Here is a 111,667-nt window from a genome sequence, read left to right as displayed (position 1 = left end):
TTTATTCTGCAGAAACTATTACCATACCTGAGTAATCAACCCTAGAAGCTCCCTCTGTATGTTTTAGATAGCAGCTCCCATTTTAGATTGGTTTCAGTAGCTTCCGTGCTGTAGCTTTAGCCATTGGTAGCTCAGATCACACATTCTGATAGGAGGGGGAGCGAATTCCTATGGGAGGGGTAGCAGGAGAGAGCTGCGCAGACTCAGGCCCCAAACCTGAAGGAGCCCTAAAGGAGAAAAAGTCTGATACTGAAGTACATGTGTACACAAAAGGAGACAAGAAATCCTATGTTTCTTTTAATAGGACTCACTGCAGCTTTTCTGTGAGTGCTTATGGCTGTATTGACATAGACCTTTCTGATAAAGCTTACTTAGTTTTTACATTTACTTCACCTATGAGCAGGGTTGGGGGCCATGGATCACCCCAATTATTTGGGGTGCGGTGCATCAAAAGAATTTAAGTCTAGGAGTAAAAAAGTAAAAACATCCCTGTACACTGACAAAAGTCCTAGAGCCAAATATTTTTCCAAGCAATTACAGCCAAGCACATGGTAATTGCATGCCCAATAATTGAATGTATTCACACCAGTAAAACCCTAATATCAAATAAAAAATATGATAAACCTTTGAATGAAATACAATTGACATTCATGAAATGTAATCATAAAGGATCCACAGTGTAAATAAATTTGACTCCCTTGTCCTTTGAATTTTGATAGATACATTCATGATCTACCTGTAAAATTCATGAAATGCATAATCATCAAAAGGCAGTTATTCATGGAAAATTATGTTCATCAAAAAACACTAATTCATAATAAATCCCTCCATTTTAGTATGTATACACTTTTTATGGAACGTATAACAGCATTATGACAAACATAATCCCATATTGCATATGCAGTGTATATCCGTTGAATTAATAGGATTGATTCCTTAGTCCAAGAAATTTGTAGACTGAACTAGACCTCCTCAACAGGCACCTCCAAACAGCCATGCAGTATCCGGTATGTAATTCTACAAATGCACAATATGCATTAAGGGGCGCCAGTCACTGTATCCTGGGGAAGGAATGAGTGGATGAGACATATTTGGACAGTATATGCTGAGAAATGTTTCTTGTTCAATCTGATATCCATACACACCATGAATAGTAACATACTAAACTGATGTACAATTATTTTAGGTCAGTGTCTAAATTCCCAGGATGAAGCAGGGACACCTACCTTCGCGTTGGCTACTTTAACTGGCTTGGTAAGGAAATATTTTTACCATTGCTTTAATATATCAAGTAGGCACAGATGCAATAGTCAAGAATGTATTTACTCTGTGAACCCATTCATATACTTTGTGTTTACATTTAATGCAAAGTTTATTTCATTCATCATTTATTTGATGTTAGGGTTTCACCAGTGTGATTTAATAAATTAAATTCTTGGGCCCCATAACTGCACAGAGCCCATGTCCAGCTGTAGAGGAGCCTAGGCATTCCGAAAGAATTAAGAAGCCTTAGGAAGGGTAGATTGTAAGCTCTTTTGGGCAGGGCCCTCTTCACCTCTTGTATTGGTTATTGATTGCTTTATATGTTGGACATACTCTGTATGTCCAATGTATGAAACCCACTTATTGTACAGCTCTGCGGAATATGTTGGCGCTTTATAAATAAATGTTAATAATAAAATAATAATAAAAGGGGGCAGATATTGAGAAAAGAAGAAATCAGAAGAAAATGTGGATGCTGTGAGAGATAAGAGAGCAATAGGGCAATATCTGAAAGAATTGGCAGATTGGTTTAGGTATAATAGCGTAGACAATAAAGGGAAGATTATAAAAAAGCTGGGGATAAAATAGCAAAGCAAAAAAGGGAATGATACAATAGACAAGGAATAAGGGAGAGGGTTCAGCAAAGGGCCAACATTAGGAGAACTAAGGGATGGGAGTGGGAGAAAGAGGGGAGATGGAAGAACAGAAATGTAACAGGAGTTGGAAAAAACATTTTAGGGTGGAAATTGGATATACAACTTTAGATCCAGTAGATAGGTCCCCGTGGCTCAAGTTTATGTATGGGAGTGAACCTAAGCATATAGGGAAAAAAATGCAGGACCTTATTTACAAACAGGGGCTATTGGTAGAATTTGACACTTTTCTCAAAATGTCTCAGCATACCAACCTCCTTGAAACATGTGTGTAGCAATTTGGTAGAGCAAACTCCATGAAGCTCCCTAATTAGAACTGAACCTAGCAGCCCATTTCTGCAAGGCCCTAATGCTAAACACTGCCCTCTAGTTCTGTATGGTTATTCATGTACCCATGCCTCCAGAATATCTCCTGTACTGCCCAGACTTGGGCAGCGGTACACAGGGTTTCTTTGTATTATAAAAACCCAGCTCCTGATTCTGTCCCACCATAGGCAAATTTAAATTGTCTGACATCGCTCATATCCAGACTTCTCTTATTATCATCTCTTCTCTAGCACTGTCTTTCTATTCTTCAAATGCTAGGAGCAACAGCCCTATACTAACAAGAACCTATTTGCTTAGGAATATAATTAGCTAGAATGAGCCAATAATGGATATGTTAATCTTTTATTTCAGTTGTAAGAAGAAGAGAAATGCTATAGAAGTAAAGGCGATAGAGAATAAAATGAGAGTAGTTTTTGCCATAATCCATATGTAACCTAGATGTGACACATGAATAGTCTGGTATGGCTGAGGGTTAGCAGAAAAAACTGGATTAACTCACTTTTTATGTGAATTTTTTGTGCTGACTGAAGCCTTAACATTTTGTTTTTGTATAAAATTGTATACAGCCAGTGTGTGCAATAAAATGAAGTTCAAATGGTAAAATGGCTTAGAATGGGGGCTATGTTTTTAACAGGCATAAGGTACAGAAAGACCCTTTATCCGGAAAACCCCTGGTCCCGCGCATTATGGTCCCAGGTGCCATATCTGTATAGGGAATGCAATGCAGCTTTCAGTGTAGATGCATCATTACCAGCAGGGCCATAGAGTAGAGACAACAGAGGGATGAACCACCCTGAGGCACAATTCTGCTGATCGTTTCAAAGGGAAGGAGACAGGGACACAGGTTTAGCTGTACAGGTTTGAAAAAGTTAATTTACCACCCTAAAGTAATTTGTATAAAGCTGTGTTTCAGTTGGGACTAATTATTATTATGTCTCAATTCTCTCTTTTTCTGTATAATGCTTTATTTATGTTGTTTGGTCTTCTGAAACACTGTAGCAAAAACTAGCTGGTATAGGACCCATTATCTAGACTGCTTGGGATGGGGTTTTCCGGATAAGGGATCTTTCCGTAATTTGGAAAGGCTAAATGACAAGGGGTGCCAAACGTTAGGGACCCCCCCAGTGATTGTAACCACCTGATACCCCGGGCTGGTGCTCCAGTTTGGAGAAAACCACACTGGCCCGGGGTATATGCGAGTGAGTGATCCTTTTCCTCTTGTCTTTTTTTTCTTCAGAATCCCGCGGCCAATGGATGCATAGTTGAAAGAAAAAGACGTCTTTTTTTTTCCGTTAAAGTCTGTGTTTCACTCTGATGCGCATGTGCGAAGACCAAAGCAGGCATAAGGATCACTCGCTCGCAATAATCCAATAGGATTGTTTCAGCTCCAATAAGGATTAATTATACCTTGCCTGGGACAAGGTACAAGGTACTGTTTTATTATTACACAAAAAAAGGAAATCAAATAATCGGAATTATTGATTAAAATAAAGTCTATGGGAGGTCGGGTTCCCATAATTCAGAGCTTCCTGAAACTGTTTTTTGGTTAATGGATCCCATACCTGTACTTCTTTTAGTTGCAATTACATTTACAAATAACACCAAAACATTAAAAATATAAAGGTTTTTTTTTTGTTATGCAAAAAAAAACTTTTTTTGGGGGGGGGTTGTGGTCCCATTACCTACCAAAGTTAGTTAGCGTCTTCCTCCTTTTACTTAATGCCAGGTCTTTACTTTAAGACCTGACATCTCCCACAGTAGAAGAAGGATCAAACCAACTGACTAGTCCTGCAGTTGTAATCTTTGTAACCCAAGCAGCCATTGGCTCACTGGCGGGCTACATATCTAAAGGGACCCTGATCTATTTCCACAAGCCTCCTATTTTGTTATGTCAGTTGGAAGGGTGAAGGGTGAAGCCATAGAGGGATGTAAATGGCACTTCATAGTGGGAACTAATTCCTAGGCTTTCTCTTAGCCTGTATAGAGATATAGCATATATCCATACCAGCCTATGCATTCCCCATGATCTAGTATATAAAGCTGTACAGTTAAACAATTGCCAATACATATAAATGGAGAGATTATGTTCACTTAAATAACTATAATAGACTAATATTGCTCATACCAGAGGTCAAACTTTCATTCAAATAAATGTGAATGCAAATAAGAAAAATAGCGAATTTCCCATGAAGAGAGAGCTGTCATCAGAAAGCATTTTCCTGACTGATAGTAATGATTGACATTCTCAGCATCTGCTCTGCCGCTGACTCTCGTTTAATATTCATGCTAATGGCAAGCTGTCATTGAGAATGCATATTCTAATTGATAAATGGGACTGCTATAGTATTATTGTCATAATGGATAATTCAATGCCTCATTTTCTGAACTTATTCTAATGGCTCTGGATAATATCTACATATCAAGAAAAACAAGTCAATCGCGCATTTTAATTCAATGGCGTATACTCAGAATCTAGTTATAGGCAACTGGGAACAGTCAATTGGGGGGGGAAAAAAAAAAGTTCCTCAGGGAAAAACACTGCAGAGGGAGGTTGAAAATTATCTTTAATTATTAAAAATCAATAGTGTGTTTTCAGATAACCTTTTTTTCAAATGAAGCTGACAGCAGATTTCATCACAGTTAAAGTAATAGACTGCATGGCATTGATTCATGGGTATTTATAAACCTCTCATAGGGACATCTAAGGAATGCTGTGGGAAGAGTGTAGAATAGCAAGCAGCTTGTCTAGGTAAGTCTAAGGATGATGTATTTTCTATAAACATTGCAACATTGAGATACGATGCAATATGCAGGTACACAAAACTTTAAAGGAGAACCAAAGCCCAAAAAGAATATGGCTGTAAATGTTGTATGTTGCATATCTTACTGTACCATCCCGGGTGTTCAGCAGTCCTTCAACATTTACAGGAGCTCACCATCTTGGGTCTTGTTAGGCCATCTTGTGAGTGTCTGTGGCACTGCACATGCTCAGTGTGCTCTGGGCTGCTGTCAGTTACCTGAGATTAATACAGTTCACAATGCAAGGCTCATTAGCAATTAATTTGAATTCACATAATATGGACTCATAAATCCCAATGCATTGTGCATTAGAGTTGTGCATCAGCTTCTTTGATAGCTGTAAACTCGTACTTCTGTTCATGTTTTGATGGTTTCTGACAAGATGCAATCTTGGCATCCTAGAGCACACTGAGCATGTGCGGTGCCACTGATACACAAAAGATGGCTAACCAGATCCAAGATGGTGAACTCTTGGACAAATTTGACACCTTGGATCATTAGTGTTATCGGGCTGTGAACCTCTCGGCTGGTGCAATTAAGTTTAATATATTTTTCTCTAGTTAAATTTGCAAAATCATGATTACCATGGACTCAGTTGTGTGTGAATTAGCATAAAAGAAGATGGGGGCATTTTCGATAGATGTTTTCCATAGAACAAAAGAAGAAAAAGGTTGCAATCCTTTCTCTAAAAAAAAAAGTATTCTATATTTTGTTAAATATAAAAACATAAGTGGCTTCTGGGAAGCAAACAGCTTGATGCGTTTCGGAAATCACCCTTAGTTGGTTTTCATAGGCATAGACAGGCGTTGTTTTTTACAGTCACCCTGTAGTATTTACATGCTAATAAGCATTAACCATAACTGGTCATCAGGTTGCTCCTTAGCTCAGGGTTACAGATATACAGATACACTGGTGTAACTACCTAACTCTGTCTATCATGGTGTCACAACCACATTGGTATATAGTTCCAAGGGCAGCAAAACTGGCCTTCAGACTGCTGGTCAAGGTTGAACATGTAGAAATGCTGGTTATTCTACTGTAGTTCCAGTATATCACACCAATAGGTAATTGCTTTTGAACCTGTAAACAGAATAGGAAACCCATTTGCCCAATGGACCTTCCAATAAGGTTTTTGTTCCATAGTCTTCTGTTTACAAAATGAGTACAACGACCTCAGTTGCCTCTTTGTTGGGTTCAATATTTCCTTCTACTCCAAGTCAGCATCATGCACAGGGTTAAATCCATTTTATGTATTTATTAACCTGAAAATGAGCTTACATTGTGCGAGAAGGGAATGAATTCCCCACCAACAGCCTAAAAATGTATACAGTTAGGTGAGTGCATTACCATATATTTTGGAAGGAAGAAATTGCCCACTTTGCAGTTTGCCATATCGGTAGCTGAGACGTATAAATCTCTTTCTGCAATCTGCTTAGTAAACAGAAAATGGTCAGCTTGTAACTAAAAATATTCTGCCTCCCTCTCTTTAATAAGCCGCAGATGGATGGGATTCTTAACTGAACATCAACTTTGGTGGAGTGAGACTAAACCCATATATACATCTGTGATGAATGAACCTCAAACGGATATATAAGTAGATGCACGTGAAAGCAAACTGTACAGGAAGCGACGCTTGTCAGTGTTATGCTGAGAGTAGCAGTTCAACAAGAGCCAAATGCCTCAGATTGGTCATGTGTGTCATATGTGTACTGATAATATGGTGCTCAAAATGTTGACAATTAAAGTGGCAAATAGTACAGGTAGGGGACCTAATATCCAGAATGCTCGGGACCTGGGGTTTTCGGGATAAGGGATCTTTCTGTAATTTGGATCTCCATACCTTAAGTCTGCTAGAAATCATGTATATATTGAATTAACGTATTGTTTTGCCTCCAGTAAGGGGTAATTATGTCTTAGTTGGGATCAAGTACAGGTACTGTTTTATTATTACAGAGAAAAGGGAATCATTTAACCATTAAATAAACCCAATAGGGCTGTTCTGCTCCAATAAGGGGTAATTATATCTTAGTTGGGATCAAGTACAGGTACTGTTTTATTATTACAGAGAAAAGGGAATCATTTAACCATGAAACAAACCCAATAGAGATGACTTGGGTAAGTTAATTCCCGCATTCACATGTGGTGGAACGCACCTTAAAGCCGCTGAATAGGAATGTAGGTAAAAATGCCTGTGTGCATTGGCCCTTATATTGTAATTCTAAGCAACTTTCAAAAAAACATTAACGGAATACTGTCACAGGAAAATGTTTTTTTCAAAACCCATCAGTTAATAGCTTCTCCAGCTGAACCCTGCATTTTCTATTTAATTTTGAAATTTCACATGGGGCTAGCCATATTCTTCATTTCCCAGGGTGCCACAGCCATGTGACCTGTGCTCTGATAAACTTCAGTCATACTTTACTGCTGAGCTGCAAGTTGAAGTGATATCCCCCCCACCCCCAGCAGCCGATCAGCAGAACAATGGGAAGGGAGCAAGATAGCAGCTCCCAGTAGATATCAGAATAGCACTCAGTAGTAAGAAATCCAAGTCCGGCTTGGACCCCTCCAGTTACATGGGAGTAGGAGAAACAATAGGTTAGCTGAAAGCAGTTCTAATGTGTAGCACTGGCTCCTTCTGAAAGCTCAGACTCAGACTTCAGTCACACTTTACTGCTGAGCTGCAAGTTGGAAGTTGGAGTGATACCCCCCCCCCCCCCCCAAGCAGCCGATCAGCAGAACAATGGGATATCAGAATAGCACTCAATAGTAAGAAATCCAAGTCCGGCTTGGGACCCCTCCAGTTAAATGGGAGTAGGAGACACAATAGGTTACCTGAAAGCAGTTCTAATGTGTAGCGCACATTCTGAAAGCTCAGACTCAGGCACAATGCAACACGTACACACCAATATTACAGCTAAAAATACCTTTGTTGGTTCAAGAATAACATTTTAAATGGTAGAGTAGAGTTGTTAAAAGTATAACATAAAAATCATGACAATGTCCATTTAAACATTCCTAGTGTTTTTAATGTGATGTGTAAATGTAATTGCCACTGAGAGCAGTGTTTATCCCTTTCTATTCTCCGGTTCTGACTTTCGAGACAACGTTACAGCAGTCAGGTTTCCTCCTGGTCTTCTAATCAGCTGGCTCCTGATACATTGTTTCAGTAGTTGGAACACCAGTGCTAAAACTATAAACAGACAATTACATGTATAAATAACTTTAAAACCGTTGAACATATTGCCACGGCCTTTAGGAAGGATATTTTTGCCCACATCTCTTCCGTGAATGTTTCCTCAGTGATTCTAAACAAGGCAGGCATATCTCTGGTCTCTTTCCGGATGACTGTATAATATATTAATACCATTCAGCAAAATACAATTTGTTTCTGAATAGAAACCAATAGAAATGCATACACACACACACTTTCCAAAAGAAAGGAAATGAATTTGTATTTATTTAATTGTCTTCGGCACTAACTTTGCTACAACCGGGCTGATAATATATGTAACAAAGCTTTATTATGTTAATGTCAATCATTTATGTGCCGCTTTATACCGCGGCTATTCATCGGCTGATAGCTTTTCTCACTAACAAGCAAGCACTCCCTTGATAAGAAATGCATGGGTATTCTAAATGTATAAAGACTATTCCCAGAGTGCCCTGGTCTCCAGGCAAAGTGGAGATGGAGAGAAAGTATTTATTTACGGATCCAGACACTGACCCTTGCGCGCTTTCAGGCACAATATGCTATAGCGACAATTATACACAGGTGAGAGGCTTCTGCTATGCTCTCGCTAATTGTAAGCAATTAAGTCCAAGTGTTTGTTGTGATGCCAACTGTGATTTACATCTTTAGACCGACAAACGGGAAACTCATTTAAAAACTAATGGATCCTAGGAATATGTAGTCAGGTCAGTAGCAATCCACAGTTATTTTTTGTAGTGCTAATTATAGGCCCCCAAACTTAAAATGTTTTTACTTAGTTATGGTTAGTACATTGGATTCTGCTACCACTGTATATAACATATTCCAGCTCTGGCAATTATCAGTCTGCAGCCTCTGGCCAGATATGCTTATGACATGTAGTGACAGGTGGATTTCGCCTGAATGTGCCTTTTAAATGCTATTCAAGTAAGTGGTAGGCAGCACACATGCAGGCCTGGATTTGTGGCCATAAAGGGCCTAGGGTGGCACAAATGTGGTGGCTGCATGCTGCCCAGCCACACCTAAACTTTGCTCACATATAGAACACTGGGGACAGGACATGCAGAATTTCAGCACATCGTGTCCCCAGTGCTCCATATGTGAGCTAAACGGATGCGGAGGGGGCAGCTAATTATGGCAGCCGCCGGCCGCATTAATTAGAAATGCGCCATTGCACACATGGTGATGCGCTTTACTCCACTGGAGAAAATAAGCTGGCACAAGGGTAACGCCACATGGGGCTAATTCTCGGCAAGCATAAAAAATCCCTAGAAAACAGTATGTGTAATATAAGCCTGAGACCATGCCACTGCTGTTTTCTGGAGAGAGGCAGAGCTGGCTATCTCCCTATAAATACAGGCTGTCAACATGGAAGTTGGGCTGCTCCTGGGCAAATTATTACATAACCTCCTATGATTTTTCACATGATTTCACACTATTGTAATCTCTGTTACACTATTGATCTGCTTTATATTGTGCAAGTCCTCTAATGTCCTATATTTGGGGTGTAAATGTAAAATTATATATAATTATATTATATATTTGAGGTGTAAAATTTATTAAACTCCTTCAGAATATCAAAAACCAGTGCCAGTAAAGGGTGGTATAAATCAAGCGGGAATTATTTACGTAAAGGGCCACCATACCTTAATTTTAAAGAGGAATAGAAGCATGTTATCATACCTTGCCCCCCCTAAACTGCATAACTGGAGACCCACTAAATTGACTGTACCTGGTTCAGTAAAGCAGAGAGGCAGCTTCTTGCGTTGATCTCTGATCCCTGACATCAAGCATATGCAGTCAAAGACAGGTCCAAATCCGCTATAACTGTACATGCACCAATCAGGAAATCACGTCTAACCTGATGTGGCATAAGATGGCATTCAGCAACCCCTCTGCTTTTCAGATCCAGGTACAGCAAACAGTTCTCACCAGTGATGAGCGATTTTTTTTTTTCCAGGCATGGATTTGCAGCGTATTTGCACATTTCGCCAATGGTGAATTGTTTTGCGAGACTTCCGTGAAGAAAAATTTGTCGCACAGATTTTTTTTTTCCGTATGTCAAATTGGGCCGCGGTCGCGTAAAAACCAGCGAAGTCGCGTCAAAAAAGCGCGGGTGACAAAAAATAGACGTGGATTACAAAAAAGACGCGGATGACAAAAAAAAATCACACGACAAATGCGTTTCACACATTTTTTTGAAACGGGACAGATTCGCTCATCACTAGTTCCCACGTGTAAGGTTCAGTAGGTTCAGAAGTGTGCTTTCTGAAGTGGGCATGGTATTATAACAGGTTTTTGCTTTAGGGCGAATTACATTCTCGCCGGTGGGGTGTCATATCGGGAGATTAGTCGCCCACGACAAGAGAGATTTGTCGCGGGCGACTAATCTCCCCATGTGCCACAGCCCTAAAGGAGCACAAAAACCTGTCATAATATAATAATAATATAATAAAACCTGTTATAGTATATAATAAGGTTATAATAACCTGTTATAACAAGGGAGCCCTTAAATTTCCTTTTGAGTTTGTCTAATTGAAGCAATAAGCATTTAATACACAATGGTTTGTTTCTTGGCCATTGGCTACCTGTCTACAAACTTAGCTAACCCCCTTAGCAGAACGCAGGAGGTATAGCTTGGTGACCAAAGGGGTATGCTGTGTTTAGAGTCTAAAACCAGCTAAATGTGGCTGATCGTAGAATTATACAGTCAGAGATTCAGGCTTTGGTGAGCCTTTGCAAAAGAGATATTGGCTAGTGACCTGTCCTATTTCTCAGCGCTAAAAAAATTGTGAAATGGTAAAAATTTTTGAAATGGTATAGATTTGTGAAATGGTAAAAATTTGTGAAATTGAAGTAAATGGGCCTTTTTTCTTAGTGATTTTTGGTGTATTTTACTTTAAGTTAGTGGCCCTTTAAGGGAGTTATCTTCAGTGCTCAATAGTCAGTCAACGCCATTACCCCTACACAGGGTAGAATAAAGAGGGTCTTTAAGACCTAGGTAATTTCTTGCTGTAGGCATTCTCTAGTTTATTTTATTAAAATGCACCTGGTGTAGGGAAATCCTCAGTAATAGTGATGCTTAATTGCAGATTCCGCTACCTGTGCTTGCCCAAATTTTGCAGTTCCTTTTGTTTTTTGTTTTTTTGTATTTTGTTAAACACATAATCAGTGTTTTATTAGGTACAGGCTCTTGCATTAATGATATCATACATCTTGCACTGAATACAGTCACAGAGGAGCAGCATTGCCCACTAATTCAATTAATGGTGACTAAATGTAGTGTAGCAGTTCCCCCTGTAAAGTTCATTTATTTCTTAAGACAGAAACATAAAGATGAGAATTGAATATTAAGGGTCCTTAACTGCTTATTCTGTTGCCCATAAAAGAAATGAACATCCCTTACATCTTTTCAGAATGGGAGGGGGGCACCATGCAATGCAGGAAGACTAGGTCCTCCATCTGGAGATGGGGGGGGGCGTCAAAAATAACTTTTGTTGTGTTGCAGTTCTGCTTGAGGGCTGCAGGTTGGCCATCCCTGATTTAAACATTACTTTAAATTAATATGTCTTTTTCTTTTTATCTATATTCTACCACCATTGGGCCCCTCTGATACTGACGCCCAATCGAAGAATGCCCTCTCTTCCCAACTCTCAAGCCTGTCCTGAATTTGTGGTTATTTTATAAATGAAAACAAAATGGCCACCATTGCCCCAGTGGCACAGCACCAAGCCTCAATCATTTCCATTCTACAACGTACTGTATATAGCGCATTGCCAATCAGCCAGAGATACCAAGTCCCTGTGAAACCAGCATTGGATAGACGTGACTGCAGACACTGCAAATAAGGGATATTGATGTGGAGATTTCAAAAAGGCATGAAATGGTATTACGGTATATCCTGAACCTACGGCCAGCCTGAGACAGAAGATACAATATTACACATACTCGTCACAGTTCATAAGGACATACCCTCTGAAATGTATAGCAGGAAAGTGAATTTCTTTGCCTGTTGACATGGAAACAGAAGGGCTCTGCAAAATTCTGCAGCCTTGCTGTGAAAATTAGGGAACAATACAGATAATAAACATCAGGGCAAAGCTACACGAGCAACTATGGGAATTTCAGATGGATCAGCAGAATGTCAGGGGGTTTTAGTGTTAGATTTTTCTATACTTAAATCCCATTTTATTAGATGCAACAATAAAAAAAAAAAAGAAAAAAGAAATTTTTCGGGAAGATTGTTTTGAGATGGGGCCACTTTATGTTAAGTATATCAAATTCTCCAACCTATGGCCCTTCTGCTTGCCCTACTACAGAGATCCCCAGCCAGTGGCTCGTAAGCAACATGTTATTAACCAACCCCTTGGATGTTGCTCCCTGTGGCCTCAAAGCAGGTGCTTATTTTTGAATTCCTGGCTTGAAGGAAAGCTTTACTTACATAAAAAAACATTTGTACTGCCAAACAGAATCTCCTGTAGGCTACCAGTCCACATAGGGACTAGCCAATTATGGCCTATAATTGGGAACCCCAGGATCTTTTTGCATGCTTGTTTTGCTCTCTAACTTTTTTTACATTTAAATGTGAATCATAGGTAAAAAAGCTTAGGGATCCCTGCCCTACTGTATCCTTCTATCTGCTATCCTTCACCCCTTAAACAGGTATAGGACCCATTATCCAGAATGCTGGGGACCAAGGGTATTCCGGATAAGGGGTCTTTCCGTAATTTTTATCTGCATACCTTAAGTCTACTAAAAAATCAATAAAACATTAATTAAACCCAATGGGATTGTTTTGCATCCAATAAGGATTATTTATATCTTAGTTGGGATCAGTTACAAGGTACTGTTGTATTACTACAGGGAAAAAGGAAATCAGTTTTAGAATTCTGAATTATTTTATTAAAATGGAGTCTATGGAAGATGGCCTTTCCGTAATTCTGAGCTTTCTGGATAATGGGTTTCCAGATAAGGGATCCCATACCTGTACTTGTAACTGCTGCTCTCAGGCCCCACAATATGCAGGATCCCCAAAGATTTATTTTACCACAAATTAGAAAACGATGTCCTCTGCAACAGATTTCCATCTGAAGGCCTCGGGTTAGGTGGGTGCAGTTTGTATGGCTAAAATACACTACAGCTCAACTGCTATATTTGTTACAAGTGACAAAACTAAACCACAAAGTTCCAGGCCACAGAAGTGTTTGAGTGCTTTCATTAGGTATCATTGGGGATAGAATTGCTTCTGCCTTTCTCAGGGGGAACTGCAGTGATCAAAACCTAATCCCTGTTTGTAGCCATCCGGTGCTGTACTGTTTTGCCTTAAGCTATCCATTGAGAACATGTAACTTAGAATTCCCAAGTGTTATTCACTTAAAGGGTAGTTCACCTTCAATTAACTTATAGTATATTATAGAATGGCAGGTTCTAAGCAGATTTTCAATTGGTCTTTATTTTTTGTCTTTTGAATCATTCACCTTTTTTCATGATTGGTGGCTGGAGGGGGTAAAGCTAGCCATACATGCACCGATAATATCGTACGAAACCTTGTTTTGTACGATATTCGGTGCGTATATGGCAAGTCGGCGAGGCGACCGATATCGCAGGAGGCTGCTGATATCGGTCGACTCGCCGATCGGGTGGGTTAAAAGATTTTGATCGGGCGCCATAGAAGGCGCCTGAGCAAAATCTGCCTTCAGAGCTGAATCGGCAGAAGGAGGTAGAAATCCTATTGTTTCTACCTCCATATCTGCCGTTTCAGCCCTGAACATTAGTGGCCAATTGTCGCACTAAATATCGAAAATCGCCACGTGTGTGGCCACCTTTAGGGTTTAGTCCCCATAGGTCTTTCATTGGAGAGAGCTGAAATGTAAAAATAGTGTTGGATTGGGTCTCATAACCCACCATAGTACCTGACTCCCTGGCCTGTTCTTATCTAACAAAAGTTTAAATCGATTTTTATATAGCCCCATGGTTGAAATAAGAATGTGCTGATGGGAATTATCCTAGACTGGGGCCCACCGGGAAAGGGCACTTTGGTAGGTCAGTCTAACCTTCTGCAAAAAGGCCTACATGGCATTATCCTAAATGATCTATTTATTAACTGACACTGCAAACAAAAATATGGGGTGCTTTATAAACTCTGGGCAGAAGATATTTTGCTTTATGGTTCAACACCATCCTGTAATTATTATTGAGGTCAGAGTTAACCATATTATACATTTATGCACCACAGCTTGACCACAATGAAGTAATAAGTAAAGGGAATCTTTAAATGTTCTGGGTGCTTTTTGTAAAATATATAAGCAAAAAAATATGCGTTCATTTTAGGCACAACTCCCAGAATCCCTAGAAGCCGATACCTGGACTCCTTCTTGTAGTCTATTCTTGAACTGAGGCACCACTGCAGAACATATACTGTGTTTATGAAGTCCTGTATTATCCTAACAGTCCCAAACATGGGGAAGAAATATTACTGCCGCATCCAACCACTACCAGTGTCTGAAATGAGCAAGGTTTTCCCACCGAGGAGGCTACATAAAGATGATGTAATGGTTTCTGTAACCGTAAGATATTTCCATCTCTGGCAGGTTGTCCCAGAGGAACATGTGAGATTTTATTTTTCTATTCCTTTTAAAGACTGGCACAAATACCATCTGATGTTTCTATACACAAAGTTTACAGCACACTCATTATGAAGATGCGTTTATCCTTGCTGCAAGGTGCTCCTGCCATGCAGCAATGAAAGGGTTCCTTCCGAGCTCTACAGACCAGTAAATGACTAAATTTCTTGTGTAACTGCTATACACCCAGTCGCACACAATTCATCAATAACTGGCACTGGCACTACTAAAGGCTACTAGCTAAGCCATAGGCCTAGTAATGTTGTGTTCAGATGTAGCCTATAACATTTGTGAGGGATAAGGTACTGTCATCCCCAGATTAATTGTTCATCAATGGGGGCTGCAAGTGATACAGTGAAATCTTGTTACAGCTCAGAATAAATATATTGCTGACGCCTTGTGGCAGCTCCAGGCCGGCTTTGTGTCTTAAGCATAACCCTCCAGCACCAATGTGCACTCCATTTATATAAAGTAAATTACATTAAAGGGAAAGGCTTAACAAAGAATTGGCCTAGAGATGCTGCACTTAATATTTTGGTCTTCGATAGTGACTTACAGCAAGTTTTAAACACTTGTATTTAGTTAACCTGTTCTTGACACGTTTTCAGGGAGACGTTAATCCCCTCAATGTTTTCCATTTCACACATTTTCAAGGGCAAATTAATCCCATCATTGTTTTCTATTTCATCCAGTTTCAAGTAAAACTTTTGAAAATTAAGAGAATTCATAGAAATGAACATCCGTTTTTTTTGCAGAAGACAATGGGTCTTCTAATTACTACTTTTGGTAATTAAATGGTTACTATGCTATGATTTGGCCCATAATCTGATTGCATCACTGAGGAAGAGGAGGTAAATGTGTTATTCAGAAATGAACTTGCACATGATTTGCGGGAAGACACAGGCACATTTTCGTGTGTTTTGACGAATTGGGCCCAATTGCAGCAGATACAACTCAGAGCATGGCTGTTACACGGGATTGCCGGGAGAAAATGCTGCATTATGCATCTTATCTATGAGGGCTCATGTACTAATAGAGGGGCAGAGAAAAAAAAATGGGTGTAAAGTTTTTCTTTTACTCTTTACATAGTAGGCCAAAATAGGAGCAAAGCTGAATGCAGGTAGAGTGTAAGTAATATATTAATGCAGGTAGAGTGTAAGTAATATATTAATATGTATTATGGTATTGCCCCCACCACTGTGCAAAGTTTGGGGACCCTGGTTTTAATAGTATTTAAATGGCAGCAATTTAAATTTCCCCACTAAAATTCAATGAGTGACATCTGATTGGCGGATGGTGGCTCCGCCCCCTTTTTCTAACCTGGAACTGTAATTTCCCAGTGACTAACTCTGCAAAGTTTGGGGACCCCGGCGTTATTACTGTTAGAAAGGCAGCAGGTTGGATTTCCGCCAAGTCAATAGGTAAAATCTGATTGGCTGTTCACAGCTCCGCCCACTTTTAGGCAACTAACAATCATCATATTTTCATTCAGGCTGAGCCCATGACTAAGTGATTCAAGTTTGGGATGTGCAGCCTCAAAGCTGTAAGATTGGCAGCAGTTTCAATTTCCACATAAAAGTCAATGGGTGAAGTTTGATTGGCGGCTGTTGGTCCCTCCCACTTTGGGGTCATCCAACAAATGTCGCTGTTTCATTCTTGGTGACCCCATTATTATATAATTCAAGTTTGGGGGGTGTAGCTTCAAAGCTGTAAGAGTAGCAGCAGTTTGAAAATCTTCCCTGTCAAAGTCAATGGGAAAATTGGGGGGTTCGGAGCGGTGCCACAAAAAGACGGGGGGTGGGATAGCTTAGAAAAGCACAAGCAACCTGCTCCGCTATGGGGCGAAGAAGTGTGGGGAGTTTGGGTGTTGTACCCCTAAAACTGTAGGAGGAGTAGCGTTTAGAAAATGGGGGGCGCTAAGAAGAAGAAAAAGCGAAAGAATCGGCTGAAGGTGAAGAATAGTAGGTTGGTTTTTCAACCCAACATAATAAATGTTAATAGACATTTTTGGATCAATTACAGATCTGCTGGCTCATATTATTATTGCTCTTTTTATATTCTTTAATGTTGAGCCACTTGAGATTTTTGCTCTTAGAAAGTTTTCTTTACTTCTGCATTAGAGAAAGGGTTGTAGTGTCATAATAACGTCTTCAGCTCATTAGTTCATGCATGTGTCTCCATGGCGACACCAGTGATGCCCCACATGCCCAACTGTAACTTGCTGGGATCAGACCAACTGCCGTTTGGATAGCGAGTAGGAGAGGCAGCATTTGTCACCGGTGAGAGAGAAAATCATAGAAATTGCGATAGAGTGCGAGTAAAATCTATAAAAAATAGTGTAGGAGGAGAGAACATCATGGAATTGAGTAAGAAAAGAAGTTTGAGTCCATCTGGAGAGGTATTAGATAGAGCAAAAAGCTTTAGAGAAGAGGAGCCCAACAAGGATTGGAGCCAAGTAAGGAGTCAGGAGATAGAAACCAGAGAAGCAGCAAACCATCAAGAAAGCTGCAAAACTGAACAAAAAGATCAGAATGAGATCATTAAAAGAAGAAGGAGTGAAGAGAAAGAGTCAGAAAATGAAAAGAAGCCCAGTGAGAATGGGAGAATTAAGAAGAGAAGAATTGAAGGACAGTTGGAAAAGGAAGAGCAAGCAGAGAAAAAGACCAATGAAGATGGAGGGTTTAAAAGGAAAAGATCTGAAGTAGAACAGAAAGAAAAGGAAAGCCAAGCAGAGGAGAAGCCCAGGGAAGACCCCTTAGAAGGTAAGGGAAATACACTGCACTTTATGTATGTATTTAATGGGCACATATAGTACATTATAACTTAATGGGAAATTGCTTGGTGCTATTATCAGCTCTTTTGCTAAGTCCCTGTCATATTTAAAGACTTTATTGTAAATGGTACTAGGAGCCAATTAATCTGTCTGTATTTTTATGGCGTGTGGCAGGGAATATACCTTAATATTCCCTATATGTCCCTTTTCCCTTATTTGCTAATAATTACCAGCAAGCATAACTGACAATTTCTCTACATACCTTGCGCTGCTAACATCCCACTGCTTTTATTTAACATTTGATGGTCTTTTGATTTTAATGTATGAACATTTTTTACTATTGGAATGCCAAACTGATACTTGAGGTTGTGTGGATGGCTGCTGGGTGGGGTAACTGAAAAGGTGCAGCTTCGGCTGACTTTGTTTTCTAATTGGGATTTTTAAAACGCTTTCTCCTTAACATTTATCTTAACACTGTTTTCCCTCCAAGATCCTTGAGGTTTGCGGTTTTATAGGATAATTTAGTCCTCTAATAAGTATTAGGCAAGGTAAACTTTGAGACCGCAGCCACTTGGTATCTGCCTTATCTTTGCTTTGTGGCATCCCTTAAATTAGTCAGAAACAACTGAGATAGTTACATACAATTGGGATGTCTCCACACCTCTTGAATCTTCCTTTTCTCTCTATAACACCCAATAAGGTGAATTATCAATCAATAATTTGGCTGATAGTTTGTTAATTCATTGATTCAATAGTATTTTATTCACTTTTGACTTTTTAATAAGAAAACTACATATACATAGTGATATTTGAATCTATGGCACTAGCACTTTGCTAATTAATGGTTTTGAAGGAATAACACATGCATTGGATGATTTCTAAAGGTCTTTTTAAGTGAGATTATAAAAAAATTGGCACCTTAAAAACCCTGCACATTTTTTAGCCAATTTATTCAGTCACCAATTGATGGTTTTGAAGAGAAATTGTAAGAAATCAAAACTATAGCACTCACACTTTGTTGAATTGAGCTAGTACTTTTAAATAATTGCACTTTTCTTATTTATTTAGCACATATCACTTTATTGAATCAGTTAATGAACCCCTGATTGGTATTTTGAGCTGAATCAAACAGTGGGAAGCTATTGTTAAAAGTGTTTTCTAATTAAGGCGTTACCTTTTTCATCTTATATTTCCCCAAGAAAACACTAGTTTCGGAAGAAATTTATTGGATAAGAGAATTTCTTCTTTCCCCAGTCCCCTTTTCCTGTAATAAGTCAAGTCATATGCTAGTATGTACAGTCTATCTCTGATATGAGCTACTAATGGAATGTTTTTCTCTAACAAGGCGGAAGTAGACAGAAGAGATCCCGTGTGGACACCGGAAGACCTGTTCCCCTGAACATCGACAACTACAAGTTCCACGCAGAGCTGGGACAAGGGGGCTTTGGCCAGGTGAGTGAAGTATATCCCAAGTCATTCTGTATGGAATTGTTTTATGTCTACAGGAGACGCTGCGATATTAAATATCTTCTCTTGTTTTTATTAGGTGATGTTGGCTTCTTTTAGACCAAACAAACAACTAGTGGCAATAAAGGTCTTGAAGAAGCAGTCAGAGAAGATCAACCCTTATAACGTCGCTAAAGAGGCCTATCTATTGAAGATCAGCAGAGAATGTGCATTTTTATGCCATTCTTATGCAGCTTTTCAATCAGAGGTAACCATACTGTATGTGTATATGTCTGTTACTCCCCAAAAAATGACTTTGTTAGTGTCAGTAAATTCACGTCAGTGTACAGAAGCGGTACCTTCATGGTGTTTATTACCGGGAAATTATTTATCATTGAAATATATTTAGCAAAACCTATTTATATAACTTTAGTCCCCTGCAGAGGTCTCCCACACACTTCCTGAAAGGTACCACACATTACCCTAATACTGCTCTATTTGCCCTGTTACTAAACTGCAGAGTAGCACAGCAGGGTTGGCTGCTTGGCATCCTTTGCCCAGCTGCGTGGAGCAAGGCAGAGAGCTGCCGCCATTCAGTGATCAGCAATAGATGGCAGCCTTTAGACCCAGAGCACTACTCTGCATCTTATTTGGAGTTGTGTATGGTGCAGTTCAGCAGGAAGGGCTGGGTAGGAGGTCACTGCAAAGATCCCGAGTTATTTGGGATGGTTTTATCATTAATTAACCAAGTACCTTGAATCCCATCTTATTACCAGCTGTATTTCTGGGTGGTAGTGTCCCGTGTCTCACTTTCATCTAATCTGTCCTTACCAGCTGGAAGCCTTCTTCGTCCTGGAGTTTTGCAGTGGAAAATCTATATGGGAAATGATTGAACAGAAAGGAAATCTGCCAGAGTCAAGCATCATGTGAGTATTATCGGGCAGAAATAATTATTCCTGAGTAAACGTTGTCCCTTCACTTTAAACCAGCTAGTGATGGTAGAACATGGGTCACCCTGGACTCCTTTTCCCAAATGTAACCTTGTAAAATGAAGGAGGGAGGGATTGGGTGGCATTGAATCTGCCTGGGTGCAGGCACAAGCAGCTGATATTCGCCAACAAACACCAAGTCTTGCGTTTGTTAATAGATAGCGTGACCAAAATATTTTAGGATAAAAAAGGGTGTTGATACTTTTACTTCTACTTTGTAAGGACCAAACATGTTTGCCCTGTTCAGCTCAATAAGAACCACTGAATATTCATTATTTAGACAAAAGACAAACCGTATGTTCAGCACAAGCACTATTTAATGCACTCATGTTGAACATGGGAATGTACTGCCCCTTTTAATAAGTGAAATAAGTGTTTGCCCTTGTGCTCAACACACTAATGGATACACGGATTAGTTATCAAGTTCTGTTATCAAGAGAGATATGAGAAATGTGCGTGATACAGGAATGGTTATTATTTTCTGTTTTTGAAAAGGTTCTACACAGCAGAGATGGTGGTTGCCCTCCAGTTCCTGCATGCCAAGGGAATCATTCATCGGTCAGTAAATTCTCAGTATATTGTGTTATACCTTTAATGTGTTCTTTAAACTGGTCACTGTTCTCATTCTTGTCGTGGCACAGAGCATCTTGTGGGATCCATTTACCAAGAGCTGTTGAAATCTTTTGGATTAGCACTTTCTTTTGTGGTTAATTTTTTTGCTCATTGCAAGGTTCCAAAAGAGCCAAAGAAGTCTAGCACAATATTTCTATTTCCTTTCCAAAGCTGAAAAGAGTCCCCACAAATGATCTCCTGTGTCCCTCGGGATTGTAGGTGCACCCCTTGTGGAACCCAACAATACATAATGAATTTCCTTCCACCACCAAGACTGTGACCTTAAGAATATGTGATTATAGAGACCCTCTAAAGTAGACCTGTACTTTCTTTAACTTTATAACGTATTAACTCCCTTCCCAAAGTTCTATGTACTTTGCTATGAATGCAAATTGTTCCTATTGTTTCACCTATAGTGATCTGAAGCCGGACAATATTCTGGTGGATAAAGATGGCCATATTAAGATCTGCGACTTTGGCCTTGCTCAAGTGGGCATCATTGGGCAGGAGAAGATCTACGGCATAGCAGGAACCCCTGGATACCGGGCACCAGAGGTGACATAATTTGTTTTTAATGTTTACAATATGTGCCAAGTAGCATATACAGCATCTAACAAGTACTGGCACAATGCAATGTTGGGTTATTTAGAATCTTGCAATCTTGGGCTGTTTAAAACTTACTGGGTAAAACAGTTTGGTAATTGCATTAAGAGAGCTGAAACAAATGATGAGTTAAGCCTCACCCCATTTTTGGGGGGAGTTCTTCTGGAATCCTAACACTTGTTACTCATCAAAATCAATGCCTTCTAACCTAATCTGTATGTCTACCAAAAGTCTTTCTGACACAGGGAGAAGAGAGCAGTATCTTCCTGTCACATCTTAGGTGTTGCAATATGTTAGAGCAAAAAGACATCCCAGGTTTTGGGAAAGAATTGCCTCGCTATACCATAAGCAGTTTGATACCTATTGACAGTAATGAGAAGCAGTTTACAGCAATCATATGGAGAAAACTGCCAATGTACCCTTGTAATTAACTTTCAATACTTGTTGTTTTTTCCTCAAAGCTTCTATGGACGCTTTATAATGCAGGAGCGGATTGGTGGTCATTTGGGGCTATGATGTATGAAATGGCCACAGGTGAATTGCCTTATTCATCATCAGGCAGCGTTTTAGATCAAATTTTGGCGATTGAGATGTTCCAACCTACATACCCACAATATCTGAGCGAGGAAATGCTGGATCTCCTGCCAAAGGTAAATATCAGTAGTTATATAGAGGAATACTTAAGGGGATTAAAGGGTAATTAATATTAGATGTATAGCTTTGGTACACAAAAGTACCTTGCAAGTATCAGAGGTCCCATTTGTGTCCCATGTTTAACTGAAAATGCTTGCACTTATATATTTCATATTACTGTAATGATAACCAATAAAAATAACGTTATAACAAAGGTTATTAACCCTGAACTAACAGTAAGAGTACTTGATAACAATTAGCAGGAAATGGGAAATGAAACATTAACATTTGTTAAGGTATATGAGTGATATTGGGGAAGAAGGGATGAAAGGTGTCCCTGGTGGCAAACCTTTTAATGAACAAAGTAAGAGAAAATCTCTTTAGGGTCCAAAATTTGTTCTATCCTTTTACTACATGTTGGCCCTCCTCTTTAAACAATTCACCATCTTTTTCAAATTTTCCGGTTAACATCTGCACTGGTTCCAGCTGGGCGCATACGCAGTACAGAAATCTCTAAGGAAAAGTCTGTACAGCCTATGCACCTGCCTGAGCCCCTACAGGGATACCTGTATGTGGAGCCACAGTATTTTTAGGAAGGAGTATAGTTCTGGAAGCATTAAAATAAAAAAAAAGTCTTCCTTTTCTTATTCTTGCGAGTGGCAGGCAACAGTAATGGTTTTGGGTGTTGGCTAAAATAAGAGAAAATGTGGCCCAAACTTGGGGGAAAGTGTTCTGCTCCATATTAAATAATGCAGGGGGCAGCCAGTATAATAAATGCAGTATTGAAATAAAGAACTGTCTTTCTCTTTAGCTTTTGAGGTATGATGAGACTCAGCGGCTGGGACTGCATGGGAACATCAGGGAGCATGCTTTCTACAGAACAATCAACTGGGAAGATCTGGAACATCGAAGATTGAAGCCCCCTTTCCAGCCAGGAATGGTAAATTCATACACTGAACCGATCAATGTGATAATCTAGTAATATCCTGCGGGGGCACTACTACTCATTTTTTACTTTTGAGGTCTTCTCTTGCTCGTGCTATAGAAATATGAAATATATGAAAACGAGGTTGTAAGAATTACTTTTCCATTGTTCAAGTGATGTCCAGGTGGAACATCCATTGTACACTTAGTGACTTAGGGCCCCATTAGGGAAGCAGCCCGATAATATGCTGCTGCTCATATTTACCAGAATGATAGGAGTGTTAAGACAAAGAGGTTGTCCCAGTGGCTTAGGACCCCTGCTGTTATTGAGATAGAGGGTAGGTCAGCTTCGCCCTTTTCTTCCTTGCAATTAGCAATCCCTAAGTGACCGCATTATTCATTAGTTTGATTCCCATATCCCTATAACAGAAGAAGGGAGTGTATACTTCTTTTCTGTGAAGCTAATAGATTTTAAACATTTGCCAGTCTATATGCCCAATATTTCAGTAGGCTAACGGGCATAATTAATCAGGTGTGATAATTACATTAATAACAGCGGCGGTCGAAATAAAATGATACAATGCTGTATAAAAGGTGTTAAATACTTTTTTTTTTTTTTGTTCATAGCCATCAGCAGACGACTTCGATGAATACCAGGTCGCATTCTCCCCTCATAGTTCCAACAAGGAAACCAACTGGAAGGATTTCTCCTATGTGGATCCCAGCTGGAATTGGCAGGAGTAAGGCATCACCTCGATTATAATGTGGGATAACATCGTTAGTTACTGCCTGTAACAACCTGAGGCCAATAACATCTATAACAAGCTACACCCCTAGACAACCAATCCACCTGCTATACCAACCCTAAACCATCTTCTGTTAATGTCATCTGGTTCTACCGTTGATGCCAGCACCACACGGGATCTCTGACTGCAACTTCTAAAGGAAGGAAAGGTAAGAAAGGTAAAAGAAAGCAGCCTTACCCCCACCCCTAAACGTCTCTCTCCCACCAGTTCCCTAACCTGTGATTAACCCCTTTCCTAGCCAGTTCCTCACACCAGTGGTTTAATCATGGAGGAAGCAGATCTTGCGGCCGCGGGGGGCCCAGATCTACTTCCTACAGGGGGCTGACGGGGGGGTACAGGGGACCTGCAATCAAAATCTCATTGCGGGTTTGCCCTCTTCCTAACCACTACCCTTCGATGATAACACCCACTTCTAATCATTGCCCCACAGTAGTGGTGTAACTATAGAGGAAGCAGACCCATGGCCGCGGGGGGCCCGGGTCTACTTGCTCCACATGGGGGCCCACATAGGGGTGTGGCGGGGGGCCTGTGATGCACATAAAATCTCATTGCGGGGTGCTTGGGCCCATAAAGTTACACCACTGCCCCACATCCCAACGTTCTGTCTTCATCTTTTTCCATTACCCATAATTAACCCTCTTCCTAACAAATTATCCCCAAAAAAATCTTTGATCACTCTCCTATCCCCCACCTGTGATTAACCCACTCCTAATCATTGCCCCACAGCAGTGGTGTAACTATAGAGGAAGCAGACCCATGGCCGCGGGGGGCCCGGGTCTACTTGCGCCACATGGGGGCCCACATAGGGGTGTGGCGGGTGGCCCGTGATGCACATAAAATTTCATTGCGGGGTGCTTGGGCCCATAAAGTTACACCACTGCCCCATATCCCAACTTTCTGTCTTCATGTTTTTCTTTTATCCATAATTAACCCTCTTCCTAACAAATAACCCCCAAACAAATCTTTGATCACCCTCTTACCCCCTACCTCTGATTAACCCACTTCTAATCATTGCCCCAGAGCAGTGGTGTAACTATAGAGGAAGCAGACCCATGGCCGCGGGGGGCCCGGATCTACTTGCTCCACATGGGGGCCCACATAGGGGTGTGGCAGGGGGCCCGTAATGCACATAAAATCTCATTGCGGGGTGCTTGGGCCCATAAAGTTACACCACTGCCCCACATCCCAACCTTCTGTCTTCATCTTTTTCCGTTAGCCATAATTAACCCTCTTCTTAACAAATTACGCCCAAACAAATCTTTGATCACTCTCCTATCCCCCACCTGTGATTAACCCACTCCTAATCATTGCCCCACAGCAGTGGTGTAACTATAGAGGAAGCAGACCCATGGCCGCGGGGGGCCCGGGTCTACTTGCTCCACATGGGGGCCCACATAGGGGTGTGGCGGGTGGCCCGTGATGCACATAAAATCTAATTGCGGGGTGCATGGGCCCATAAAGTTACACAGCCAACAAAAAAGACCTTCCTCGCACACCCTTAATTCTCCAGAAAAAACGAGTGCCCGGTGCTCACTGCCAGAGGGATCGGCACCCTCCAAAAATACAACAATGTCCGTAATGCAATGGCACTCAGGGCTACAAACAGGATAAACCTTTACTTCAAAATTTTTATTGCGGTAGTGCAACGTTTCGGGGTAAAACAACCCCTTTATCAAGCATACAAATCGGTATAGTGAACAGCATTTTAAAGCCCAACCCATTAGTGAAATTACCATAATTCATTGATTATATGCTAATTACAGCAAAAGTTAAATATATTAAAGGTAATTTATCAATGTATAAAACACACGTAACAATTTTAAATTGTCATTACAATACATTATGTATACTTAGAAAACTGTGATCCAATGTGCATCATTAAGATACTGTGTCAAAAAGTCCACAAGAAAGTGATAGGGGAATCCTAAAAAGTGAAACATAAAATAGTACTTCTCACATTAAATAGTTACAAACAAGGACAATAGTAAAAATGTCACAAATTGTATCATAAAAAATCCCTTACCCTAACATTCAGTCGAAAGAGAAAATCTGTCCCTGTTGTATAATCAAAGAGTTACTTATCTGCAATAAAAACAAGCATAATATACCTTGTCAAAATATCTTAAAAGCATATCTATAAAAAACATGACATATTAAATTCCTCATTTAACCCTTTAGGATGACGTGTTTGGAGGAGCCATATCCAATAGCATTCTCTTTGTAATAATAATCTTTTTTTGTCTTGTCCCTGTTTCCCAGTTATCCTTTCCAAAATCTGCCACCTAACCTGTGCCACCTGATGTCCACAATTAAAGAAATGTTTGGCTAAAAGTGTCTCTCTTTTTTTCTCACCTTCCTTGCTCCTCCCATCTTTTTTAGTTTCCTGGAGGGGTTGAGGTCGATAATTACGTATAGTGGATTTATGCTCATTGAGCCTTACTTTCATAGATCTTGTAGTCTGTCCAACATATCCTAACCCGCAAGGGCATTTAATACAATAAATGACATCCTTACTGTCACACGTGAAAAAAACGCCAACTTCATGTCTAGTACCCTGCTGCGGATGTGTGACGGAAGAGCCTTGGATAATGCCATTACAGTGGCTGCAATTCCTGCATGCGTAGGTTCCCTTTTTAGTAGTAGTTGTAAGAGAATGTTTAGGGGTCAATCTCTGTTTGATAGACTCTCCAATATTCTTGCCTCTCCTGTAGGAGAAGACTGGCGGTGATTTAAACAGGTGCCCATATTTAGGGTCAGTAGCCAATATATTCCAATGTTTTAAAATAATATTTCTACGGGCCTTAGTATGAATATCATATGAAGTAACAAAGGGAATGCGTTCACTTTTAAAGTGTCTTCCCTTGAAAAGTAGGTTGAGTCTATTTCAAGGGAAGACACTTTAAAAGTGAAGGTTAAAACAAAAGAGCAGGTTAAACGCATTCCCTTTGTTACTTCATATGATATTCATACTAAGGCCCGTAGAAATATTATTTTAAAACATTGGAATATATTGGCTACTGACCCTAAATATGGGCACCTGTTTAAATCACCGCCAGTCTTCTCCTACAGGAGAGGCAAGAATATTGGAGAGTCTATCAAACAGAGATTGACCCCTAAACATTCTCTTACAACTACTACTAAAAAGGGAACCTACGCATGCAGGAATTGCAGCCACTGTAATGGCATTATCCAAGGCTCTTCCGTCACACATCCGCAGCAGGGTACTAGACATGAAGTTGGCGTTTTTTTCACGTGTGACAGTAAGGATGTCATTTATTGTATTAAATGCCCTTGCGGGTTAGGATATGTTGGACAGACTACAAGATCTATGAAAGTAAGGCTCAATGAGCATAAATCCACTATACGTAATTATCGACCTCAACCCCTCCAGGAAACTAAAAAAGATGGGAGGAGCAAGGAAGGTGAGAAAAAAAGAGAGACACTTTTAGCCAAACATTTCTTTAATTGTGGACATCAGGTGGCACAGGTTAGGTGGCAGATTTTGGAAAGGATAACTGGGAAACAGGGACAAGACAAAAAAAGATTATTATTACAAAGAGAATGCTATTGGATATGGCTCCTCCAAACACGTCATCCTAAAGGGTTAAATGAGGAATTTAATATGTCATGTTTTTTATAGATATGCTTTTAAGATATTTTGACAAGGTATATTATGCTTGTTTTTATTGCAGATAAGTAACTCTTTGATTATACAACAGGGACAGATTTTCTCTTTCGACTGAATGTTAGGGTAAGGGATTTTTTATGATACAATTTGTAAAATTTTTACTATTGTCCTTGTTTGTAACTATTTAATGTGAGAAGTACTATTTTATGTTTCACTTTTTAGGATTCCCCTATCACTTTCTTGTGGACTTTTTGACACAGTATCTTAATGATGCACATTGGATCACAGTTTTCTAAGTATACATAATGTATTGTAATGACAATTTAAAATTGTTACGTGTGTTTTATACATGGATATATTACCTTTAATATATTTCACTTTTGCTGTAATTAGCATATAATCAATGAATTATGGTAATTTCACTAATGGGTTGGGCTTTAAAATGCTGTTCACTATACCGATTTGTATGCTTGATAAAGGGGTTGTTTTACCCCGAAACGTTGCACTACCGCAATAAAAATTTTGAAGTAAAGGTTTATCCTGTTTGTAGCCCTGAGTGCCATTGCATTACGGACATTCCCATAAAGTTACACCACTGCCCCACATCCCAACCTTCTGTCTAACTCTTTCTCCATTACCCATAATTAACCCTGTTCCTAACAAATTATCCCCAAAAAAATCTTTGACCACCCTCCTATCCCCCACATGTGATTAACCCACTCCTAATCATTGCCCCACAGCAGTGGTGTAACTATAGAGGAAGCAGACCCATGGCCGCGGGGGGCCCGGGTCTACTTGCTCCACATGGGGGCCCACATAGGGGTGTGGCGGGTGGCCCGTGAAAAATCTCATTGCGGGGTGCTTGGGCCCATAAAGTTACACCACTGCCCCACATCCCAACCTTCTGTCTTCATCTTTTTCCGTTACCCATAATTAACCCTCTTCCTAACAAATGACCCACAAACAAATCTTTGATCACCCTCTTACCCCCTACCTCTGATTAACCCACTCCTAATCATTGCCCCAGAGCAGTGGTGTAACTATAGAGGAAGCAGACCCATGGCCGCGGGGGGCCCGGATCTACTTGCTCCACATGGGGGCCCACATAGGGGTGTGGCGGGAGGCCCCTGATGCACATAAAATCTCATTGCGGGGTGCATGGGCCCATAAAGTTACACCACTGCCCCACATCCCAACCTTCTGTCTAACTCTTTCTCCATTACCCATAATTAACCCTGTTCCTAACAAATTATCCCCAAAAAAATCTTTGATCACTCTCCTATCCCCCAACTGTGATTAACCCACTCCTAATCATTGCCCCAGAGCAGTGGTGTAACTATAGAGGAAGCAGACCCATGGCCGCGGGGGGCCCGGATCTACTTGCTCCACATGGGGGCCCACATAGGGGTGTGGCGGGTGGCCCGTGATGCACATAAAATCTCATTGCGGGGTGCTTGGGCCCATAAAGTTACACCACTGCCCCACATCCCAATGTTCTGTCTTCATGTTTTTCTTTTACCCATAATTAACCCTATTCCTAACAAATTACCCCCAAAAAAATCTTTGATCACTCTCTTACCCCCTACCTCTGATTAACCCACTTCTAATCATTGCCCCAGAGCAGTGGTGTAACTATAGAGGAAGCAGACCCATGGCCGCGGGGGGCCCGGATCTACTTGCTCCACATGGGGGCCCACATAGGGGTGTGGCGGGTGGCCCGTGATGCACATAAAATCTCATTGCGGGGTGCTTGGGCCCATAAAGTTACACCACTGCCCCACATCCCAACCTTCTGTCTTCATCTTTTTCCATTACCCATAATTAACCCTCTTCCTAACAAATTACCCCCAAACAAATCTTTGATCACTCTCCTATCCCCCAACTGTGATTAACCCACTCCTAATCATTGCCCCAGAGCAGTGGTGTAACTATAGAGGAAGCAGACCCATGGCCGCAGGGGGCCCGGGTCTACTTGCTCAACATGGGGGCCCACATAGGGGTGTGGTGGGTGGCCCGTGATAAATCTCATTGCAGGGTGCTTGGGCCCATAAAGTTACACCACTGCCCCACATCCCAACCTTCTGTCTTCATCTTTTTCCATTACCCATAATTAACCCTCTTCCTAACAAATGACCCCCAAACAAATCTTTGATCACCCTGTTACCCCCTACCTCTGATTAACCCACTTCTAATCATTGCCCCACAGCAGTGGTGTAACTATAGAGGAAGCAGACCCATGGCCGCGGGGGGCCCGGATCTACTTGCTCCACATGGGGGCCCACATAGGGGTGTGGCGGGTGGCCCCTGATGCACATAAAATCTCATTGCGGGGTGCTTGGGCCCATAAAGTTACACCACTGCCCCACATCCCAACCTTCTGTCTAACTCTTTCTCCATTACCCATAATTAACCCTCTTCCTAACAAATTACCCCCAAAAAAATCTTTGATCACTCTCTTACCCCCTACCTCTGATTAACCCACTTCTAATCATTGCCCCAGAGCAGTGGTGTAACTATAGAGGAAGCAGACCCATGGCCGCGGGTGGCCTGGATCTCCTTGCTCCACATGGGGGCCCACAAAGTGGTGTGGCGGGGGGCCTCTGATGCACATATAATCTCATTGCGGGGTGCTTGGGCCCATAAAGTTACACCACTGCCCCACATCCCAATGTTCTGTCTTCATGTTTTTCTTTTACCCATAATTAACCCTATTCCTAACAAATTACCCCCAAAAAAATCTTTGATCACTCTCTTACCCCCTACCTCTGATTAACCCACTTCTAATCATTGCCCCAGAGCAGTGGTGTAACTATAGAGGAAGCAGACCCATGGCCGCGGGGGCCCGTATCTACTTGCTCCACATGGGGGCCCACATAGGGGTGTGGCGGGTGGCCCGTGATGCACATAAAATCTCATTGCGGGGTGCTTGGGCCCATAAAGTTACACCACTGCCCCACATCCCAACCTTCTGTCTTCATCTTTTTCCATTACCCATAATTAACCCTCTTCCTAACAAATTACCCCCAAACAAATCTTTGATCACTCTCCTATCCCCCAACTGTGATTAACCCACTCCTAATCATTGCCCCAGAGCAGTGGTGTAACTATAGAGGAAGCAGACCCATGGCCGCAGGGGGCCCGGGTCTACTTGCTCAACATGGGGGCCCACATAGGGGTGTGGTGGGTGGCCCGTGATAAATCTCATTGCAGGGTGCTTGGGCCCATAAAGTTACACCACTGCCCCACATCCCAACCTTCTGTCTTCATCTTTTTCCATTACCCATAATTAACCCTCTTCCTAACAAATGACCCCCAAACAAATCTTTGATCACCCTGTTACCCCCTACCTCTGATTAACCCACTTCTAATCATTGCCCCACAGCAGTGGTGTAACTATAGAGGAAGCAGACCCATGGCCGCGGGGGGCCCGGATCTACTTGCTCCACATGGGGGCCCACATAGGGGTGTGGCGGGTGGCCCCTGATGCACATAAAATCTCATTGCGGGGTGCTTGGGCCCATAAAGTTACACCACTGCCCCACATCCCAACTTTCTGTCTTCATGTTTTTCTTTTACCCATAATTAACCCTCTTCCTAACAAATGACCCCCAAACAAATCTTTGATCACCCTGTTACCCCCTACCTCTGATTAACCCACTTCTAATCATTGCCCCAGAGCAGTGGTGTAACTATAGAGGAAGCAGACCCATGGCCGCGGGGGGCCCGGATCTACTTGCTCCACATGGGGGCCCACATAGGGGTGTGGCGGGTGGCCCGTGATGCACATAAAATCTCATTGCGGGGTGCTTGGGCCCATAAAGTTACACCACTGCCCCACATCCCAACTTTCTGTCTTCATGTTTTTCTTTTACCCATAATTAACCCTCTTCCTAACAAATTACCCCCAAACAAATCTTTGATCACTCTCCTATCCCCCAACTGTGATTAACCCACTCCTAATCATTGCCCCACAGCAGTGGTGTAACTATAGAGGAAGCAGACCCACGGCCGCGGGGGGCCCGGGTCTACTTGCTCCACATGGGGGCCCACATAGGGGTGTGGCGGGTGGCCCATGAAAAATCTCATTGCGGGGTGCTTAGACCCATAAAGTTACACCACTGCCCCACAACCCAACCTTCTGTCTTCATCTTATTCCATTATCCATAATTAACCCTCTTCCTAACAAATTACCCCCAAACAAATCTTTGATCACTCTCCTATCCCCCAACTGTGATTAACCCACTCCTAATCATTGCCCCACAGCAGTGGTGTAACTATAGAGGAAGCAGACCCATGGCCGCGGGGGGCCCGGATCTACTTGCTCCACATGGGGGCCCACATAGGGGTGTGGCGGGTGGCCCCTGATGCACATAAAATCTCATTGCGGGGTGCTTGGGCCCATAAAGTTACACCACTGCCCCACATCCCAACGTTCTGTCTTCATGTTTTTCTTTTACCCATAATTAACCCTCTTCCTAACAAATTACCCCCAAAAAAATCTTTGATCACTCTCTTACCCCCTACCTCTGATTAACCCACTTCTAATCATTGCCCAAGAGCAGTGGTGTAACTATAGAGGAAGCAGACCCATGGCCGCGGGGGGCCCGGGTCAACTTTCTCCACATGGGGGCCCACATAGGGGTGTGGCGGGTGGCCCGTGATGCACATAAAATCTCATTGCGGGGTGCTTGGGCCCATAAAGTTACACCACTGCCCCACATCCCAACCTTCTGTCTTCATCTTTTTCCATTACCCATAATTAACCCTCTTCCTAACAAATTACCCCCAAACAAATCTTTGATCACTCTCCTATCTCCCAACTGTGATTAACCCACTCCTAATCATTGCCCCAGAGCAGTGGTGTAACTATAGAGGAAGCAGACCCATGGCCGCAGGGGGCCCGGGTCTACTTGCTCAACATGGGGGCCCACATAGGGGTTTGGTGGGTGGCCCGTGAAAAATCTCATTGCGGGGTGCTTGGGCCCATAAAGTTACACCACTGCCCCACATCCCAACCTTCTGTCTTCATCTTTTTCCATTACCCATAATTAACCCTCTTCCTAACAAATTACCCCCAAACAAATCTTTGATCACTCTCCTATCTCCCAACTGTGATTAACCCACTCCTAATCATTGCCCCAGAGCAGTGGTGTAACTATAGAGGAAGCAGACCCATGGCCGCAGGGGGCCCGGGTCTACTTGCTCCACATGGGGGCCCACATAGGGGTGTGGCGGGTGGCCCGTGATGCACATAAAATCTCATTGCGGGGTGCTTGGGCCCATAAAGTTACACCACTGCCCCACATCCCAACTTTCTGTCTTCATGTTTTTCTTTTACCCATAATTAACCCTCTTCCTAACAAATGACCCCCAAACAAATCTTTGATCACTCTCTTACCCCCTACCTGTGATTAACCCACTTCTAATCATTGCCCCAGAGCAGTGGTGTAACTATAGAGGAAGCAGACCCATGGCCGCGGGTGGCCCGGATCTCCTTGCTCCACATGGGGGCCCACAAAGGGGTGTGGCGGGGGGCCTGTGATGCACATATAATCTCATTGCGGGGTGCTTGGGCCCATAAAGTTACACCACTGCCCCACATCCCAACGTTCTGTCTTCATCTTTTTCCGTTACCCATAATTAACCCTCTTCCTAACAAATGACCCCCAAACAAATCTTTGATCACCCTGTTACCCCCTACCTCTGATTAACCCACTTCTAATCATTGCCCCAGAGCAGTGGTGTAACTATAGAGGAAGCAGACCCATGGCCGCGGGGGGCCCGGGTCTACTTGCTCCACATGGGGGCCCACATAGGGGTGTGGCGGGTGGCCCGTGATGCACATAAAATCTCATTGCGGGGTGCTTGGGCCCATAAAGTTACACCACTGCCCCACATCCCAACCTTCTGTCTTCATCTTTTTCCATTACCCATAATTAACCCTCTTCCTAACAAATTACCCCCAAACAAATCTTTGATCACTCTCCTATCCCCCAACTGTGATTAACCCACTTCTAATCATTGCCCCAGAGCAGTGGTGTAACTATAGAGGAAACAGACCCATGGCCGCGGGGGGCCCGGATCTACTTGCTCCACATGGGGCCCACAAAGGGGTATGGCGGGGGGCCTGTGATGCACATAAAATCTCATTGCGGGGTGCTTGGGCCCATAAAGTTACACCACTGCCCCACATCCCAACCTTCTGTCTTCATGTTTTTCTTTTACCCATAATTAACCCTCTTCCTAACAAATTACCCCCAAAAAAATCTTTAATCACTCTCTTACCCCCTACCTGTGATTAACCCACTCCTAATCATTGCCCCAGAGCAGTGGTGTAACTATAGAGGAAGCAGACCCATGGCCGCGGGGGGCCCGGGTCTTCTTGCTCCACATGGGGGCCCACATAAGGGTGTGGCGGGTGGCCCGTGAAAAATCTCATTGCGGGGTGCTTGGGCCCATAAAGTTACACCACTGCCCCACATCCCAAACTTCTGTCTTCATCTTTTTCCATTACCCATAATTAACCCTCTTCCTAACAAATTACCCCCAAACAAATCTTTGATCACTCTCCTATCCCCCACCTGTGATTAACCCACTTCTAATCATTGCCCCACAGCAGTGGTGTAACTATAGAGGAAGCAGACCCATGGCCGCGGGGGCCCGTATCTACTTGCTCCACATGGGGGCCCACATAGGGGTGTGGTGGGTGGCCCCTGATGCACATAAAATCTCATTGCGGGGTGCTTGGGCCCATAAAGTTACACCACTGCCCCACATCCCAACTTTCTGTCTTCATGTTTTTCTTTTACCCATAATTAACCCTCTTCCTAACAAATTACCCCCCAAAAAATCTTTGATCACTCTCTTACCCCCTACCTGTGATTAACCCACTCCTAATCATTGCCCCAGAGCAGTGGTGTAACTATAGAGGAAGCAGACCCATGGTCGCGGGGGGCCCGGGTCTTCTTGCTCCACATGGGGGCCCACATAGGGGTGTGGCGGGTGGCCCGTGATGCACATAAAATCTCATTGCGGGGTGCTTGGGCCCATAAAGTTACACCACTGCCCCACATCCCAACCTTCTGTCTTCATCTTTTTCCATTACCCATAATTAACACTCTTCCTAACAAATTACCCCCAAACAAATCTTTCATCACCCTCTTACCCCCTACCTCTGATTAACCCACTTCTAATCATTGCCCCAGAGCAGTGGTGTAACTATAGAGGAAGCAGACCCATGGCCGCGGGGGGCCCGGATCTACTTGCTCCACATGGGGGCCCACATAGGGGTGTGGCGGGTGGCCCGTGATGCACATAAAATCTCATTGTGGGGTGCTTGGGCCCATAAAGTTACACCACTGCCCCACATCCCAACTTTCTGTCTTCATGTTTTTCTTTTACCCATAATTAACCCTCTTCCTAACAAATTTCCCCCAAACAAATCTTTGATCACTCTCCTATCCCCCAACTGTGATTAACCCACTCCTAATCATTGCCCCACAGCAGTGGTGTAACTATAGAGGAAGCAGACCCACGGTCGCGGGGGGCCCGGGTCTACTTGCTCCACATGGGGGCCCACATAGGGGTGTGGCGGGTGGCCCATGAAAAATCTCATTGCGGGGTGCTTAGGCCCATAAAGTTAAACCACTGCCCCACATCCCAACCTTCTGTCTTCATCTTTTTCCATTACCCATAATTAACCCTCTTCCTAACTAATTACCCCCAAACAAATCTTTGATCACTCTCCTATCCCCCACCTGTGATTAACCCACTTCTAATCATTGCCCCACAGCAGTGGTGTAACTATAGAGGAAGCAGACCCATGGCCGCGGGGGGCCCGGGTCTACTTGCTCCACATGGGGGCCCACATAGGGGTGTGGCGGGTGGCCCGTGAAAAATCTCATTGCGGGGTGCTTGGGCCCATAAAGTTACACCACTGCCCCACATCCCAACCTTCTGTCTTCATCTTTTTCCATTACCCATAATTAACCCTCTTCCTAACTAATTACCCCCAAACAAATCTTTGATCACTCTCCTATCCCCCAACTGTGATTAACCCACTCCTAATCATTGCCCCACAGCAGTGGTGTAACTATAGAGGAAGCAGACCCATGGCCGCGGGGGGCCCAGATCTACTTGCTCCACATGGGGGCCCACATAGGGGTGTGGTGGGTGGCCCCTGATGCACATAAAATCTCATTGCGGGGTGCTTGGGCCCATAAAGTTACACCACTGCCCCACATCCCAACTTTCTGTCTTCATGTTTTTCTTTTACCCATAATTAACCCTCTTCCTAACAAATTACCCCCAAAAAATCTTTGATCACTCTCTTACCCCCTACCTGTGATTAACCCACTTCTAATCATTGCCCCAGAGCAGTGGTGTAACTATAGAGGAAGCAGACCCATGGTCGCGGGGGGCCCGGGTCTTCTTGCTCCACATGGGGGCCCACATAGGGGTGTGGCGGGTGGCCCGTGATGCACATAAAATCTCATTGCGGGGTGCTTGGGCCCATAAAGTTACACCACTGCCCCACATCCCAACCTTCTGTCTTCATCTTTTTCCATTACCCATAATTAACCCTATTCCTAACAAATTACCCCCAAAAAAATCTTTGATCACTCTCTTACCCTCACCTCTGATTAACACACTCCTAATCATTGCCCCAGAGCAGTGGTGTAACTATAGAGGAAGCAGACCCATGGCCGCTGGGGGCCCGGATCTACTTGCTCCACATGGGGGCCCACATAGGGGTGTGGCGGGTGGCCCGTGAAAAATCTCATTGCAGGGTGCTTGGGCCCATAAAGTTACACCACTGCCCCACATCCCAACCTTCTGTCTTCATCTTTTTCCATTACCCATAATTAACCCTCTTCCTAACTAATTACCCCCAAACAAATCTTTGATCACTCTCCTATCTCCCAACTGTGATTAACCCACTCCTAATCATTGCCCCAGAGCAGTGGTGTAACTATAGAGGAAGCAGACCCATGGCCGCAGGGGGCCCGGGTCTACTTGCTCCACATGGGGGCCCACATAGGGGTGTGGCGGGTGGCCCGTGATGCACATAAAATCTCATTGCGGGGTGCTTGGGCCCATAAAGTTACACCACTGCCCCACATCCCAACTTTCTGTCTTCATGTTTTTCTTTTACCCATAATTAACCCTCTTCCTAACAAATGACCCCCAAACAAATCTTTGATCACTCTCTTACCCCCTACCTGTGATTAACCCACTTCTAATCATTGCCCCAGAGCAGTGGTGTAACTATAGAGGAAGCAGACCCATGGCCGCGGGTGGCCCGGATCTCCTTGCTCCACATGGGGGCCCACAAAGGGGTGTGGCGGGGGGCCTGTGATGCACATATAATCTCATTGCGGGGTGCTTGGGCCCATAAAGTTACACCACTGCCCCACATCCCAACGTTCTGTCTTCATCTTTTTCCGTTACCCATAATTAACCCTCTTCCTAACAAATGACCCCCAAACAAATCTTTGATCACCCTGTTACCCCCTACCTCTGATTAACCCACTTCTAATCATTGCCCCAGAGCAGTGGTGTAACTATAGAGGAAGCAGACCCATGGCCGCGGGGGGCCCGGGTCTACTTGCTCCACATGGGGGCCCACATAGGGGTGTGGCGGGTGGCCCGTGATGCACATAAAATCTCATTGCGGGGTGCTTGGGCCCATAAAGTTACACCACTGCCCCACATCCCAACCTTCTGTCTTCATCTTTTTCCATTACCCATAATTAACCCTCTTCCTAACAAATTACCCCCAAACAAATCTTTGATCACTCTCCTATCCCCCAACTGTGATTAACCCACTTCTAATCATTGCCCCAGAGCAGTGGTGTAACTATAGAGGAAGCAGACCCATGGCCGCGGGGGGCCCGGATCTACTTGCTCCACATGGGGGCCCACAAAGGGGTATGGCGGGGGGCCTGTGATGCACATAAAATCTCATTGCGGGGTGCTTGGGCCCATAAAGTTACACCACTGCCCCACATCCCAACCTTCTGTCTTCATGTTTTTCTTTTACCCATAATTAACCCTCTTCCTAACAAATTACCCCCAAAAAAATCTTTAATCACTCTCTTACCCCCTACCTGTGATTAACCCACTCCTAATCATTGCCCCAGAGCAGTGGTGTAACTATAGAGGAAGCAGACCCATGGCCGCGGGGGGCCCAGGTCTTCTTGCTCCACATGGGGGCCCACATAAGGGTGTGGCGGGTGGCCCGTGAAAAATCTCATTGCGGGGTGCTTGGGCCCATAAAGTTACACCACTGCCCCACATCCCAAACTTCTGTCTTCATCTTTTTCCATTACCCATAATTAACCCTCTTCCTAACAAATTACCCCCAAACAAATCTTTGATCACTCTCCTATCCCCCACCTGTGATTAACCCACTTCTAATCATTGCCCCACAGCAGTGGTGTAACTATAGAGGAAGCAGACCCATGGCCGCGGGGGCCCGTATCTACTTGCTCCACATGGGGGCCCACATAGGGGTGTGGTGGGTGGCCCCTGATGCACATAAAATCTCATTGCGGGGTGCTTGGGCCCATAAAGTTACACCACTGCCCCACATCCCAACTTTCTGTCTTCATGTTTTTCTTTTACCCATAATTAACCCTCTTCCTAACAAATTACCCCCCAAAAAATCTTTGATCACTCTCTTACCCCCTACCTGTGATTAACCCACTCCTAATCATTGCCCCAGAGCAGTGGTGTAACTATAGAGGAAGCAGACCCATGGTCGCGGGGGGCCCGGGTCTTCTTGCTCCACATGGGGGCCCACATAGGGGTGTGGCGGGTGGCCCGTGATGCACATAAAATCTCATTGCGGGGTGCTTGGGCCCATAAAGTTACACCACTGCCCCACATCCCAACCTTCTGTCTTCATCTTTTTCCATTACCCATAATTAACACTCTTCCTAACAAATTACCCCCAAACAAATCTTTCATCACCCTCTTACCCCCTACCTCTGATTAACCCACTTCTAATCATTGCCCCAGAGCAGTGGTGTAACTATAGAGGAAGCAGACCCATGGCCGCGGGGGGCCCGGATCTACTTGCTCCACATGGGGGCCCACATAGGGGTGTGGCGGGTGGCCCGTGATGCACATAAAATCTCATTGTGGGGTGCTTGGGCCCATAAAGTTACACCACTGCCCCACATCCCAACTTTCTGTCTTCATGTTTTTCTTTTACCCATAATTAACCCTCTTCCTAACAAATTTCCCCCAAACAAATCTTTGATCACTCTCCTATCCCCCAACTGTGATTAACCCACTCCTAATCATTGCCCCACAGCAGTGGTGTAACTATAGAGGAAGCAGACCCACGGTCGCGGGGGGCCCGGGTCTACTTGCTCCACATGGGGGCCCACATAGGGGTGTGGCGGGTGGCCCATGAAAAATCTCATTGCGGGGTGCTTAGGCCCATAAAGTTAAACCACTGCCCCACATCCCAACCTTCTGTCTTCATCTTTTTCCATTACCCATAATTAACCCTCTTCCTAACTAATTACCCCCAAACAAATCTTTGATCACTCTCCTATCCCCCACCTGTGATTAACCCACTTCTAATCATTGCCCCACAGCAGTGGTGTAACTATAGAGGAAGCAGACCCATGGCCGCGGGGGGCCCGGGTCTACTTGCTCCACATGGGGGCCCACATAGGGGTGTGGCGGGTGGCCCGTGAAAAATCTCATTGCGGGGTGCTTGGGCCCATAAAGTTACACCACTGCCCCACATCCCAACCTTCTGTCTTCATCTTTTTCCATTACCCATAATTAACCCTCTTCCTAACTAATTACCCCCAAACAAATCTTTGATCACTCTCCTATCCCCCAACTGTGATTAACCCACTCCTAATCATTGCCCCACAGCAGTGGTGTAACTATAGAGGAAGCAGACCCATGGCCGCGGGGGGCCCAGATCTACTTGCTCCACATGGGGGCCCACATAGGGGTGTGGTGGGTGGCCCCTGATGCACATAAAATCTCATTGCGGGGTGCTTGGGCCCATAAAGTTACACCACTGCCCCACATCCCAACTTTCTGTCTTCATGTTTTTGTTTTACCCATAATTAACCCTCTTCCTAACAAATTACCCCCCAAAAAATCTTTGATCACTCTCTTACCCCCTACCTGTGATTAACCCACTTCTAATCATTGCCTCAGAGCAGTGGTGTAACTATAGAGGAAGCAGACCCATGGTCGCGGGGGGCCCGGGTCTTCTTGCTCCACATGGGGGCCCACATAGGGGTGTGGCGGGTGGCCCGTGATGCACATAAAATCTCATTGCGGGGTGCTTGGGCCCATAAAGTTACACCACTGCCCCACATCCCAACCTTCTGTCTTCATCTTTTTCCATTACCCATAATTAACCCTATTCCTAACAAATTACCCCCAAAAAAATCTTTGATCACTCTCTTACCCTCACCTCTGATTAACACACTCCTAATCATTGCCCCAGAGCAGTGGTGTAACTATAGAGGAAGCAGACCCATGGCCGCTGGGGGCCCGGATCTACTTGCTCCACATGGGGGCCCACATAGGGGTGTGGCGGGTGGCCCGTGAAAAATCTCATTGCAGGGTGCTTGGGCCCATAAAGTTACACCACTGCCCCACATCCCAACCTTCTGTCTTCATCTTTTTCCATTACCCATAATTAACCCTCTTCCTAACTAATTACCCCCAAACAAATCTTTGATCACTCTCCTATCCCCCACCTGTGATTAACCCACTTCTAATCATTGCCCCACAGCAGTGGTGTAACTATAGAGGAAGCAGACCCATGGCCGCGGGGGGCCCGGATCTACTTGCTCCACATGGGGGCCCACATAGGGGTGTGGCGGGTGGCCCGTGAAAAATCTCATTGCGGGGTGCTTGGGCCCATAAAGTTACACCACTGCCCCACATCCCAACTTTCTGTATTCATGTTTTTCTTTTACCCATAATTAACCCTCTTCCTAACAAATTACCCCCAAAAAAATCTTTAATCACTCTCTTACCCCCTACCTGTGATTAACCCACTTCTAATCATTGCCCCAGAGCAGTGGTGTAACTATAGAGGAAGCAGACCCATGGCCGCGGGGGGCCCGGGTCTTCTTGCTCCACATGGGGGCCCACATAGGGGTGTGGCGGGTGGCCCGTGAAAAATCTCATTGCGGGGTGCTTGGGCCCATAAAGTTAAACCACTGCCCCACATCCCAACCTTCTGTCTTCATCTTTTTCCATTACCCATAATTAACCCTCTTCCTAACAAATTACCCCCAAACAAATCTTTGATCACTCTCCTATCCCCCACCTGTGATTAACCCACTTCTAATCATTGCCCCACAGCAGTGGTGTAACTATAGAGGAAGCAGACCCATGGCCGCGGGGGCCCGTATCTACTTGCTCCACATGGGGGCCCACATAGGGGTGTGGCGGGAGGCCCGTGGTGCACATAAAATCTCATTGCGTGGTGCTTGGGCCCATAAAGTTACACCACTGCCCCACATCCCAACTTTCTGTCTTCATGTTTTTCTTTTACCCATAATTAACCCTCTTCCTAACAAATTACCCCCCAAAAAATCTTTGATCACTCTCTTACCCCCTACCTGCGATTAACCCACTCCTAATCATTGCCCCAGAGCAGTGGTGTAACTATAGAGGAAGCAGACCCATGGCCGCGGGGGGCCCGGGTCTTCTTGCTCCACATGGGGGCCCACATAGGGGTGTGGCGGGTGGCCCGTGATGCACATAAAATCTCATTGCGGGGTGCTTGGGCCCATAAAGTTACACCACTGCCCCACATCCCAACCTTCTGTCTTCATCTTTTTCCATTACCCATAATTAACCCTCTTCCTAACTAATTACCCCCAAACAAATCTTTGATCACTCTCCTATCCCCCACCTGTGATTAACCCACTTCTAATCATTGCCCCACAGCAGTGGTGTAACTATAGAGGAAGCAGACCCATGGCCGCGGGGGGCCCGGGTCTACTTGCTCCACATGGGGGCCCACATAGGGGTGTGGCGGGTGGCCCGTGAAAAATCTCATTGCGGGGTGCTTGGGCCCATAAAGTTACACCACTGCCCCACATCCCAACTTTCTGTCTTCATGTTTTTCTTTTACCCATAATTAACCCTCTTCCTAACAAATTACCCCCAAAAAAATCTTTGATCACTCTCTTACCCCCACCTGTGATTAACCCACTTCTAATCATTGCCCCAGAGCAGTGGTGTAACTATAGAGGAAGCAGACCCATGGCCGCTGGGGGCCCGGGTCTACTTGCTCCACATGGGGGCCCACATAGGGGTGTGGCGGGTGGCCCGTGAAAAATCTCATTGCGGGGTGCTTGGGCCCATAAAGTTACACCACTGCCCCACATCCCAACCTTCTGTCTTCATCTTTTTCCATTACCCATAATTAACCCTCTTCCTAACTAATTACCCACAAACAAATCTTTGATCACTCTCCTATCCCCCACCTGTGATTAACCCACTCCTAATCATTGCCCCAGAGCAGTGGCGTAACTAGAGGAAGCAGACCCATGGCCGCGGGGGGCCCGGGTCTACTTGCTCAACATGGGGGCCCACATAGGGGTGTGGCGGGTGGCCCGTGATGCACATAAAATCTCATTGCGGGGTGCTTGGGCCCATAAAGTTACACCACTGCCCCACATCCCAACTTTCTGTCTTCATGTTTTTCTTTTACCCATAATTAACCCTCTTCCTAACAAATTACCCCCCAAAAAATCTTTCATCACTCTCTTACCCCCTACCTCTGATTAACCCACTTCTAATCATTGCCCCAGAGCAGTGGTGTAACTATAGAGGAAGCAGACCCATGGCCGCGGGGGGCCCGGATCTACTTGCTCCACATGGGGGCCCACATAGGGGTGTGGCGGGTGGCCCGTGATGCACATAAAATCTCATTGTGGGGTGCTTGGGCCCATAAAGTTACACCACTGCCCCACATCCCAACTTTCTGTCTTCATGTTTTTCTTTTACCCATAATTAACCCTCTTCCTAACAAATTACCCCCAAACAAATCTTTGATCACTCTCCTATCCCCCAACTGTGATTAACCCACTCCTAATCATTGCCCCACAGCAGTGGTGTAACTATAGAGGAAGCAGACCCATGGCCGCGGGGGGCCCGGGTCTACTTGCTCCACATGGGGGCCCACATAGGGGTGTGGTGGGTGGCCCCTGATGCACATAAAATCTCATTGCGGGGTGCTTGGGCCCATAAAGTTACACCACTGCCCCACATCCCAACTTTCTGTCTTCATGTTTTTCTTTTACCCATAATTAACCCTCTTCCTAACAAATAACCCCCAAACAAATCTTTGATCACCCTCTTACCCCCTACCTGTGATTAACCCACTTCTAATCATTGCCCCAGAGCAGTGGTGTAACTATAGAGGAAGCAGACCCATGGCCGCGGGGGGCCCGGATCTACTTGCTCCACATGGGGGCCCACATAGGGGTGTGGCGGGTGGCCCGTGATGCACATAAAATCTCATTGCGGGGTGCTTGGGCCCATAAAGTTACCCCACTGCCCCACATCCCAACCTTCTGTCTTCATCTTTTTCCATTACCCATAATTAACCCTCTTCCTAACAAATTACCCCCAAACAAATCTTTGATCACTCTCCTATCCCCCAACTGTGATTAACCCACTCCTAATCATTGCCCCAGAGCAGTGGTGTAACTATAGAGGAAGCAGACCCATGGCCGCAGGGGGCCCGGGTCTACTTGCTCAACATGGGGGCCCACATAGGGGTGTGGTGGGTGGCCCGTGAAAAATCTCATTGCGGGGTGCTTGGGCCCATAAAGTTACACCACTACCCCACATCCCAACCTTCTGTCTTCATCTTTTTCCATTACCCATAATTAACCCTCTTCCTAACAAATGACCCCCAAACAAATCTTTTATCACCCTGTTACCCCCTACCTCTGATTAACCCACTTCTAATCATTGCCCCACAGCAGTGGTGTAACTATAGAGGAAGCAGACCCATGGCCGCGGGGGGCCCGGATCTACTTGCTCCACATGGGGGCCCACAAAGGGGTGTGGCGGGGGGCCTGTGATGCACATATAATCTCATTGCGGGGTGCTTGGGCCCATAAAGTTACACCACTGCCCCACATCCCAACGTTCTGTCTTCATCTTTTTCCATTACCCATAATTAACCCTCTTCCTAACAAATTATCCCCAAAAAAATCTTTGATCACTCTCCTATCCCCCACCTGTGATTAACCCACTCCTAATCATTGCCCCACAGCAGTGGTGTAACTATAGAGGAAGCAGACCCATGGCCGCGGGGGGCCCGGGTCTACTTGCTCCACATGGGGGCCCACAAAGGGGTGTGGCGGGGGGCCTGTGATGCACATAAAATCTCATTGCAGGGTGCTTGGGCCCATAAAGTTACCCCACTGCCCCACATCCCAACCTTCTGTCTTCATCTTTTTCCGTTACCCATAATTAACCCTCTTCCTAACAAATGACCCCCAAACAAATCTTTGATCACCCTGTTACCCCCTACCTCTGATTAACCCACTTCTAATCATTGCCCCAGAGCAGTGGTGTAACTATAGAGGAAGCAGACCCATGGCCGCGGGGGGCCCGGCTCTACTTGCTCCACATGGGGGCCCACATAGGGGTGTGGCGGGTGGCCCGTGATGCACATAAAATCTCATTGCGGGGTGCTTGGGCCCATAAAGTTACACCACTGCCCCACATCCCAACCTTCTGTCTTCATCTTTTTCCATTACCCATAATTAACCCTCTTCCTAACAAATTACCCCCAAACAAATCTTTGATCACTCTCCTATCCCCCAACTGTGATTAACCCACTTCTAATCATTGCCCCAGAGCAGTGGTGTAACTATAGAGGAAGCAGACCCATGGCCGCGGGGGGCCCGGATCTACTTGCTCCACATGGGGGCCCACAAAGGGGTGTGGCGGGGGGCCTGTGATGCACATAAAATCTCATTGCGGGGTGCTTGGGCCCATAAAGTTACACCACTGCCCCACATCCCAACCTTCTGTCTTCATGTTTTTCTTTTACCCATAATTAACCCTCTTCCTAACAAATTACCCCCAAAAAAATCTTTAATCACTCTCTTACCCCCTACCTGTGATTAACCCACTCCTAATCATTGCCCCAGAGCAGTGGTGTAACTATAGAGGAAGCAGACCCATGGCCGCGGGGGGCCCGGGTCTTCTTGCTCCACATGGGGGCCCACATAGGGGTGTGGCGGGTGGCCCGTGATAAATCTCATTGCGGGGTGCTTGGGCCCATAAAGTTACACCACTGCCCCACATCCCAACCTTCTGTCTTCATCTTTTTCCATTACCCATAATTAACCCTCTTCCTAACAAATTACCCCCAAACAAATCTTTGATCACTCTCCTATCCCCCACCTGTGATTAACCCACTTCTAATCATTGCCCCACAGCAGTGGTGTAACTATAGAGGAAGCAGACCCATGGCCGCGGGGGCCCGTATCTACTTGCTCCACATGGGGGCCCACATAGGGGTGTGGCGGGAGGCCCGTGATGCACATAAAATCTCATTGCGGGGTGCTTGGGCCCATAAAGTTACACCACTGCCCCACATCCCAACTTTCTGTCTTCATGTTTTTCTTTTACCCATAATTAACCCTCTTCCTAACAAATTACCCCCCAAAAGATCTTTGATCACTCTCTTACCCCCTACCTGTGATTAACCCACTCCTAATCATTGCCCCAGAGCAGTGGTGTAACTATAGAGGAAGCAGACCTATGGTCGCGGGGGGCCCGGGTCTTCTTGCTCCACATGGGGGCCCACATAGGGGTGTGGTGGGTGGCCCGTGATGCACATAAAATCTCATTGCGGGGTGCTTGGGCCCATAAAGTTACACCACTGCCCCACATCCCAACCTTCTGTCTTCATCTTTTTCCATTACCCATAATTAACACTCTTCCTAACAAATTACCCCCAAACAAATCTTTCATCACCCTCTTACCCCCTACCTCTGATTAACCCACTTCTAATCATTGCCCCAGAGCAGTGGTGTAACTATAGAGGAAGCAGACCCATGGCCGCGGGGGGCCCGGATCTACTTGCTCCACATGGGGGCCCACATAGGGGTGTGGCGGGTGGCCCGTGATGCACATAAAATCTCATTGTGGGGTGCTTGGGCCCATAAAGTTACACCACTGCCCCACATCCCAACTTTCTGTCTTCATGTTTTTCTTTTACCCATAATTAACCCTCTTCCTAACAAATTACCCCCAAACAAATCTTTGATCACTCTCCTATCCCCCAACTGTGATTAACCCACTCCTAATCATTGCCCCACAGCAGTGGTGTAACTATAGAGGAAGCAGACCCACGGCCGCGGGGGGCCCGGATCTACTTGCTCCACATGGGGGCCCACATAGGGGTGTGGCGGGTGGCCCATGAAAAATCTCATTGCGGGGTGCTTAGGCCCATAAAGTTAAACCACTGCCCCACATCCCAACCTTCTGTCTTCATCTTTTTCCATTACCCATAATTAACCCTCTTCCTAACTAATTACCCCCAAACAAATCTTTGATCACTCTCCTATCCCCCACCTGTGATTAACCCACTTCTAATCATTGCCCCACAGCAGTGGTGTAACTATAGAGGAAGCAGACCCATGGCCGCGGGGGGCCCGGGTCTACTTGCTCCACATGGGGGCCCACATAGGGGTGTGGCGGGTGGCCCGTGATGCACATAAAATCTCATTGCAGGGTGTTTGGGCCCATAAAGTTACACCACTGCCCCACATCCCAACCTTCTGTCTTCATCTTTTTCCATTACCCATAATTAACCCTCTTCCTAACAAATTACCCCCAAAAAAATCTTTGATCACTCTCTTACCCCCACCTCTGATTAACCCACTTCTAATCATTGCCCCAGAGCAGTGGTGTAACTATAGAGGAAGCAGACCCATGGCCGCGGGGGGCCCGGATCTACTTGCTCCACATGGGGGCCCACATAGGGGTGTGGCGGGTGGCCCGTGATGCACATAAAATCTCATTGCGGGGTGCTTGGGCCCAAAAAGTTACACCACTGCCCCACATCCTAATTTTCTTTTGCAATTATCTCCCCAGATGATATTCCTACCCATTCTCTTGTTCTGCGTTTGACTTTTAAATGTGTGTTCAGTGTGCTGTGTGTGTTGTGTATATGTGTGTATGCATGCTGTGTATGTGTTCTGTATATATGCGTTGTATGTATGAGAGGATGTTTGCTGTGTGTGTGTGTGTATGTATGCATGCTGTGTGTGTGTGTGTGTGTGTGTGTGTATGCTGTGTGTGTGTGTGTGTGTGAATGCATGCTGTGTGTGTGTATGCATGCTGTGTGTGTGTATGCTGTGTGTGTGTGTGTGTGTGTGTATGCATGGTGTGTGTGAATGGTGTGTGTGTGTGTGTGTGTATGCATGCTGTGTGAGTGTGTGTGTATGCAAGGTGTGTGTGAATGGTGTGTGTGTGTGTGTGTGTGTATGCATGCTGTTTGAGTGTGTGTGTGTGTGTGAATGCATGCTGTGTGTGTGTGTGTGTGTGTGTGTGTGTGTGTGAATGCATGCTGTGTGTGTGTGTGTGTGTGTATGGTGTGTGTGTGTGTGTGTATGCATGCTGTGTGTGTGTTTATGCATGCTGTGTGTGTGTGTCTGTGTGTGTGTGTATGGTGTGTGTGTGTGTGTATGCATGCTGTGTGTGTGTGTGTGTGTATGCATGCTGTGTGTGTGTGTGTGAATGCTGTGTGTGTGTGTGTGTTTGCATGCTGTGTGTGTGTGTTTGTGTGTGTATACATGCTGTGTGTGTGTGTATGCATGCTGTGTGTGTGTGTGTGTATGCATGCTGTGTGTGTGTGTTTATGGTGTGAGTGTGTGTGTATATGCATGGTGTGTGAGTGTGTGTGTGTATGGTGTGTGTGAGTGTGTGTGTGTATACATGCTGTGTTTGTGTGTGTATGCATGCTGTGTGTGTGTGTGTGTGTGTGTGTGTATGCATGCTGTGTGTGTGTGTGTGTTTATGGTGTGATTGTGTGTGTATATGCATGGTGTGTGAGTGTGTGTGTATGGTGTGTGTGTGTGTGTGTGTGTGTGAGTGTGTGTGTGAATGCATGCTGTGTGAGTGTGTGTGTGTGTGTATGAATGGTGTGAGTGTGTGTGTGTGTATGCATGCTGTGTGTGTGGTGTGTGTGTGTGTGTGTGTGTGTGTGTGTGTATGCATGCTGTGTGAGTGTGTGTGTGTGTGTTTATGCATGCTGTGTGTGTGTGTGTGTGTGTATGGTGTGAGTGTATGCATGGTGTGTGTGTGTGTGTGTGTGTGTGTGAATGAATGCTGTGTGAGTGTGTGTATGCATGCTGTGTGTGTGTGTGTGTGTGTATGCATGCTGTGTGTGAGTGTGTGTGTATGGTGTGAGTGTGTGTGTATGCTGTGTGTGTGTGTGTGTGTATGAATGCTGTGAGTGTGTGTGTGTGTGTGTGTATGCATGCTGTGAGTGTGTGTGTGTATGCATGCTGTGTGTGTGTGTATGGTTTGTGTGTGTGTTTGCATGGTGTGTGTGTGTGTGTGTGTATGGTGTGAGTGTGTGTGTGTATGCATGCTGTGTGTGTGTGTATGGTTTGTGTGTGTGTTTGCATGGTGTGTGTGTGTGTGTATGGTGTGAGTGTGTGTGTGTATGTATGTTTATGTGTGTGTGTGTGTGAATGAATGCTGTGTGTGTGTGTGTGTGTGTGTGTGTGTATGAATGCTGTGTGTGTGTGTGTGTGTGTGTGTGTGTGTGTGTATGAATGCTGTGTGTGTGAGTGTAAGTCAATTAAGTCAATTAAAATGCTCACCCATTCGTTGAACAGGGGAACACTGAGATAAGTTTTTTCACTATTATCCGCTGGCATTTCTAGGTGCTTCTATGGCCATTTTACTTGCAGCACAGCCCATAGCCATATATATAGTATTAAGAGCAGAGAGCTGCAGTTCAGCATATTTACAGAGCTTGCATTAACAGCGCAGCAGCTGCTGACTGTACTACAGGTGAGATTGGCTTAGAAGCACCCCCAAATGCCTGTGTGTTTATATAGAGCCTTACTGTTCTCCCATTCAACGGACCAGTAACCAGTGTTAGGATATTGTTATATCCTGGTACTTTACCAAATGTCTGCCAATACTGAGCCAGCCCATACGCCAAGCATGTAGCAGTGTACTGACTGTACGAGGCTACTGTTATTGGTATAATTAGGCCTCCATTGATCCAGGGATTGAACCGATTGCCATTTTGGAGTCAGGAAGGAATTTTTTTCCCCTTCTGAAGCAAATAAGAAATTGCTTCAGACGGGGTTTTTTTGCCTTCCTCTGGATCTTGTAGGAATTAAATAGGATTTGTTTTGTTTCAAATATAAAGCTAATGCCCCACCAGCCTGAAAAAGCTGTTCTGCTCCCATCCACTCCATGGTATAAGTGCACCAACGGAGCAGAGTTTGGCACGGAAATACATCCTTGCGCACTAAAACCCACCGTTTGTATGAGCACAGGCCGCTGCTGTGCCTATCGGTGGCACCATGGATGGGACGGGAGCGGGTCGGCTTTAGCACAGCCTGGCGTGACATTAGCCTCACTAATAAGTAATATGTCACAGCAGGTGAGACCTATATTCACCTTTAGAACATAAATAAAGCAACTAAAAGAAACCCCCCTCAAATACAAAGGATAGCTAAAGTAAATCATATACAGTAGCAGTGGTTCAGTTCTGGCTTTTTTAAGCCAGCGATTGGCTACATATGAAACTAGTGTAAGTTACCATTCCAGCAGTTATATAAGCTTGTTTATACCAATTGCTTACACTGTGATTTGTCTCAAAATGTATGAATGATGTACGGTTTTGTGAGATGTGTGTGTGTCATGTGACAGTAGTGCACTTTGTAAAAATATGCCCAACTACAGGGAAACTCCAGGTTTAGAAAAAAACAGGCCGAGCTTGATTAACCAAAATGCTGCCTAGGCACAGCCTGCTACTTTGCCCGCAGGTTTGAGTAATTTATCTAATCTACAGCATAAATAGGGCCATCATTAGTCATTAACCAGTATTTATATTCTCAAATCCTTACTGCTTAGGGGAGTATTGCAGCAAATCATAAGGTTAGCTAAGTAGCGGAGGTATAAATGCCACCTATGCTATGCTGCAACACAGTAAAAATAGCCAATGTGTGTGTGAGTGAAAGCCAGTGATGTGTCTGAATATTCAGCTAAATAGGGACCGTATAGGGAATCATTGCAGCAAATCATGTGCTTAGCAAAGCAGTGGGGATTTAACCCTTACACTTATGATAACTCCATCTGATTTGCTGCAACAAACTAAAATGAGCTAAGATCTGTGTGAGTGAAAGTCAATTAAATATGTGCGTATGGATTAGTTAGCCAATAGCAGGAGCTATTGTTCCTGCTAAAGGTCCCATGACGTTTTGTCACTCGGTGCTGGACCAGATAGGGAACTATTGCAGTAAATGATAGGGTGAGCCATTTCCTGCAATAGGTGTGTGAATGGACAGTAACAAGAGTTGAAGCCTTGACGTGGCGTTACTGCTCACATGGGTAACCGTGTGCCAATTCAACCATTGAATAGAGTAGAATTATGGAAGGTCTGAGTGCTTTGCAATAGCATTCAACCCCACGAACAATTAGAAATATGATGTTTGCATAAGTATTCACACTTTAATATTTGATAAAGTTGTGTTTTGCCACAATAACAGGTTTCAGCCCATGGGTAAGCAGGTACCAGCAAGGGGCTTGGGCGGCCGCAGAAAGGACTGGGTTTCCTACATAAGGGCTGGGGTTTAGCTGGTTTAGGACAGAGTTTAGGAGAGTCGCCTTTTTCTTATTAATGGACAAGGAAACCTACATTCATTGGGGGTGGCAGTATCTAAGCTACCCCTGATCTGTTTTAGTCATTAAGGTGATCAGCAGGGGAATAGATGGCCAGGCTTAGGTGTTTGGGCGGAGTTCCCCTTTAACATGCTGCCAAAAGAAACAGGAAAGATGGCAGCATGACCAGTTTTAGCTAAAAAACAGGAGAAATATTAGCAGTATTTTTGTTCCAGTTTGAGAAGGTTTTGACACCGCCAGGAGGATACAGACATTATTAGATGGAACCTCAAAGATTTCAGATATGTTTATAACTTAGAAGCAGTTTAAGAAAACCACTGTGTGTGAATTTATTCCTTTATCTGTTCTTTTCTCTTACGGGTTAGAACAGCACAGCGATGTCTATGTAGAGGCTTGGTGGCTTGAGTGGCCATAGAACAATATGTTAAAAGACTACAGCCCTTTAGCAGGGCAGATCTGTTTCTCCTACGTGCCCCCATTAGCTCCTATCTTCTTTTCTGCTGATTCACAGTACATTCAGCAGATCTTCTCCCGATATTCCCACCTACGGGTGGGCGATATTGGGATAATTCGGTCATTTGGCCCTGCGGACAAATGATCAAATTAGATCGATGGGTATAGGCGTCCGCCTGTTCGGGGACCACATCAACGAGCCAATGCAGTCCCCAATCCAACTAATTTTTAAACCTGCCTGATTTCAGGCCAGATGTCGGTCGGGCAGGCCCGTCATTAGTGCCCATACACGGGCCAGTAAGCTGCCGAATCAGTCTAAGGGATCGGCCTGGGTATGGCCACCTTTTGTCTTTATGTTAAATGCATATGTTGATATGGATCCACAATCTGTGCCATTTCTAATAGCCCTGCAAAATCTGCCCCATGTGCATGTTTCCCCCATTTGCCTGCCCTAATTTGCTACACTGTATGTTGTAGAACACGTCACTGGGGACACCATTGTGGTGACACAGCTGCTGGAGAAACTAGGGAAACCTTGGCTGATACCCCAAAATGACTTCACATGCATCAGAAACCAGGAGATACCATCTAAGCTCTTGTTTTATAAATTAAAAATAGAATCTGTAGCGATCAGGTCCCACCCATGTGCCTCTGTCCCAGGGACCTGAATATATATGTATTAATAATTCACTTCTTTAACATTAATGATTAAAAAGCTTGGTCAGGCAAAGGCATTACCAGGTTATGAAATATATAGGATCACATGTATGGAAACAAACAGGGTAGCATATTTGGCATAGTATCTGGGTTTTTAATAAAGAATATTATCTTTTTATATATATATATATAAGTACAGGCTTGCAATATACATAGATGTATTATTAACATTTAAATGCTATATTGTGACTGATATCCCATTACTTAGTTAGCATACCACCACAGCTTGAGCCCCCAACTTACATATCAGGAATGTCCAAACTGCAAGTCTTTAGTTGCTGCCAACACTTCCCAACAGCCTTAGGCTGAGAGGGGATGCTGGGAGTTTTACTACAATTACATCATCCCTGAGGAAAATACATTAAAATGATCCTGTATGAAGCATTAATCTGAGAAAATAAACAGGGTGAATACTTAGAACTAAAGGTGATACCTAAGGTGATCAGAAGGTACGTGCTCCTCTTTCCTTGGCCATTTATAGAAGTCGTGTGTTGCAGGCTACAGAGTTATGCCATAGTAATGTGGGCACGGTATTAACTTGTGGTTTGCCGAGGACAATGGCATTTTAAACCATTTGCAACTAGTCTCCTCTTTTGGTATTGGGCCCCATTTGTTTTAGGAACATGGCCTGTGTTAAAAGAATAATCAATACATTTTCAATATCAGTCTGAACTGTTGTTGTTTGGAGCATTGACCACACCAGTCCGTTGGCATTTTATGTTTTGCTTTGGAGACAGGCAACATATAAATACATAATTCCATTTTCAATTTCTGTTTTAATTTAATACCCTCACATTCTCCTGCAAAATTGTACTTAATGTTGAGTAATATCTATGTTGGTTTTGTTTTATGGGGTCTCTTTCTGTACAGGCTATGAGAAACCCAGGGGTCTTTTCTCTGCTATGGAATGTGCCATTAGTGCCGTGTTTGTGTGACCACACCCCTATGCATGCAAGGCCACGCCTGTTCTGGTTTCCTACTAGGGTATTATAACTATAACACAATAGAGGGCGATAAGAGTTGAAAAGGAAGGTTGTGATTGTCAAACTAAAGGTCCCCATACACCTTTAGATCCGCTCGCTTGGTGATGTCGTCAAGCGAGACGATCTTCTCCCGATATCCCCCACCTACGGGTGAATCCAGGCTAATTCAATTGTTTGGCCCTGGGCCCTGGGGCTATAGGCAAAGTCGGTTCGGGGACCGCATTAACAAGCCGATGCGGTCCCCGATCCGACTAGATTTTTTAACTTGCCCGATCGATATCTGGCTGATTTCAGGCCAGATATCGGTTGGGCAGGCCCGTCGGTAGTGCCCATACACGGGCCGATTAGCTGCCGAATCAGTCTAAGGGACCAATATCGGCAGCTAGAATCGGCCCGTGTCTGGGGACCTTAAGTAACATCGGCATCTTTGATAGATAAGCCTGTTCCATTTTCATTGTAAGGGTAAATCATTTTAAATTCATATATTAACATTATCCTTAGAACAATTTAAAAAATGATACATTTGCCCCTAAAAAGTCACTCTTAAGTGCCCATCCCTCAATTCATATTTGCTTTATAGGTCTGGGTAATAGGGGTGCAATAGAGCAGGCATCACCGTCCCACTGTGCTAGTCTGTAGCTCAGGATCTACAAGGAAATCATAATCTATCTTCTGGGCATCACTAGCGATCTAACAGATATAATACTGTGTAATAGTAAATGTCACTTTATCAAGAGCATTTGGTCCCTAAAGCTTGGGTTCCAGGGCAGATGTCCTCTGTGCCCAAACCCACCCCTGGGTACAAGTACGGCTCTTTGGTAACTGCCTAGGAACACGTCAATTAGCATTCTAGTCAGTTGCTGCTTCTCCCCGTGAGTTGGCTAAAGGGATTGGTTTGCATAATTCTTCCCGGCTTTATTGCGTTATACAATCTCCAGGCCTGCTAGGATCTTCTCCTTCAGTTTTTATCCGTTTCCTTTCAATCTCCACCTGTGGTGAGGCAAAAAAGAGGGAAAAATATCAAGCAAATATATTTTAGATATGTAAATAGCTTGCAGTTTGGGTATTCAGAAGCGCTTTGCGCTGCTGCTTCATTTCCGTCACGCACTTGGTCGCTTTTACCAAGATGCCATAAGTGCTATGAGCAGCCACAGTGTCCCTTGCTCTGAAGCCGCCGCGTACAATATATTTTAAAAAAAAATCAAAAGTGCTAATATATAGCCCATTATGGTTTAAAGGAAGACAAAAATAATGATTTCCACACTGTATTAGTTTAATGGAACTATTGACAGATGAATGTATAATTATATTCCTTTGCCCTGTTTTATTCTCACTCCTAAAGGTGTTTATTATGCTTTCAAATTTTGACAAGTCAATAACATTTACTGTCCTTTCCCAAAAACACTTCTGTATTTGTTATTATTATATACAAAAAAAAATCTGGTGGCCATCTATGGGTGTGACGCCTGAGCCAAAGGAAGTAATCATACATGGTTACTCACTGGTCCAACCTGGTGGTGTTGTTCATAGAGAAGAAAGATAGCACATGGAGAAGAGTGGTATTTCTTTCCAGAAAAGGTCACAATCCTACATTAATGTCACACACTAGGCACACCACTAGTTTGTCCCTAGCCAGTTTGGAAACACAATTTTCCCAGATTACTGGGAATGAGAAGAAGAATGTTTTACTTGGGCAGTTCACAGTCAAGAACCCAATGGGAAAATTAGTGCAGAGATAGGTGGTGGGGGAAGATATCAGTGTATAACAAAGACATGCAGAAGAAGAGACAGGAGTACAGAAGATACAGACATACGGTGGCCATACACGTGAAGATCCACTCAGGCCATATACGTGAAGATCCACTCATTTGGCATGGTCACCAAATCAGCATATTTTCACTAATATGCCCACCTTGAGGTGGGTGTTATCAGACAAATCCAATTATGGTCAAATTACAGGATGGGCTGTTATGACGAGGACCACATTAAGGCGCTAATGTGCTCCTCGTCCTGTTGGGATCTTTAATGAAATCCGGACATTTTTCGGTCAGGTTGGCCTGTCTGAGGGCCCAATATACGGGCTGAAAAATTACCCACTCTAACCACTGACAGCTTTTAACTGCCCTTGTATGGCCACCTATACAAGAGAAGAGACAGGAGTAGAAAAGATATGAGCATGCAGAATAAGAGACAGGAGTTCAGAAGATATGGGCAGAGGGATACAAATGATATAGACAGAATAAGGGACAGGTATATAAAAGGTATGTCCAAACAGGAGAAGATAAATGCATGCAGTATATGAAGCAGGAGTGCAGAAGATTTGGATATACAGGGGCAGAGACAGGAGTACAAGATACAGGCATGTATAGTGGGAATGAGCGCAGAAAATATGGGCGCGGATAAAAGAGGTACGCAAAAGAGTGGTGGCATAGGAGACAGGTACACAGAAGATGCAGGTGAGAGGGAGATGAGACAGGTGTGCAGGAGATGAGACAGGTGTGAGGGTGATGAGACAGGTGAGAGGGAGATGAGACAGGTGTGAGGGTGATGAGACAGGTGTGCAGGAGATGAGACAGGTGTGCAGGAGAAGGGATAGGAGAGCTTGGTGTGAAGAAGAGACTAATGTGCGTTAGAGTGCTTGCAGTAAAAGAGACGTGTGATTAGAGTTGCTAATATAGCTCTTTACTACAGACCATATGAAAGCCAAAAATGTGGATTTTATATGTGGCTCATATGAAAAATAAATGTCTATATTTTTGCTATGAATAACTCTCCCTGAAATGCTGTCATCGCAACTGGAAAAGGGAGTAAAACAAGAGGATAAAATAGGGATGAGAAATTCAGCCGCTATTAATGAAACATTGAACATTATCCATGATGCGCACATCAACTGTGCCAGCAACAAAGTGAGAATCTGATTCTGCTGATAAATAATTCTTCTTCAAGAAAGAATGTTGCCAAAGTTGAGAGAATTTTTTTTTTTTCAGGTACATTGCTTGTGTTTTTTCCAAACACGAGCAATGTAACTACATAAGCAATAGTACTTCATAGACAATATGATCTGGCCGGGTCTCCAAGTCGGACTGCATTGCAGGCAAAAGTGCAGGATACATAAGAAACTGGAGAATCTGACATCATCTAAATGTTAATGTACCATATACTGAATGTTGGATGTGACGGGGGGGTCTTCCCCATTATCTACTCACAACATCTGCTCTATGGAGCCCCCTCTATCTACCCATGCTTTGTGGGGTCCATCTAGTGAAGTCAGGGGTTTACTGCAGAGATTTGTAAGTAAACAGATAAAACAATTCTGATCCTTGTCAAAGACATTCTCACCATTTATATATATTGTGAAACACAGTGGTCCTGTTATCCATTTGTGTATGAAAGACCTTCTCAAACCCAATAACAAGTATCAGCTGGTTGTCCAGTTATTGTTGAAATAGCATTTCATCCTCGGCCAGAAACAGGCTAACAAAGACTGGTAGGACTTGGGTTGGACCCGGTGGTTTAATAATTAGCTCTATTACCTTGTGTGTTGCAAAACAGTTCCCGAGTTTGGTCCTGACCTAGGTATTGTCTTTATGTTCTTGCGATATCTGTGTGGGTTTCCTTTGTGTAGTGACGTTTCCTCCAACACCCCAATATACTGTATATACTCGAGTATAAGCCTAGCTTTTCAGCACCCAAAATGTGCTGAAAAAGTCACCCTCGGCTTATACTCGAGACTAGTCCCTCTAGACTAGCACCCTCTGTCCTTTGTGTGCAAATTAGGCCACCCGCAACCAGACCCTCCAGTGCCCTGGCCTAGGCTCCCACTAGCAATACTTATTTCCCCTTACATCTCCTCAGGGACTGGGTCTGCTGCCAGTTTGCCAATGTGCAATGAGCATGGGGTAGTACTCATATTGTTTTTGTTGACCCTCTTCTCCGCTTACAGAGCTAGTTTACTGTTTTTCTTTGAAATAAATATTGAAAAACATATACCCCAATTAATGTAATTTTTATAGATTTATTTTGATTATTGAAACTTAGCAGTAGCGGCTGCATTTCCCACCCTAGGCTTATACTCGAGTCAATAAGTTTTTCCAGTTTTCTTAGTTAAAATTACGTACCTTGGCTTATATTCGGATTGGCTTATAATTGAGTATATACGGTAATACCAATATGAGGAAACCCATATGAATTTCCCTGGAGGGAACCCAAACGATACACTTAAGGGCTCTGGCACACGGGGAGATTAGTCGCCCGCGACAAAACTCCCTGTTCGCGGGCGACCAATCTCCCCGAGTTGCCTACCCCTGCCATCCCACCGGGGCGATTTCAGGAAATCGCCGAAAAAGACATCGCGCCGCCGCGTCTGTCATCCCGCCGGTGACTTACATGTTCGCCGGTGGGATGGCAGGGGTAGGCAACGCACTAAATACTGACCGACATATTTCAACAGTAGATTTAATCTTCAGACCTGCCCGATCGCGGAACCATTGGTCCAGAGGGCCACCATACACACCCAGATTATCACATTGTTTCATACAATCTTATGTGTGTATAGCCACTTTAAAGGAGAAGGAAAGGTTAAAACTAAGTAAGCTTTATCAAAAAGGTCTATGTAAATACAGGCATAGCACTTACAGTAGTGCTGCTCTGAGTCCTCTATGAGCTTGTGTGTCAGACTTCCTTCTCTCAGCTCAAACATTTCAGGGCCCAGCATGAGCCTGAGCAGCTTCCTCCTCTCTCCCCCTCCCTTCTCCCTCTCATCTGCCCTTCTCCCCCCTCCCCTCAGCAGCAGGAGAAATACAAGCAGGTGAAGTCAAACTGAGCTAAAATGGCAGCTGCTATCTTAAACAGAGAGAGCTTCTAGGGCTGTTTACTCCGGTATGGTAAAGCTTTCTACGGAATAAACACAGTAGCTTGCACTATTGTGACTAATCTATTTGCAATAAACTGCTTTCCTTCTCCTTTAATGCTTGCTGTACCATTATAGATTCCTCAATAATAGATTAATTCACCTCCCTGCTTACAATGACATATATTTCGGTGCCCCATATAGGTATGACTATGATACCAGGTACTGAATTACACCGGGTACATTATTACAGCTCCAATGCCCCAAGCTGAAGAGGAAGGTAGTTGTATTTCAGCGGGAGCTATAGCAGGCTACAAGTGCAGCTCCCTCCCTAGAGACCCAACAAGATAACGAGGAAGAAAATCTCAATGAACCTAAGCTGTTAAATGTGTTTTTAGGAAGCAGATAAACAGTTTGCAGAGATTCACACGTAAGCACTTTTGTAGAATATCATCGTTCAAAAAAATACGATGATTCAAGCAAGTTTATTGCTGGCACGGTATAAACTGAGCAGTGTTTCTCCTGCTCTCCCACAGTTACTTTTTATTTTACCAGGCTGTTGTCTTCATTATTTTTTTTTTTTATCTATTTGTGTCCGGCAAGAGTATTTTTATCCCCTGCTCTTCAGTCTGAGCTCTCTCAGCTTTATTTTTCTCCCTAACCTTCTTTACACTATAAATGGAATTCCTTAATGGATTCTTGGAAAAGCTGCTTCACCCAGATGTTTATTAACCCCTAAATCAGCAGCTGTTGGATTTTTTAAAGTTAAGCCCCACTTGGAGGTTCTACCTATACCGTACATCATTGGTGTATCAGCCATTCAGCCATAGTTCCAAGAATAGCTACTGTTGGGTAGCAAATATGTTTTCACCCAAAATCTCAACATACTTGACCTCCTAGCTGGGTTTTCAGGTGTATCTAGTAGAGGTGTAAGTACTGTAATCAGCCTTCAGGCAGGTCCGGATTTGTGGGCAGTCCACAAAGGCTTGGGCCTAGGGCGGGAGAGTTCGGAGGGGTGGCCATATCTACACTGGGGACTGGGCAACAAACTTTAACAGGCATTTGAATTTCCTGCCCGCCCGGTCCCTAGTGGAAGTGATAGCGAGGAAGCTGCAAGCAGTCGATGGGTAACGGGGTGAATGTGGCTGAGGGAAGGAGGTGCAAGGGGTGGGGGGGTGAGCAACAGGGGAAACTTTAGAACCCTTAGGGTGGCCTGCCCCACAGTTTGGGGTCCACTCCCCTAGACAGTGGAATTTATTGCAGTTGTTATGAATGGTCTGTTCTCAAAATGGACTAAAGACGGTATTAGTCCCCCACAGGATTCTTTCTTAGATTTTTCTTGCAATATGGAAGATAGAAGACTGTCAGATCAACACAGGTACAACAAGGACAACTGCAATGACATGTCGCGTGTGCCTTTGCCTACATGGGATTTGCCCAGTGTATTAACCCACAATAGCAAAAGAAGAATAATTCTGTATATTAGAATGGTATACACAGTGTTCCTAGCATTAAAAGAAAAATGCTAAATCACTGGTGGGTTCCCATGTGTTCAGCACCTAATCACTTACACCCCCTTCCTTTTTCAATACAAAATGCATCAGACCATGGTGCTTTCTTCCCGGGCAGGCAGCCGCCATCTTGCCTCGGGCTCCCAGCTATCCCCTGGGTGGGTTTGGGCTCTACGCTGCACATACAGAAGATTTATGATGCCAATTTCCACCCCCAAGACGTTTTACATTTCCTTGTCCTTTAAATAGATGGCAGATAATAATGAACTCTTCAGAAATATCTCACATATTATTGAATCACTGATAGGCTGAAAAGAAATCTGTAAAGTGTTAAATTAGTTTCTCCTCAACAGTGTAATGAACATGCAGCCAATTTATCCGAGCGGACACCAGTGAACTGCTATCCATTTCATGAGATGTTATATAATACATTGTGCCAAAATCAATAAATACCTGCAAGTTGTAGCACGCTTTCCGCGTGATGTGTTTGTGCGGCTGCACGTCACTCTCGATCCCCAATGATTTCACCTTGGCGCCAGAGACAGTCGTAGCAGCCATGGCAAAATGCACCTCCGCGTATGGATTCCAGTTGGGGGGAATCTCCTGGTCTGATCCCAGCTCCAGTTTACATGACAGACTGTGCGGCTGATCATGACCTTTAAGATAATGTTCATTAGAAGTGCCATCAGCATATACAGCTTTAACCATATTTACTTGGGGTGTTCACATTAAGATAAACTTTTACAGAGTTATCCAGGGGTACAGGTATTGGACCCCTTATCCAGAAAGTTACGAATTACGGAAAGTCCATCTCCCATAGACTCCACTTTAATCAAATAATTCACATTTTAAAAAATGATTTCCTTTTTCTCTGTAATAATAAAACAGTACCTTGTACTTGATCCCAACTAAGATATAATTACCCCTTATTGGGGGCAGAACAGCCCTATTGGGTTTATTTAATGGTTAAATGATTCCCCTTTTCTCTGTAATAATAAAACAGTACCTGTACTTGATCCCAACTAAGATATAATTACCCCTTATTGGGGGCAGAACAGCCCTATTGGGTTTATTTTATGTTTAAATGATTCCCTTTTCTCTGTAATAATAAAACAGTACCTGTACTTGATCCCAACTAAGATATAATTACCCCTTATTGGGGGCAGAACAGCCCTATTGGGTTTATTTAATGGTTAAATGATTCCCTTTTCTCTGTAATAATAAAACAGTACCTGTACTTGATCCCAATTAAGATATAATTAACCCTTATTGGGGGCAGAACAGCCCTATTGGGTTTATTTAATGGTTAAATGATTCCCTTTTCTCTGTAATAATAAAACAGTACCTGTACTTGATCCCAACTAAGATATAATTACCCCTTATTGGGGGCAGAACAGCCCTATTGGGTTTATTTAATGGTTAAATGATTCCCTTTTCTCTGTAATAATAAAACAGTACCTGTACTTGATCCCAACTGAGATATAATTAATCCTTATTGGAGCCAAAACATCTATTGGAACAATAAACTACAAACTAAAGGTGGCCATACACGAGGCGATTTCGCTCGTTGTGCGATGAACGATTATATCGACAAACGATCGTATGGCGATCAAGTTCCCATACGATATGCCATCCACGGGCAACGATAATTCGGGAAAGATTTCGTCGCATCATTATCGTAAAATACGTACGATCGTACATCTACGTACGATCGAATGTCGTTGACTTCCGCTGCTGGCAATCGTGACATGCGCAGAGAACAATCGTTGAAAGACAAATGTCTGACACTCACACCAACTGGCAGATTTTATCGTTAAACTACCAAAATTTTTAAACCTGGCCGATCGATTTTGGGGACGATAATGTCGGCTCGTTTAGTGGGCCGACGATCGTTCGTACACCACCAACTATACGATAACTTAACGATTCCATCGGATCGTTCGAGAATCGGTCGTTTGTAAGTAAAAAATCGGTCCGTGTATGGCCACCTTAAGAAATGGTAGTAACCTAAACTTAGAAAAGGCTCAATTAATTTAACCTAAATGTCTCAAATGTCAGGAAATCAAGTAAATAAAACGTACCAAATACAAAAGAGAGATCCGGGTGTATAAACCCCGGATCTGTCTCACAGTTGATCTAGGTCAAATTCCCAACACCATCATATCAGCTCTCACAATGTGAAATCCTAAATACAAAGAACTCACCGTTGTTCAGAAGTGGTTCAGGTGCTCAGAGCCCCGAACCTGTAGCTGGGGAAGGCGAAATCACGCATATGCAAAAGGGCTCCAAATGCACCGGACACAGCGGCTTGCTTAAAACTCGATTTTTATTACTCCATTTAAAAACAATACGCCTGACGCGTTTCGTGTAAATATACACTTAATCATAGGCATTGATTATACACTGAATCATGCCTATGATTAAGTGTATATTTACACGAAACGCGTCAGGCGTATTGTTTTTAAATGGAGTAATAAAAATCGAGTTTTAAGCAAGCCGCTGTGTCCGGTGCATTTGGAGCCCTTTTGCATATGCAAAACATCTATTGGGTTTAATTACTGTTTAAATAATTTTTTTTGCAAACTTAAGGTAGGAGATCCGAATTACGTAAAGACCCCTTATCCCGAAAACCCCAGGTCCCAAGCATTCTGAATAACGGATGCCATACCTGTACATAGTAATGTTTCCATAACATGTCCCAACTTACTCACAAGGGCTACACTCTCATTTTGTGACATGCAACATTTATGTACACATTGTAACTGTTGCTTTATGAATTCGAAGTACAGGTATGGGACCTGTTATCCAGAATGATGAGGACCTGGGATTTTTCAGATAAGGGGTCTTTCCACCATTTCGATCTACATACCTTAAGTCTACTAAAAAATCACTGTAACAGGATTGTTGGTCTCCAATAAGGATTAATTAGATCTTAGCCAGGATTAAGTACAAGGGAAACTAAAATCTTTAAACTTTAAAAAATGTTGAATTATTTTATTATAATGGAATCTATGGGAGGTGGCCTTCCCATAACTCTGAGCTTGGATAACAGGTTTCTGAATAATGGATCCTATACCTGTACCAATAATGATACGACTATGTCAGAACAACTTGCAACAATGTAAAGTTTTTTGGTTGCTAAGTCACCTTTGTTTGGGAAACTTCCCTTCCAAAAGGAGGGCAGATTGTAAAATGAATATGAGAGGTAATTAACAGAAATACGCAGAATAAACGCAATACCCTCGTGCCACAAACAGGCCAGCTTTTGGTTACTGTGTTCAGTGATGCAGGTAAGTGCCATTTGCTGACCTTCCAGTTATGGCCTGAGACCAGGAATGTGCCAGATCCACAGGGGCAGATTTATAAGAGGTTGAGGTGCAATTATTATACTGTTTTGAAGAAAATAAATCACTTTTTCATGTAAATTTAGTCTGGATTCTGTTTGGTATTGGTGAAATGTTTTGTGAATGATACAGTATTTGCCCAAATCCAACAATTATGGATCTGGGAGACACTAGAATGTTTCCTTCTACATTCCCTTTAAAATCAGGGTTCTTATTCAATGGGCAATGTGCACAGCTGTGCTTAAAGCTCTGCGCCCCACAGGTACTGCTCGTAATACACCTGAAGGAGGTTCATGCCCAGCACTGGCCTGCAAATCAGCTTTGCACAATGCATTTCCCTTAGCATTCCTATTTAAATGAATTATAACTGAGGGCTGCTCCTGTTGGCTGATAACTACTCTGGCCCAGGGTGCTTCTGTAGGAGCACCATATTGCAATCTTACTGCAAGCTCCTTCTATCTCTAATGTGGCCCTGGGCTGGGTGCCCACGTGCAGTAGAAGGAAAAGGCGGCCTTTACGTTTGGCATTTCACTTTACTGTGCATGTTGCACCTGGACCATTACATTGAGAAGATCCAGGAAGAAGAAGATGGTGAGGCTACGGTAGTACCTGTTACCATCCCAGTTAAGCTATGCCTTTGCTTCTTTAGAAGGCAATGTTGGCCCCTGTTGCCTTCCATTTGTTGTTACAAGCAAGGTCAGCACTACTGTAATTCAGCAACAGCTGGAGACTCATCATGGTTTACTCCCTGCAGCCCCTCATCAGGTGTATTCCTTCAAACCTTCAGCCATTAGTCTCACTAACACAGAACATCCTATGGAGGCTGCAGAGATGCCAGCCAACATACACAGCTTTAGAGTTGCAACCGGAAAGGTGTATGCATTAAGCACAGTGCCCACAGGAGCCAACATCAAAGCTAAATGCACTAAAGATTGATCAAGAACATTTTTTCCACCTTCAGCACTGACATCTGCTCCCACAGGGAAGAATGAAATCAATTAACACTTGCCTCACTGTGCAGTGGGACATATAAATCTGCACCATGTGGCGACTACATACAGCTACAAAGCCATGGTATTTTCTTTAAAGGCCTGATGCTGACTGCAATACATTTTGGAATCAGCATGGCAACATATAATAAGCATTACATGCTAGGGCACAATATACAGTTTGAATGACAGCACAAAACACAATATAATTCCATTTTGCCTGTTTCCCCAGCAGTACGAGTAGCATCTTCTATACAAGAGCCAGAAATCATCCCACTATTGAACACTAGGATGCCATGCAATGAAAGGCTATGTAAGTGGATACCCTGCCCTTTATCTTGCATTTAAACCCTTGTGCCTCCAGTATTTGGTGCTGGCTATAGCAGGTACAACTATGCTAGAATTCTGGAAAGAGTGTTGCATTGTGGGTGAAAAACATAGGAAATGTCTAAAAAGTTTTTGTACCCTTAGACTTTGCATTGCATTAGTAAATGAGCCCATATAGAGAAAAAAATACCCCTTTTTGACTTATTCTGGGGCTTGAGGTCTCATTGCTTTCCAGAGAATATGTGAACCATGTACCATGGAGAAAGACTTGAAGTCTTGGAATCCATCGCTTTGACATGATACAAGGTAAGGGAGTGGATGAATGGGTTCATGTCAAAAAGTGAGGTATTTTATTTTCCTTCCTAAGCTGCCCAGTGCTGCATGCAGGGGTTCTTCTCAGAGAGCACCATGGAGCAATCCTCTAGCTAAGTGGAAGAAGAGGATCGCTCCTTAGTGCTTGCGGAGAGCCGGCCAAGGCATTTTTTTGGTAACAGGAGCACCGGCCAAGGGTATCAAGTAAGTAAATACAATAACCTTTCAAACCCTTACCTTAACCCAAGTCTACTTTAGACACATACAAAGCAAAGATTGTTTAAAGGAGAAGGAAAGGTAAAAACTAAGTAAGCTTTATAGTGTCCTAGGTGGCACTAATGTGGCAAATCTATTGGCAGTAAAATGCCAAAATGACTTTCCTTCTCCTTTAACTATCTTTTTGCATAGGACAAATGCATATTTACTGTTTTTATCTGGAAGTCGGTCAATCTTCCACACAACAGCCTTGTACGCTTTCTCATACTTCGCTGTTCCCACCGTTACTTGTATTACAGGCTCAGATTCTATTTCGTAGGCTGAGCCGAGGCAAGTCCTTTTGTTCATCTTTGTTTTCAAGGACCTTTGCCTCTGGAGACTGACTGTCCAAAGTGCTTTCATCCATGTTGCAGGAACTGGAAAGTGTATTGTTATGTTCTCGCAGTACTTTGCTGAACTGAAGTGCATATTATCTGTAAAACTGGGAGACATGTTTAGGAAAGCCTGGAGCTCCACGTACGCTCCCTGCACAACCGCCGAGGTCTTAAGTGAAAATGGAAATTCTTCCCCATTAAAAGAAGTCTTAAAGCGCATGAGCTCGAAACGGCAGGCATCCACGGGGATAAATTTAATGACCCTCGAGTTGTGGAATTCATGCGCTTTGACGCACTTGTGGAAATGGTAGTTCGTTATGGCTATTAGCCTTTTATCATTGTCCTTATCAAAATAATCCCTACATATTTTCTGAAGCTCAGCATCGTTCAGCGTTAAGAAGCATTCTGTACCGTTGTTAACGAAGCACAGGCAGTGCAAACGGCAAATAACGGAAGTTTCCATCATTTTCCCCTCTTTGTTGATCCTTCCCCACAAATGGTCCACCAGTTCCACGAGCATTTCTGGTTCTTCGTAAGACTTCTTCTGCTTGACTGTCAGCGGGAGATTCATTAGCTCCTCCTCTATGGCTGTAACAAAGTCTTTCAGATCCGAGTGATCCGTTGTTCCCAGTTTCAGCATCTGTTCGACTTCTGCTTCATGGAAGACCTCAGGTTTGGTGTGGTACTTCCGTTTCTCGGTGTAAGTAACATGCTCTATTTTAACAGTGTGGATTTTATCCGACACACTGAAGTTCTCCACCTTTGGCTCCGACAGCCTGCAAAACTGGCCCAGCTGGAATTCTTTGAATGGTTTGTCGAGGCCCTTCTCATAATACATTTGCAGGATTCCCCCAGGTAGGACCTTTAAATAAATGGGACCCCACTGCCTAGAAGACATCATGTTCTTTTTTTCAGGAATCCTTAACATGAATGGCCACCCGTCCTTTCTTTGACTTCTAAAGAGACTGTGTGGAATATATGAGGGGCCATCATTCTCTAACCAAGCAGTTGGATGTTTTGGATCATCAGGTGGGTCTCCTGTCTTTAAGTGTTGAAGTTTTTCACACACGTAACTGAAAGACAGCTGATTTAGACTTTTCTGATGATCATCACAAGTCCCCTTTTCTTTTCTCTCATTGTCAGATGGAGAAACCCCAGTGGGTGTCTCGGTGTTCCAAAATGGGCTTGAAAAGGCACATTTGATTTGAGTGTATTCAGTATGAGCAGCTTCTGACTGACTTGCTAAATAATTATTACATGGGTACTTGGGAGTACTTGCCTTGTTGGGGCTGGGTAATGTCGGCAAAACAGAATTTGTCAACAGTGGAATGTTTGCTGATACTATTGGTGATTCCATGAACGTATAAGGGGGAATCCTGGAAACATCAGCATTAGGGTGCAAAATAAAAGATCCTGATGTCGGTGTGGAGGGGGTTCCGGAATAATCTCTGTTAGGTGTACAAAGAGGCGTGTTCCTTGGAGGACTTGGAGTCATGAAGAAATCAATAACTGGTGATGTATTGGGGGTGGGAGGATTCGAAGCCGAGGTACTTTCACAGGACTTGTTGTACAGATTCAGTTTAAGCCCACTGGCTTTAGGCATGTAATGGTTTCCCTGGGGGAAATGCAAAGACTTCTGGCCAGGCTGGAACAGATTTTCATCGTCGAATGTCACCCAACTTTCTGGTTTCGCAGAGAACATTTTCTTCAACTTGACTGATTATTGTCCTGATAATAAGCAGAATATAAACTATATTAGTTTATCAGTTCTCTCAACAGATACCTAAAACATAGGGGCAGATTTACTAACATTTGGGAAGATTTTCTAGCTGTGCATAGCGAAAGTAGCAATTGTACTGCTGTATTGGCTACAGATAAGGGCTGTGACAGACGGAGATTAGTCGCCCGAGACAAATCTTCCTTGCCACAGGCGACTAATCTCCCCGAAATGCCATCCCACCGGCAAGAATGTAAACCGCTGGTGGGATGGCATACGCTGCGCCGCGATTTGCCTAAGTCGCAGAAGTTTCCTCTCAAGGCAACTTCAGCAAATCGCGCCGCGTATGCCATCCCACTGGCGATTTACATTCTCGACAGTGGGATGGCACTTCGGGAAGATTAGTACGCCAAGGGAGATTTGTCGTGGGCGACTAATCTCCCTGTCTGTCACAGCCCTAAGAGGACAAGGATGGAACTAGAACCACTTTCCTTGTCCCTCCCAGACTCCCATGACCAGTGGTAATTTAATTTTCTCCCCTCTGTCCATCAATACACCCTTTAATGGGTATTTGTCTAGTGGTCCTTTTCCATTGGAATATTGTTTACTCTTGCAAATCAGATTCTTTTTTGGCCAAAAACCCTATTCAGGTCCATACAGCTGATCCTTGGTGTATAGAAAACTTGTTCCCTGGCATATTATATACACGCAGTAAAACTCTTTATGTGACATCTACCTACTCGCTTCCAGGATTCACATTTCCCCTCGCAACAACCAGCGACATTGTTTGATATTAGAACAATTTAGATACTGTCTCCTGTGACCAACGCGAGTGTGGGCCAAGCACGACATTTTATACTCTGCAATATATTTTGACAAAATTGAGTTCTCGCTTTACAAATGACGGCGCTTCTCAGTAAGCATCATTTGTATGCCAAGCGTGTTGTTTTTAATTGTAAGCCATCAGTGCTGCATAAGTCTGAAGTCATAATAAAAAGAATAATTAAATCTAAATTTGAAGGCTAAAAATGCAAAGCAGATGTGACTTTGAAAAGTTTTTTTTTATAGCAAAAAACTTACCAAATTGTGGAATGAGAAAGGTAATTTTTTTTTTAATTCTATGTGCGTAGCTATGCGGGCACTGCTACAGGCAGCCCTATGCACTGATGGCTCCAGTAGGGCCCATTCCCAGGTGCATTTTGTGATGCTTCTGCTCCTATTTTGGAACTAATGCCAGCCCCTAAATCTCATTAGGAACTTGATTCTATAGATCAGATTGTAGCACCTTATTCCATATGGAGCAGGCACCCTATTCATGCTGCCCAGGCAGTCACTCAAGCAGTGTCAGACTGGGAACTCTGGGGCCCACCAGAAAACCTTAGATGGGGCCCACTCTCCAAACTATTTTTCATCCTTTCCTCACCCAACCTCTTTATTCTCCTAGTCTCTTATTTACTTGCTAGCATCTATTCTTCCATCTATTTCTCCTCTTCAGTAATAGGGAATAGGGAATGAGCATGAAACAGGCCAAATGGTCAGCAGCAGGGGGGCCCACTGGCACCTGGGCCCACCAGGAGTTTTCCTGGCATCCTGGTGGGCCAGTCCGACTCTGCACTCAAGTTCCAATTAATGATAATACCCTCTGCAGCACTCTAATGGATGAAAATAGCGCGGTGGTCTTTAGGTTTATAATATATCATCACTGTGAATCTGGCCCAGACTGGCAATCTGTGTGTTCTGGCAAATGCCAGAGGGGCTGTTGTAAGATGCCATAGACAGTCACTATTTATTGGGCTGCTGGGGGGCTGTTTGGACCTCTGAGTCCTGGAAATGACAGTGCTCACAATACAGGTACAGGTATAGGACCTGTTATCCAGAATGCTCAGAACCAAGGGTATTCCGGATAAGGGGTCTTTCCATAATTTGGATCTTCATACCTAAGAAATCGATAAAACATTAATTAAACCCAATATGATTATTTTACATCCAGTAAGGATTCATTATATCTTAGTTGGGATCAAATACGAAGCACTGTTTTATTTTTACAGTGAAAAAGGAAATCAAATGTAAAAAATCTGAATTATTTGATTAAAATGGGGTCTATGGGAGACAGGCTTTCTGTAATTTGGAGCTTTCTGGATATCGGGTTTCCAGATAAGGGATCCCATACCTGTACTACTAAATACTACTTTGGTTATGCTTTGGGCTCAGGCCAAAGTGGGCACCATCCACGAACAGTTCCTGACACCGTAACCATAGGTCTATGTACCCCTTATAGCATTTAGGGGCAGATTTATTAATAATCATGGAAAACGTTTGACAAAACACAATCGCTATCATGGATATTTTTTCTCAATTATGGTTTCTTTATCTAAGGAATAGCCCAAAATGTAGATGTCCCACAGCATTGTCTCCCTCTGATTCTTGTGACTAAGGGCCCTGAATACCAGGTTCTCTGGGTGGGGGAGCATTAGACATAGTAGTTATGCAGCTGTTTATGTTTGCCCTTCTAAAGCTTTGGTCCTAGATGTTTATTAGAGGAAGACTATACCCCCAGAATGAGTACTTAACCAACAGATTTATATTATTAGTTTATATTATGTTAACTGAACTATTAAAGAATCTCGCCAAACAGGAATATATATATCAGTAAATATTGCCCTTTTACATCCTTTCCATTGAGCCGCCATTTAGTGATGGGCTGTGTGCTCCCTCAGAGATCAGCTGACAGGAAATAATGCAGCTCTAACTGTAACAGGAAGTAGTGCGGGAGTAAAAGACAGAACACTGCCCATTCATTGGCTGATGGGGCCTAGCATGTATGTGTGCCTTGGCTTGTTTGTGTGCACTGTGAATCCTATGATCCCAGGGGTTGGCCCTTAATTCTTAAAATTCTAATTCTTTAAATTTCTATTTAGGATTACCCAATGGCACATACTACTAAAAAAGTATATTTTTATGAAAATGGTTAATTTAGATGAAGCAGGGTCTTACATAAGAGCTTGTTTATGCAATATATTTTTATAGAGACCTACATTGTTTGGGGTTACAGATTCCTTTAATATGGACATTCGGCAACAGCCGCTTGCCCCCAGACATTGAGTATACCGGCTGCAATAGCAAAAATGTCATACATTTTTTGATTTAACTTTTAGACTGAAGGCACTAACAGAGGTGCTAAGTTTTCCTACCTAACAACCAATCAGATCAGGTTTCTTGTAGACTGGTCAGAGCTAGTTACTGATGAACCTAACGGCGGCCAGAGCAGTCTGTAGACCTTCAGCATCTGATTTATATCAACTATATTAAAAAAACCAATACAATATGATATTACATGGATTTATTTTAACCAGTCATAACAATATAATTAAAAAGATGAAAAACAAACACTAATATGCCTATTTTAATATTTTACACAGGAAGGAATGTCTTTCCAATGTGCTAGGTGGTGCATGGATTTGTTTTCCCTGAATTATCCCAAGTGCAGTGTTGGACTGGCCCACAGGGATACCAGGAAAACTCCCGGGGGCCCAGGTGTCAGTGAGCCCTCCTGCTTCTAATCATTTGGCCTAATTCATGGATATTTCCTACTTCTCTATGGGAATAAATCGACTAAATATAAAGAAGAAGATTATAATCTAATTATAGTACATAAAGTTTTAAAACTAGGAAAATATAGAGGTTGAGAAAGAAGTGGATGAAAAATAATGGGCCCACGGCCTAAGGTTTTCTGGTGGGCCCCTGGCATCCCAGTCCGACACTGCCCAAGTGGCAGCCACAAGTAAACTGCATGGGCAGACCCTAAATGCACATTTATCATATGTATTCAATGGAAGCAGGCTTTGGATAGCATTAGATCAGGGATCCCAACCAGTGGCTCGCAAGGAACATGTTGTTCCCCAACCCCTTGGATGTTGCTCCCAGTGGCCTCAAAGCAGGTGCTTATTTTTGAATTCCTGGCTTGGGGGCAAGTTTTCGTTGAATACGAAACACAGACAAACAGAACCTTCTAGAGGCTGCCAGTCCACACAGGGGCTACTAAATAGCCAATCACAGCTTGTATTTGGCACCCCAACATGCTAGTGATGCTCCCCAACACCTTTTCCAATTGAACGTGGTTACGCATATAAAAGCTTGGACCCCTGCACTGGGTGAACAAAAGAGCTATAAAATAATGCATATAAATAACTGGTAAATGATGAATACATATATATGTGTGTGTGTATATATATATTTAAATACATGCATTTCTTCCCCCTTGGGATTGTTTCTTTCACACAAATATTTCCAGAAGCCTCTGAGCAACTGACAGATGCTTTGAACATAATACACACATAAATATATACACAGCAACTGAAGCTCCCAGCCCCCTTAAATGGCATCCACATATCTGACAGTTACTGTCATAAATCCAGACCCCACACTTTTTAAAAGACTCTTCACTGAAGCGCCGTATGGATCACGCATGGCTGCCACAGACTGATGCTAACATTTTCTCTCACTGACTTTGCTTTAGCCAATATTTCCCAGCCTACACAAGTCAATAGGATGTGGAAACAGACTGATAGCAAAGATTGCTAGAAATATAGATTGAAGAGTTAATGAGCGCTACCTGGATTTACCTCTGCCTTCTCCCCATGTAACGTCCATGTGAAAGGAATATCTTAACATCGAAGGGTATTTAACCATTTACAAATAAATATTTCCAAGACTGAATAATTTAAGTGGAATAATACAAAGTGATGCTGGAAACGAGAACAGGAATCTTTGCTTGGACGGCGGAAAGACTGCTATCAACATCCATACTGTCAGCCATCGATTTAAATGGCAACCGCACTGCACTGGGAGTCATCAGTCTGTACAAGTGGTAACCAAAGCCAGGCAGTTAACATTTAAGTCAATGGCCGACTGCATGAGTGGTGCTTTTTTCTTCACAGGCACAAAAACCACTGGGTGTGCTATTAACCTTTATGGCTTCACTTGCTTCACAGCCCTACTGGATATAAAAGATAAAGGTAGATAACAAGGAGCACCATCAGTGTCTGCTGGATCCAAGAGAAATGTCTATAAAAGTTTTCGTTCATTCAGGGTATAATATACAGTATCTGGCAGTGATAAGTCTAAAGCAGCTGGACTTGTTGAGTAACTTTTTACCACTCATTCGAGCGGTGAAGCCGCTTTGCTAGGGTAATGGGGGACTAAGCAACCAGATAGCTGAAAGAACAGCATAAATTTAATTAAGAAAGAACAGCGTTTCTTAGACTACAATTGCCTAAATCATATGTAAAGCTACTTTGATTGTGTATATCCCGATAAATAAATATATCTATAAATAAATTACTAAAGCAGTACTGTTCACATATTGCTCTCGAGGTCCAGTTGGCCCTTAGCTCATAGCTCATAACAAGATCATAGATATAAAAAACATTGCTGTATCCACCAAGAATATCTAGGGCAGCAAATTAGTGTTCATCCCAAATCTCCTGCTAATAGACCTTTAAGCTCGGCTTCCATTAATATTTTGTAGTGCAAACAGGCAGGCTCCCCAAATCACAGGCAGGCTCCCCAAATCACAGACAGGCTCCCCAAATCACAGGCAGGCTCCCCAAATCACAGGCAGGCTCCCCAAATCACAGGCAGGCTCCCCAAATCACAGGCAGGCTCCCCAAATCTCAAGTGGCCTTTTCACATCGTTACTCCATAGGACGGACACCAATAGAATGGGGCTTTTATAGCTTTTTACAGAGGGATATCTGGTAGAATGTTTGTATCCTAGGTATTTACTTGCTTACAGAATACTGTATTTTGCAATAAGATTTTACACTGTAGGTTCCTTTAAAACAGGGATCCCCAACCTCTCTTACTCATCAGTCACAAATGTAAAAAGACTTGGAGAGCAACACAAGCACCATAAAAGTTCATGGAGGAGCCAAATAAGGGCTGTGATTGGCTATTAGGCAGCCTCTATGCACCCTATCAGCTTACAGGGGCTTTATTTGGTAGGAAATCTTGTTTTTATTCAACCAAAACTTGCCCCCAAGTCAGGAATTCAAAAATAACTCCCTGGTTTGGGGGCACTGAGAGCAACACCCAAGGGGTTGGTGAGCAACATGGTGCCCCTGAGCCACTGGTTGGGGATCACTGATTTAAATGTGTTTATTACCTTGATATTCATAAAATATCCGCACACAATCCTATCCAGTGACATCATTCTGCTAAACAAGAAGCATTAATGGCTCCATACTGCATTTCCTGACATTGCTGGTGTGTGTAACATACATGGTTCCTATTAGTACTGCGCTGGGCGAGCCCATTCCTTATGTCAGCACAGTAATTAGGCACAAGCCCAGTTACCTCACCTATGTGACAGAATCTCATTTCCAACCATTGCTTTTAACACAACGCACTTGTCTATTCCAGTGTGATTATCCAGAGCCGCGCTGCTCACATATGGGCCCCACACAGGACGGATTTTAATGGCTCCCAGTTTCAGAACACGAGGCTTTCAGAATTAGCGAGCCAGTGATTACCTCATCTATGGGTAAAGATCTGCAGCCTGTGTGGCGCTGAGTGCTGGAACCGAGACTGTATGGGCTGTACGTGTAACAATGTAAGAAGATATTACAGGTATCCGACCCCTTATCCGGAAACCCATTATCCGCAAAGTTCCGAATTACGGAAAGGCCATCTCCCATAGACTCAATTTTAATCAAATAATTTACATTTTTATAAACAATTTTCTTTTTCTCTGTAATAATAAAACAGTACCTGTACTTGATCCCAACTAAGATATAATTACCCCTTATTGGGGGCAGAACAGTCCTATTGGGTTTATTTAATGGTTAAATGATTCCCTTTTCTCTGTAATAATAAAACAGTACCTGTACTTGATCCCAACTAAGATATAATTACCCCTTATTGGGGCAGAACAGCCCTATTGGGTTTATTTAATGGTTAAATGATTCCCTTTTCTCTGTAATAATAAAACAGTACCTGTACTTGATCCCAACTAAGATATAATTACCCCTTATTGGGGGCAGAACAGTCCTATTGGGTTTATTTAATGGTTAAATGATTCCCTTTTCTCTGTAATAATAAAACAGTACCTGTACTTGATCCCAACTAAGATATAATTACCCCTTATTGGGGGCAGAACAGTCCTATTGGGTTTATTTAATGGTTAAATGATTCCCTTTTCTCTGTAATAATAAAACAGTACCTGTACTTGATCCCAACTAAGATATAATTACCCCTTATTGGGGGCAGAACAGCCCTATTGGGTTTATTTAATGGTTAAATGATTCCCTTTTCTCTGTAATAATAAAACAGTACATGTACTTGATCCCAACTAAGATATAATTACCCCTTATTGGGGCAGAACAATCCTATTGGGTTTAATTACTGTTTAAATAATTTTGTTTAGTAGACTTAAGGTAGGTGATCTGAATTATGGAAAGACCCGGAAAACCCCAGGTCCCGAGCATTCTGGATAATGGGTCCTATACCTGTATCAGCCATTTCTATTGCTAGTGGCAAACAGGGCTTTTTGAATTTTGCTGTTTGCTGTAACAGAGCCCAGTTTGTCACCGTTCTGTGTGCGTCAGCCTGGGTGCCTTACTGCTCAGCAATCACTGTGCACAACAAAGGGCTCATTATAAAGGCGCCAGTGCCACACTTGCCTAAAGACAATGGGAAATCTAAAGCTTTATGGGCCTATTTGTTATGCTGTTCAAAAAGAAATTCACCAAAACACCGATGAAAAAATATATGTAAAATAAATGGCAAATTTTTCAAGGTGTGTTTTATTTTACTCCGTCCGAACACCAGATTTAACACTGTTATTTCTGCCGAAAGTCGCTCTAAGAAAAAGCACGTACAAACATTATGCCACTTTTTTACACCACTTAATAAATCTTCCACTTTGTGTATGGCTGTGCAGCCTCTGCACTGATTTGCCTTTGTTTTCTCATCCCTGAGTTGTTTCTTCTCCTCAAGATGGGGGCCCTGCCTCTGCTTGACTCCTGCTCTCCCCGCGCACCCTCTCTGCACTGACTTCAGCCCCCTCATTGACACCAACTTAATTCCCTGAGCTGACAGAGTTCTCTTTGTACTGTCAGGGAAATCAGTGCTTTTGCATGTTGCTCGTATCTGACAGTGTCTGACCTGCCATAATGTTCTATTACATCTGAATTACTCACTTCTCTAGCTTCTTTGCAGTCACTAGTCTTTTGAAAACGCTCAAGTGGTGGCGGCCGTCTAAAGCTCGCTACTGCCAGCTAGTGGCAGGAAAATCATTACACACCTATATGGTGAAAAAAAAGCACAGATCCCTGACTGAATTTTAATTACACACAGATAATGCATATTTCCCTTACAGGATGGCTCATTGCTCCTTGCATTGTAGTACATAGCCCAGCATGAGCAGGGAGCAACCACCATAGGGTTTAATCCAAGTAAAGCCTAGCAGCACTCGTGTCTCTATATATATACAGTATATATATATATATACAGGGCTGCCATCAGAAATCACGGGGCCCCTCACAACAAAATTTTCTGGGCCCCCCTCCCACAGGGCCACTCCCCCAATGGCCCCTCCCATCAGTACAAAGGACACACAGACATGAGACATTGGTAGCCAGCAGTGCCCCCTAATACATTTGGTATATTCTGCACACTGCAATAAATTTATAATAAATATTTTTGTATATATGCTTATAAGTTTTTGTTGTTACTTTAGCTCCAAAAGAAACACAACATATGGAGATGGACTTGGTCATTACAGGGGTGGTTCACCTTAAGGTTAACTTTTAGCATGGTATAGATTTGCCTATTTCTTTATTATTTGTTTTTTATTGTTTTCGAATTATTTGCCTTCTTCTTCTGAACCTTTCAAGCATTTAAATAAGGGTAACTGATCCCAGCAGCCAAAAACTGTTACTCTGTGACGCTACAATTTTATTGTGATTTCTACATTTTATGACTTATATTTCTATTTACCCCCCCCATTCATATTCCAGTCTCTTTCAAACCACTGCCTGGTTGCTAGGCTAAATTGGACCCTAGCAACCAGATAGCTTCTAAAATTCCAAACTAGAGAGCTGTTGATCAAAAAGCTAAATAATTCCAAAATCCCAAATATTAAAAAATGAAGACTAATTTCAAGTTTCATTATGTCTTATAATAGTACTCCCTACATCATAGTAAAAGTTAACCTAAAGATAAATTCCCCTTTTACCAGGCAGTAGCACTCAGTATTGCTAGGGCCGCCCTGTTTTCTCACCCTGGCTCTAAGAATATTAGCTGTGATAATTTCTGTGCACTGTAAAACTGTCACAAAATTAATTGTATTCCCCCCCAGGATGTCTTAAGTGTATCCAAATATTATAATTATAATATTAGCCTACTAGTCCTACAACTCTGTTATTGGCATATAGAATATGCATATGGGGGGGGGTGAGGGGTGTTACCTTTGCAATGCAAAACAACACAACAATGACGCAAGATTGGGACCTGGCAGATATATATGTATAGCATGGGCTGACATTGCTGGATATTGGCCAGAGAATGTGTGTGCTTGCCCAGTGCCCCTACCCCAACCCCACCGGCGTCTTCTTCGCCGGCAGCGGCTCCTAAAGCGGCGGCACCTCTGCACTCCTGACTGAATGGGACCAAAGACAGGCCCTTTTATAAGGTTGCGCCCTGTGCGTACTAACGTCGCATGTACGCACGGGGCGCGACCAATCGGATTTCAAGGATGAAAGGGCCCGGAATTGATTAAAGGAGGCCCGGGCTACAAAAAAAACTGGAGCACGGCCGGGCCCCCTTTAAAAGTGAAAACCGACTGTCCCCCCTGTGCCCCCCTGATGGCGGCCCTGTATATATATATAGCGAACCCAGGGTGGCACTCTGCTTCAGCTCTTAGCTCAGGTGCAAGGTAAATGATTTCAATATCCAAAAAAGACCAGCAACACCGAGTTATATTCCAAAAACAATCAATTGTGTATTAAAAACGCATGAACAGCCAACGTTACGTTTCGGTCCCCATCGGGACCTTTCTTATGGCATGTGTGCAATAGACACTTTATGTGAGCACTAATTATCTAATGATAATCTATGGCACGGATCACTTTGCAGCATTGGTTACATGCTTTACTGCAATAGTCACTTTATGGCATGTGTGCACTGATGTCACTTCCTATTTGCTGGTTCACTATGGATAAATAGAACATGGGGTTCGTTAGCATGGTTGCCTTGAGAAAGGTCCTGATGGGAACCGAAACGTAACGTTGGCTGTTCATGCGTTTTTAATACACAATTGATTGTTTTTGGAATATAACTCGGTGTTGCTGGTCTTTTTTGGATATATATATATATATAGAAGTCCAAGCAACAGGCACTCACGTCTGATGGAGTCACAGATCGCCTGGGTGCAGTATTAGAGCTGTAGTTTAGAGAGCAAAAATGGAAGAATGCCGCACTCACAGGGCTTAGTGTAGAAAAATAGAGTAGTTTATTCAAACAAAAACCTAACGTTTCGGCTGGAACCTCATCCTTTTGAGAAAGGCTGAGGTTCCAGCCGAAACGTTAGGTTTTTGTTTGAATAAACTACTCTATTTTTCTACACTAAGCCCTGTGAGTGCGGCATTCTTCCATTTTTGCTCTCTCTCTCTCTCTCTCTATATATATACATTGCTTATTGCTGTACTGAGAGAAAGGCAAGCACCTCTGACTGTATATATAACAAACTGCAATGCTGTATCCAGGCAAGGGTCTTTCCTTCTTCACAAGATTAGAAAGGGGTTCTCTTCCCCCCACTCCCCAGCCAGAAGGCCTACAAGGGTAGGTGTTTTCAGACCCTCTTTTGCCTCATGCTTAGAGTGGGTCCCTTAACAAATGCCCCCCCTCAGAAGGAAAGCCCAGGGCAGCAGGGGACAAAACCATATGGGCTTTCAATCTTTGTGACGAAATATAAAAGTACAAGGTGCAAGTGACAGACATGTACAGGTATGGGATCCCTTATCCGGAAACCCATTATCCAGAAAGCTCCGAATTACAGAAAGCCCGTCTCCCATAGACTCCATTTTAATAAAATTATTCAGAATTTTAAAACTGATTCCCTTTTTCTCTGTAATAATAAAACAGTACCTGTACTTGATCCCAACTAAGATATAATTACCCCTTATTGGGTGCAGAACAGTCCTATTGGGTTTATTTAATGGTTAAATAATTCCCTTTTCTCTGTAATAATAAAACAGTACCTGTACTTGATCCCAACTAAGATATAATTACCCCTTATTGGGGCAGAACAGCCCTATTGGGTTTATTTAATGGTTAAATGATTCCCTTTTCTCTGTAATAATAAAACAGTACCTGTAATTGATTCCAACTAAGATATAATTACCCCTTATTGGGGCAGAACAGCCCTATTGGGTTTATTTAATGGTTAAATGATTCCCTTTTCTCTGTAATAATAAAATAGTACCTGTACTTGATCCCAACTAAGATGTCTATGAAGATTCTCATTCATCCAGGTCATGATATACAGTATCTAGTAGAATTAAGTCTAAAACAACTGGACTTTTCTGAGTTTTTCTTGAAAACGTTTCAAGAATCTTGGTACCATTGTGATTGGATCATACCTTCTTACACCTGTCAGTTTCAGCTAACACCTAACTGAACAAGTTCAATGGAACCATTGTGTACCATCAAGAGTTTAAATACCGGGGAATTCCCTACCAGTCATTTGAACTGAAGAAGCCACTCGGATGAGTGGTGAAACGTTTTCAAGAAAAACTCAGAAAAGTCCAGTTGTTTTAGACTTAATTCTACTAGATACTAATAATAAAACAGTACCTGTACTTGATCCCAACTAAGATATAATTACCCCTTATTGGGGGCAGAACAGCCCTATTGGGTTTATTTAATGGTTAAATGATTCCCTTTTCTCTGTAATAATAAAACAGTACCTGTACTTGATCCCAACTAAGATATAATTACCCCTTATTGGGGGCAGAACAGGCCTATTGGGTTTATTTAATGGTTAAATGATTCCCTTTTCTCTGTAATAATAAAACAGAACATTGTACTTGATCCCAACTAAGATATAATTAATCCTTATTGGAGGCAAAACAATCCTATTGGGTTTATTTAATGGTTAAATTATTCCTTTTTCTCTGTAATAATAAAACAGTACCTATACTTGATCCCAACTAAGATATAATTACCCCTTATTGGGGGCAGAACAGCCCTATTGGGGTTATTTCATGGTTAAATGATTCCCTTTTCTCTGTAATAATAAAATAGTACCTGTACTTGATCCCAACTAAGATATAATTACCCCTTATTGGGGCAGAACAGCCCTATTGGGTTTATTTCATGGTTAAATGATTCCCTTTTCTCTGTAATAATAAAACAGTACCTGTACTTGATCCCAACTAAGATATAATTACCCCTTATTGGGGGCAGAACAGCCCTATTGGGTTTATTTCATGGTTAAATGATTCCCTTTTCTCTGTAATAATAAAACAGTACCTTGTACTTGATCCCAACTAAGATATAATTACTCCTTATTGGAGGCAAAACAATCCTATTGGGTTTAATTAACGTTTTATTGATTTTTTAGTAGACTTAAGTTATGTAGATCCAAATTATGGAAAGATTCCTTATCCGTAATACCCTTGGTCCCAAGCATTCTGGATAATGGGTCCTATACCTGTACCAGAATTATTCCTAGATCATTTACAGGGCAAAGGAGCTGATACATTAATGAAGTGCAATAACTGCACAGTGCCACATTTATCACAGAGGGAGGTGGGACCGTCACCCCCACATGAATTTCAGACACCATAGGGTCACTACTCCTGGGGCACATTGTACCTCAAACTTCTAAGGTGCCAACCAGACATATGAGAATTCCCATTCTGTACATGCATTCAGCCCAAGCCTATACAAGGTAATTTGGTGGCACAGAGCTTCCCAAAAATAATGGCTTTGACTTGGTTGGTTGGCTTGACTTGGGTCCCACAGCCAGCAAACCAATTCAAAGCTATCACTGAGTGAATCACATTGAAATGTGTCTCCTACATTTTTATGGTGTCCTCACAATTTAATAACTGAATTAATGGAAAGTCTGCCTAAACCTTAGCTGTCAGAATCTTAGCATTAAAGGCAGCTGTGCCATTGGTCTTCATAGTTAGAGAAGAACTGAATCTGTTTTCTAATAGGGCCCTTTCCCCAAACACACCAAGTCCCTGATAGGCCTGCTCTGCTCTGCCATACCTGACCAGAAAAGTTGCTACAGGGTTATTGGCCACCATGTCTGACCACACTCTTGCTCTGACACTTGGGTGGAGACCGTCGACCAGAAGTATGTCCTGGATTCCAACAATATGTAAGTCATATCGCCTCTATCTAAGATTCCATTTCCCACAATGCTTTTCACGCTCCCCTGATTCTCCTTCTTTACAGACCATGCAGAGTATTGAGGACACTAAACTCTTGGCTGGAAAACAGCTAACTGCTGATACATGTAGTCAGAACCAGCAGTGGAGAAAGAGACAAATATGATTTTCAAAGGAAATTGCATTTGCAATTAACTAATAAAATTATTGGAAAGCTGTAATTACTAGTGATGAGTGAATCTGTCCCATTTTGCTTCGCTGAAACTCAGCGCCGGATTTGTACTCCGTGCGCCCCTAGGCCGCCCCTCCCCTCTTCCCCGAGCGCGCATGCGCGAACGCTCAACTCCCCACCCCCGCGCGGCAGCGAGTGCGCATGCGCAACCAGAACTAACATACGGAGCAGTGGGGAGAGGTCCCCATTGCTCCGTATGGGGGCAAAATTTAAAAATTTAGTTGCGGCGGGGCGGCATGCCGCCCCTAAATTCCTGCCGCCCTAGGCCCGGGCCTTTGTGGCCTCTCCACAAATCCGGGCCTTCTGAAACTACAGCAAAAAATCAGCGAAATGTGTTTGTTGCACAACTTTTTTGTTGCCTGCGTCTTTTTTTTTGTTGCCCTCGTTGTTGTTTTTTTGTCATGACTGTTTCGCAAACAAATCTGCCAATGGCAAAATGTGGAAATTCGCTGTGAATCAATGCCTGGCGAAAAAATGTGCTCATCACTAGTAATTACTAAATAAACTTTCTTCGAATCCTGGAAACTTTCTCATTTTTTGGGGTGGGCAGTGGCTTTGCCTTTCATCCCAGACAAGAGTCTATGGAATACCTTTATCAGCTAATAATGATGGCTCAGGAAGGGAACTTTCCAGGCAACTAAATACCTCTTCAACGGGGAACAATTCCAGTGTAAACTCTACAGAACTCTACAGAACTATAGTTCAAATATGACCAGTTCCTATTGGGCCATTTTGGCTAATAATGGCTAGTGCTACAGGCCCAAGCCTTTTCTGTAAAATACAAGATAAGTATTAGAAGAAGGCGATGTTTGCAAATTAAATGAATGATGGAATATCTAGTGAATATTTTGAGCCGCTATGTGGGAATATTACGAGTTTTAAGGTTCTTCTTTGTCTTCCCTGCCAGTAGGATGTCATCCTAGGAAAGACCCTGAAGGTCTTTATCATTCGGAGCTTTATGGCTGCCTTGTGCGTCATTGCCTCCGAGCTGCCTTTCCAAGTCTACAGAAGTCTCCTAAAGCTAAGCAATGCTAAACGGGCCAGCTCCAGGTTGTGTAAATGTAATGGACTGTAAAATGGAGGTTTTATTTCTACCAGACCTGCCAAAAAAAGGAATATGAGTAATATAATCCAAATGTAAATGATCTCATATAAAAGTAACAGAACGTTTCCTCCTGATAAATCTTAGAACGTACAGTATATAGTGCGATATGGGGATTCATTGTACAATAAAAGCCTTCCATCTGCAGTGCAACTGTATCCATCCCATCCTCTCCGGAACATCTTCATTTAATAAACCTGCTGCATTTGTTCAACAATCAATGTCTTTTAGTGCATTATCCCAGGCCTTATCCATAAACTACCGGTCTCCATTACAACATTCTTCTGCTTGCAGCCGGCATGCACCGTGCTGCGGATTTGTCTTTCTCTGTCATATGGCACTTCATTTTAAGGGAGCCATAAAGATTTAAATTACAAAAGCACTCACCGTATAATTAAATTTAAAGGGAAAATATTTATCTGTGCAGTATGAGAGCATAGCGCGCCGTGTACACGGAATATTCCATCTAGGGCTCGGCATTCCGGCCTGGGCTAGGGGATTCTCCAAAGACTTTAAACCAACAGTGCCATCTATTGCTGCAGGATATGCAGTGTGGTTCTAATGAAGTCTATGTATGTATGTATATCTTTATTTATAAAGCGCTATTTATGTACGCAGCAAGAGTGTTTCAATATTCAGGCAGAATACTGTCATTGTAGGTTACACCTTCTATCTCTCTCCCACCCCATTAAGATTGCAAGATCTGAACTTATTGTCACTTAGGTGTACCATAAGCATTCATTGTACCATAAGCATTCATTGTGTCAGCAGTTACCATTGTGCAGTGATGCTGAATATATATATATATATACCTTCCTGCACTTAGTCCAACAGACTCAGAGCATTTTATCCAGCAGTCTAAGTGAAGCCCTTCCTGCATTTAGTCCAGCAATCCCATAGTCTTCCTGCATTTATTCCAGCAATCCAAGTGAAGACCTTCCTGCATTTAGTCCAGCAGCCCACAGTGTTCCTGCATTTAGTCGAGCAGTCCATGTAAAGACCTTCCTGCATTTAGTCCAGAAGTCCAAGAAGACCTTCCTGCATTTAGTCCATAAGTCCAAGTAAAGACCTTCCTGCATTTAGTCCATAAGTCCAAATGAAGACCTTCCTGCATTTAGTCCAGAAGTCCAAGTGAAGACTTTCCTGCATTTAGTCCAGAAGTCTAAGTGAAGACCTTCCTGCATTTAGTCCAGAAGTCCAAGTGAAGACTTTCCTGCATTTAGTCCAGAAGTCCAAGTGAAGACCTGCCTGCATTTAGTCCAGAAGTCCAAGTGAAGACTTTCCTGCATTTAGTCCAGAAGTCCAAGTGAAGACCTTCCAGCATTTAGTCCAGAAGTCCAAGTGAAGACCTTTCTGCATTTAGTCCAGCAGTCCAAGTGAAGTCCTTCCAGCATTTAGTCCATAAGTCCAAGTGAAGACCTTCCTGCATTTAGTCCAGCAGTCCAAGTGAAGTCCTTCCAGCATTTAGTCCAGAAGTACAAGTGAAGACCTTCCTGCATTTAGTCCAGCAGTCAAAGTGAAGTCCTTCCTGCATTTAGTCCAGAAGCCCAAGTAAAGACCTTCCTGCATTTAGTCCAGCAGCCCACAGTGTTCCGGCATTTAGTCCAGCAGTCCATGTAAAGACCTTCCTGCATTTAGTCCAGAAGCCCAAGTAAAGACCTTCCTGAATTTAGTCCAGAAGCCCAAGTAAAGACCTTCCTGCATTTAGTCCAGCAGTCCAAGTGAAGACCTTCCTGCATTTAGTCCAGAAGCCCAAGTAAAGACCTTCCTGCATTTAGTTCAGAGGTCCAAGTCTCCCTGCATTTAGTCTGGCAGTCCCAGAGTCTTCCTGCATTTAGTCGCAGTCCAAGAGGAAATCCTTAATCCACCAGTCATGAAACTCTCTTTCTGCATTTAGTCCAGAAGTCCAATTAGGAACCATCTTTCTGCATTTAGTCCAGAAGACCCATCCCACTCTGGGTTTTTGCTCCTAGCTTTCAATCTGGTGTAAACGGTTCATCTCTAGCTCTTTCCTATTTCTGGGTTGTTTTCAAAGAGAAAAAAATGTGTATTTTCTTCACTCCCTATCATAATCCTTTATTTATGTAGGGATACATTGATGACAGTTTTACCAGCAAAAAGAAAGTTTTTCTGCAACCACAGACCAAAAGCACAAAGTAAAAAGATGTGTTGCAGCTGTCAGAGTCACACTAAGGGCAGGAATTTAATGTACATACAAGCTGAGAATAATTCAGATATACATTTAATTTGTTTTCTTCGTAATGACTGTTAAATGTAAACTGACCCGGGGTCCGACGTTTAAAAAAAATACACATTTTTTACTTCAAGATTAATTGTTTCAGTGTGTTTTCACATACATTAGAAATTGCCTATCAGCGGCCTCCTAGATGTTTTTGATGGTGGGACTTGTAGTTCAATAAATATCTGCAGGGCACGAGTTCCCACCGAGGAATTTGAAAATGAATTCAACGCACTGATCTCTCATTTACAAAGATAATTGGCCAAAGGATCGTGTAAGCTCGTTTCAAACAACGAATCACAAATGTGTGGTATTTAACCCAGAAATGTGGCAGGAAATACCATTTGGGCAGAGAGAAGGAATTCGCTTGCAAAATAACGCCGTTCCCAGAACATTTCCAGAGATCTGTTTACATAAGATTTTTCTTGAGTATAAACATAAAAAGTGAAAAAATAAATGAAAATTCTGAAATAAATCTATAGTATGGAACGTTTTGCATCACGAGCAGGAACTCGCATCATTAAAAAGCCCTTCCTAAATACCAAGCGTGGATTTCATCTCTTTAAATCAAGTATGGTTGTCAGTTTGGCAGAAGCTTCAGCACAAGGATAAACAGGAGAGACAAGAGGGATAAAGAGAATGAACTACAGAACCAAGGGCTGTCCAACTTAGGGGCAGATTTACTGTCATTTTTCTCTTCTTGTGGATGTGGAAGAAACCTTTGCCAAAGCCAGATGCCATTTCTGCCATGTCCAGGGGAAGCAAAAAGCCGTAACTTTGGGCCAGTGCTGGACTGGGGTATCTGGAGCCCACCCAACTACATAACTCAACCCCTCAACCCAAGCACAATGGCAGCACGTTAGGGGCTTAGCAGTAGGGTTGCTCCAGTGCAAATGGGGAAGAACTGGACAGAAGAGCCCAGGGCCCATCAGGACTGGGGCACATGGGGAATTCTCCCTGACCCTAGTGGGCTAGTCCAATTCCAACTTTAGGACCCAAATGTCAATGTTTTTTACCATAAATTCAGCTGGATTATTGTCAGGGTCAAACTGGGCCACTGGGACTGGGACCAGACTCGACCCTTACCTGCGCTCCCCCTGACGGATGTCGGGTGGGGGGCCCTGCGAGGGGGCTTGGGGGGCCCTTGTGGGGGAGGGGCGACACGGGCACCTGCAGGGCCCCTGGGGCGGGAGCCACAGTGAGCCCTTCACCCCCCCAGTCTGACCCTGATTATTGTAGAGGTGCAATGATGCTTGCTAGAAACACTAGTGATTGCACCCTGCCCCTTGATCAGGAAGTGGGAGGGGTTAGAAGCAGCATCATTGCACCCTGATGAGCCCAGGGCCCATGAGGACTGGGGCACATGGGGATTTTTCCCTGACCTGGGCTAGTCCAATTCCAACTTTCTTTCCATACATTCAGCTGGATTATTGTAGAGGTGCAATGATGCTTGCTAGAAACACTAGTGATTCAGCCCTGCCCTGTTAGCAGGAAGTAAGTGGGAGGGGTTAGAGGTGGCATCATTGCATCTACTGTGTCAGCAGGCCCAGTAGTGCCCCTGCTGGCCATTATAAGAAACTGCACCCACAACAGTGACTTTTCAAATGGATATTTTGAGTGAATACAGGTAAACTTGGCCATGGGTTATAATCGTTTTTACCAAAACACCCAGAGGTGCACAAAGGGGACCCATCACAAACATTTTGGAAACTGTGATAAGCACCCTTTAATGCATTCAGGCTATTCTCTATGTCGTGCCAGATTCTGTGATCTTCTGGGAACTTGTTCATGTTCAGGATTGAATGAGGTGTGGCCGGGTGGGTCAGGGCGTGGCCTTACTGGGGAGTGGCCATCAGTGCCCCAAATAGTAAATTAAAAATGCCAGGAGGTATGTGAATAAAATCTTTTTCTTTGCACTGGCATGTTTGCCAATGGTTTGCTCTTGTATTCCCTATTTGTGGCGCAATGCCAGAAATATGAGGCACCTCTAGTACAAGCAAGATGGCAGTGTGTATGCATCTCGGATGCAATTCACCTTTTTTTGTTTTGTTTTCGCCCGAGCACAACTATAGGCACGTGCAAGGTCTGTCTTTGGACATAAGGGCTATTAATGAATGGTCTCAATGCACGAAGCAACTGGAGCCATTATTGCACGGCTGCAACAGTTGCAGTTGTAAATGAGTCCTATGGTTTAGCATCAGGTGCAGAGTTTACTGCGGGTCTGGTAACCCATAGCAACCAGTAAGCAGGTAGCATTCACAGGTGTGCTATTTAAAATATGCCATCTGATTGGTTACAAGCATATCTGAACTGAGATTCAAAATAGGCCCTGGCATTCCAAGTACACAGAGGCCCAAACAGCGCCCCCAAGCCCAATAAATAGTGACTGTCTATGGCATCTTACAGCAGCCGCTCTGGCATTTGCCAGAACCCACAGATTGTCAGTCCAGGGCTGGTTACAAGACCCAGAGCAAACATTGTGTTGCATGTGACTGGCTGTCAGGGTTTGATGGGAGGATTAGTTCAGCTCTAGAACTGCATCTTTGCCCCTTTGTTGAGTGCAACAGAACAGTGCTCCTTCCTTAGCAGGGAAATACAGGCCATTCCTCCATTTGAAGACCAGAAGTTAATCCTCGTTCGCTGGCACCCAGTGCAATAAGGCTGGTACGGGGGCAGTCCTTGATTTCATTAATAGGAAACAACTCTCCCCCCTTATTCTCACTCAGGAAACTGTGTGATGCTCAATAAGATATCCATCAGAGTGTATCTGAAACAGAACGGCTTTAGAATGTGCAGCTGCTCCTGCTGAACTGTGCCAGGGATCAAGGAACCGGCTGTGCCAACAGTTCCCTCACTGCGCCAGGGATCAAGGAACCGGCTGTGCCAACAGTTCCCTCACTGCACCAGGGATCAAGGAACCGGCTGTGCCAACAGTTCCCTCACTGCGCCAGGGATCAAGGAACCGGCTGTGCCAACAGTTCCCTCACTGCGCCAGGGATCGGTTCCCTCACTGCGCCAGGGATCGGTTCCCTCACTGTGCCAGGGATCGGTTCCCTCACTGCGCCAGGGATCAAGGAACCGGCTGTGCCAACAGTTCCCTCACTGCGCCAGGGATCGGTTCCCTCACTGCGCCAGGGATTGGTTCCCTCACTGCGCCAGGGATCAAGGAACCGGCTGTGCCAACAGTTCCCTCACTGCGCCAGGGATCAAGGAACCGGCTGTGCCAACAGTTCCCTCACTGCGCCAGGGATCAGTTCCCTCACTGCGCCAGGGATCGGTTCCCTCACTGCGCCAGGGATCGGTTCCCTCACTGCACCAGGGATCGGTTCCCTCACTGCGCCAGGGATCAAGGAACCGGCTGTGCCAACAGTTCCCTCACTGCGCCAGGGATCAAGGAACCGGCTGTGCCAACAGTTCCCTCACTGCGCCAGGGATCGGTTCCCTCACTGCGCCAGGGATCGGTTCCGACACTGCACCAGGGATCGGTTCCCTCACTGCGCCAGGGATCGGTTCCCTCACTGCGCCAGGGATTGGTTCCCTCACAGTGCCAATAAGCAGATGGCAAGGGCAGAGCAGACGCTGGCGTTCTCACATCTCTGTAGCCTAGAGCTAAATATCAGGCTGAAGAAGTTCAGTCTCCGAGCATGGAGAGAGCAGCCTGGCCCCACCGAGGGCAACGTTTATTTAATAAGGATATTGTTATATTGCCATGGAGTAACATCAGAGCTGTGCTTATAGCTGCAGGATATCTTACTAGTCATTCAATGTGCTGTGCAGACCAACGGTACCCCAACAAGATGAGATTGAGGTGAACAGTAACACTATAACTAACAGCCCTGCACCCCCCAGTCCGATCCTGTTCCTCGGACATGTCGCTCTGTTTCTCAGGGGCCACACACACAAGCTTTCCTGGGACATGTCTCTCTGTTTCTCAGGGGCCACACACACAAGCTTTCCTGGGACATGTCGCTCTGTTTCTCAGGGGCCACACACACAAGCTTTCCTGGGACATGTCTCTCTGTTTCTCAGGGGCCACACACACACAAGCTTTCCTGGGACATGTCTCTCTGTTTCTCAGGGGCCACACACACACAAGCTTTCCTGGGACATGTCTCTCTGTTTCTCAGGGGCCACACACACAAGCTTTCCTGGGACATGTCGCTCTGTTTCTCAGGGGCCACACACACAAGCTTTCCTGGGACATGTCTCTCTGTTTCTCAGGGGCCACACACACACAAGCTTTCCTGGGACATGTCTCTCTGTTTCTCAGGGGCCACACACACACAAGCTTTCCTGGGACATGTCTCTCAGTTTCTCAGGGGCCACACACACACAATACAGGAGTCCCAACCAGTTGGCTATGGTGGCCCAAGTCAGGCATGCAATCAAACAACCTCTGGTCCAAGAACTGAAATACACAGGGTTCTCGTGCAGAGCAGCTGGAAGAGAACCACATTCTTGGCCCAGACCTGTGCTTCCCAATGCCCTATACATGGTTCTGACCCACATATGGCCGGGCTTAGCATATAAAGCCAAACTTGAGAATACGAGTCCTGCTACAGAACTTTACTTTTTACTGTTGAATAATATAAGTATATGGAAAACATTATCTGCAACTTGATCTCCAACATCTGCTGTTGGTTTCCATACAGTTCATGTGTGACAAAAACTATATATCCCAATAACAGGGAGGGCTTTGAAGCTGGATCTCATATTGGAGACCCTAGTTTGACTCCCTGTGGCAACTCCCTGTGTCTCAGAACAATTCACTTGATATCCCAGCATCCCTAGGGCTTCCCAAGTGCATTCTGCTTGAGAAACACAATTCCACACCAAAATTGCTCTCCCTTGGATTAAGAACTCGGATCTGAACATTTTAGCACCTCACAGGGAACTCTGGGAGTTGTAGTTCATTATCAGAGAGTATCATGTTCTAGCTCTATTCATTACAGCATGCAATAATATTATATAATTACCCCACCAGAGCAGTGGAGACTGAACATAAGGGGTTTATTTTGCCTGGAAGCAGTGTGTGATGCTATTTAAAGACGTGTAGTTTTGGGCAAAAAAGGTTGTACTTGAGTTCTGGAAACTTTTATTTTGCTGACATGGAAAAAGCCATTTCCTTTCTCAGCCTCAGCCCCGTATTGCGTTATGGCAGGGAGTCTGCATACAGTCAGGGTCCTGTGTGACACAGCCAGCAGCACCAACAGCTGTGTGTGTATGTGTGTGTATATATATATATATATATATATATATGGAGACAGGGTACAAAATAAACAGGGATCCCCAACCTTTTATACCCGTAAATGAAAAAAGTGTTGGGGAGCAACACAAGCATGAAAAAGGTTCCTGGGGGTGACAATAACAGCTATAACTGACTACTTAATAGCCCCTATGTGGACTGGCAGCATATAGAAGGCTCTGTTTGACTTTACACTGGGTTTTATGCAACTTGCCTACTAACCAGAAATTCAAAAATAAGCACCTGCTTTGAGGCCACTGGGAGCAACATCCAATGGTTTGGGGAGCAGCGTGTTGCTCAGAGCCACTGGTTGGGGATCACTGAAATAAAGGGTGCAAGAATACTGATTCCAGAGCAGAGTGATGGGGCCTGGGTGTCCCTGCCAATGGGGCCCTATGATTTCTGATGGCAGCCGTAACTCTAAAGAAACCCAACTTCTTTCTCCTAGTTTTAATCAACTTCTTAATAATGCTGTTTAATTCTCTTTTTACTTCCACCTCCCTTACATGTAGGGTTGCCGCCCAGCTGGGAGTTTAGTGGCCAAGCCAGTAAAACACCTGCCAAGGCTGGGGCGGGTATTACAAATTACAATGTAAACCTGTAATACCCAGACAATAAGGGACACAGTCCGTGACCAACAAGAAATCTATTTCCACCAGGGGCGGGCCAAGCCGACTGGGCGACCTAGGCAACCCAGTCGGCCACCTCGCTCCTGCACCTCCCCCCCCCCCTCGTGTGTGCTTTGGCGCGCAGTCGCGTGGGGTGGATAACGATGTGATGAATTATTGCCCCCACCGCGTAATGACAAGCGGCAGGGTTTCATATAGACATATAAGGTTGAACTTAATGGATCTTTTTCCAGCCCAACTTACTATGTTACTATGTATTCCCATTGCATCCTTTCTAAGTTTGTTCTTTTATTTATTTTCTGTTTCAGCACAAAGTCCATTAATAGCGAATGTGTGATGTTAATCAGTGTAAGATCTGAGCCAGGATAAACGCCAAACATTTGCTACTAAACAGATTAGAGTCCATCTGCGCCCGTCACTTCCAATCCGCACTTCCACCACCCTCGACCCTCTTTATTCTGGAGAATATCCTGCGAATCTGCTGTTTGTTAGACGCAGCGGCAAAGCCCATATGCCATGTAGGACCCAGCTCCAGCGTTATTAATTATCCCCAGTCTTTTAATAGCACGCTCTCTCTGTTTATTTGAAGGATGACAAGTCAAGTGGAAAGAGCAGAAGTGGCCCCCAGGCCTCCCATTCTGGGGCCGTTTCCAAGAATAGCATTAGCAGCGCTGATAATCAGAAGCGAAAATGGGAGATATAATGATTTACGTTTACCACCGGCGTTTGTTTCCCCAGCGAGGAACAGTCAGACTCTTTCCAGTTTGGAAGTTTGGAAGTTTAGCGATTGTGCCACAAGCAGGACCACTAATTCTGGTTTAAAGGGGAAGTCAGATCGTTACTAAACAATCTACATAACATGTATGTGCATAACGAGCTAACTGGGGCACTCATTATGGGCATTATGTGACCCAACATGGCCTCCTGCGCTGTATCGACCCGACCAGGAGACTAACTTGCAGCAGTTCATTATCAGCTACAGAGCTGAGTATCTCTTGAACCAACTATTATATCTAATGCACATACAGTGAAACCTCAATATTACATACCCTGACTTTAATCTCTAACATTTTGTAATATTACGCTTGTCAGTACCACTATTTATTCTCCCTTCTGTGTGCTTGGTTTGGGCTGCAGTTTGGCCGCACACATACAGAGCAAATGCGGATATTGGCAAGACTGATATAAACTACAGGTATGGGACCTGTTATCCTGAATGCTTGGGACCTGGGGTTTTCCAGATAAGGGATCTTTCCGTAATTTGGATCTCCATATTTTAAGTCTGCTAAAAATCATTTAAATATTGAATAAACCCATTAGGATTGTTTTGCTTCCATTAAGGATCAATTATATCTTAGTTGGGATCAAGTACAAGGTACTGTTTTATTATTACAGAGAAAAGGGAATCATTTAACCATTAAATAAACCCAATAGGGCTGTTCTGCCCCCAATAAGGGGTAATTATATCTTAGTTGGGATCAAGTACAGGTACTGTTTTATTATTACAGAGAAAAGGGAATCATTTAACCATGAAATAAACCCAATAGGGCTGTTCTGCCCCCAATAAGGGGTAATTATATCTTAGTTGGGATCAAGTACAGGTACTGTTTTATTATTACAGAGAAAAGGGAATCATTTAACCATTAAATAAACCCAATAGGGTTGTTCTGCCCCCAATAAGGGGTAATTATATCTTAGTTGGGATCAAGTACAGGTACTGTTTTATTATTACAGAGAAAAGGGAATCATTTAACCATGAAATAAACCCAATAGGGCTGTTCTGCCCCCAATAAGGGGTAATTATATCTTAGTTGGGATCAAGTACAGGTACTGTTTTCTTATTACAGAAAAAAAGGAAATCATTTTTAAAAATTAGAATTATTTGCTTATAATGGAGTCTATTGGAGATGGCCTTTCCGTAATTTGGAACTTTCTGGATAACGGGTTTCCGGATAATGGATCCCATACCTGTACAAGACATGGCTGCCTGTGTTTCTAGAGAGAATCCCAGTCTCCTGACTGATGGACCCTCATGTCCCAAGTGCCCAATCTTCTGTTAACTGTGGCCCACCACTCGGCTAAGGGGAGAAGCAGGGGAAACTTTCAGCCCATGAAACATGGAAATTACTTGAATAACTTACGGGGCTTGGGAAAACTTGGAGTTGGGAAAAGAATCTGTAAATTTCCAAGTTCAAGCTCCCATGGACACTGTTGGACTGGGTTGTTTGGGGTCCACCAGGACTGCCACCCCAGGGCCCCCCTTCCCCCCATAATATGCAAAATCTTACGTTAATTGACCTTCAACCTGGATTTCAGGGGTATCTAGGGGAGCAAATAGTCACTGACCCTCAATCCATCACTAATTAGCATTTAGGCCAATACCCCCACCCAGCTCCACCAGGGAACCACTCCTTTAAAGCCATAGTTCGTTAGCAGCTTCCAGGGACCTTTGCTGAGATAACAGGGTAATATAATTATATATATACAGTATATAAAACCAAAAAAATTTTGCACTCTCGAGACTTGGTGAGAAATTATAGAAGAGCTTTATTCAACGACTCAGCTCAGACATGATGAAGGCTCATGTTTTTCACTGAGTGCTGGATTTTGCTGACTATAAATCGTTAAGCATTCCATGCACCCGGGCAGCCAAACCTTCGTTATCTGTGTGCACCTCATTATTTAGCCTGCTGAGTGCGGAACTATTTTGTTGCTCTGTATATATATATATATATTGGCACAGTGATTGTTTAGGAGGTGACATCTGTGTGGGAGATACACAGCACGGAGAGCTGCATTGCTGCATTATGCATTATATAGCACAGCGCTATAGTGATTATATAACTCTTATTTATTCATTACATGGGTTATTGGTTCAATTGCCTTGAATGCAAAGCTGAATCAAAATGAGAGCAGCTAGTGCCCGGGGGTCTCTTACAGAATGCTCGTGTAACGGGGGGGCAGTTACACACAAGGGCTTTGTTTTTAATTAATGTAAGAGTCATATGGACACAATGTCACTCCCCTATAGCTGTGCTAATAATAATCTCTGATTCCACCCCCACTTCTGTTTGGTCCATAAAACAGTATGAACCTTTTAGATAACAAGCTATTTTGGCCAGGGCCCTTTTACCTCTTGGAGGGCCCTAATTTGCAGTTACTACCAATAGTTGCTGTCCAATTAAGTTGGCACATTAAAGGTTACAAGCCGCTAAGGGGACCCTACTATTTCCAGTAGGACAGGGCTGCTGGTAACCCCGTGGTTCCTTGTATCCACCAACCAACATTGGGTGCAGTTCATCAGAGCACCCTGAGCAGGCACAGTGGCACTTTGTAAGCAGCATGCACGGGTGCAAGTACCTTTGTCAAGCACTCAATTTTGCATCCATTGGGACTTATTCGCATCCATAAATGCCCTTGGGGTAGACATGTTACAAACCCAGGAGAAAAGCTACATATATATGTATATGTATGTGTATATATATATATTACAAGTTCAGGAATGGTGCACACAGAGAACTCCAGGTACTGCCTGGGTGCATGGTTAACTTAACATAATTAGTAAGCACAAACAAACCGCACTCACAGGACTTGTATGAAGCAAAAAAACGGTGTTTAATTCAACATTTTGGCTTAGACTCAAGCCGTCTTGAGACGAAACGTTGAATTAAACACCATTTTTTTGCTTCATACAAGTCCTGCGAGTGTGGTTTGTTTGTGCTTACAATATATATATATACATGCAGAAAAATGAGCCGCACTCGAAGGACTTAGTGTGAGAAAACAAAAGAAAATTTATGAAAGCATGAGCTATATGCTTTAATAAATGTTCTTTTGTTTTCTCACACTAAGTCCTGCGAGTGCGGCTCATTTTTCTGCATGTGTATATTTGCTTGACACTGCACCCAGGCATTCTATATCCTTTTTAAACGTGAGTGCCAGTTGCCACATTGCTCTATATATATATATATATATATATATATATATATAGACCAACGGCCTTGCAGAAAATTCCAATGACTCCTCTGTGCCTGGACTTAAATGTTAACCAATAATATCCTAATTTCACCTAATTGGGCAATAAAAGAGAAATATAAAAGTCTCTTTCTAAAAGTCACTGAGCTGGAAATGCAGCAGGCATCCCCTAACATGCATGAAATGAAAGCCACATGTTCTGTGCAGCAGGAGGGGGGACACTCCACTGTCCTTTTCCCCAGAATGCATTGCACCTGATGCCATACTGCACACTGATGGTACTGATAGCAGCACAGCTGGGATATTTCTCAAGGAGACATAGTTACACACACAGCAACACATGCAAAGGATGGAACCCTATAAATGAATTTCATGAGCTCAACGGCACAACCATGATCACTAGATAATGATAGATAGATAATGATAAATACATACATACATAGAATGGATCCATAAGTACAAACAGATAGTATATGAGCAAATAGGAATAGATAGCTATACAGACAGGTAGATAGATAGATAGATAGATAGATAGATAGATAGATAGATAGATAGATAGATAGATAGATCCATAAGTACAAACAGATAGTATATAAGTAAAGAAAGGAATAGATAGATGATAGATAGATAGATAGATAGATAGATAGATAGATAGATAGATAGATAGAATGGATCCATAAGTACAAACATATAGTATATGACTAAATAGGAATAGGTAGCTATACAGACAGGTAGATAGATAGATAGATAGATAGATAGATAGATAGATAGATCCATAAGTACAAACAGATAGTATATAAGTAAAGAAAGGAATAGATAGATGATAGATAGATAGATAGATACATACATAGAATGGATCCATAAGTACAAACAGATAGTATATGAGCAAATAGGAATAGATAGCTATACAGACAGATAGATAGATAGATAGATAGATAGATAGATAGATAGATAGATAGATAGATCCATAAGTACAAACAGATAGTATATAAGTAAAGAAAGGAATAGATAGATGATAGATAGATAGATAGATACATACATACATAGAATGGATCCATAAGTACAAACAGATAGTATATGAGTAAATAGGAATAGATAGCTATACAGAGAGATAGATAGATAGATAGATAGATAGATAGATAGAGTTATACTAGGGTATATACCAGATACAGACAGGAGAAATCAGACTACAAGCCACACAATTATAATACATCTATTATATGCATGGTCTGATGCCCCCTGTATAATGACTACCTGCCTCTGGCTGTTGGGGATGCTGGGAAATGTATCCCATAATACGCCAGGCATTTGTCAGATACCCCTAATACAGATAGTCATTACATATGAACAAAATAGGAGGAAAGAATATACACATAGATTATGAATAAGTGTAGGCAGTATTTCTGCCCCCGGGACAGAATGGAGCATATTGTTACAGTAGCTAATATATAGATATAGATATATGGAGACGGTAGAGTGAAGCTACAGAGTTAGTTGGAGAAGTTACAGGGGCATTTGCATGGAGGCTGTGGGTAGAGCTGTGCGCCCCAGCTGTGCCCATGAATCACACTAACAGCAGCGCTCTGTAACATGGCAGGAGGAGCGGCGGGCGCTTTATCAGGGTGCTAAATCAGCCAGAAAGGCTGCACCATTGGGGGTCATGCTAGGCCTCAGGGCTATAAACTAGTGGCATCCTGACTGGCACGCACTGCTTTACCCACTACGCATGGATGCCCGGCTCTCCCCGCTCTGCTGGCTGCACTCCTTCCCAGCAGATACACACTTCATTAGATATCACTGCTTCCAATCCTTCACATTGATAGTGTTTGCAGTACTGAGCCATGGGAGAGCCACAAAATATCATGATGGAAAGTCCTTTCTGCTTCCCTGGGAGCTCGGATGAATGGCTGCCCTTTCCCGCACTCGGCCTGTTAGTTAAATGGGCACTGGGAATGGTTATTATTGGGGGCCACAAATCACAGAGCCTTAATGACTTACAGCACAAAAGCTGCTGCTGTAGCCAGACCATATATTGCTAAGGAAACTAAAACAGTAGATTTTATATTCAATTGCTTGGATTTTTTTAAAAGTGCCTAGACTGGCTCAGATGGTTTAGCCCAGTTCCAGCACATTGTCCAATCATCTCGGCATGTATGGCACCTTGCCAGGCTGGAACTGGGGTCTAGATGAAGAAGTCCTTGACTAAGGCACAACTTTTGGGGGTACAGCTGGTGGGGGTGCAGATTCACAGGTCCATGTGGACAGAGCACTGGGTATTGGAGCAACAAGAGGGGTGGGTGAGTAGGGATTGGTAGGGGTTATTGGGTGCCGGCAGGAATTCAGCCTCAGGTATGATGTATGGGGAGGTAGTAGAGCCAGAAGGGGAAGAGCTGTGATGGAGAGGGGGGGATCTGTTGGATACTGGGTAATAGGCAGACTTACAGAGCCGCTGGGAGGGGTAAAAGGGGACTAAGGAGAGTTGATTGGGGCAGGTCAGGAGTAGAATACTTGGGATAACAAATTGCTGATACATTTCTAAAACCAGCCCCAGCCTTAACTGGTAATTTACTGTCTGGGCTGCTGACATTTTGGCCAGGTGGCAACCATAACTGGGCACGGCCAAAGCATAAAAGGCTGTGTGGCTTTTTTTTTGAGGCCCCATTCTACCTGTTGGCAGGGCCCACCGCGCAGGGGGCCCAGGTGATTGGTGGGCTAATAAGTGGAGTCCCCTGAGGGAGGGCTCTTCTAACCTAGTAGTATGGCTCGACTTAATTACTGATGGCCGCCCTGGCACAGATGGGTGTAGGCATTAAACAGAGGTTATGTACTAATATGGACCAACAGAGTTAAGATAGGGCCTTGCACATCAGAGCTTACATATTCCAAATATTCCAATGATCACAGGGCGGCAGAGGGAAACTCTCCAAAAACACACGGGGTTAATTAAAGTCGAGTTGGGAAACAAAGAGTAAATGTCTGTAAGGAAAACATGAGCGGCCATGTAACCCTGCTGTGCCACTGTCTGGGTACAAAGTAATAATAATGCGCTGTTACAAAACAAACAGGCACATATTCTCGCCAACAGGCGCACAAGTGATCATCTGTTTCCCGTATGTAAACAAAGCCCTCGTGCGCTCGCATAACAACTCACTGAGGAAAAATGCAATGGGACAGCTCACTGAGATCTCATTAAAGCGGCGGCATACAATGTTTCCCTTCTGTCTATAGTCATCCCATGCTAAGCCAGAGGCAACTACAACTCCCACAATCCTCTCTAGAATGCTGCCATACCGATGGACCGTCCCTCCCCAGATTCATATCATATTGAAAATATAAATAAAATAGGCTTTAGGCGCACTGGGTGGCCAGGCTAGAAGAGGGCATATTTCTGACCCTACTGTAATGGAAACAGCCATGATAGGGCTGGTGCAGAGAAGTGCAAGGGCCATTGGTCCATCTCATAAATTTGCTGCAATGTGCCCACAGGTCCTTGTGCTTCATAATGGAGCTGAGATTTACCCTATCTCCCTGTGTGCCATGGCCTAAACCAGTGCTTACTGGACTTTATCAGTTCTTGGAGGTCCAAACTTTGTTCAGCCCCAGCAACACCAATTCTACCTTCAAGCAAGTTTTTCAGGAGTATCTTAGAAGGCTAACAGGATCTGTCCCCATATCTCACTGTAAGGGGCCCATTTACTAACCATCTGTGACCAGCAACAATTCAAAAAGTCGCAGTTGCTGTGACTTTTTCTCACACAGACTTTTCATACTGGATTTTTTTAGTAAATGTCAGACATGAATGAGTTTATTCGAATTTTAAAATTAAAAAAATGAATCTGCCCCAAAGTAGCCTCTGGGCTGAGCCCCCCTTGCCACTGCTCCAGGCTTCCCATAGAGGGGCCAGTTGCACAGTTTTGGAACAATGCAAAACATCACCCAGGAAGCCACACACTATTACTGCTCCTTACACCCACCCTCTGTATAAAAGTACATTTATTACACATGTGAGTAAAGCCTGAGGCACCAAAGTGTGACTGAGTCCATGTTATATTCCATGTTATATTCTATGTAAAGCTATACCCCGCTCCCCCAAGATTATAACATATTAAATGGTACACAATATAAACAACCATTATACACAATATTAAATGGTTTGTGGGTTTCTTGGTCATTGGTTACACCAGGAAATAAGGTGAACCACCCCTTTAAATATGGAATACCAGGCCATACACTATAGTGCCCCTGTATAGCGATAGAGAGGACTAGCCCCTTGTCAGTGCCCTACACAGCATTCTCATTGGGCCCCAGGCTGCATTCTAACCATGCAAGGGATACTCCCTGGCAACCTACCCCCCAGCCGAGTAAAATCTATACTTGGGCCATAGGGAGCCACTTAATTTGACAGGTTTAACAGAATATGGGGCACCCCACAGGGATTTCACACCTGTAGCCTCGGGCAGTGTCACACTTTGGGGCAGCAGTGAGATATTAAGGCTGCCAGCCTGTAAGCCCCTGTTAGAGCCCAAGCTAGAGGGCACCCATGTTTATATAAGGCCTTTGGCTACACAGGTCCTGCAAACACTACCAGTCCAAGGTATAAAGGCAGAGCAGCTCACAAATGATAACCCTGTGTCTCCCCACGTGCTCTGGGCCATAGCGGACATGTGCTGTTCCTCCCGGGGGTGCAGGGATCTGGGTTACCCCTGTATCACCCAATGTGCACCCCAAGCAGCGCCATGTAAGTGCTGGCTCCTGGACTGGAAGGAGGAGGCCTCTGGGATTGAAAAGATAATGATCCCCTAATTCACAGGGGGTGTCGATCTTCTAGGCATCTCTTTAAACAACTCACTAACCTGGGTGCCTGGGCAAGGGTTTCTCTACTTCATTTCTTCTTTCATTGCCCTTTAAATCCCTATCTCTCCTGGCCCACAGGCGGCTGAATACTTGCCCACAGGCGGCTGAATACTTGCCCACAGGCGGCTGAATACTTGCCCACAGGCGGCTGAATACTTGCCCACAGGCGGCTGAATACTTGGCCACAGGCGGCTGAATACTTGCCCACAGGCGGCTGAATACTTGCCCACAAGCGGCTGAATACTTGCCCACAGGCCAGAGGCGCTGCATTTCAGGAATGTATGCGGGTTTAAGGTTTTTTAAAATCAATGCAGAATTCCATTATATTTCTATTAATCTCAGGATTTCTGAAGCCAATATAATTTCCCATATCTGTGTTTGCTTTATGATTTGCACTTGGTGCCACTGACCTGCACTTCATACTGAGTCTCCGTCTGTTGGAAGCAGCTTAATAAGGAATATAATCACTTTTATTGACACCTAGATGTTGAATATGCAAGAACCTACACTGGCTTCTCCTCTTACTTCCATTACCTGGGATACAGTATATATATATTACTATGTACCGGAATGTAACAAGGTAACCAACTTGCTATTAAATGCCCCTAGCAGGTTCTGCTCTGTTCCATAGAGACGGTTACTAAGGACCATGGCAGGACAGAAATACAAACATTTTGTTGGAAGCCCCTGTACCGTGTTACATTAATCGACTCGACCAAAGCACAACTGATACCTGTTGTGGGCGATTTGCTGCGACTGCCCCGCCGGTAGTTAGTAACTGGATAAAGTCATTATGGTGTTGGCATGTAGCGGGAAGAGAAATAATACAAAGTGACTATGGGGCACCCCTGCCCTCCCCAGATACCCCGGGGCAAACAAACCACATAGCAGAGTCCTCTGACCCCTGGCTTGCTACCTACCCCTCAGGCTGCGACTCGCTGCTACCCCAACCCAGTGCCCTGCCCTCCCTGCTTCCCCCCTATGGGATACCCCTATACTCCCGGGCACCCCCCAGCGACCCAGTGGGAGGGAGGAGTTAAATAACTAGTTTGGGTATCCGGGGAGATAGTAAACCCCCCCCCCCCCACCCCGTGGTCTCTGGCTGCCCCCAAAGCTACAAAGATAAAGATGCGATTTAATGAATCCCCGTCCTCCCTGTTACTCCCAGCAACCCAGCGGAGAAAGCGTTAAATCATTAGGAGACCCCCCCCCTCCCTGATTAATAGAGAGAGAGGGGGGGTTAGATGGATAAGGGGTGCCCCTGCCATGGGGGGGTTAGATGGATAAGGGGTGCCCCTGCCATGGGGGGGTTAGATGGATAAGGGGCGCCCCTGCCATGGGGGGGTTAGATGGATAAGGGGCGCCCCTGCCATGGGGGGGGGGTAGATGGATAAGGGGTGCCCCTGCCATGGGGGGGGGGTAGATGGATAAGGGGTGCCCCTGCCATGGGGGGGTAGATGGATAAGGGGTGCCCTGCCATGGGGGGGGGGTAGATGGATAAGGGGTGCCCCTGCCATGGGGGGGGGGTAGATGGATAAGGGGTGCTCCTGCCATGGGGGGGGGTAGATGGATAAGGGGTGCTCCTGCCATGGGGGGGTTAGATGGATAAGGGGTGCTCCTGCCATGGGGGGGGTTAGATGGATAAGGGGTGCCCCTGCCATGGGGGGGGGTAGATGGATAAGGGGTGCTCCTGCCATGGGGGGGTTAGATGGATAAGGGGTGCTCCTGCCATGGGGGGGTTAGATGGATAAGGGGTGCCCCTGCCATGGGGGGTTAGATGGATAAGGGGTGCCCCTGCCATGGGGGGGTTAGATGGATAAGGGGTGCTCCTGCCATGGGGGGGTTAGATGGATAAGGGGTGCTCCTGCCATGGGGGGGTTAGATGGATAAGGGGTGCCCCTGCCATGGGGGGGTTAGATGGATAAGGGGTGCCCCTGCCATGGGGGGGTATATGGATAAGGGGTGCCCCTGCCATGGGGGGGTATATGGATAAGGGGTGCCCCTGCCCCCCCAGCGCCCCGGTAGAAGCCCCTGCACTTACTGTATAGGGGCCGAGCGTTGTGCCGGCTGTGTGGCTGTTCCGAGTTCCCCTCAGTCCGCAGAGAAGGAGCCGAAATCCTGCCCCCCCCCCCCCCGGCCGGGACAAAGGACGCGCTGCTGCCGCTGCTGGGGAGACGGAGACGGAGGAAAGTTTTCTCGTTGGCTGGGGAGTCCGGTGCAGGAACCGATGGGGCTGAGTGAGGGGAGGGCCTGGCGGGCTGCCAGCTCATTCCGAGGCGTCTCACTGGGCTCCGCTCCCCGGCACCGACTCACTTCATTGCCCCCTGTCCGGAGCCTCAGTGCCAGGCTGGAGCCGCCAGAGCTGTGACTATCCGGGCTGGGCCGGGACTCACCCCCCCCCCCAACTGTCTCAGAACCCACTGATACTTCCTTTGTGGCTGAACCTGCAATTCATAGAAATATTTCTCATTTCTGCCCCTCTCCTACTGACAGCCCCACGGCTCTTTATCTTACAGCCCAGCTGTCAGCAGGGGGGCCGCACTGGATTGGGCGAGTTCACTAAGTGCCATTTGTGAGTTAAACTGGCAGCCAGGGGAACCCCTAGTTCTAGTTTGGGAACAGACGCCACCTGGTGGTTCGTTTTGGTATTGGGGTAGGTACTGCTGCTACTTGGGAATATGGTTTGGCTTTAGAATATGTGTTAATTATAACCAATGGGGCGCAACATCAGCAGTGCGGCCCCCCAGCCTATTACATGTTTGCTCTTTATTTCCCTGAACAACTCTGCCAGCTGGGTAGGAATGGGACCTTCACTTTCTGCCTAATGATCACTAGTGTCTGTGCCCCCCACATACTCTGCACAGGGACCCTCAGAAGATTTGTTTGCAAAAATGCTGCATTGTGGGTACAATTATAGCAATTTGCATCTGAGAATTACTCATTTTTCTGCATTTGTAAATAAGTCTTAAAATGCTGCTGCCCCAGTGCGTTGGCTACTGGTACTAGTGGGCTGGCTACCTATTTGTGATTCATCCTTAGGTGGTTTGAATGGCGCTGCCATACCAGTATATAGTGAATTATGTACCTTCTGTTGTAAAGGACGAGTGCTTTTATAGAGGTGACTTCTAATATCCTTATATTTTACAACAGGGGGTACATTATTATTTATAATATACAAGTTTCAGTGGGTCACGTGACACAAATTGCCTCACTAGGCACTGATTATAGCCGATGACTTCACCAAGTAATATATATAAGGATATTATATTCAGGATATTCATGGCTATATAGATACGTATAAATATTTATCTGTCTTTTCCTGCAGGGTCTGGGATTTCTCTGAAGAGCAGAGTCCCCTTTGTACAGCAAAGAGCGGCTGCATTAAATTAAGCGCGTCATTACAAGAATGCCAAATATGTGAGCGATTGCTGTGGGTCCGGGCTCCTTATGGCATATTTGTATGGGGCTGCTGGACTGGACATAAATGTATAAAACACATTCATAACATTGGGGTTAATGGCCTGACTTCCCTCCTTCACTCAGTTCTCCACAAGCAGCCATAGGGCCACATATAGGCCTGGGCCCCTGACTTCAAGCGGGGCCCTTTGCTCAGAAAACATCTTTTGTAAAATTGATAATGGCTTGTGATTATATTAAGTACTCAATGGCACCTCAGTTACTCATCCACTCATGGTGATTGTAATTACCCCACTGTATAGGAAACCTAGAATAAGCATATGTCTGATGGGTTAAAGTTACCAAATCATCCCCAAAATGTGTAATGGAGCTAAAGGGACTGGCAAATTCTCTTAATGCCCTGGTTTAAAGGTATTGGGCAGGGGGAAACCCAACAGTTCTGCTGGGGGGTGGTAGGATTTGTTTCCTGGGGAGAATACCCCAACCGAGTGAAGGAAAGGGGAATGGTACATCCCATGCAATAACAAAAATGGAAAAATATGGGACTTGCTCGCCCAAACTGTGGTAGTGGTGCCATTGAGGGGTCCTAAAGCAGAGGTTGGGGGGCAGAGGCAGCTTAGATGGCATCTGGGGAGAATGCTCATTTGCTTTCTGGGATACTAATGAATGCCCAAGCTGAAGGCCAGATAGGGGGATATTGGGGTGAATAGCTTTTTCCTGTGTTGCATCTATTTGGAACTAGAGCTGTAGTACCCAGCTAGGGTGCCACACGTGTGTAACCTCATACACAGAGATCCTGACCACATGTTGGACCCCAGCAGGGTGATGTGAACCCAAAAGGTACAGACTGTGAAGTCATATGAGAAACCCATTTTCTCACACAGACATTCTTGGCCAACTTTTTAGTTGTCCATCCATGAGGAGCTTTCCTTATAACAGTTGTGGGCTAGTGCCAGGCCCAGACTGGCAATCTGTGGGTTCTTGCAAATGCCAGAGGGGCTGCTGCATTGTACCCACTGACTATGAGCTGCTCCTCTCTCTGCCAATCATGAGTGGAGTCAATAGCTGGGGCAACTGCTCTATCAGATTTCTTACCAGAAGTCCCATGAAGAACTGCCATAGAGTCACATAGGAACTCAGCCCAAGGTTAAGTGGGGACAGAGAGAGAATGATGAAACCACAAGGCAGAGCTTAGCTGGCTGCGGGCTTGGCACGGGACTGACAGCAAAGAATGTATTTTTTTAGTCTGTTTATCCTCATTTTGCAAAACATTTGAAAAGCATGTTATGTTTTTAATAAATCTTGTGGGAATACAAGATCACTTGGGAACCTACTGCACCTTAGTGTAACTTACCAGCTCCACTTATAGTGTCCTTCTGTCTAGGCTTATAGCCACTTTTTGTTTGGCTGCTAACCTTCTCCATTAAACGGAAAGGCCATTTTTGTGGTGGGGGGTTGTTCCTGGAGGGCAGGGTTGGTTTGTTATGGTTTGTTTATATGAAACAAAGAGTGCCCGGATATTGACTATGTTCTAAGAACTAAAGCTAAACAAAGAATTGGGTTAGATGGTACACATTATATATTGGGGTTCTGAACTGGTCCAAGGCCAGCAGTTGTGCTTTGCTTGTGGGTCAGGGCTGCTCTGAAGGCAGTATCATGTATAATGGGGCTTAATAATGGGATCACTAGAACATAACACTGGAGAAATGTCAAGCCGGTTACTTAGAGCGGAAATGTAGCTGTTGAATCAGCTGGTAGGAGGTGCCTCTGCCTTTCTCTACTTGGCCCCTTCCCAAAATCTTCTTATTCCCAGCAGTTCATTGGACTTGTAGCTACAGACTGCATTACACTTGGAGAAGTGACAAATCCTCCGGGATGTTACACACACACAACTGGGAATGTTCTGAGAAGAAAGTGATTGAAATAAAACAGCCAACCTGTCATCTCATTTTCACAAAAAATGTAAAAATAGCAAATTGCACCTCATACTGAGATGGTTTCGTGTGAAATAATCAGGCAACAGAACCATTAAATACTGTTTCTCTCCCCCCAGTCCTTTCAGATTTAGCTTTAGTTATAAACATGAGCAACTGGAACTACTTCAGATGTTTTTGGGCTACGAGGCTCTTGTGGGTTCTGGGAGTTGTGGTGCCAAAACATCTGGTGGCTAGTGTGGGTTTCTGAATGAAGGAGGCACAGGGATGGTGGGCAGCTTCTTTGCAGCAGCTGATATGGAGTCTCAGCTCCACTTACTCCCAGTGAAGGTGCCGTTCATGTTAAGAAGGATAAATTACTCTATGGCCCCAGTCCACCAAGCGAAAAAGAAATAAAAAAGGGGCCCTCTTGTTCCCCATATGCACACTTGGGGTGCAAACTCGTTTCCATGCATAACCCACAAGCAATTAGCTTTGCTAGTCTTTACCAGCCCCCCATCTCCATGTGCTGCCCCCCCAGTAGCTGTGTCTGCTCTCCTGCTAATTGGCCTTTGCATAATATACTTTAGCCATCCGCAGGGGGACAAGAGGGGCTTCTGCCTTTCCTTGGATTCTTCCCCACTGGAACCTGACCAACTGGAAATCAGCTGATGGGGGTGCTTGTGGGCACTGTTGCAGTTTCTGTGAGTGTCTCTGTGTGCCCCTTGCCTTCCCTCCAGGAACAGATGGAACCAGCGATAAACTTTAGGGAGTGTTTCCCATTGGCTAGGTCAGTGCACATATTGGTTTGAATTTATTGTAGCTTGAAAGGTGGAATTCCAGTAGTATGTAAGGTTTCCATGATCGGAATGTGACATCTGGTGAATTGCTTGTCTTCCTTTATCTACAGTGGGATGGGGGGGTTACAAAGCTCAGGCTTTAGCTCTGTTTTTCCATCCCTGATACATTAACCCAGGGTCATAAGTATAAACCTTTCAGTGTTCACCCACCCCCATGAGAGATTTACCAGTGGCTCTGGCACCTCTTGCTCTAGCCCTAGAACCCCTGGCTCTGGCACCCCTTGCTGTGGCTCTGGCACCTCTTGCTGTGGCTCTGGCACCTCTTGCTGTGGCTCTGGCACCTCTTGCTGTGGCTCTGGCACCTCTTGCTGTGGCTCTGGCACCTCTTGCTGTGGCTCTGGCACCTCTTGCTGTGGCTCTGGCACCCCTTGCTGTGGCTCTGGCACCTCTTGCTGTGGCTCTGGCACCTCTTGCTGTGGCTCTGGCACCCCTTGCTGTGGCTCTGGCACCTCTTGCTGTGGCTCTGGCACCCCTTGCTGTGGCTCTGGCACCTCTTGCTGTGGCCCTAGAACCCCTGGCTGTGGCTCTTGGCCTGTAATTGTGTGCTTTTCTTGTGACTTCTGCATATCCCCATTATACCTCTCTTATTGAGCCTGTAGTCTGTCCTCCCCGCAGGTTCATGGCTTGAGGGCAGCATTGGAACCAATTACCAGTAGCAGAAATGCCCTATATAGACCCAGAGTCCCGACTTTATGATGCCATAGTTGATAGCCTGAAGGTACTTTCTTTTACATTATATATTCCTCAACAGCTTGCAACATATCTAGGTGCTTGTGGGAGGCAGTTACACACATTGAGATGTGCTTGGATTGAATGTTGCTCCAGAATATGACATGTGTCCTGGCAAGACAGATACATCAATGGTCCCAGAGGAGCCCACGTGCCATCAGAATTAATGGCGATGCCTTCCCTTTTACTGTGCCAGTAAAGGAGCTGAGAGCATAGATTTGTCCAGGGAAAGACTGATGAGACCTGGAAGTCATTGGTGTTTTGAGGACAATTTAAAGTAAAGACGATGGCAGCGGAATGTGATATATTAACTCTGCAAATGTCCTTCTTAAAGCACAAGTGGGAATGTTGGGAATAGAGATACCACAAGAAATTCGCTGTGGATAAAGGTTCATACAAGAGCATTACTCCAGGGGGAGAGAAGCTGAGAACTACAGGTTGTATCTCCCAACAATCCTGTCTGGAAAGCAAGGCAGTTTATATTATGCCCCAATGCCCCAATTCACCCAGTTAAACCCACATACTCTGTAACCTTCATTGTGCTTAGGTAACGATCCATCCCTTCTAAATAGAGATAGTCTGTTGGTTACTTAGGGTTACCGGCATGGCCAGTAAAATACTCAGCAGGGTCGGGTGGGCATTAGACATTTACCGGCAATGTACACAAATAAACACTTTTTTCACCCAGTGGGAGTGCTGCAATGTGATCCCTTTGAAGTATACAGATGGTCACTTAACATAATACAGGGTCCCAACCCCACCCCTTTACATCACTGATCCCACCTTCTCTCAGCCCTGCCCACACCCCTTGTGTCATCAGCCAGTAAGGACCCCAAGCAGTAGGTGCCAATCCTATTTGTATATCAGTATTTCTGGGATTGGCTTTAGGGTGGCAATTTTTTGAGGTGCCTGGACCTCATTGTTAGTGGCCACACTGGTTAGAGATTAAAACTGCTGTCAGATCTCCTGCTGGCTCAGGCCCCAGTGTGCCTTCCATCTTGTTATTATTAGCAGTAATAGTAGTGTTAAGCGGGCACAGGGCTTAAACGTTGCTATCTGTCTGGTTTTGACCCGGACAGCCCAGTTTTCGGAAGGGCTGTGAGTCTAAACTGCCTGCCCCGTTTTTCCAAATTAGGAAAACCAGACAGGACTTTCCTAGATAGACATGGTTGCATCATAGCCCCGCCCCCTGTGAAGTAATTGCCCCCACCCATGAATTAAGTGCCACGAGGAAAGGTGCCAACCCTACTTGAACTAGGGATAGGCTGGTTGCCTCAGGCACAATTGGGGTGAGCAATTTGAGGGGTAAAGATAGGTGGGGGAGAGAGTGTAGCAGGAGCTGGCATGCAGACTGGGGGTGAGAAGCTTGTTGGGGGGCAGTCAGTCAGTGCACCAGGGCATGCAGTGTTGCCTTGGGCGCCAATACTACTTGACCCAACTGCATGGGTGGGTTGTGGGTGGGGGAGATGGGTGTTTGTGAGTGTGTTGGGTGGGGACACGTGTGGACAGCAAGGCAAGGGTGCACCAAAAAGATATAGGCCCCTGTACCACAGATGGATATAATATGTAGTAGCTATGTAGCCCAGCCCTAGCACCAGCGCCACGTTTAGCTTATCAGCAGCTGAGACCCACATGTTGCACAACTGTAATGAAGATATCTATCCATCCAGCGCAACCCAATGAGGCAAATGGAGCGCTGAATAGCGGCCCAAACAGCAAATCAAGAACATATTTAGCCGGGGACTTTGAACTTACAATGTGGGGCATAAGGGGTCTGTTTTTCATCAGAGACTAAATTGATCTGGCAGCTCCTACAGAGACAATCATATTGGGGCCAACAAACCCCAAAACCAATATGGCGGAATGTTCAGCCCCAAGCTTCTATTTAATCTGCCGCAGTGCCTGTGCTTCTGGGCGGCTCATTGTTATCCCTTTTTCATTCCTCTGTTTGGTGACAATGATAGGCTTTTTATTACACTTCGCTACCGATGAAAAATGCTCTCTGCTCGTCTGCAGTGCGCCGGGAAAAAAAGCCCCGGCAAGTTACTGTCTGGGAAAGAAATAACTTTGTTAACAAAGCATTACACGTCTCGGAAGAGGATTTAAAGAGAAGGAATGTTCATAATTTGCCAGCCATTTCCGTAGCTGTCACCCTCGCCATTATGTCACTAATCTCTGAACAATTCGCTGGATTGGTGAAAAATGACTTTCATAAATCTGAGGCTCAAGAAGCCGACGGAACGTCATTAAGCGGAACATTATTTAAATGGGGAGAAATTAAGCAAATGGCGGTGGAGAAGTTGCAAGTTGGCGTTCTTATGACTTTGACACAGTTGTGGGGGTTACGAGGGTCTCCGGCTCATCAGCGGGAAATTCACTCGAATGCAGAGCAATCAGCCATTAGGGAGTACATGAAATTGTCTTTAAGTGTCTTCCTGCGGCCAGCGGCTTGCATTGGGCACCAGCGACTGTTTCATGAGATGATTCTGATGGCACCGAGGTGAAGAAGGATTCAGGCTGAAGCTGAAAGATGGAAAGATACATGGTTGGTAGGACTGTGTGCGCTCATTCACTCTGGGAAACTCCTGGCAAGAAAGAAATGTGAGGTCCCTCGCCCCCAGATTCACAGGTAACTCCCTATCGAGTATTTGTCTTTTAGAAGTACTCTGTCTATATACAGTATATATATATATACAATAAAGGTTGGTTGCACTCCAATATCTGTGTTTCTTAAAGTATTATTAAATACTAAAATTAAAATTTTAAGTTTCGGTTCCTGCTTGGGGGCTTTTTCAGTGGAATAAAACACGGATACTGGAGTGCAGCCAACATTTATTGAATATATTAAATCTTTTGGTTGTTGGCATCCTGCTTCAGGGTTGGACTTGGGGGTCCCGGGCCAACCAGGGTTGTCACCTCAGGGTCCCCCCACACACCCCTGGGGCCCCTGCCTTGGACATGAGGTCCTCCAAAAGCCAACGTTGCACTCCCCCCTGTGCATACCTTGTATTTTCCCCTTGTGTCCCTGATTGGGGAGTCAGAGTAAAGCGCTAGTGATGTGTGGGTGGACATTTTGTCAACCTGCTCTGACCCTAACCCACTGCCTCCCAACCTGACCCAGCAATGCACCTCTATTTATAGACCCGCCCCATTTCTGACATCATAAACGGGGCGGAGTGGGGCAGGTGTGAGCCTATAAATAGAGGCTGAGAGACAGGCAGTGTAAGGTCACAGGCGGGGAGGGCGGAAGTGAGAGCTCAGACCAAACCCACCCACGTCCCCCCAATATTGTGTGAGTGGCGGCCCAAACTCTCCTGACCTGCAGGTAAACCCATAAGTTTCAGGCCATCCTGCACATCACTAGAGAGCTCCTATAGTGTCAAATGGGGAGTGGGTCTGGGTCTGTGAGGTCCATAAGGGTCAGGACTCACCATTTTTCTTGTAGCGCTGGCCCAGTCTGACCCTCCCCATAATATACCGCTGCTGCCACAAGCACCAGTGCATCACACAGTGACATTCCTCACAATTCTGTATTGGGTAAAGCCTTTCCTGTCCCAGCAGAATGAAAACCCCATGCACAAAGCCAGCTCCATACAGAATGGGTTTGCTGAGATAGGAGTGGAAGGATGTGACTGTCCTGACTTTAACCCAGCTGAACACTTGATTTGGATTTGGAACACCCCCTGTGAGCCAATCAGTGCCCAACCTCGTGTGACTGGAAGCAAATCCCACCAACAATGCTCCAACACCCAGTGTGAAGCCTTCCTAGAAGAGAAGAAGTTAAAGGCTGTTTTAGCAGCAAAGAGAGGACCAACTTTATATTAATCTCCTTGGTTTTGGTATAAGATGTTGGAAAGGCAGTGGTTCTCATACTTTTGGCTATATAGGGATAAATATATACAGCTATTGCTTTTATCAAGGCACAGTTTCATTTTTGTCTAAGTGTTTTCACTGCTGTCAGGTTGTCTGGCCACAGCGTTCCTTACAGCTTTCCATAGTCATTATAATTCATTATATCTAAGGGTCAGGGTTTTGTGGCCTGAGGTCAGTGAGTGTATGGCCAAATAAGTCAGTCAGGGACTTTACATAGGCATTGAGGCATTAGGCAGGTACCTCTCTTGCCTACCCCTAGTATGCACTCTCTTGCCCCAGACACTACTAGTGGAGGGGGGGTGTATGTGTCTGTGCCTAAGTGAGACATACCAGTACCGTATATACTCGAGTATAAGCCGATCCGAATATAAGCCGAGGTACCTAATTTTACATAAGAAAACTGGAAAAACGTATTGACTCGAGTATAAGCCTAGGGTGGGAAATGCAGCCGCTACTGCTAAGTTTCAATAATCAAAATAAATACCAATTAAATTACATTAAATGAGGCATCAGTGGGGTATATGTTTCTAAAAATTTTTTTACAAAGAAAAACAGTGAACTAGCTCTAGTGGTGAAGAAGGTCAACAAAAACAATATGGTATCAACAATGATACCTTAAGAGTACTACCCCCTTAGCTCAATCAGCAACCAAGCTAAAACACAAAGAGTTAAAATCCTTCAAAACTATGGTTTATATAGAATATAAAGTGCAATGTATAGTGCAGAATGGGGCAGGTGAGGATGGTAGATGAAGATGAATTTGGAAGCGGGCCAGGGCACTGGAGGGTCTGGTTGCAGGTGGTTTAATTTGCACACAAAGGACAGAGGGTGCTAGTCTGGAGGGACCCATGGCACCCGACTCGAGTACAAGCCGAGGGTAACTTTGTCAGCACATTTTGGGTGCTGAAAAACTAGGCTTATACTCGAGTATATACAGTATATGGGCAAAAATTAGTCAAATATCCATTGGGTAGGTATGGAAATCCCATTGGACAAGAAGCACATTGGCACTTTGATGTGGATCTCATCTGACAGGTCTTTGCAGGCCCCTAAGCCCAACCATTGGATCAGCCCAATTAGTCCCAGAATATGGGTTGCCAAATTGGGTCCGGATGCGCTCATTTGATGAGTGGATCTGGCTTTGGTCACCTTTAGAGGAGTTCTGGGAAAGGAAAAACAGACATCTGGCACTCTGGGCCATTTTGGGTGTGGCCAATGGTAGTCTTTTAGGCAAAAAAATACGATTATATTAAAAAAGCAGGACACCTACTTTACAAAGTATATAAATCATTATAAAATACAGTCTAAAAGAAAATCTTCCTTACTTCAGCTTTTCTGAACATCACATTTTACACTTTACCTTTCAGAGGACCCCTGGGAAACAAAAAACAAACATCCAGCACCCAGGGCCATTTTGGGTGGGGTCTAATATACGTAAGGAAGTCTTATTTCAGAGATGAGCGGTTGTGTAACTGGGTGGGGAACAAAATGATTTCATGTAATTAGATCATTAGTTTTTAAAGACATTATATACTCGAAATTCAGATTTTATTCACATTTGCTCAAAGAATTTTAGATTGAATATAAATAATAAACAATGGACACATTAATGATTGGAGCATTCCATACTGTGCAGGGGTTGAGTAGGGAGTAAAGGCAAAGTGGGGGGGAAAAGACATCCTGCCCCTCCAAGTTGGAATTGGATTAAACTGGGACGGACTTGGAACTTAATCTGGAAGAGGGAATATGTTATATGAAACAAACGGCCGCACAAAGCTCAAGGGCAAAGAGAAGAACAAGGAAAGCACCAACAGGAGGGAAAGCACCCTGCCAATGGCTGGGCAGATTTCAATAGTATTAGGCAGTAATCCCCTCTTGCTCACCCACACTAAGAAACACAAGGGTGCAGGGAGTTGCACTTTGTACTTACATCCAGGACAGACAAGGCACTTTCTTTACACACAAGCAGCAGATGTTAATTCCACCAAGCAGGTTAACATACCTCTCTACACAGTTAATCCCAAAAGATCACACACTGCCTTTCCCTCTGTTCATTCTCCTACTCTGCTTTTATACCCTGTAGCCACACCCTTCTAGAACTTCCAAGTGTTTCCCTTCTCTCTAGCTCCCCCTAGTGGCCACTAATACTACACCAATAACTACTTAACCTAACTTAACCTTACCCACTACTACTACCTAGTGGCCAAACCCTGCAATTACCCAAAAATAACTAAAATGATCCCACATTAACTTTGGGGAACCCTTTCACCCCTCTTATAAACTAAAGGTTTTTATCTGGATGGGAGTGATGCCCGTTATAATTGTTATTATTCCAGCAGTGGAAAGGTGTTGAGGGATGAGCACTGGTGAAGGAAAATTTCAACTCAACCCGCAAAACTTAAACCCACAACATGTTTTCATTGTAGGACGACAGTGACAGATTAAAGATATTTACCAGTCCCAAAGAATTTAAATTGGCCTCTGCAAGCTTTGACACCCCCTCCTACTGCTTTGCCCCCTCCAGTTTGGATACCTTTTTTATAGGTAATGTTTTATTATTTTAAACATAAAGAACACAAAAGAGAACACAGGTCAATTGCAAAATAAAGTGTGTATGTGCCAGTGTGTATATAGGAGTGTGTATATGGGAGTGTGTATGTGTGTATGTGCCAGTGTGTATGTGTGTATGTAGGAGTGTGTATGTGCCAGTGTGTATGTGTGTATGTAGGAGTGTGTATGTGCCAGTGTGTATGTGTGTATGTAGGAGTGTGTATGTGCCAGTGTGTATGTGTGTATGTAGGAGTGTGTATATGGGAGTGTGTATGTGTGTATGTGCCAGTGTGTATGTGTGTATGTAGGAGTGTGTATGTGCCAGTGTGTATGTGTGTATGTAGGAGTGTGTATGTGCCAGTGTGTATGTGTGTATGTAGGAGTGTGTATGTGCCAGTGTGTATGTGTGTATGTAGGAGTGTGTATGTGCCAGTGTGTATGTGTGTATGTAGGAGTGTGTATGTGCCAGTGTGTATGTGTGTATGTAGGAGTGTGTATGTGCCAGTGTGTATGTGTGTATGTAGGAGTGAGTTTGTGTATCTATCTCAGGACAGATAATGCCCTTGAAAACAATAACTGTGCTGAAGCAGCAAAATGCCTTCTGCTGAAATTGTATTAATAGAGTTTCCTAATCTAATCGCCCCAAAGATCTCCAGTATTCAGGG

General features: G+C 44.1%; 2 protein-coding genes across 2 annotated transcripts; one reads left to right on the top strand and one right to left on the bottom strand.

The window, feature by feature from the left end:
- The first annotated feature begins 17,229 nt into the window (after positions 1-17,229).
- On the top strand, positions 17,230-23,597 carry LOC101731094 (protein kinase C delta type). The gene is made up of 8 exons (XM_004914917.1): positions 17,230-17,635; positions 18,992-19,098; positions 19,193-19,360; positions 19,927-20,018; positions 21,110-21,248; positions 21,758-21,946; positions 22,741-22,869; positions 23,481-23,597. Exons 1-8 carry the CDS (start codon positions 17,230-17,232, stop codon positions 23,595-23,597), a joined length of 1,347 nt encoding a protein of 448 aa, XP_004914974.1.
- A 27,838-nt stretch (positions 23,598-51,435) lies between these two features.
- ston1 (stonin 1) lies at positions 51,436-100,052 on the bottom strand. The gene is given in 4 exon segments (NM_001204867.2): positions 51,436-53,335; positions 59,159-59,361; positions 64,103-65,995; positions 99,702-100,052. Coding segments are annotated over 3 exon segments (2,145 nt in total). The 5' UTR covers positions 65,970-65,995; positions 99,702-100,052; the 3' UTR covers positions 51,436-53,260.
- Positions 100,053-111,667: the final 11,615 nt, after the last annotated feature.

The sequence above is a fragment of the Xenopus tropicalis genome, chromosome 5 (genome assembly GCF_000004195.4).
Source record: "Xenopus tropicalis strain Nigerian chromosome 5, UCB_Xtro_10.0, whole genome shotgun sequence".
Taxonomy (NCBI): Eukaryota; Metazoa; Chordata; class Amphibia; order Anura; family Pipidae; genus Xenopus; species Xenopus tropicalis.
The sequence above is the reverse complement of the archived record's forward strand: the minus strand, read 5'-3'. Positions and strand labels throughout refer to the sequence as shown.

Coding starts and splice junctions, on each gene's coding strand:
- LOC101731094 (XM_004914917.1), top strand. CDS start 17,230: ATGGAATTGAGTAAGAAAAGAAGTTTGAGTCCATCTGGAGAGGTATTA. Junction 19,361..19,926: donor ATGCAGCTTTTCAATCAGAG/GTAACCATACTG, acceptor TGTCCTTACCAG/CTGGAAGCCTTCTTCGTCCT. Junction 21,947..22,740: donor TGCTGGATCTCCTGCCAAAG/GTAAATATCAGT, acceptor CTTTCTCTTTAG/CTTTTGAGGTATGATGAGAC.